The sequence below is a fragment of the Ranitomeya imitator genome, chromosome 8, assembly GCF_032444005.1.
Source record: "Ranitomeya imitator isolate aRanImi1 chromosome 8, aRanImi1.pri, whole genome shotgun sequence".
Lineage (NCBI taxonomy): Eukaryota > Metazoa > Chordata > Amphibia > Anura > Dendrobatidae > Ranitomeya > Ranitomeya imitator.
This window is the reverse complement of record NC_091289.1, coordinates 22,824,432-22,948,319: the sequence shown is the minus strand read 5'-3', so window position 1 is coordinate 22,948,319 and position 123,888 is coordinate 22,824,432. Positions and strand designations below refer to the sequence as shown.

Genomic DNA, 123,888 nt, shown 5'->3' with positions numbered 1-123,888 from the left:
AAAAAAATCTTGCCGTTTTCTGTATGCAGCTCCCATGCAGACAGAAGACGAGACTATTATAAAGTCAAAGACTACAGGACAGGACCATACTCAATTCAGCAAGGAGGCTGCATACAAGAGAGGAGAAAAAAAAAAAATAGTTGCCTGACCTACAGTCTGCCATGGTGGCAGACGGACTTCACATTTTCTGAGTGTCTCGCTTCCTAGGCCACCACCATGCCATCACCGGCCCCAGACATGAAGTCCAGCTGCAATAGAGAACAGCCGGACTTCATGTCTGGGGCCGGTGATGGCATGGTGGCCTAGGAAGCGAGACACTCAGAAATTGTGAAGTCAGTCTGCCACCATGGCAGACTGTAGGTCAGGCAACTATTTGTTGCTCGCTCACACCATGTCACAGTTTGATCCAATATTCAGATTGCCCGCGACCTCACACTCCATAAGATACACTGGAAAACCTAAAAGGACAACCAAGTGCGGATATTAATTCTTCTCTGCAGTCATCCATGACTATTTTATTTTTTTTCTTAAAAAAGGGGACACAGAAGACAAGCAAAGATGAGGTGAGAAATCAATGACGGAATAATCTGCAGCCGGCTGCAGTGCGATTCTGTCTGCATCTTCCTATTAGTAGTTGATTTATTATTCTTGTCTTAGGTGCACTTGCCCTTTAAATATCACCTGCTCCCCCCTTTCCTTCACTACATAGGACATACACAGGCGGAGCACTGCAGTAATCCTTCTGCAGATCCCAGGTGATCGAGGAATCCCGTCCCTCCCGTATACATAAATAACACGGGGTCTTATATTAGTGTTTGCTTTGAGAGAGTGGGTCCTGGGCAATTGCCCAGTTTGTCCCCCCCAAAAATCATGCTAGGGCTTATTTCAAAGGTAGGTCTTATTTTCAGGGTAACAGGATATGCTCGACTGAACCCGCCGATATCGACAATCTAATGTGTAAGGGGGGCGCTGGCGATGACCGTCGATCAGGCATGTCCGATTTTGGACTGACCGTCACATTGTTCTCCCGGAGAGAAGGCGCTAGTAGGCCATTAGCGATCAGTCAACGTGCTAGGATAAGGTGTTATCTGAGCATGCTCGTTTGCTAAACAGTGACATCGGCGTGCTCGAATGTCCGAGTCTCGCTGCTGTTCGACAGCGGTAACACATGCGGGAATTGGCAAACAGGCAGTCCCTGTTAGGCCCTGAGCATGCGGCAACGCCTTGTCCAAGCAGGTTCTCCCATCACTAGTTACGATACATCGATGACGTTCCAGCATTCGGCCACTAATAATATGATCAGAGGAGGCAAGTAGCTTATGAATCGGGCAGACCCCTGGGGTAGGACCCCTAAGGTTCTGTCACTGGAGAGAAATGATAAAGGGTAAGATGGACCAAGATCCACAATATTAGGCAATGCGGTTCTATAGATCTCTCTTTTTTTTTTTGGGGGGGGGGGGGGGGGGATGTAACAGTTTCCACGTTTCGGAATGTGACCCCGGATGTGTAATAAACCTTCCTTCCACATTCGTCACGCACAACGTCTGAAACGAAGATGCAAAAATATAACGTTTAAGTGCAAATTACGGTCATTTTTTTTTGTGCGAGCCTTGGCAGGTATTTATTGGGGGGGCAGAAAGTGACCGCTGCGGTCTACCAACACGACGACGCACAGTCTGATGCCACCAGTATAAAAAAAAAAAAAAAAAAAAGACTTCTCCAAAATCTGCACCACTCTCGTCCATGAGTCACGGAGTATTAGAGCTCAACCGTACTTTAATGAAGCTGAGCTGCAATACCAGACACAACCCATGGACGAGAGGGGCGCCGTATTGAGAACGTCCTAATCCTGTACAACCCATTAAACTTGTGATCGGTTGGAATTCGGATGCTGAAATGCATCTAAACCGGCCCCATGGCTCATTGCTAGTGATCAGCGAACTGGGATAAGGTGTTATCTGAGCATGCTCGGGTGCTAACAGAGTCTTCGGGGTGCTCGAATAATATGTTTGAGTCCCCTCGACTGCATGTCTTGCGGCTGTTAGGCATGTGTTGTGGCCATTGAACAGCCGCGAGGACTCGAAGATACTTTTCGAGCACGCGGAAGTCACTCGGTTAGCACCTGAGCATGCTTAGATAACACCTTATCCTAGCACGTTCACTCATCGCTACTCATTTCCTAAAATGCTGAGCTCCTAAATGAAAAGGTTTCCTTCCGCTGCCCCCCTCGGTCAATAGCTCATCCTGTATTTCTTGTAAGGCACCTAATTCATTCATCTTTTTTTGTAAAAACGTTGGTGCGTTTCACAGCTCCGCTCCGCTGACCCGTGCACTAACAATCAAAATAGACTCTGTAAAACATTTCCGTATAGATTTATAGATCTAACCTTTAGGTATTTACATATTTATATATCTCTTTATGAAAACTCTTATGTACAATGTATCAGATACGTCTCTGTCGCGACTTACGAGTCTTTGTATCTTTTTTTTTTTTTGCATTTTTGTGCGTTAAATGCAATCTGACGTTTTCAGCCACCAACACTTTAGAAGTCTGTAAAGTCCGTTTCGCCCAGCGATGATCCGGTCAGGGTTCTTCTCCCCGCGCTTCGTACCTCCCATTTTCGAACGTCCTTCTTCTCCCCTTTGAATGGCGAGTTTAGGAGTTGAGGTAGCGAGATCTGTGCCGGCTCAGTGCAAAATTCCTTTTTTTTTTTCAATTCCTTGCCCGCAAGAGTCACTTGGAATCACACGATGATCCGTGGTGCGTCCGGTGTTCGCGGGGCGCCGTGTGTCCGTTAGAGAGCGCAGTCAATTTGGTCTCTTGTAGAGGATCGCTTACACGTGGCGCGCGCGGTGTTAAACAGTCCGGGGCCGCCTGGTCATGTGACCAGATTAACGGCTCCAGATGTGAACCTGAAAATAAAGGGAGAAGAGACATTAATAAATTATATATATATATATATATAACACAGTCTGATATGTAATCTACAGTGTGGGCCTCTGGATTCATAATATGGCAGTGTATTAGGGTTAACTTAAAAGACCTGACTACTTTCTTCCAGAAACAGCGCCACCACCTGTTTACAGGTTGCATGTAGTATTGCAGCCCAGCTCCATGCACTCTAAAAGAGATACACAGCATCATATAAAAAGGGTCAGGTGTGCTTTTGTTTCGTTTTTTTAAAGAAAGCCACTAATTGTCTACCGTTCCTTTAAGGGGACATTCCATCCTCATAAATGGGTATTATTCGGATAGCGCTGGTCAATAGAAGCGACTTTGCAGTTTACTGCTTCTTAAAATTTCCATCAGTTCTTGAGATATTAACACTTTTTTCTTTTGATTACAGCTCGTTGCCTTGGAGACCGGCCGCTTCTGCTAGAAGGCAGAACATGCGCAGGGGCTTCCAATTGCTTTCCTATTGCGCTAGTCAACATGATTTTGAACCTGGCCAAGATCTCTGGAGTGCGCTGTTACTAACAGCGCACTCCAAACTGGACAGCAGCGGTGGTCGGTCTCCTAGGCAACGAGTTGTAAACAAAAGCGTTAATATCTGAAGAACGGATGGAAATTTTAAGAGGCAGTAAATTGCAGAACTGCTTATTTTTCCAAGCGCTATCCGACAATATCCATCTCTGAAAATGGGAGAGTAACCCTTTAAAATCCAAATTAGCCTGCCTATAGGAATTTTTGCAGGAAAGCAAATTTTTTTTTTTACCCAGTGTGCATTGCGTGTATCTCCAACAAGGAGCACACAGTACAGGATTAGCGGAGGAGGGAAGCCGCACCAGTCATTACCTTGCGCATCTGAAATTAACACATGTGACTTCTGATCACCGAAGACCCTCTCGTGGTTACTGGGATACACAAAGTCGCCGGCGTCCGTTTTCCTGTAGTTTTGTTGGCAGTTCGGCAGGTGTGACTGCTCCGTGCCGTTCCTATAACCGTCCTGGTTGCTTTGGGGCTTTTCATAGGAGCAGTCAATGGAGGATAGCGGCTGGGGGCAATAGTCCGGGTCCTTGCTGTACATTGCCCGACCCTCCAAGCAGTCTGTACATACCACCTGGTAACCATAACCTGGAATGATAGCAAAACGGGGCTGTCATTTATCAAATATCCACCTTTTTTTTTTTTGCTAAAACACATATCCCTTTAAATGAAGTGGGGGTGAACCAACACGATTCCAGGGGTTTCTTTATTTCAAACACAGCGTCATGGATTCCTTATGGTATTTAGCCCTATTCACTTCAATAAAGCTGAGCTGCAATACCAGAAACATCCTGTGGTCAGGTGTAGCGCTGTTTTTAAAATAAGTTTTGTTTTTTTTACTTAGACAACCCCTTTAAGAAGAAAAATGGTAAAATAGAGCAAATTTGGAATGTGATTATCAAATATTTTGCACTAATATTGCATAGAAAATTCACAAATTTCTCCCATATACAAGATTAGAGATGCCTGCAGCCTCCACTAGAGGGAGCTCTCTATATACGGTTTACGTATTGACCTCCATCTAGAGGCTGTTGTAGAGGCAAAAATTGTATTTCATTGTGTGGCCACACGGGGGCGCTGACCACTATAAGGACATGATATTGGGCCAGGAAATCAGAATACGATGGTCGTTACCGTCTGTGGAGAACAATCCATCTGTTTTACAAGGTTCGTCCGCGTTGCAGCCTATGCAGAGCCTTGGTTGTCGGTAGCCCACATTGCACGCCTCAACGTCCGTGTTTCCTATGCCTTCGCTGGAACATATCCCTTGAAAGTAGAACCAGATGGCAAACAGTCATGCACCATAACAAGTATATAATACTTAAAGGGGCATTCTGGGGTCAAATAAAGATTTTTTCTTTGTACAAGTTCACACATTCTGTAGATATTCATCATGTCGGTCTCCTTTCCTTTCTCAGATTTTATCAAAGTTACAGAAAACAGTTTCCAGCTTCACTGAGAGATCAGGTTACAGCTGCCTATAGAAGTCTTTGGAGACAAGCTGCTGTGAGGTCTCTTATAAGGCGCACACAGGAGAGATCTGCTCCTCTTTCTCTGTAGAACACCCTCAGAAGCAGCTCCCTACTTCCCTCTCCATAGACTTTTATGGGCAGCTGTAACCTGATCTCTGAGTAAAACTGAAAAGTGGTCTCCTCTCTGTAGACTTATTTTAACAGTGAATTCAGAATAAATGCCAGAATTATGGGGATGAGGGAGTCTGACTTCTCTAGTAAGATATTATTTAACTTGTAAAAGTTTTTTTTTTCCTGCCAGAGCTGGGCTCAATGTTCGGTCTGTACGTCTTACCTTGTGATGATAAATAACTCGGCACATCGGGGGGCACAATGGTTTCATCTGTAATACAATGAAAAGCGATCTGGGTTACTTTATATAATTAGTTTATTTAATTAAACTTGGAGTGCCTGGCCCTTTAAGACTTAAAGGGGAAGGCAAACTTTTTGTTGTTCATTACCTGTGTTTGTGACGCTGTACTCCTCCCTCTTCTTCCGGGTTTGGTAGATGATACACACCCAAACCAGCGAGGTGAGAACGATACTACACACCACGGCGATGGTGATGATACCGAACGTCATGGTGCCCTCCATCTTGCTGGATTCCAGCACGCAGCCGGAGGCGGGGAAGATGCTGACTTGGCTGTAGGCTCTTTCCGTTCCAAGAGTGTTGGACATCTCGCAGGTATATTTGCCAGCATCTTCCTGGACCACGTTGCGTATGATGAGGAGCTGGTTCCCGGGAGTGAAATGGTGTCTCTCCGTCATAACGAGGGGCTCGTCGCCTTTTAGCCATGTGATCCGGGGAGGAGGACTCCCACTGGCTTTACACTGTAAGGCCAACGTAGCCCCTGCTGAAACCGTGCGGTCCTCCAGGGGATGTGCCAAAAACGGCATCTCTGAAAATAGATATAAAAAATAATAAGTCCTAAATACAAGTAATAAAAAAATATATACCGTATATACTCGAGTATAAGCCGAGATTTTCAGCCCAAATTTTTGGGCTGAAAGTGCCCCCCTCGGCTTATACTCGAGTCACGGTAGTGGTGGGGTCGGCGGGTGAGGGGCTGAGGGCGCTGGGGTATACTTACCTAGTCCCAGCGATCCTCGCGCTGTCCCTGCCGTCCCACGGGCTTCGGCGCTGCAGTTTCTTCCTCTCTTCAGCGGTCACGTGGGACCGCTCATTACAGAAATGAATAAGCGGCTCCACCTCCCATAGGGGCGGAGCCGCTTATTCATTTCTCTAATCAGCGGTGCCGGTGACCGCTGATAGAGAAAGAAGCTGCAGCGCCGAAGACAGGAGGGGACAGCGCGAGGATCGCCAGGACTAGGTGAGTATAGCATATTCACCTGTCCACGTTCCAGCCGCCGGGCGCCGATCCATCTTCCCGGCCGGCGCCTCCATCTTCCCGGCGTCTCTGCTCTCTGACTGTTCAGGCAGAGGGCGCGATGACGCATACAGTGTGCGCGGCGCCCTCTGCCTGATCAGTCAGAACAGAGACGCCGGGAAGATGGAGGCGCCGGAACGAGACGCCGGGAGCTGCAATCAAGGGAGGTGAGTATGTGTTTTTTTTTCTTTATTGCGGCAGCGGCGGCACAAATTTATGTGGAACATCTATGGGGCACAGTGAACGGTGCAGAGCACCGTATATGGCACAGCTATGGGGCACAGTGAACGGTGCAGAGCACCGTATATGGCACAGCACAGCTATGGGGCACAGTGAACGGTGCAGAGCACCGTATATGGCACAGCACAGCTATGGGGCACAGTGAACGGTGCAGAGCACCGTATATGGCACAGCAATGGGGCACAGTGAACGGTGCAGAGCACCGTATATGGCACAGCAATGGGGCACAGTGAACGGTGCAGAGCACCGTATATGGCACATCTATGGGGCACAATGAACGGTGCAGAGCACCGTATATGGCACAGCTAGGGGGCACAATGAACGGTGCAGAGCACTATATGGGGCACACCTATGGGGAAATATGAACGGTGCAGAACACTATATGGCACAGCTATGGGGAAATAATGATCTATTTTTATTTTTGAAATTCACCGGTAAATGCTGCATTTCCACCCTAGGCTTATACTCGAGTCAATAAGTTTTCCCAGTTTTTTGTGGCAAAATTAGGGGGGTCGGCTTATACTCGGGTCGGCTTATACTCGAGTATATACGGTATATCATTTTCCCCCCCCCCCCCCCCAACTTACCAAGTATAGTCAATGTGGCATTTGCCGAAACCGAGCCTGCGGGGTTTTGCGCAGTGCAGCTGTAAACCCCCATATCTTCAATCTTCACGTCCGTAATGAAGAAGACGTCATCGTCTGGCATGACGTGCATGCGACGCTCCCGGGCGGCGGGGAAGTCCGTGCCCCCGTCTTTCTGCCAGGCGATTTCCGGGGTGGGGTATCCGTCGGCTGCGCACTCTAACCTGGCAGTGGTGCCGGTTCTTATGGTGTTATCCCTTGGAGTTTTCGTGAAGGATGGCAGAACTGTAATAATAATAATAAACAAAAATTCCAAATATTGGTGAAACAATGTTACAGCACAACAAGGAAAGGGGTTAAACTGAAACTAGAAGGTGGTAAAATCGGTGCCAAACGTGATCGCGCCTCCTTAAAATAAAGCCGTCCCTGGCAAATATAGATGGGCAAAAAGACCAACTGCGCCAATCTACGTGCCGGCTTATCTTTTGATCAGTCGGCTGCAGTGTTGACATGCCAACTAATCGAAACAGGAGATGAGAATGCCATGAGGTAGGACAAGAGCAGGGCTTTGGTCTGGCTACCACATACTTCAGGGTCCTACCAGCCTTTTCGCTCATCTCTACCGGTCTAGATTCTCAAAACCAAAGCGATCATCTGATACTGCAAGAGGAACCTCATGAGGCGCTTATTTTCCCTGCAGCGTCCACTACAGGTGAAATGTAGTATTACATAGCGCTCTTTCAAATAGTCAATCACGTCTTGTGTGGTCGTATCACATCTGCAATATCCGACCAAGAAGTAGTCGGGAAGAAACCAGAGTAGGCTGAACATACTCTGTGCACTAATGTTTCCTAGCCTCATCTATACTCCCCCACCTACTGTTTTTATAGGCGGCGCTGCATGGTACTCACCGTTCACAACAAGTCCAGCTTTATTGGAGTAGGTGGAACCAAAATGGTTGGTGATGACGCACTGGTATTGTCCGTCGTGTTCAAAAGTCACATTGCGTAAATGCAGAATCGTGGTGTAGACCATCACGTCTCCATCCTTCTCCCTGATGTTGGCGAAGTTCTCCGTCTCCGCGTTGTGCAAGATTTCATTATCTTTCTTCCACACGAAGGTCATGGTGGAACTGCTGCTGCTGGCGGCAGAGCAGGAGAAGCGAATGTCCTTTCCGACCACCGCCATGGTCTTCTCTGGGTGCACCGTGATATGCGGCTTCGGGAGGTCGTCTAAAAGATTAGAAATGGAAGAACACAAAGTGTCAAGACTAGAAAAAGAAGAACTGTCCCTCTCGTTCTAGACTTCAGAAGATCTCGGCGAGGACCTGGACGTTCCTCATAACAAGAAGTTTAGAATTCTAGACAGTCTCTCCCACCCTCCATTAGTCAGTGATCGCTACATAAAGGACTTTTTTCCTTTATTGTTCTGCTGAGATCCCATCACTGAGACGGTTGAAGGGTCACATTCCCTTGGTTTTACCTAAACAGTCACTGGAGGGATAATTCCCCTGTTTACCCCGCAGTGCCAATGGTTGTAGGTGGCTCCATTTTTCATTGTGCTCATCTCATCCAAATATTATTTTACATTTAAGGATTATGTAAAGCTGAGAGGGGAACACGTCCCATCTGTGCGGTTCAGGGTGATTTGCACTGGGAAATGTTCACTTTTTTTCTTTTTGCCTGAGGTGCGTCAGCATGGTGTGTCCAACGCAAACCTTCTAGTCTAGACGGCTCTTCCACTCAAGCGAGGAGACCAACCCTTTTCCCTTTCATTACTATTCGAGAGCAAGGAAACTGAAAACATCTCTAGGCTCTAGAAAATAACATTGATAAAGGTTACCTACTTTGTACATACAATTTCAGGCCATTTTGAGAAACCCAACGAGATATAAGGGGTCCTCCAGCTAGATATCTGTTAGATTGAGAACCCCACCGATCAATTCAGTGGATGGAAGTTGAATGACGCATCCGGTTGCACATGCATCCTGCAGCTCCAGTGAAGGAACCCAAAGCTCTGCTATCTTCACCAAGGATCTGAGTGGAGCCACCATGTGACTCCTACTTGCTGTGGTTTGGTGGCCAGGAAAAAACAGTGGACACAAGTATGGGGGGTCCCAACAGTAGGCCCTATGCCGATCTAAGATCTATTGCGTAGACAGTGGATAGGTGTTACCTTGTTTAGTCTGGAATATCACTCTAAAGAGGTTGTCCCAACATGGACATGCACCAGATCGCCCCAATCTCAAGAATGGTGGTCCGGGATGCCGAATCCATCCTCGATACTTGACCGAGTGGTGGTTGAGTAGCGTTTCTGGCCCACAATGCAGTTGTAGATGGAGGAAAACCCCTTTCTAGTTGGTGGACCCCACTAGCGATCCTATATGAATCGCCCACCCTGCGCACAATGCTAGGAACACCCTTTTAATTACTGCCCAGATTTGTTCTCCATTACCCACATATAATAAAAGCTGACGTTCCTTTTGAAGGTTTCCACTGATAGAGAACAGTTTCCTAATTACCGTGATGAATACAATCTTAATACCAAAGTGATGGTAAACACGTGAAGTAAGCGGCCTCCTACCGGGAAGCCGGAGCTCGTGTAACATGTGGCCACTTTGAAATCTAAAAATGACGAATTTCCACTTCAGCGAGTTCCTCCGGCGGAAAGTACAAATCAGTAAACAAAATAAGCAACGCAAAACGTTCCAAGCCGCCGTCCCCTCGCTGCAGCACTAACACCCGGAATTCGGCCCGATCGGCCTCTACCTTGCTTTAATTAAACCTTTTTGTTTTTTACCGTCGTTCCACGGGGAGCATTGTGTTTTCAGCTGGCCGGAGCTCGGAGCCAGCTGGACCACAAAAGGAGATCAACGGTGGAATTTGGGTGTGAGCGGCTGCAGCACATGTCGCCCACATGTGTCCTCGGGACAGTTTGCTGTCGGTCTGCACTTTTTGCGATCGGTTTTCTGAAGCAGAAGTTTTGCCGCAGCTTACGGTGGGACACTTGGATCACAGATCCATCTTCTTGCGCCTCATCGCAACGTGTCACCTTCTCATTTCACAAGTAACGGTTCATCAGTCTTGGGTCACCGCTGGTACAAACGATTCTTATCACAGCTGATTTCCTTCTGAACTTGGAGGAAGGAAATGATGCGTCTCAGACATAACTGTTGCCCTTTATCTTGGGAGGAAACGATAAGACTGGCACCAAAAACTGATTTTCGTTGCCAGAGCCCGTTAGACACAGCATTTTTCCTAAGGCTTATGGTCGGCCCAAACTGTCCACAGTCAGACAGGAGCAAATTTTAATTACAACCCAGAGCTGTATTTGCAATTCTGCCGGTGAATTCAGATGTAGCAGGGTTTTTTTTTAGATTTTTTTTTCTGCAACTGTTCCATTTTACTAAATGGGGGTAAAATGCGCCAAATTCATGTGAAATTGACCCATCTTTCACTTGCTGGGCGTCACTGCGAAAAATGTTCTCCGGTCAGTGATTGGAGCACGTTTCTGCTGTAATTTCCTTTTTTTTTTTTTTTTACTGCCATTTCCCCTTCTTGATAAACTTGCCAACTTTTTAATAAGTAATGACATAAAAATGGAAAAAAATGAGACATTTCAAGCAAGTTTTACGCCAGAAAACAACCTTATTGATCGGGTCCATTGACATCAGGACTAAAACTTAACAGCGTCCCTCGCTTGCTCGATGTGTGCGGCGCTTATGCTGGAGTTTTACGTTGTGCGGCAGATTAGTTTCTGAAAAACCCCTTTCTGAAAACCCCATATAGATAAATGGAACAGTTGCAAAACAATTTTTTGGAAAATAAAAATCAGCTACATGTGAACTTATAGGAATGTAGCTTTCTGATTGTTATTAAAAATTAGCAGAATTATGAATGCAGCTCTGGATTATAATAAAATTCAGTTCTGACCAACCTACGTTCTGCGGACAGCTTTGCTCGTGCAAAAAAAAAAAAAATAATTGCTTTTTTGATCTTTGGTGCCAATCTTATTCCCTTGTAAGATAAGCGGCTACGATCACGTCTGAGACGCAATATTTCCTTCCTCCGTGTTAGCAGGGAGAACGGGGGAGATCACAATCGGTTCTACCAGCAGCGACGTTATCTTATATGTAAGATGGGCTCATTGTACGTATGCGGAGGTCAGATAAGTATTTCTGGTATTGAAAAATTTGCATAAAGTTCGATCAATTTACTTGTATAAAATAAATAGAAAGAAGAGAAGACGCGACACCCACCGCACACAAAGCTCCGCAGAGGGACGCTGAAGACGCTCTTGTTCTGTAAGGACTCTGGATGGGCACAAAGAGCCTTCACATTGGACTGCAGCTTTCTACTCGTCAACCACGGAGGAAGCCACTTCAGATGACAGTCGCACAGGAAGCTCTCGCTATTGATGTACCTGAAGGAAAAATAAAAAAAACCTTGTTAGGCACTTCAGACTCTGTAGGATTTCACTCCTTGACCGTGCGCTGCACAATAAGAACTGGGGGGAATAAGGTAATGACAAGAATTATACATAGGAAAGTGTCAAAGTCTTAAAGGGAAATAATTATACTTATTTCAGGAGGCTTGGTTTGCAAAACTTTGAAAATGGAAAAATACACTTTAAGGGGTACTCCGGCCAAAAGTATTAATGGGCCTGTCCTCAGGAGGAGATGCAAAGAATGGGACAGTCAGCATTAAACTCCTAAGATGAGACACTTGAGTGGCTGTTTCCATAAAACTGGCACAATGTTAGGGTGTCCAAAATGAAAAAAAAAAAGCAAAAGGACGTGGAAGGTGTGGGGGGGGGGGGGTGTAAACGAAAAAAAAAAAAAGCAAGAGACAGGGCGCCAGGAAAAAAAAAATGCAAGGGACAGGGGAAGGGGGGGGGGGGGGGGGGGGGTGTAAACGAAAAAAAAAAAATGCAAGGGACAGGGTACCAGAAACAAAAAAAGCAAGGGACAGGGCCCAAGGAAAAAAAAAAAAAAAAGCAAGGGACAGGGCACCAGGAAATAAAGCAAGGGACAGGGAGCCAAAGAAAAGAAAGCAAGGGACCGGGCACCAGAGACAAAAAAAAGCAAGGCACAGGGCCCCAGGAAAAAAAAGCAAAAGCGCAGGGCACCAGAGGAAAAAAAAGCAAGCAAGGGACCGGGCACCAAAGGAAAAAAAAAAAGCAAGGCACAGGGCCCCAGGGAAAAAAAGCAACCAAGGGATGGGGCACCAGAGGAAAAAAAAAAAAAGCAAGGCACAGGGCCCCAGGAAAAAAAAGCAAGCAAGGGATCGGGCACCAAAGATAAAAAAAAGCAAGGTCAAAAATAATAATAATAATGAAAAAAAAAAAAAGCACAAATTTATTACTGCGTCTGCTGAATGAAGCGGTGCTGCTTTTCTCTGCGCAGTGTGTGACAGGATCACGCCTAACACTGTATTGTACAAATATGCAGTTGCGTCCCTGAAATGTACTTAAATACTCTGCGCACCAAAACTTTACTTACAGCTCTTTCAACATCTTCATTTCTCCAAACGCCGCCTCCTGCACTGACCGCATGGCATTACCGCCAAGGTTTCTGTCCAGAAAAAAAAAAATACATATATCAGTTTGGAAAGCAATCGGCAAATCTTTGCAAAACATTACAAATTCTAACGGAGAGTAGGACAATTGCTTTCAGGTGACTGTAGCGCGCAGCTGGCGGCGGTAAGAATGATTTCGACAAATCAGAATATTAATAAATACGAGCGAGCCTCGTCATCCCCGGGATATACTGTCCAGGCTGCACTTCATTTATAAAAGGAAACCAGTGCTGATTCAGTGCGAGAAGCATTTATGGTCCTCGGGGAAGGAGAGAGGAAAGGGAAAAAAGATCTGCTCTTCTCTGGCCAAGTTTGCTCCACACAAGTCACTTTCTTAAAGGAAACGTAAGGTGGTGTCCTCCTTGTAAGTGACCGAGGACTTGTGCGCCCGTAAAACGAGCGAGTGTTGTCTATTCTCAGCTTAATCACAAAATAATAAATGCGCCCAAATTTGCCATATGTTCTCTCGCTCCTTTCTTGGCACGACGAGAGGCCAAAGTTGAATCTGACTTGTAATGAGAAGGAAGCAGCTGGTCCGCTCAGATGGACGAGCTTCTCGGCTTACAAAGACGCTATTAAATTGCTTGCAGACCTCTCAAGCAGCTACTTTTGGCAACCCACTGTATAAAAAAAAATAAAAAAAAAATTGCAATGCATGACGGGACACTCACAGGTGCTCCAGGGCCCCCAAGCCTGAGAAAGCGTTTCTGGCCACCGACTTGATCTTGTTTCCAAACAGAGATCTGCAGTTTTCAAACATCAGGGGTCAGACAAACAAAAAAGGGGGAGAAAGGGATAAGAAGAGAAAGCAGAATTAGTCGGGGGTGAAACAGATCTCATGTCCGCTGCACGGCGCGGGTATCAATATCCACGGTGGAGATTAGGGCCTCTCGCTTTCTTTTGCATGCTGTAAAGCGATCCTTTATTATCAGCGATGCAATTTCCCAGCGATGACAGAGCTGAATCACACGTATTCTCTCCTGTGAGAATGCCGCCATTCAGCGCTCTTGTTAGGCCGTGGCTCTAACAAGCCATTAATGACTGTGCTGCCAGACCCTATCCAGCGCCTACAAGTGAATCTCCACCTTTTAATTGCAGACTTTGGCAATCCATACAATTAAAGGGACGTTTATACATATTGTTGTAGCGATATAGCCATGTAGTCGCTCGTCTCACGATAAAAACGACACCTTTTTTGTAGAGATCCGATTTACCAGTCCCGAGAAATCTGGAGTTAAAGCCGTAATGCAAATCAGGCTGAAGGTGCACTGGGGGCGGTACAAGGTAATGGACACACCCCCAACTTGATTTGCATACTGCTTCTACTGTAGATTTCTCAGGACTGGTACATCGGATCTCTACAAAAAAGGTGTCGTTTTCATCGGGAGACAAGCGCCTACATAGCCTCAGCACTATTTCTATACATAACATGCCGATAAACTCACTTTGGTTAAAATCTGCCACCAGTAGGGGGAGCCTAATGTAGACTTTTATTACAGTGTAATGTCTTCCCTATTGGACACTGCAGGCGCGCAAAATGTTATCGCATCTGACCACTAAAATAATATACTACGACATTAATCAGAAAAAAAAAAAATTGGGAACTTAACATGATGCAAACTTTGTCCAGGACTAAAAAGGAAAAAAAAAAAAAAAAAAAGTGCCTAACAGCAGGAAAGAAATGTAAAACAATCACCGATGTAATCCCTGCTGGCCTTGCTGCAGCGATCACAGGTCGCACAATCACGTAGATTATGGCAGCAAAGCCCAAGTATAATGGAGGACTAAACTGGTGAATATTGGTTATTTATTTTTAACGTTTGTTTTTTTTTGCTTTCTTTTTCATCTTGGACAAATTTTTTTTCTATTTTTTGGCTAATTAGTTGTAATTGTTTCTATTCCATTGCAGCTTCCTTATTATTGTAATAATAATCTCATTTTAATTTTTGATAAATCCCACATGATTTTTTTTTTCTTTACAACTTGCTACTTTACCACCATGAGCAAAAGAGATTTTCTTTTACAGTTACAGACCACCCAAAAACTTTTGCCAAACTTTCCCAAAACTTCTTTCACAGCTACCTGGAGCCACTAATGGCGTGATACAATGCAGGTTATTCTAGGGCCAGGGCTATTGAGGACATCTTTGTAGAAGATATATATGTGAACGGGCGTCCTTATTTTTTGTGCGGAGGGGGAGCCTCCCGAATAAAGGACACACCGGGAGGAGGGAGAAATCCTACTGAGTGGGGGGTGGACCAGTGAAAGATCTTAGGAGGTGAAGTACTCACAGCTTGGTCAGGCTGTCCAGGCCTCGAAAGGCCCCATTGCTATCCTCTATTGTGCCCGAGATCTCATTATGGTCCAGCTCCCTGCAGAGAATACAAAAGACAAGGTACAATCAGATTCCGGAAAGGTTTGGAATGTAGGAACAAAAAAACGACCATTAAAATTCAGTGGTGGGATTAACCCTTCCAGGGCCACACCAGATTTGACCACATTGACCATATGATATTATATAGCACACTATGCATAATAATAAAGGTGGTGCATTAATACCCTGCACAAAAAAAAAAATTGAGATAATTCGAAGCAGCGCTAATGATGGATTAGTCGAAAACATCTGGATAATGAAAACTACCCAAATTACCGAGCGACCCCAAAAACGATGGCTGAAGAAACTAGTGTCAAAATGATGCAGAAGCAGAAATGACTTTGGTAATAAAAGTGCCTCATGTGCAAAGTTTTCTTCTTCAAAAAAGGAAGCTATACTGAGCGCGAGGGACGGAGCGAGGGACGGAGCGAGGGACGGAGCGAGGGACGGAGCGAGGGACGGAGCGAGAGAGAGCAAAAAAATATATATATTTTTTTTTATTCCTAGAAACGTTCCTCATTTCATTGTTATATAATTACATATAGTTAGAAAGGCTGATAAAAGACTTAAGTCCATCAAGTTGAACCTTCTCCCAGGACTTCAGACGTACTAGACTGCACATTAGTAATAATAATAATGTACATCCGCGGCGAGTGTCCGAGCGCTGGAATCATTATTTCTATACTAAATCCATAACGGTACAATGCGTCCATGATGCATTCTCACTTCTTCGCTCGGGCGCGCTCTCCCATTGGACACTGGTCGGTGTATTGTAGTGCGGACAATGAGGGGCTTTCGCCCATCGCTCACTCTATTCAGCCCTCTTCTCTCCCATGCCAATTTCCCGTTCTTTCTGGCTGGATGCATCTAAATGCGAGGGTCCCTGTTAATCGCGGGACTGTGAGGTCTTCCAGGGTGACCTCTATCTGAATAGGCCAGTAATTCAGCAGTTTTCACACCAAGTAAAGGCACGCAGACAATGGGCTGTAATTAAAACATGCCCGGCTCCCTTTCACCAGGTGTAGGAGCCTGTGTGCACCCCCGCTTATTAAATTAGAGCTCGCCCGCCATCTCTCTCCCGCTATTCTTCCCCCAGCTGAAAGGATCTCAGGACACGAAAACCTCAACACATCCACATCCTCCAATTCCTTTTTTGGAAAGCTAGCAAATCCCAAATAACGTGCAGCACCAACGGCTGGCACTCTGCTGCCCGGCCCGTGTGCCCGATACTGCGCCTTTAGGTATCTCTGGGGATATGGGGGCAGAAGAAAGGCGGGAAACTGTACAATGTTTTTTTTTTTTCAAAAATTTCTTAATGGCTCATTATTAGAAAACGGAATATTGACTCTACTGGATGCAGTGATTGGAAACTAATTCTTAAGAAATCTGATAACTTTGCTCATTTTCTCAGCCGACTGCAGGATGACAGTGGATATTTTGTTATAAAATGTTGGGTTGAAGTTTGTTGCTTATTTTAGTTAGTAATAGGGTTGTATGAGATTAGAAACAGCGCCACACTTGTCTGCAGGCGCAGTCGGGTATTGCAGCTCCGTGCCATTTGCCTGATACAACAAAGCATTAGAACCTGTTGTATTTTTGTTTTAATTAAATAAGCTTTTGCAAGGGATTAAAAATAAGAACCTTTGAGTAATCAGCTCCTATGCAGATCTATATATCTCCATGGTAACAGACTACCGAAATTCCTGTTTGTAGTCTGATCCTGTGAAAAGGCTAAGGGTACCGTCACACAGTGGCATTTTGATCGCTACGACGGCACGATTTGTGACGTTCCAGCGATATATCCGTGACGTTCCAGCGATCTCGCTGTGTCTGACACGCTCCTGCGATCAGGGACCCCGCTGAGAATCGTACGTCGTAGCAGATCGTTTGAAACTTTCTTTCGTCGTCTAGTGTCCCGCTGTGGCGGCATGATCGCATGGTGTAACAAAGGTGTGCACGATATTGTATATGATGTGCGCATAGTAACCAACGGCTTCTACATCGCACATACGTCATGAAATTTATCGCTCCAGCGTCGTACATTGCAAAGTGTGACAGCAGTCTACGACGCTGGAGCGATATTGTTACGACGCTGGAGCGTCACGGATCGTGCCGTCGTAGCGATCAAAATGCCACTGTGTGACGGTACCCTTACTCATAACCAAAGAAACGTCTCCCTGACTTGCCCGGTCCCAACACGTACTCCGAACAAACAAGTGATGTGTGTATGTAAAGATAATCATCAACGGCTTTCAGGCTCCGCCTTATAACTGGGACTTGTAGTGCCTCAACAGCTGGAGACCGACAGGTTGGAGGCTATCCGAAGACTTCAGGCACAGAAGACGCAGTATCTGCCTCTGCCATTTACAACCACAGCTGCAACAATGATGATGAAGGAACAGCCCTTTAATTTAAATACTTACAATATTCGCAGCTTCTGGAGCCCTTTAAATGCCTCGTCAGCAATCAGATTTATAGAATTATGGCTGAGACGCAGGACAGTCAGCGAGCCCAGGTCGGCAAGGCTTCCCTCGTCTAACCGGGTGAGGTTATTATGAGACAGGACTCTGCGGAGGAGATAGGAAGACATTAGTGGGGAAGGAGAGACACAGTCAGGCCGGAGGAACTAAACTTTCAAATATATTTTATATGTTGTAGTCTCTCGGAGGTGGTGAAATCCGGGTCCTGACACCCCCAACGATCACAGGGAGAAGTGCTCCTTTTATGTTAGAGGGTGCACAGAATGAAATATGGACCCACAAACTTTCTGCTGAGCCTATACAGCCTCCAACAGCTCCTCCCGATCGGGCAGGCAATAGACTGACTGGGCATGTGACTAACCGACCATTCCTCCTGATCGATCGGGCGGGTGACCGACCACTTCTCCTGATCAGGCGAGCGATAGTCTGACCGGGCACACGACTAACTGACTGCTCCTCCCGATCAGCCGAGCGATAGACTGACTGGGCATGTGACTAACTGACTGCTCCTCCCAATCAGGCGAGTGATAGACTGATTGGGCATGCAACTATCAAACTGCTCCTCCCGATCAGGCAAGCGATAGACTGACTGGGCATGTGACTAACTGACTGCTCCTCCCGATCAGGCGAGCGATAGACTGACTGGGCATGTAACTAACCAACTGCTCCTCCCGATCAGGCGAGCGATAGACTGACTGGGCATGCAACTATCAAACTGCTCCTCCCGATCAGGCGAGCGATAGACTGACTGGGCACGCAACTATCCAACTGCTCCTCCCGATCAGGCGAGCGATAGACTGACTGGGCATGCAACTAACAGACTGCTCCTCCCGATCAGGCGAGTGATAGACTGACTGGGCATGCAACTAACCAACTGCTCCTCCCGATCAGGCGAGCGATAGACTGACTGGGCATGCAACTATCCAACTGCTCCTCCCGATCAGGCGAGCGATAGACTGACTGGGCACGCAACTATCCAACTGCTCCTCCCGATCAGGTGAGCGATAGACTGACTGGGCATGCAACTAACAGACTGCTCCTCCCGATCAGGCGAGCGATAGACTGACTGGGCATGTAACTAACCGACTGCTCCTCCCGATCAGGCGAGCGATAGACTGACTGGGCATGCAACTATCCAACTGCTCCTCCCGATCAGGCGAGCGATAGACTGACTGGGCATGTAACTAACCAACTGCTCCTCCCGATCAGGCGAGCGATAGACTGACTGGGCATGCAACTATCCAACTGCTCCTCCCGATCAGGCGAGCGATAGACTGACTGGGCACGTGACTAACCGACCACTCCTCCTGATCGGGAGGGCGACCGACCAACCGATCCTCCCGATCGTGTGATTGAGCATGCTTTCACTTGGTGTAAGCAATAGGTGTGGATCCCAGGACTCTGACCACCACCGAGCAACAGTACATTACAGGGGCTACAATCTATAAAAATTTATTTATTAGGTTAGTTGCAGTTTAAATATTAATTAAAACCCCCCCAAAAAACACACCGTAAAGCCAGTTTCAAACCTAGCAGTTTGCATTATTCTTCAATGTTTTTTCTTTTTTTTCTTTTATGTCAAAGTCAAAAGTGAAACATAAAATGCTCTGTATACAAAAGTACTTCAATTTTTTTTCCCATAGGACTAGAAAAAACAAAATCTTTTTATGCAGAAACAGCGCCACTCTTGTCTGTCGGCCTTGCCTGGTACTAGGTACTACACTCAATGAACAAACTGTAGAGAAAAAGAGCATGTGTAATACCAGACTGCTAAAAAGTGTTTAGGGCTAAAAAAAAAACAAAAAAAAAAAAAAAACTATTTTCCAGAAAAATCTTTTAAGATGTAAGAATATAGAGGCTCGTGTATTTGAGGTCTCATCCCGGCAGCACAACCCTGGTCTGTTCATCCCTGACTAATGAGCTATGCGACACTTTATAAAGAGTTAACTCGCTTACTGGCGGGCACCCAAAATAATGTCTACACTTACTATTTAAAAATTTTCGCCAAGAGATAAACTCATTTCTGAGAAAGGAACCCAAGACCTGGATTTTCTAAAAGCAAGAAAAAGTTCACTTTGATAAAACGCAGAGAAAACATCTGTCACCGGCGGAGCAGGAATAGATCTATATGACCTATATATTATATTTTTGGCTTGTGGTCGCATAATTCAAACATAAAAATGGGGAAAAGGAGCGCGACTCCCGACACTACGAGCTACTGCTGGTTGGGGCATTTCATCATACCGGGTGGCCTGGTGTCCAGAGCCATACATTACTGCGGTGCTGCTCGGAATATTCATGGAGAAGGGCGAGAATATACGGTTTTATTACCCTGAGTAAATAACAGAGTCCTCTGCTCATCATCCTCATCTGTGGCCACAAAGAGCATCTCTCCCTCTGGAGGACCCGTTTTTTTTCTGTGTGTGTAATACTTCATTTACCCTGTGGGGGAGCTGCAGGAAAACTAAACACTGCCAGTTTCCAAGACACTTTCTGATCTACTAATTGTCCAACGAACATTTATTTTTCTTTTTTTAAAAGGGGCTTTCATGTTTTATTTAAATTCTAATTATGATTTAATGCAAACTTTTTATCCAACTTTTTGTGCATTAATTCCTCCTCATTTTTCAACGTCTCAGCTTGCTGTCAATCAGTGTGAATAGCCCTGCTTACTGAAGTTGAGCAAAAAAGTTCACAGGATCCTGGCCATCCTGTGAAACACTCGTGCGAACCTCCTCCTACCTGCCAGCATCCCCGATGCTTCATCTGATTAGTAGGTCTGGGGTCACACATGTATCGCACTGCAAGATAATGATGCTGCGGGCCATAGTAATCTGAAGCAACCCTGGATATCCTGCAGATAGGGCTAGTGATGTGACCGCTGGACCAGAGTCCTGCAAACGTCCTCCTACCTGCCAGCATCCCCCAACACTTCATCTGATTAGTATGTCCGGCGTCCCACGTGCATCGCACTGCAAGATGATGATGTTGCGGGCCCTAGTAATCAGAAGCAGCACTGGGAATCCTGCAGGTAGGAGAAGGTTTGCAGGCTTTGGTCCAGCGGCCATGGACTAGTGACGTGACTGATGGACCCGAGTCCTGCGAACCTCCTCCTACCTGCATCCCCGATTTTTCATCTGATTAGTAGGCCTGATGTCACACGTGCATCACACTGAAAGATAATGATTTTGCGGGCCCTAGTAATCAGAAGTAGTACTGGGGATCCTGCAGATAGGAGAAGGTTTGCAGGCTTTGGTCCAGCAGCCATGGACTAGTGACGTGACTGGTGGTCCAGAGTCCTGTGAACCTCCTCCTACCTGCATCCCTGATTTTTCACCTGACTAGTAGGCCTGATGTCACACATGCATCGCACTGAAAGATAATGATTTTGCGGGCCCAAGTAATCAGAAGTAGTACTGGGGATCCTGCAGATAGGAGAAGGTTTGCAGGCATTGGTCCAGCGGCCATGGACTAGTGACGTGACTGATGGACCCGAGTCCTGCGAACCTCCTCCTACCTGCATCCCCGATTTTTCACCTGATTAGTAGGCCTGATGTCACACGTGCATGGCACTGAAAGATAATGATGTTGCGGGCCCAAGTAATCAGAAGTAGCACTGGGGATCCTGCATACAAGAGAAGTTTACAGGGCTTTGGTCCAGCAGCCATGGACTACTGACGTGACTGGTGGTCCAGGGTACCTGCAAGGCCTGCTCAACTCTACTGCTTACCCTTCGTATAGACCCTAAACGTCCAGTAAGCCCTCTTGGACCGCAGGGTGATACAATGTATGGCTGACCCTAAACGTTAACAACCCTACATTACATTTTGCATTACCACTGCTAATTTGGCTCTCTCCTACATCGCAGGACAGCAGCTGTGACTTCCATTACTATAAGGAGGGCACTCGGAGGGGTCGGAGTCACTTACAGCTCTTGCAGTTTCTGGCAGAAGCTCCAGCCTCCGGAGCGGATTTTGGATATCGAGTTGTTGCTGAGGTACAGTTGCTGCAGGGATCGGAGCCCGTAAAGAGATCCGCTGTTCACTTCTGTCAAGCTGTTATGTTCCAGATGTCTGCAGAGACGGGCGAGCGGGAGGAAGGAGAAAGGATGAAACCGGCGGTTAAAGCATGGCCTTTCCATGCCGTATATACATCCATCATACAAATATTCGCTGCAGATAGAAACAAGGTTGTCACTGTTTACCTAACATTTATTCAGCTGTGGAAGTTCAACTGGAAGGATCCAGACCCGCAACCTGCAAAACGCTGCATCCAAAGCAGCACCCCGCCATATCCATTAATCACCCCGGGCAGGAGGAGCATTATGTAAAGTTTATGATATGAGTAGACCGGACGAAGAGGCACCGGCACACACAACACTTCTGGGGAAAACATGCACTCAGCCATTTAAACCCCCTTGGATGCCTTGGTCAACTAGACTGTGGCATCTAAGGAGTTTGCAAAAATGAAGAAGACATAATATTTAAAACAATTTGTTAAAAAAAAAAAAAAAACACAATAACGGAAATGTTGCACATTTCCTACATGCAATTATTTCACCCACTAATGTTCCCAAGTGGGTTAGGAAAAAAGATCCCAACTTCTAGCTGAGTGCAGCCTCCACTAGAGGGAGCTTCAGAGCCTTGTGTTTTACTATTGAACTCAATGTATACACAATACGCAGCCAGCTCCCTCTACTGGTGGGAGGAGGAAATCAGAATTTTAACATTTACCTTCACGGGAATTTGGAAGCAAGGGTCAGACCTTCCTTTCACTCTATGCCCAGCAGTAATGAAAACTTTATCAAAAACACTATTATGATTCTTTTTTTTTTATAAATACTTACAGAATCTGCATCCTTGCAAGTCCCCAAAAGGCCCCATCAGTGAGTTTGCTGATATTGTTGCGCTGTAACTTTAACGTTTCCAAGCTGTCCAGTCCCTGGAACGTGAGTCCCTCTATCAGGCGAATCCGATTCCGGTTGAGTTCCCTACAAATAGAGGCCTGTCATGTAACAGTGCTACCTCGCTCGCCGGTCCTCAGCCCGCGCCATGACACAGAACCTAGAGTGCACAGTGTGAGGGATAAAGGCCTGGACAATCGGATCGCATGGCTCTCTAATCTCTCGCTCACATCTACACCTCCATGGGGAAATGAGGACCTGCAAGAGGACTGTAGGCCTTTCTACAGAAGTACCAGAAGGATCTGAAAACTCCGATTGTTCCCTCCGCCTTGTCAGGCTGAATTGGTAGTAAAGTGATACTCGCCTAGTTAAACAAATCTCCCAGCGCACCGCTCGAAAGAAACCAAACATGACTTTCTTATTATTAAATAAGTCCCAGGAGCAAACTATGCCAGAAGTGCATTGCAGTTAATTAAAAGTAGGGAGCCTGCCCGACCTGGAACAAGGGTTCTGTTACTTACATGTTATTGCGAGGATAGAAGCAACAACATGACTGCAAACACAATTACACAATGATACACATAATGGGCAGAGCGGCTTACTACACAGATCCGTGCATCAATCAATAGGACGTCTGTCTGTCCTACTGAGCTAAACACTCCCGTCATCCCACAGGGCCATAATACTGCCCCAGAGATAACAGAAAATGTACAGGAACGTAACTAACAGTAAACTAACTACTATAATACTGCCCCCTATGCAAAGGAATATAACTACTATAATACTGCTCCTACATACAAGAATATAACTACTATAATACTGCTCCTGTGTACAAGAATATAACTACTACAATACTGCCCCCTATGTACAATAATATAACTACTATAATACTGCTCCTATGTACAAGAATATAACTACTATAATACTGCCCCATGTACAAGAATATAACTACTATAATACTGCTCCTATGTACAAGAATATAACTACTATAATACTGCCCCTATGTACAAGAATATAACTACTATAATACTGCCCCCCTACGTAGAATAATATAACTACTATAATACTGCCCATATGTACAAGAATATAACTACTATAATACTGCCCCCTATGTACAAGAATATAACTACTATAATACTGCCCCCTATGTACAAGTATATAACTACTATAATACTGCTCCTATGTACAAGAATATAACTACTACAATACTGCCCCCTATGTACAATAATATAACTACTATAATACTGCTCCTATGTACAAGAATATAACTACTATAATACTGCCCCATGTACAAGAATATAACTACTATAATACTGCTCCTATGTACAAGAATATAACTACTATAATACTGCCCCTATGTACAAGAATATAACTACTATAATACTGCCCCCCTACGTAGAATAATATAACTACTATAATACTGCCCATATGTACAAGAATATAACTACTATAATACTGCCCTATGTACAAGAATATAACTACTATAATACTGCCCCTACGTAGAATACTACAACTACTATAATACTGCCCCTACGTACAATAATATAACTACTATAATACTGCCCCTACGTACAACAATACAACTACTATAATACTGCCTCTACGTACAAGAATATCACTACTATAATACTGCCCTATGTATAAGAATATAACTACTATAATACTGCTCCTATGTACAAGAATATAACTACTAGAATACTGCCCCTACGTACAAGAATATAACTACTATAATACTGCCTCTATGTACAAGAATATATCTACTATAATACTGCTCCTATGTACAAGAATATAACTACTATAATACTGCCCCTACGTACAACAATACAACTACTATAATACTGCCTCTACGTACAAGAATATCACTACTATAATACTGCCCTATGTACAAGAATATAACTACTATAATATTGCCCTATGTACAAGAATATAACTACTATAATACTGCTCCTATATACAAGAATATAACTACTATAATACTGCCCTATGTACAAGAATATCACTACTATAATACTGCCCTATGTATAAGAATATAACTACTATAATACTGCTCCTATGTACAAGAATATAACTACTATAATACTGCTCCTATGTACAAGAATATAACTACTATAATACTGCCCTATGTACAAGAATATAACTACCATAATACTGTCCCTATGTACAAGAATATAACTACTATAATACTGCTCCTATGTACAAGAATATAACTACTATAATACTGCTCCTATATACAAGAATATAACTACTATAATACTGCTCCTATATACAAGAATATAACTACTATAATACTGCCCTAGGTACAACAATATAACTACCATAATACTGTCCCTATGTACAAGAATATAACTACTATAATACTGCTCCTATGTACAAGAATATAACTACTATAATACTGCCCCTATGTACAAGAATATAACTACTATAATACTGCCCCCTATGTACAAGAATATAACTACTATAATACTGCCCCCTATGTACAAGTATATAACTACTATAATACTGCTCCTATGTACAAGAATATAACTACTACAATACTGCCCCCTATGTACAATAATATAACTACTATAATACTGCTCCTATGTACAAGAATATAACTACTATAATACTGCCCCATGTACAAGAATATAACTACTATAATACTGCTCCTATGTACAAGAATATAACTACTATAATACTGCCCCTATGTACAAGAATATAACTACTATAATACTGCCCCCCTACGTAGAATAATATAACTACTATAATACTGCCCATATGTACAAGAATATAACTACTATAATACTGCCCTATGTACAAGAATATAACTACTATAATACTGCCCCTACGTAGAATACTACAACTACTATAATACTGCCCCTACGTACAATAATATAACTACTATAATACTGCCCCTACGTACAACAATACAACTACTATAATACTGCCTCTACGTACAAGAATATCACTACTATAATACTGCCCTATGTATAAGAATATAACTACTATAATACTGCTCCTATGTACAAGAATATAACTACTAGAATACTGCCCCTACGTACAAGAATATAACTACTATAATACTGCCTCTATGTACAAGAATATATCTACTATAATACTGCTCCTATGTACAAGAATATAACTACTATAATACTGCCCCTACGTACAACAATACAACTACTATAATACTGCCTCTACGTACAAGAATATCACTACTATAATACTGCCCTATGTACAAGAATATAACTACTATAATATTGCCCTATGTACAAGAATATAACTACTATAATACTGCTCCTATATACAAGAATATAACTACTATAATACTGCCCTATGTACAAGAATATCACTACTATAATACTGCCCTATGTATAAGAATATAACTACTATAATACTGCTCCTATGTACAAGAATATAACTACTATAATACTGCTCCTATGTACAAGAATATAACTACTATAATACTGCCCTATGTACAAGAATATAACTACCATAATACTGTCCCTATGTACAAGAATATAACTACTATAATACTGCTCCTATGTACAAGAATATAACTACTATAATACTGCTCCTATATACAAGAATATAACTACTATAATACTGCTCCTATATACAAGAATATAACTACTATAATACTGCCCTAGGTACAACAATATAACTACCATAATACTGTCCCTATGTACAAGAATATAACTACTATAATACTGCTCCTATGTACAAGAATATAACTACTATAATACTGCCCCTATGTACAAGAATATAACTACTATAATACTGCCCTATGTACAAGAATATAACTACCATAATACTGCCCCTATGTACAAGAATATAACTACTATAATACTGCCTCTACGTACAAGAATATCACTACTATAATACTGCCCTATGTACAAGAATATAACTACTATAATACTGCCCTATGTACAAGAATATAACTACTATAATACTGCCCCTATGTACAAGAATATAACTACTATAATACTGCCCTATGTACAAGAATATAACTACTATAATACTGCTCCTATATACAAGAATATAACTACTATAATACTGCCCTATGTACAAGAATATAACTACTATAATACTGCTCCTATATACAAGAATATAACTACTATAATACTGCCCCTACGTACAACAATACAACTACTATAATACTGCCTCTACGTACAAGAATATCACTACTATAATACTGCCCAATGTATAAGAATATAACTACTATAATACTGCCCTATGTACAATAATATAACTACTATAATACTGCCCCTATGTACAAGAATATAACTACTATAATACTGCCCTATGTACAAGAATATAACTACTATAATACTGCCCTATGTACAAGAATATAACTACTATAATACTGCTCCTATATACAAGAATATAACTACTATAATACTGCTCCTATGTACAAGAATATAACTACTATAATACTGCCCCTATGTACAAGAATATAACTACTATAATACTGCCCCTACGTACAAGAATATAACTACTATAATACTGCCCTATGTACAAGAATATAACTACTATAATACTGCTCCTATATACAAGAATATAACTACTATAATACTGCCCTATGTACAAGACTATAACTACTATAATACTGCCCCTATGTACAAGAATATAACTACTATAATACTGCCCTATGTACAAGAATATAACTGTAGGACATCAGCGTTACGTGTTTTACCATGAATGGCCGTCTACCACTACCGCAGAGTAACCGACAGACAGTGTCCTTACAATAATCACTCTAAGCTTGGAAACTCTCCGCAAAGTTTTATTACCAAAACAAAAGAAGATTTATTTTACTATCACCTTGTAGAACATTTCCTGCCTAATCAGCCCTTGTGTGGTCTGAGCATGTTCGTTCTGCGCCAGACCCCAACTAACGCGCGTGATAAAATTACCGATCACATTAAAGGCCGTTTGAGGCCGAGGCGCCCCCCGATCGGCCCAGAGTCTCCCAGGCTGTGGCTTTATTAGCTGAAATCGGGCCCCTAATCGTAACAAAAATAGCCATTTATCTAAGAAATACATGTTTTATGGGGTGTTGTTTTTGCATTAATGAACACAGGGCATTACAGAGACTATCACAGTGGGCACAGTGATCCCGGCGGTGCGGCCGGTGCAGGGCGGGCGCGCGCCCGTACTTACAGTTGGGTTAGTAAGGGGAGCTTAAACGCTTTGACAGGAAGCTGTGAGATTCTGTTTTTGCTCAGACGAAGTGTAAGCAGAGACCGTGACAGGTTGTCAAATGATCCAGACTCCAGGCTGCTCAGCTTGTTGCTCCCCAGGTTGCTGTAGGAAAGGAATAAAAAAAAAAAATAGAAAAAAAAAAAAGACATTTGCAGAAAAGAAATAAAATGTCAAATATTTCAAAAGTGAAGCAAACGGCATGTTTCTGAAGAATGGACGTGCCTTCTCTCCACAGAGCCAGGCATGCCGCCCTGAAGGTCAACGAGAAAGATGATCGACAAGTTAGAAGCTCCAGAACAGTATGTCCTAGACACATGGTGGGAGATGTACCGGGGAAAGTGCTCACAGCAAAGTGGCAGGTTCCCTGGACTCTGACTATGTCACAACTTGGGAAAATGACAACCGTAAGAACATCTTCAAATTTTCAGATTTAACTTTTTCTTCATAAATCAAATTACAGTAATTCAGAATTTTTGGCCAAAAGTCAACACGAAGCCCAAGCAGTAGGCCTCATTCAGACCTCAGTTTTTCTGTTGACATAAGAGATAATCAGTATGTCAGTTTCATCAGTTTTTTTTCCACTGATAGAAGGTGGAGAATTTTATTTTCTATCAGTAAGTGGATAAACGGACAGCACACTGATGACAGAACCACGGAACCTTAGACTTGCATTGCCGATTTTGATCTGAAACTTGGATCAATATCGGACATGTGATTTTGCACGGATTACAAGGTCCTGTGAACATCCCCAAAGACGGTCAAAGGAATAAGGGCTAGCTGTGAATAAAAAGAAAGGATAGCATATGAAAAACTGACTTCTGAATGAGGCCTTAAACTCAAGGACCACAGTAACTAGAAGTCAGAGTCTAGCTCAGAAAGTTGAGAGCGAGCAAGGGCGAGAGAGAGAGGGCAAGAGAGAGAGGGCGGGCGAGAGAGGGCGGGGGAGAGAGAGAGGGCGGGGGAGAGAGAGAGGGCGGGGGAGAGAGAGAGGGCGGGGGAGAGAGAGAGGGCGGGGGAGAGAGAGAGGGCGGGGGAGAGAGAGAGGGCGGGGGAGAGAGAGAGGGCGGGGGAGAGAGAGAGGGCGGGGGAGAGAGAGAGAGGAAGAGGGAGAGAGAGGAAGAGGGAGGGAGGGGGAGAGAGAGAGAGCGCGGGAGAGAGGGGGGCAGGAGAGAGAGGGCATGGGGGGGGGGGCGGGAGAGAGGGTGGGCGGGAGCGAGAGGGCGGGAGAGAAAGAGAAGGAGGGAGCAGGAGAGAATGAGGAAGAGGTAGCAAACAATCGAGCAAGAGCACCTGAACAAGCGAGCAACTGCGCCAGAGTAAGGAAGAGCCCGTCCAAGAGTCAGAAAATGTCAGCGTGAAAGTACGGCACACCAAAATAGGAAATTAATACTTTAACTGCCTGAAGTGCTGCAAAAACAGCTGATATTTAGCACTTTTTATGATATGAACACTTGGTCAGCACCAACATACGCACACAAGTACAATAGATAACTAGATACTTACAGATCTTTTATACGAAGGCGAGAGGGGAATGAACCACTTCGGATTTCGGTGATGTCATTGGAGCTCAAGTCCAGGGTCTCCAGTGATGTGTATGGCGTTAGGTCTCTCTGCTCGATATTTCGAATCTTATTGTGGTGCCTACAAAAAAATACAAAAGGTTCTGTATGGACATAAAACCACCTATGTAAATTAACATGTATTCCCAGCCATCTCCTGACGAGCCTCTGTCGGTCCGCGGCATTCTAGGCGTCCTACTCAATGGACCTCAGAAGATACAGGGTAACGGCACCTCGAGCCCTGGGGGTCTGTTACATTGGGGTCAACTGCGCCTCTTTGGCTTGTATTCATCTTACAGGAAATGAACACTTTCATATCATCATCTCCACGAATCTGCCGAGTCAGTGATCCCCGAGGGAAGCTGGCCGAATTCTCAGGCCGGCTGCAGATGTTGTGTTTGTTCAGGTGGGAATTTAATCCAAAAACACAAGGACGGGCCAGTGACTGAATCCGGGAGGCCAGAATGAGCAACTTGCTCCCAGGAATGGACAGTTTCCAAGCACATGATGACTTCCATAGCTTGGCTATAAATATATATCACTCGCGTTTGTCCTGGGAACCATATTGTACCACATTTGTCAAACTTGAGTCTAGATCTTAGTGAAAACCCACCCAATGAAGTACGCTTTGCTGTCGTATTCTTGTGCTTCCATGATTTCATTTTACATACGGATCAAACATTACACAATTTAAAAAAAAAAAAAAAAAGTCATAGCAACTTTACAAGAGTGCAATTATTAAAAACTGCATAATAAAAGACATGGAGCGGGGATTTATGGAGATGCATTAAGATTATGGTCTTTAAGAGTCAAATACTTAGAACGCACCAAACAAAATTACCGTACTTGTGGAATCATAACCTGGAATTGATTAGTTTTACAAATGGCAGAAAAACCTTTAAAAAATTTTTTTTGAAAAAAAAAAAAAAAAAAAACCTCAGTCATCATTATTAACCTGTTGGTGATTAAACTGTATTTTTAACCATGTAATTGGACAGTCCTACAAACATAAAACAAAATGTGACTTCAACTCTCGTGAGCTGATGTCAAACTCCTATAGTTCCCATTCAGGATGTAAAAATTCAGGTGGAATCAATGGTACCACAACTTTCCCTTTAAAAGGCAATGGCTATTCTAGCCTACAGATCAGTCAATATGGTCTAAGCCGGGAGGCTTAGAGGGAAGTTGGCCAAACTGGCTAACAATCGAAGAGTATGGGGGCTCCTGATGGATGGTATCGGAGGAGAGAAGGATGGAGCAGTCAGAATTTCAATAGCCGACTCTTGTTTTCAGGGGAGATGAGCGGCTGCCAGAGGAGTCTTGCGCTAGCTTGCTCCTCTCCCGTTGAAAAAAACAAAAAAAAACAAAATGCATGAACGTCAAGTCCACAAGGGAGTCAGGAGAGATCGTCGTTTGCTGAGCGATCGTTCAGCTGACCTACAGTTAGGGCCAGAAATATTTGGACAGTGACACAAGTTTTGTTATTTTAGCTGTTTACAAAAACATGTTCAGAAATACAATTATATATATAATATGGGCTGAAAGTGCACACTCCCAGCTGCAATATGATAGTTTCCACATCGAAATCGGAGAAAGGGTTTAGGAATCATAGCTCTGTAATGCATAGCGTCCTCTTTTTCAAGGGACCAAAAGTAATTGGACAATGGACTCTAAGGGCTGCAATTAACTCTGAAGGCGTCTCCCTCGTTAACCTGTAATCAATGAAGTAGTTAAAAGGTCAGGGGTGGATTCCAGGTGTGTGGTTTTGCATTTGGAAGCTGTTGCTGTGAGCAGACAACATGCGGTCAAAGGAACTCTCAATTGAGGTGAAGCAGAACATCCTGAGGCTGAAAAAAAAGAAAAAATCCATCAGAGAGATAGCAGACATGCTTGGAGTAGCAAAATCAACAGTTGGGTACATTCTGAGAAAAAAGGAATTGACTGGTGAGCTTGGGAACTCAAAAAGGCCTGGGCGTCCACGGATGACAACAGTGGTGGATGATCGCCGCATACTTAATTTGGTGAAGAAGAACCCGTTCACAACATCAACTGAAGTCCAGAACACTCTCAGTGAAGTAGGTGTATCTGTCTCTAAGTCAACAGTAAAGAGAAGACTCCATGACAGTAAATACAAAGGGTTCACATCTAGATGCAAACCATTCATCAATATCAAAAATAGACAGGCCAGAGTTAAATTTGCAGAAAAACACCTCAAGAAGCCAGCTCAGTTCTGGAAAAGTATTCTATGGACAGATGAGACAAAGATCAACCTGTACCAGAATGATGGGAAGAAAAAAGTTTGGAGAAGAAAGGGAATGGCACATGATCCAAGGCACACCACATCCTCTGTAAAACATGGTGGAGGCAACGTGATGGCATGGGCATGCATGGCTTTCAATGGCACTGGGTCACTTGTGTTTATTGATGACATAAGAGCAGACAAGAGTAGCCGGATGAATTCTGAAGTGTACCGGGATATACTTTCAGCCCAGATTCAGCCAAATGCTGCAAAGTTGATTGGACGGCGCTTCATAGTACAGATGGACAATGACCCCAAGCATACATCCAAAGCTACCCAGGAGTTCATGAGTGCCAAAAAGTGGAACATTCTGCAATGGCCAAGTCAATCTCCAGATCTAAACCCAATTGAGCATGCATTTCACTTGCTCAAATCCAGACTTAAGACAGAAAGACCCACAAACAAGCAAGACCTGAAGGCTGCGGCTGTAAAGGCCTGGCAAAGCATTAAGAAGGAGGAAACCCAGCGTTTGGTGATGTCCATGGGTTCCAGACTTAAGGCAGTGATTGCCTCCAAAGGATTTGCAACAAAATATTGAAAATAAAAATATTTTGTTTGGGTTATGTTTATTTGTCCAATTACTTTTGACCTCCTAAAATGTGGAGTGTTTGTAAAGAAATGTGTACAATTCCTACATTTTCAATCAGATATTTTTGTTCAACCCTTCAAATTAAACGTTACAATCTGCACTTGAATTCTGTTGTAGAGGTTTCATTTCAAATCCAATGTGGTGGCATGCAGAGCCCAACTCGCGAAAATTGTGTCACTGTCCAAATATTTCTGGCCCTAACTGTATATCTCCTGTGAATGGTCAGCTTAAAAGGCCTGAAGGCCAAAACCGCTGACGTCAGCCGAGAGTCTAATGTGTATGGGAGCACACAAACCTTCCCCAAGATGAAGACATGTTGGATGTTCCAATCCAGTTCTCTGGGGCGACTGGGAAAGGGAGGCTCAGACTTCACTTGTGCGCCTTGGACGTTTCTTAGACTCCTCAACGTCATGAACGAAACTAGACTGAAGACCCTAAATATCAGATAGGCATCTCAGACATCTGGAGATCTGAGTTAATGTCATCGAATGTCAATGGAAATTTGCCAAAAAATAAAATGAAGATTCCCCACCAGCCCGGTCAACGAGAGACAAAGCCTGTTCATTTTAAGCATGACACCGTATTCTGCCGAAATCTCTGGGAAGACAAAGGAAAACTTTGATATGGAGTTTGAAGCCACATGACTGTACTTGGCTAGAGGGAAGCCGAAGCGTTTAGTAATATCTATCAGATGCATCCTAGAGAATTTCAAAGTGATTCACAGCTAAATAATTCGAAACAGCTTGTGAATCCCGAATACCAAATAGGGCAATAAGAACGTTGGAAATACCACCATTATTACTGTGATTAGGTGCCAGATGCATAATTGCTACCAAATGTGCCGCATGTAAGCAATTCGCCCAAAGTAGTAACCTTGATTAAACTAGTTTGTCCCTAATGTGTAGCATGAGGTGGACGCCTTTGTTAACAATAATTGCGTTTGCTGCTCTTTTTTAGTGTTACTCAGGATTACATATTTTAGGCATTAAGCGTGCATTACGTTGAAGCCGTTTCGGGATTATTGCGGTTAGGTCGAGGTTTACGAGGTGGGTTAAAAGCTTAAAATTTTAGTGATCTGTAATTTCAATGTCTAATAGAAGCAAGAGATGAACAGATAGAGGATAGGGGAAAAGATGGAGAAAACAGAAGGCTGCAACGTCGTGGTGGAAGATAATTCGAACCACGCGTCGTAATACGGCACAGGACAAAGTGGTAAAACGACAGAAGAAACGTTGGCACTGTCTTCTTGGGATTGTTACTTTATTGAGAATCGGTGTACCACAATTAAACCATATGCCGCTTTTCGGAACGTTTTGAGGATTTTGTCATTTTTTGCACATGGAAAGTAATGATCCTAAGTGTTTTCTTTTGGACATATTCCCTTGGCTGCTAAAGCTACCATGCACCCAGGATATTATTGAGGCAGGTGTGGTGAGCCGACATTTGTTGGTTTTCAATATGATAAAACTAACGCAACGTAGGCATCATCATCTGATGGGGAGGATAAGAGGTTTTCGAATATATGTGGAAGGTCCAGAATGTGAATTTGAGGAGGAGCTTTGCTTCCATTTGTGGACATGCGTCATTTCCTAAAGCTCTAGTGCGTGGTCCTTTTTCTTGAATAACCATTTAGAGGACTTTACGCTTACCACCAGTTTCAGAAAACTTTTCACATGTCAGAACACATGAGGGTTCAGGTGAAGCAATCCCAACCGAATGCTGAAAACCAAGAAGCAGAAGAGGTCAGCTAAGACTTGTGCCTCCATGGATGTGTCCAACTCTTCAAAACAAGGGCACAATGCCCCTTTGGTTTTGGCGTGCGTCTCAGTGCCCACACAAACTTCTAACGTGTCACTAAAATATATCAAAAAGTTTCTGAAATTGGAGGCATGTTTTAAGAATGAGGAACGTTGAGTAGGTTTTGTTAGTTTAGGGCATCCATCAATAAGCCAGAGCTGAAATTTGCCTTGATTTGCTCGGCCGTGTTTCATATCTTCTTACGTCCGCAGACACGGGAGGACTTATGGACACGTCACTGAAGCTCTTTGCCCAGATAGGGCCACCATTTGGAAGAAAGACGGTCATGATCAGTCTACAACATATTGTTTTCCGAGGGGAACCCTTCTATGTATTATCCATCTGTATTGAGTTTACTTATGCGGTCCTACAGTCTATGAAAGCCATGAGATGTGGGGTGTTGAATAAAGTAGATCCCGTGGGAAACAAGAGTGTATTAAGTGTGTATTTTATACGTTTTATATAGTTCAATGCATTTATAATGAATAAAACGATGCAACCAATAAAACCAATCATCCTTAGAAGGGTAAAAAAAACAAAACAATGCCCGATCTGCAGGCTGAGATTCCTGCCGTCTGCAAAGCAGAAAATCCATTGCTGCCGTCTACGCAGTCTATTTAATTGCAGCTTAATGCAGATTGATCTGGACATTAATTAGCCTGTAAAACAGATTGATTTTTTAATAGAGTTTTATACTCTCTGTAGTGACAATACAGACCTATTGATTTAGTTTCAACAGTAAATACTCTGCAGAAAGCCGCTTAGCCCTTTGTGAACCATCTAATCCTATTTTCCACTGCCTTCACCCCTTCCCCCTTTTCTTAAAGTTTGGTTTTTCATTCGATATGTAATTAGTAACCTTTTATACTGGTGGCCATCGGGTTCAAGCTCCTGATTAATTACTGCTCAGGAAAATTCAATGGTTGCAGATGTAAGAAGAGAGAATACTGAAGAGTAGATGCTACTGATCGATGAAAATTCTCATGAGTAGCTCTTCTTCAGGAGTCCAAAAAGGAATAGAAAATGTCCCAATAGTAAATATAATATTTTAAGTAGGATTAAATGTAGTTTGACAATGTATACTATATTGGGCAGATCCCACAAATCAGTGTAATCACCTGTTCGACTTGATAGGCCACCAGTTTGGCAATCCCAAGCCTGGTAGTCTTTTCACTTGAAGCTGAAGGACAGAAGCTCATCTGGGTCTATATCCAATCTTTCAGCAAAACGTACAAACACATTCATTGGTTGTGAGTACAAGGACCAAACGGTTGTTTCTTTTTTTAGTACACCCCGATCTGAAACCTCTATAAAGCCTGCTGCTGAAAAGAAAAGCTAAGGAAGAATAGCTCTGGCGACCTAAAAAATTGCTGAAGAACACCCCACCACCTCGAAAACATGACCAATAGTTTTGTAATTCTTTAATGGGGTATTCACAAAAGTGAAACCAATAGGAGATAACTTGAGATTTTGGGACAAGATCCTGGAGTGCCTCATTCTCAGGATCGCTGGGGAGTCAATTGGTGGGACCCTCTGCAAATCAGTAAGTTAGGGCCTATCCCAATTTTGTAGACACCCGTCTAACGCTGCAGTTTTGTTGCCATACAATCTTAAAGCCGCCATACATTAAATTAGATAAATGGGGGTTCGGCAGACCCTTCTGCGGGCAGCCATCTGGGCCGGCTCTCCCTTACACAGCGTTAGTTTGGTTAAATGATCCTATGTTTCCTACGAGAAAGACGTCAACAGTAGTGATGAGCGAGCATGCTCGGAAAACGCGTTAACCAAGCATGCTCGGGTGTTATCAGAGTATCTCAGGCGTGCTCAAGTAATATGTTAGGAGTCCCATGGTTGCATTATTCGCGGCCTTTAGTCACAACACAAGCGGCGACACGAACATATTACTCAAGCACGCCCCAGATACTTTGATAACACGATATCGGAGCACGCTCGCTCATCACTAGTCAACAGACATCCGTGGTGACAGCCTATCTCTGGGAGACATTACGATAGGTAGTCCAAAATCGAACATGCCAGATCGATATTTACCCCCTTGCCCCGGGGGTTTCCAAACACAGACTGTCTGCCAACCCCATTGATGTCAGCAGGTTCAGCCGACATTAGTCTAATGTGTTTTGGGGGGTGGGGGGGAGCGCTTTAATTCCAAGGTTTGATTAAAAGGTACCTGCCCAACAAAGATTTTTATTTCCCTACAAGAGATTAAAGGGGCTGTCCCTTTACGATACCTTCCCCAACTGTGCTGTAAATATCAGTAAGTGTCACTTATTCCAGAGTCTTCCACCGATTTACAAGTTCACCATTGCCAATTGCACACATGGTGGCGTCTTGACTCATTTTTTGACACCTTCTGGTACTCACAGACTCGTGATATACTGACATTAAAAAAAAAACTTGCTTAAATGTAGTCTATGTAATCAGTGGGGGACACCAAAAACGATGGCAACTTCAAGAGAGCAATCAGTGGGCAGCTTTGAGCCTATAGTTAAAGGAGTTTTGCACTTTAAGTAGACTCCAAACTCTGTCATATACCTAAAAGTAACAAAGCAGGCACTCGTTCTCCCAAGGACTATCGCCGCCTCCCCGCCGTTGCTTGAGTCACAGTATTTTGGCTGAAGCCATGTGGTATGTCGACAGTACGCATCACCACTGCAACCAATCACGGAGCTCAGCAGCTTGTGCCGTCTACCTCGACGGTACCCACTCTGCACATTTGTTGTACACCTTCCTTAAAGTCAAAAACCCAATTAAGGCTGTGTGCACACGATGCGGATTTAGTGCGGATCCGCAGTAGATTTTTCCGTGCAAAAATGCTGCAGATCAGCACTGCGATTTACAGTACAATGTAAATCAATAGGGAAAAAAAAGCTGCGCAGATGGTGCGGAAAAATCCGCGTGGAATTGCTGCGGATTTAAAAGAAGTGCATGTCACTTCTTTTGTGCGGATCTGCAGCGTTTCTGAACCCCTCCATAGTAGAAATCCGCAATGGGAAAAATTGCAGAAAATCCACACAAAATCCGCATCAATTCCCGCGGCAAATCCTCACAAAATCCGCATAAAATCCGTGGTAAATCCGCAGCTGCGGATTCTGCCAGGAGATGCAGATTTTGTGCAGAAAATTCTGCACCCCATTCCGCAACGTGCGCACATTAGCTCAAGTATTTTACTCAACATTTTAGAATGTTCCTTAAAATTAGACGGAAAATAAAACGTAAAGGTTTTAAACATTCTTTTAAACTTTCTTTTAGAATTCTAAAAAAAAAATTTATATAATAGAACTGCTTAAAAACTGATGGGTGGTTTTATTTATTCCCCACCCTCAACTCTTTGTCACTTTCCTAACAGTGACCTTTTGAAGAAGAGTTTTTCTGCTTTTGAAAAGCTTCTACTTTCTGGACCGAGGATCCATTGAAAGCAAAAAAAGACAAGAAAACAGTGGGAGCCCACACTTGTTTAAGTCGGAGAAAGGATCCTTTGGTACAAGTGCTGGTGACTGGAACACTTGGGGACTTTCTAAAAACCTCCTTGAAGTTACATTGCATTGAAATGTGTGCTTTCCTTTATCCTGAAAATTCAAGGCATCTTAAGACTTATTTTTCTCCAGATCCCGACAGTCAGCATTTACTTACTCGCTGCCGAGCCCCTCGGTGTTTGGGAAATAGCGGGGGACGGCTAATTGACCATTTTCTATTAAACACAAAACATAATAGAGGAACATCTGGAGATTAAAAGAAGCTTTTTTGAAAAGCTCGGACTTCGTTTTCTCGGCCAAACTCGTGACAATTCTTTTCAACAAAACACAAAGCGATTTAGAATCTGGTATTAAAGAAATGAGAAGCAAACAAAAAATCCTAAAAAATTTAAAAAAAAGTTAAATGGGAAGATTTATCAACACTCTCCAGAAAGTGCAAACTTTCACTAGACAGTGCTAAAAAGGTGCCAGATTTATCATATTGGTTCATGCCACTTCATCAATCTGCTCTATTCTGAAGAAGTCCTGCCGATTTTGGATTGTAAAGTAAAGACTTGGCCATAAACAGATTTTTTTAAACGGTTATTAATTTGAAGAAATCCCTGTTGTCGTTCTTCAATAATCACCCCTTTAAGTTATATGCTGATGAGGAGCAAGTGCAGCGGGTCTGGAGGCTGTACTTGGTCTTCTCCTGCCAGTCTGGGTATTTGCCGGGCCCTCCACCTGCCTCCGGTCTTTGGTTGACAGGACGCTGCGTTTTCAGGGACCTGCAACCTCTGATCAAAATCTCGCGAAGGCGCCATCATTGCCGGGGAAGGGACATTAGCAGTAACTTCCACATGACGTAAGTGAGCTCAGAATTCGATCTGCGCATGGACCGCCCCGCGGCAGAGGTGGGGTCTGCATGAGGTTTTGACTTGAAGAGCCTGGTCAATGGAAAAGGAGTCAATGGAAAAGGAGTCAAAAAAACGGAGGCTAGCGCATGGGCTGGCAAATAACCAGACTGGCAGGAGAAGTCCTAGGATAGCCTCCCGCCCCGCCGCACTTGCTCCTCATTACCATAGAACTTCAATGGGGGATTACTTGAAAAACGAGAACCCGAATTAAAATAAAGTTATTTTTTGTTGCTTTAAATTGTTTATCCAGGACCAATTTTTTTTATTTTTATTTTTTTTTGTATTTTTGCTGTGGGCCGAAAAACAAACAGGCAGGTAATTGCCAACTACATGCCTATTTATACCCGGCATCAGCATGGACTTCACCTGCCAGCGATTCAGCTGCTCTATGTCTACAAAGTAGCGGTTCTCCTTCTTGGCTGCTCTGTCCACAGGGCGTGACTGCTGACGTCATGCTGATTGACAGCCACCTCCTTGCAGTTAGGCAGCGGGAAGCTGGCTGTCAATCAGCATGACGTCAGCAGTAACGACCAGTCGACAGAGCAGAGTGGAAAAGAAGCCGCTGATGTTGATGTGACATCAGCGGAAACTGCTGAATCGTTGGTAGGATCAGTCTGTGCCGGTAAAGATCGGCATCTAGCACAACAGGCGGGTAAGTAGGTTGCAGCTACCTGCCTGTTCGTTATAATACCCATAGTAATAAAAAAAAAAAAAAGTCCTGAATAAACCCTTTAATCTGCATGAAGGCGCCATTATAGCCATGTCTTTACAATCCAAAATCTTGCCGACAGGTCCTCTAACTGTCTAGTCCAGTGGTCCCCAACTCCAGGCCTCGAGGGCCGCCAACAGTGCAGGTTTTCAGGATTTCTTTAGTATTGCATCGGTGGTAATGTGATCATCTGCACAGGTGATGATTCCAACCCCTGTGCAATACTAAGGAAATCCTGAAAACCTGCACTGTTGGCGGCCCTCGAGGCCTGGAGTTGGGGACCACTGGTCTAGTCCAAAGGAACTAATAGACTAAATTAAGCAAACTACGCCGATATTGGCGGGATCGGCAGGCAGGCTACAGTTTATAGAGGCCTCCTGACTCGTCCCCACCAGATGATATCAAGGGAGATGACGATCTGGTCTGTTGGGATTTCCAACAGCAAGTTTTTTTTTTCCCGTCAGAAAACCACTGATGGAGGAGTCTCTTATACCGAATACAGGAGCGCTAGAAAGAGCTGAGCCTTCCTGTATACAGGCGAGTCGGAGGACTGATCTGTCAGCCTAATAAGTGTAGGGGCCTTATGTTTGCACCACCTATTAGTTGGCTTACATTTTGCCAAATTTTTTGTGCCGTGCATTTTTGGTGCGCAGTCTTTTAGGTCAGACCACAGCTCTTTTCAGCCCGCTTGTCGGACAAGGTGCAGAAAGTGTCTAAAACACAAATATGGCGCCAGTAGTGAAATTCTGGCACATTTAGCTTCAGACATAAATACACATTTACAAAAGTGTTCCTCCGATTTTGAAAAATGTTCACGGCTATAGGAAAGTGGAAATTTGCCAACTCCTGGGGGGGGAAAAAAAAAAAAAAAAAAAAAAAAATCGATCCTACAAGACTTTAATCATTTATTTCTAGGGTAGAACGGATCGATCTGTGAGATCTCAGATAGACTTTGAACGGCCGATGAATATTAAACTTTCAAAAAGATTTTCTATAAAACTTATTTTTTCAAAAATATTTTAGCGTTAGAATTTAATAAATTTCAAATACTCATTGCTCGTTAGTAAATCCAAAACAATACAAAACATTTTTGGAACAAATTAAAAAAAAAAAAAAAAAAATCAAAGCCTTGAGTTTACCCAAGGGACGACAAGATATTGGCGAGGACTCCGTGCCGTAAGAATGTGGCCGTTTTCCAGCGTCAATCTCAGGTCTACGAGCTATTGTAACATTTTTTTTTACCAATGGGGCAACATGCCAAGTCACCTCAAAAGTGTTTGCAGAGCTGTTTTTTTTTTTTTTTTTTTTTTCCCCACTTGAAAGTAAACACAGGTGAGCAAATTGAAATGGAGGGAGAAAAAAAAAAAAAGAGAAGAAAGGTGAAGGTATCAACCTCAGACAAAATGCCGATCAATAGCGCTGTCGGATTAAGAGAGTAACTTCTGTAACTAACGTAGAGCAAACAACAGAAGACTTTATAGTAGAAGCTTTTCCTGGCGAAGATAAAGCACAAATCCAAATGTTTAATGAAGCGAACGGACCTTCACAAAACACATTTCACCGGATCTTGGGTTCCAATATCAGAGCGGTTGTAGCGAGGTAGATACCAAAATGAGCAGTTCACATTGGTCGCAATGTTCGCCCATAACGAGCGTCGATTGGTCAGCGATTTTTGAAAGAAATCTTTCTTACTATGTAATCTGAGAGCAGCATGATGTAGTGCCAGAGACCCCGAATCCAGCGATGTGTCACTTAGTTTACTGGGGGCAGCAGCTGTGATAGAATCACAGTTTTCTTAGCTGTAGATCGTGTATAACCCCGCCCACATCCCTGATTGGCAGCACAGGACACAGAGGCCAATCATTGGTGGGGGCGTGTTTGGACCAGGAGGCATGAGACAACTAGTCCATAAGTGATAATCTCCTGCTGATAAAACACTGATTTTACTCAAAACAACAGCCCAGTAAGTGGTACATCGCTGGAATCAGGATCAGTGTCCCTACATCAAGCTGCTCTCAGATTAGTTACTGACAGATTCCCCTTAAGGCCCTTACACACAGGCTGACACAAACAAGGATAAGGCCAAAACGATCAATGCAAAAGCAATCCAATGATCGAGTGTTTTTCTCACTCGTCAGATAACGACAGCAATCATTCAGGCAATTATCGTCTGTCATTACCGTTTTTTTTTTTTTTTAAATATTGATCAAAATTAGAATTACCAACCTAAATTTATGTGGTTGGTACGGACAACTTAGCCAAAAAAAATCATGGAAAAGCAGCGTTTTTACAGACCAAAAATCAAAATAGGTCTCAGAATACCAATTCGAGTTTGTCCGTCTGTGCAGACGATCATTACATTACAAGATGGCGCCCAAACACAATAGATAAAAGCGGTCGAGCTTCACATACGCAAAATAATGTTACGTGGGGTCACGAGGTCGACTTACAGTGAAAGGCTGATGAGTTGTGAGGAGGCAGATCCAAGGGCGGGGAAGGCACTTAATTCATTGTAGCCCAATTGCCTAAACGAAAAATACAAAAACAAAAACTATGATTATAGACATAAGGCTAGAAATAGCAAACGTTACAAAATCGTACATTTTACACATTTTTGAATGACAAAATAGAAGACGTTTTCAGTTTTACTCCTCAAAATGACATCAGTAAAACAACCTATTTTAAAGGGCATTTAATCAGTAGTATCAACCCTCCTAAGTAGTCTATCTGGGCATGTAGGTCATATTAAGCTGTCTTATCTACATTTTTCTTAATGTGTAAATAAGCTGTTAAGATCTATGGGCCGGACATAGATCTCCCCGAGAATCTGCCTCCAGAGCTTATTTTAAATGAACGGGGACGTTACTAGTGTGGGACATGCAGATCAGGAGAGCAGACTGTCAGTCATTACATGTCTCACACTGGTACTTATTGGCTTTAGTGGTGATGCTGCCACACCGCTGAGATAATCACTGCAGTGGTCATGCATTTTATTGCATGACAAGTATTTGATCACCTACCAACCAGCAAGAATTTGGGCTCTCACAGACCTGTTAGTTTTCGTTAAGAAGCCTCCTACTTTGCACTCATTACCTGCATTAATTGCACCTGCTTAAACTCGTTAACTGTATAAAAAACACCCGTCCACACACTCATTCACACTCCAACCTCTCCACCATGGCCAAGACCAAAGAGCTGTCTAAGGGACACCAAGTACAAAATTGTAAACTTGCACAAGGCTGGGATGGGCTACAGGAAAATAGGCAGGTTGGTGAGAAGGCAACAACTGTTGGCACAATCATTAGAAAATGGAAGAAACAAAAGATGACTGTCAATCTTCCTCGGTCTGGGGTTCCTTGTAAGATCTCGCCCCGTGGGGTAAGGATGATTCTGAGAAAGGTCAGAAATCAGATGAGGACCTGGTCCATGACCTGAAAAGAGCTGGGACCACAGTCTCAAACATTACGATTAGTGACACTACGCCGTCATGGATTAAAATCCTGAAGGGCACGCAAGGTCCCCCTGCCCACGCCAACTTATGTCCAGCACACTTGAAGTTCACCAATGTCCATCAGGATGATCCAAAGGAAGCACGGGAGAAGGTCATGTGGTCAGATGAGACCAAAATAGGACTTTTTTGCTTTTTTTTCCCTCGCCATATTTTGGGGAAAAAGGAGAACACCAGCTGTCCCAACCATGAAGCCTGGATTGGGGATCTATTCTCATACTTTGGGTGTGTTTTTCTGCAAAGGCGACGGGACAACTGCACAGTATTGAAGGGAGGACGGATGGGGTCATGTATCGCGAGATTTCGGCTAACGACCTTGTTCCCTCAGTAAGAGCATTGAAGATAAGTTGTGGCTGGGTCTTCCAGAATGACATTGATCTACGATAAAAATTACAGAGCTGTCCATTCTTTGTAGGTGGGAACATTTGTAAAAATCGGTAGTGTATCAAATACTTATTTTCCCCACTGTATGTATGTGTGTAATATATATATATTTATTTTTTTCACACATATAATTTTATTTTTTATTCTAAAATAAATGATTAACATAATCACAAATTTATTCTAATTTTTTTTTTTTTGCTAAATGGTTTCCTAACATATATGAACCTTTTGCACCTGTGAACACAAGAGGAAAAAAATGAACCTTGTCATTACACTGTATTTTTAACTGCGGAGGTCATGTGTTGACCTTCGACCTTAGGATCAGCTTTCCTCTAAAATCTCTTCCACATCTACAAATTGCTATGTAAATAAAGGCCGGAGTGCAATCTGCTGGTCATTAGGACAAACCAACCGAAAACGCGCACAACATTTTAATGCTCTTTTTTTTTTTTTTTTTTTTTTTTTAAATGAGCAGCACAATGTTGGTAAACAATTAAAAAAAGTATATAGATCTACATGGATAAAAGTACTAAAAGAAAATCATTGTATCTGTCCAATGAGCTATTTCTCCGATTAAGGCAATGGTTTGAAAGATGATTGGTGGCTCAATCTTCGGCCACCCTCCTCGATGCTCTTGCTCGTCAGTGGCATACTGAAGCAATTACCTGCTCACTTCCAGCTCGGGGAATGTAAGGGGGCACCTCCGCACCATTTGCTGAATTAACAACTTTACTTTATGCTTTTACAAAGAACACACTTTTCCCCCCCAAGTTGCACTTTTTGAGTCAAACCCCCTCAGATGTAAATAATAAAGGGAACCAAAGAAAAGAATTAACACCCCAAGATATCCGGTGGTCATCTTCATTTAGTAGGAACCGGTCTTCTAAACTAGGTTAGATTCAGAACATGGGACGTTAATGAGGTGTTAAAACTAATGTAAATGTTTTGCACGGTGAAGAAGGCTGGACTATAAAGTAAAAGGACGAAAGAGATGGAGCACATTCTGCATTTTCAACGGACTAGAAAATGCAAATAATATCGCAATATGTATCCATTGAATACTTGACAAAACCTTCTTTAGATAAACATTCATGGGCATGGCCTTCTAGAGAAGACGCAACAAACAGGAAAGTTTAGCAATCATTTGAGAACAAGTTTTGATCGGTGTAGGACCAAGTCCCATGCCCCGCTCAGATCGCTAAGGCAAGGTGGCAGAAGCAGATCACTCGGCCCTTTCTGAGCCCCTAGAAGTATGGGCTTAAACTTATGAAAATTTCCACTGCTCGGTTGGCTGTTGAACGAGAGAGCCAAGTGGATCCTGTCATAGGGTTCAGATGAGCCCTTCAGATTCAGCACTCAGGGGCGGCCTCAGGACCTAAACCCCCATGGACGAAACTAAAATGAATTATTTTGAAGAACGATATCGTCTCAGGACCAAAATGTGTAATAAACACGTTGTCCCCTTTAGACGATTTCGTATTGCTATGAATGGTCACCAGATCATAATCACAAGTCATCTCCAGCAATCAGATTGTAAATCGGTGTAGAAACCCAGCAGAACATGTTCAGTTCCCCTGCAGCGCCACACACATGGAAAGTGATTACGGAATACTCACCCCTGTAACGCATGGATTTGCTGGATCCTTTGAAGCAAAAATGGAGCTCTAGTAGATTCTTGAACAGTTACTCCCCACTATTAAGGTGGTTTCAAGGGATTTTTCAAAACGGACCATGGAGTAGGGGATATTCTAAAATCAAGTAACCATCATTTATCCCTTAAGTCACCTCCATAGCCTCAGTGGTGACATTTTCAAGCATAGCACGTGACCACTGAAGCTAGCCATTAACAGTTGTGGCGTTGTACATGATGGATGAGATGTCATCACTTCTGGTATAGACCATGATTACCAAAAAAGCAGATAATTTTTTTTTTTTTTTTTGTAAAGATTCCCTTTTGAAGAATTTCCCCAAATCCCTTTACATCAGGGGTCCTCCATAAAGAATTTGAATACAGGTTTTTAAAACCATCCCACTCTTTTAGGCTCAGGCTACGTAGTGACCTTTCTTCCGACCAAGTCTTGTTCGGTGCCGCTGCTAAATCGCAATACAAGTGACTTGGGTTCCACCGAGACCTCGAGGGTACTGTGACAAACAAGTTCCAAAAAGTCCAACCTCATCGCATATTTTTGCTTCCTCTCAGTACCGCGATGCAACCCCATTTCCTTGTATTGCGCAGAGATGTAGCAGCGGCCTTGACCAAACCTTGGTCGTGAGACAGATGTTGTGGCCAAAGTCACCGTGTAGGCCTAGCCTCAAAGAGGACCTTCCATCAGATCAAGTGTGGCTCGGAATACTCAAGGGAGCAGCGGGAATAAAATAAAAGCCAGAACTGGATGATTTCGATCTGTAGACAGGTCTTTAATATGACCAACTTCTGACCCAACGTTCTGGGCAGATGACAACAGTTTTTGCCAAATAACTTCGGATTCTTATTAGCAGGGTGGAAAGGGTTTTCTAATATGAAAGAGTAGTGGAGATTCCAGAGATAAATATTTTCAAGGGGCTAAGGTTCCTTCAAAGTAGAAAAACCTGTTCTACTTCTCCTATATGTCAGAAAAGGACATCTACCGAAATCTAAAATTTACCAACAAGGAAAAGGCAAGATTTCCCTCCCACGAATAAACCCATCAAGACATTTCCATATGGGTTTTTGCAAACAGATTATAGACTTTAGACCGGTTTGGTTGAAAGGTCCCATCACACTGATAACTCGGCCTCATTATAATCGTACAAACCAGCCATATTTAATCACGTCAAGCTAAATTGTTTAGCGAGGTGTAACGAGGAGAACTCGGCTTCTGTCTGGCATTGTGCAGGACGAGTAAAGACATTTCTGGAAGTGATACGGAGCATCGTGTTATGAAAAACCAGTCAGTCATTTTCCCATTAACGTGGCTTTGCTGGTGAGAGGTGGGTTTTTTTTTTCCACGTTTGACATGGCGTAAAAAAAGGACTGTGAACAACTTTATTAATTCTGCAAATATACGTGGCTTTTTATTGCTGCCGGGGTAATTGTTTTTTGGCTACGTCTGTATTTTCTGCGTCTCATAAACCGCCGCGGAGGGTTTCTCCATGTAAAAAAATTTATGGACCAGCTGCCAATTTGGTGTCAAGTGAAAACAGAGGCTCTTAAAACCCAGACCATTTGTACCTTGAGAGCTGATGTACTAAGTAATGTTAATCTCCAAAAAATGAAGGGGGGATAGGTCTAAAAAGGCAGAAATGGGGATTACACACCGAGTTTGGGAACATAATTAAAGTATCATGTAAAATACTCAAAAGACTAGCAGCTGCTGCTTTTAAGATTATGTAGATCTGTTTGTCGATCAGAAAAAAAACATCTAATAAAAAAAACTGAAAATGTACATTTAATATTTTTTGTAACTATCCATAAAAAAAAAAAAAAAAAAAAGATACTGGTTTTCAGCTGCTGGAGAACAAATTGAGCTGGCATATCTCTGTAGCACATCTTTCTGCTTTACTGTGTAGACTGAGGCAGAGTCGTCAGAATCATCTCGTTATCATTGTGTCAATGGAGGTTTAAATGAAACAGTGAGACTATATACACAAAAACAAAGCTATGCATGTAGTTCTTAAGGAATTTCCTAGTTTCTGGGGGAGGTGGCTTCTTTTTGGAACACTTAGTATATTGATACTTTACTGCTTATGCTCCTTATGTTCTAGTCTACCTGCCAACTTAAAGGGAGACCGTCAGGTTCCCCAAGCCTCTTGCCCAGCCACCATTACATTAGACAGCCTAGACAGCCCTATTCCATGATTCCAACAATGTCCTAGTTAAATGTAGAAACGTGTGGTGGAAAAAAAAAAAGCCTTTATTCCCGTCCCCCGACATATGCTAATGACTTGGCTCTAGTCATATGCCGTAATCGCACCCCCATGGTTGTGACTGATGGCTTTCTCAAAGAGCTGCCAAAAAGACTTCAACTAGTGACGTGTCCATCAGTCATTCCCATGGGGCCACAATGCCCTGCCGGACAACAGCCAAATCATTAGCATACGCCAAGTGACCGGAACAAAGGTGTTTTGTTTTTTTGCGCACAACCTCATTTTTCACCGAACTGGAAAATAAAGGCTATAAAGTTGTCAACATTTCTGGGGACATTTTGGTCCCGCTACCCACCCCATCCCTTCTGGAAACTCCCCCACAGTCTCCCGGAATGCCCCAAGCCCAACTGGGGTTCACGTAAGTCCATACTCCTTTCAGCACAAGAGTATCAGGAAATCAGACAGTAGGCAACTATGAGGACGTAGCAGGAATTGGGGAAAACGGCTAAATAACAGGTTGCACAGTAAATTTTTGCAGGTTGGAGCAGGAATCCAATGTCACATCAGGCATCAATGGAAGTAAAGTAGAGGCATAAGAAAAGACCCCCCTGGCACGCTAGTCCCAAATTTTTGCTAAGGCATGAATGACTATGTGTTCCGAGTATTCCTAGCCATGGAGCTTGGGGTACTCGGAAAATAAACTTTCTTGAAAGAGTTAAAAAGCAACACATATGCCTGAATGTATGGGAAATTAGACCAAACCTCCGATATCGGATACATTCCTACAATGTTCACCAGTCATATCGGACATTTGTTCAATCTATCACACTCATTAATGAATGTGATCAGCAGGAAGATCGGGTCGGGGGGGGGGGGGGGGGGGGGGGGCGGGAAGGGATCATCTGTTACTTCCATTAGGAACAAGGACACTTCATTCAGTGGCTTTTTTGCCAATTTGATTTGGGACAGGATTTTCCTACATTCAGGCACTGGCTATAGAGTAAATTCGTTCCATAGGGCTGTGTTTTAATCATTTGGCGTTCCGCGCCAAGCACAGTTTTCCTGCCCCACTTTCATGGCTCATATTACTAGTGATGGCCGTGAAGACTAAGTCTGACCCGAGACGAAAAAAAAAAAAAAAGACAAAAGGGGAGACAATGGTGCCCTTCTGGGTATTTTTAACCCATTCAACCTTTAGGATATTCATATAAAGGAAGCTTGAAACTAAAAAGGGGCTCTTGCTCTCCATGGACCCAAAAATGTAAGCGTCGCCCCTTCTCTGCATTTTGACCTAGGTTTGGAGCACATTGAACTGCGTTATCAGCAAGATGGCACCATGGTCCCAATGTTGTATTCATGACGTGGAGGCTGAGTACAAGACTTTAGCAGAGCTTTGAAGTCAGTCGAATTACAACAGGGTCAAAATTTTTACATTTTCGAGTTCCTTCCAGTAAGAACTTTCATAGACATTTATATATATAAAAAAAAGACAATCCTTGACATTTAAATACATACTACTAATAGAGTTATTAAACTCCACCTAGTCAAGAAGCGTTTTGAATTTAAAACAAATAACTTTATTAACATGTAAAAACCACATACACTTAAAAAATGCCTCACAGTCAAAGTTAGTGAAAACAAAACAGAGATCAGCTCACGAATCGGCAGAGCACATACATCTTATTGTATCGTACATATGTCATATGTTGCCTCAAAATTGGTATGGCCACACAATGTAAATAGATTTAAAATAACGGTACAGATTACATAGATAGGGCACCGTCTGAGAGTGTCAAAAAGTGTCAACGCACACTGTATACTCCTATCCCCTTACACAAATGGAGAGATAAAATTACTCCCCCATTTCACCAATCACCAATATTACCTCTCGGTGATTGCCGCAGTCCTAGCCTCGTGGCACGCTGAACCTCCGTCAACCCCGACGCGCGTTTCGCATCTGCTTCCTCTTACGCCCCCAAGAGGAAGCAGATGCGAAACGCGCGTCGGGGTTGACGGAGGTTCAGCGTGCCACGAGGCTAGGACTGCGGCAAACACCGAGAGGTAATATGCATGAGATCAGATTCTGATCTCTTGACTGTGTTCATATGTGGGCCGTACGGGAGGTGCAATAGGGGATTGTCTGGGGATTTTCTTGGCAGGCCTGTACTTTTCTTATACTGATATTGGGGATGTACCGGGTGATACATGCAGGTAATATGGGCTATCCCTGGTGATTGGATTAGCGTTTCCATACGGATATAGGGTCTATCCATGCCATATTTAACACTGGGCAATTGCCCTTGAAATGGGGGAGTAATTTTATCTCTCCATTTGTGTAAGGGGATAGGAGTATACAGTGTGCGTTGACACTTTTTGACACTCTCAGACGGTGCCCTATCTATGTAATCTGTACCGTTATTTTAAATCTATTTACATTGTGTGGCCATACCAATTTTGAGGCAACATATGACATATGTACGATACAATAAGATGTATGTGCTCTGCCGATTCGTGAGCTGATCTCTGTTTTGTTTTCACTAACTTTGACTGTGAGGCATTTTTTAAGTGTATGTGGTTTTTACATGTTAATAAAGTTATTTGTTTTAAATTCAAAACGCTTCTTGACTAGGTGGAGTTTAATAACTATTAGTAGTATGTATTTAGTATTTTTGGAGTGTTGCCCATCCTGGATTTAGGGGAAATGGGCTGGTGCTTTGTGCTTACCAATCCTTGACATTTGTAAAATATATTATTCTAATTATTATATTCCTTACTATATTCACCAATGAAAAAGAGAAACAACCTCTACTCATCTCTGGGGCCAGCGCCTTTCCAGCAACGTCGGTGCCGGGGCTCCTGTGACATTATGTCATACGAGCCCTGCAGCCAGTAAGTGACCCCTAATGGTCCACTTCACTCTCGCTTTCAAAGAAAGTCAGAGAACGTCAGCAGCTCTCACTTTCTCTGCATGTCCCGCTTGCCCACAGGAAGTGAGAGTGAAGTGGTCCATTAATGGGCGCTCATTGGCTGCAGGGCTCTTGTGACATAACGTCAAGTGAGCCCTGCTGCCCAAGTTGATGGAGGTGAATACACACAGTTTCTACTTTACATGGGGGGATATAGCAGTTTAGAAGGGATTACCCGAATAGTGGACAACCAATTTACATCCACAGTTACAATCTGAGGCTGACACTCAAATACTTTCCCGCAGAAATGGGAGCTATCAAACCAGAACCTTTGCTTATTTTTAGTGGGGTTGATCCACGTTTTTCGCTCTCCCAAAAGGATCCACGAAAATAATTTGCATGCTCATTCTCATTTATTTTAATGGTGGGCTAAATTTTCTTTCAGGAGTATGGGAATAAAGTAAAAAGTGCCCCAACTACTTGAATTGGATGACAAATGTTAGCCGATGCGTTGCAAGCGACAACATCTGAAGGTAGCATATGGTAAGGCCATGCCTATTAGGTAAGATGTTAATAAAATTTTCAGTTTTGACCATAGCAAACTATCGTTGGCTGGTTCGGTGAAGCGAACGATCGCTTGATTAGATTGACCTATAAATCTTCGTAATTCAAAACACCAGTTGGGAGCCTTCGATTTTTTTCGGCCAATGATCAGCACTGGCTGCTTCATGTCCATAAAAATCCAAACAGTTGCCCACATAGACTGATTTTTTATTTTTTGGGGGGTGGGAGATGATTGGTGAACGATCGTTCACTCAACTTAATGCTCGCCGGTCTATCTAGAAAGGGGGTAGGTGTGAATCTAGGAAAACTGGTGTCCTTACATTTGGTCAGTTATGGCCAAATAGACCGATGCTAATACCACTGTGGTCAGAAATAGTAATTTTGGTCTAGAAGAAGACAACTCCAGGAATTCACAGTCCATTATTGCAATCACAACAAAAATCACCGAACCGATAAAGTAAAAATAAGCGTAAAAGTTAAAAAAAAAAAGGCAGCATTCAATAGAAAAAAAAACACAGAAATTTAAAAAAAAAAAAGGCTAATCTGCTGATGGAACTGAATCAGGAGTAGAAGTCTGAGCCCAGGGACCTGGTATTTGGTTTCAATCCTCCAGCTGAAGCACCAGAGATCTCTTCGAAAAGCGCAACGAAAGCTACACAAAAAAAATATATACTCACACTTCCCGTAGACCCTGCAGCTCCACAAAGGCGGCCGGATCGATCTCCTTCAGCTTGTTGTGGCTCAGGTTTCTGTTAGAATTACAAAAAGAAAAAGGCAATCGAATCAGCACATGGCAGTCACTGAGATCAGCAGAAAAACCTGCCTGACAATTATTCTGGATCGCATGGAGAAAACGATCTGCTGTTATACAAGAGCACTTTAGGAAATGGCAATGCTTTCTTCAGTTTGGGCAAACAAGCCAATTACAGAAGGCACTACGAGGAGACATGAAATGCTCTGGATGCTGCGTTCCCTTGGTAATTAAATCAGCAAACTCAACCGGATTAGGCCGTGTTTTGTTTTCATTTATTTTCTTTGCTTTCGGAGAGTCAAACAAATCAATCTTGGAGCGTTTAGTCAGCGACAGGCTCGTTTGTCCATTTTCCAAGCCATTAGTAGAATTATGGCAATTAATGAGATGTTTGCGCCAGTAGAGAAGCTAGAAAAGCATGAATGGGAAAAGTGTGCAGCGCCTAAAATACCAGTCTGCCACTATTTTCCATAATGGCTCCCAATAAACGGGTCGTCCTATTTGGGGAACACCTTCTGTACCAACTATGGATTAGCCAATCACTAAAAACTCCTGGTAAATGGCCATCTTTGGGGAAAGTGGTGGATGGTTGCACATTTTTCACGCAAGAGTAATGGGGTATTACATGGCTTCTATTCATGGTGGTATTTGCCTGTAGACCGCCAAAGCAGAAATCGCTGTTCGGCTCTTTCATTGATTTTTACCTCCTATATAAATATTCATACACTATAATAAAATATATACGGTAACTAAGGGTTATTCAAATCTAATTGGACAACTCCAAATATCGTAGTTACTTACCGATAACGGTATTTCTCTGAACCCATGACGGCACTAACGAGAGAGAGGGATCCGCCCTCAGGGACAGGAAACCCACAGGTTAAAAAGGCGGGACCTCTCCTCCACCTCAGTTGGTTTACAGAGCCTTGCAGGGAATTTCTGCTGTAACTTAATTGGTTATTTTTACACAACAAAATATAACTGTATAACTTATATAAGCTCCTCTATATATACACTTTTTTTTTTTTTTTTTTTATGCACACCTCGTGACTTAATTTATAAGTAGTGTGGACACCCATACGTGAAGGGAGGGAATATACAGGTGCCGTCATGGGTTCAGAGAAATACCGTTATCGGTAAGTAACTACGATATTCTCTTACCCCATGACGGCACTAACGAGAGAATTTCAAAGAATGAAAAATTTTAGGGTGGGACTACTGCCTCAAGAACTCTCCTACCAAAAGTTAAGTCTGAGGGAGAAGATAGATTAAGCTGATAGTGCTTGAAGAATGTAGAGGGGGAAGACCAAGTGGCTGCTCTACATATTTGATCTATTGATGCTCCACCACGTTCAGCCCAAGAGGTTGCCACCGACCTGGTTGAATGGGCCTTAATTGTGTCCGGAGCTTGTTCTCCGGAAGAGGTATATGACATCTTGATGGCATCTCTTACCCACCTCGCCAACGTGGCTTTCGATGCCTTGTGACCCTTATTTGGTCCCTGAAAGCAGACAAACAGAGCCCTCCCTTTTCTACACTCCCTTGTGGCTGATAGATAGTGTGTTAGACATCTCTTTACATCTAGAGTGTGTAGAGCCTCCTCTTTTTTGTTTTTTGGATTGGGGCAAAAAGATGGTAACGCTATCTCTTGAGATCTGTGGAATTTTGATGCCACTTTGGGAAGGTAAGAAGGGTCAGTTTTGAGGATTACTCTGTCATCTAATATTTGTGTTAGAGGTGGGTAGGCTGATAAGGCCTGCAGATCACTAATCCTGCGAGCTGAGGTTAGGGCCACCAATAAACAGGTTTTCCAAGATATTATTTTTAGTGAAGCCTGAGATAAAGGTTCGAACGGCGCTTTAGTTAGTGCTGAAAGGACTAAGTTCAGGTCCCAGGGAGGAGCGGTGAGATGTATAACTGGTCTGGACCTAGTAGATGCTCTAACAAATCTTTTTACCCAGTGATTCCCCGCCAAATCCTGGTTGTAAAGGGCACCCAATGCTGCAATCTGAACCTTCAGAGTATTTGTTGCTAGGCCTTTCTCTAAACCTTTTTGAAGAAATTCTAAGATTTCCTGAATTGGCATCTGATTTGATAGGATAACTCCTGACGTGGAGAGGAACTTTTTCCAGACTTTGCCGTAGGCTCTGGTAGTTATAGGTTTTCTACTGGCCAGCAGGGTAGAAATTAAATTTGAAGAAAACCCCCTTTTTGTTAACAGTTCCCTTTCAAAAGCCAGGCCGTCATGTGCAAACTTTTTATTTGAGGGTGATTCACTGGCCCTTGATGCAGAAGGTCTGGGATATCTGGGAGTACCCATGGATCCGCTATGGACATTAGGCGTAGCCATGGGAACCATACTCTTTTCGGCCAGAACGGAGCTATCAGTATCACTTTGGCTCTGTCTTCCCTGATTTTCTTCAAGACTAAGGGAATTAGAGCTATCGGAGGAAACACATAAGCTAGATGGAATTTCCATGGAATTAACAACGCGTCTATGGCCACTGGACTCCCCCGAGGATCTATCGAGCAGAAGGCCTCCGTTTTCCGATTTTGATTGTTTGCAAATAGATCTATATCCGGGGCCCCCCAAAGATCCACTATGCGTTTGAATATACTTGTATTTAACTCCCATTCCCCCTGTTTTAATTGGGTTCTGCTTAGAAAATCTGCAGTTTGATTTTCTGACCCTTTTATGTGAAGGGCTGTCAGGGAGGACAAGTTGGCTTCTGCTTGTGACATGATGAAATTTGTCACTTTCATTAGGGATTGAGACCTCGTCCCTCCCTGATGGTTTAAATATGCTACTACCACCCTGTTGTCCGTCAGTACTCTCACGTGGTGGGAACGGAGGGAAGTTAAAAAATGATTGATGGCGTACTGAACTGCTAAAAGCTCCTTCATGTTTGAAGTAAGGTCTTTTTCTTCTACTGACCAAGGACCTTGGGCAATTTGCCTGTTTAGGTGGGCCCCCCACCCCCAAGGGCTTGCGTCTGTGGTCAGGATTATCGAGACCGGCCATACCCATGGAACCCCCCTCCTGAGATTGGACGGGTCTGTCCACCAAGCTAAGGAAGTTTTTGTCCGAGAGGATATTTTTAATTGCTTTTCTAAATTTCCTCCTGCGTGGGATACCGCCTTTAGTATTTCCCACTGGAGATCTCTCGAGTGGCTCTGAGCCCACTGTACCGCTGGGATACAGGATGTCATTGATCCCAGTATGGACATGGCTCTCCTTAGAGAGATCAGAGGAGAGATACTCAACTGATTCACTAGATGTATCATGTTGGATACTTTTTCTTCTGGCAGACGACACTCTTGCTTTGTTGAGTCTATTAATATCCCCAAGTACAACTGTACTTGAGATGGGATAAGCCTGGATTTTTCCAGGTTCAGAAACCATCCTAGATTCGATAGGGCTACCATCACTCTGTTTAGTTGCTGGCTGCAATGTAGAGAGGAACTGCCCATCACTAGGAGGTCGTCCAGATAAGGCACAATCAATATGTTTTGTTCCCTTATATGGGCCATTACTTCCGCCATTAATTTTGTGAATACTCTCGGGGCAATGGCTAGACCAAACGGAAGAGCCTTGTATTGGTAATGTTTCAGTTCCCCTTGTATCATTACTGCAACCCTGAGATATTTCCGGAAATCCGGATGGATTGGCACATGATAGTATGCGTCCTTTAAGTCTATAACAGTCATGAAACAAGACGGGATAAGGGATCTGACACATGATTTTATTGTCTCCATTTTGAATTTTTCTATTATCAGGTATCTGTTTAGTTGTTTTAAATTTATAATTACTCTGAAAGTTCCGTCCGGTTTTGTTCGAAGAAAGAGTGGAGAATAAAACCCCCTCGTCTCTTCCTGTTGTGGAACTTCCTGTAAGACTTTCTTCTCCAGAAGACTGAGAACTTCTCTCTGGATGCTCAGCTGCTCGATCTCTGACTTTCTTCGTGGTGTGACCACAAACTGATTGTGTGGCATTGTGTGAAAGCTTAGTTTTAGGCCCGTCTTTATGATGTTTAGAGTCCAGGCACTTCCAGAAATTTTTTCCCAGGTTGGAAGAAAGTGGGTCAGTCTCCCTCCTACCTGGGGCACACCCTCATTGTGGCTGTTTTTTATTATCCGGCTTGTTGAACATGAAACCTCCTCTTTTGAATTTTCTGTCTTCCCACCCCTCCTTTTGATTTTTTGGGGGACGTCTTTGTGTGAACCTCCTTCCTCGAAAGGGCCGCCTATAAGATTGATTTAGGAATCCCGGAAAGGCTTTCTTTTTATCAACCGCTTTTTCGAGGACATCGTCTAGGGTGGGACCGAACAAATATTCACCTTCACACGGAATGGAACACAACTTAGCTTTAGTTTGCAGGTCCCCCGGCCAGCACTTTAGCCATAATGCTCTCCTAGCCGCATTTGAGAAGGAAGCCGATCTTGCCGTCAGTCTAACTGAGTCTATTGAGGCATCTGCTAAATATGCAGCGGCCCCTTTCATCGCTGACACGGAGTCTAGTATAGACTCTCTCGGGGTTTTATTTTTTAATTGAGACTCCAAATGATCCAGCCAGACCATTAGTGCTCTAGCTGTACACGTAGCAGCTATACCGGGTTTTAGCCCCCCGCTGGCGGCCTCCCAGGACCCTTTTAGGAAGACATCGGCCTTTTTATCCATAGGCTCCTTGAGGGTCCCCATATCTTCAAAAGGCAGAGCGAACTTTTTAGAGGCTTTCGCGATGGCGACGTCTAATTTTGGCGCTTTTCCCCATGAGGCGCAGGCTGGGTCATCAAATGGGTATTTCCTTTTGGGTGTTAACAGTACTTTTTTGTCTGGTCTTTTCCACTCCTTTTTTATAAGGGCTTGAATTTTTTCATTTAATGGGAACACTCTGTACTTCTTTTGTTCCAGGCCACTAAACATAAGATCTTGTACAGATTTTTTGGAACGAGTATCTGCCAGACCCATTGTCGCCCTAACCATTTTCACCAACGCATCCGTTTCATCTATTGGGAAACAGTTGCGACCGCTTTCTGAAGATGCAGAGGAGGATGATGAAGCTGTAGAGCTATCAGAATCCCCACTCGTACTATCTCCCTCGCTGGAGCTGTAATCTGGAGATTTTTCTTTATGTTTTCTTTTACGGTTTTTTACGCTTTTTAATGCGTCTGCTACTTGGCCTCCTCATCAATGGTGTTCTTAATACATGACGCACAGAGTTTTTTAACCCACGAATCTGGCAAATCTGCTGAACAAAGTGGGCACACTTTATGTTTACTTTTCCCTTGGCATTTCTTTCCCTAGGAAACAATAAACCCCTATTAGAATATACACTTTCACGGAGGTCACTTACCCTCCTAATGTGAGGAAGATACCGGCTGTGGCTTTGAGGATGCCTCCTCCACTTGAACCACCGTCTCCCTCCTGGATCCACCAGAGCCTCTGCTGCGCTGGGATCCTGAGCTGCTGCGCTGCGTAGGTTTCCGTGACGAATGGCGCTCCTTCGGATTCTTTGTCACAGGGGCCTGTGAAATTTCTTCCACCGACTGCTCTATTCCACTCATGGTGGTAATTACTGAGCAGCGGTATGCCCCTTTTTTTCCCTTTTTATGCTGACAGAGCGGCGCCAGGTAACTTCCGGTTTACCCAGAGGTACCTTGCGCCGACCCCGGAAGTGACCCCAGCGCCTGCGCAGTAAGTTGCCGGACCTCGCGCGCGCGCTCACTACTTGCCGGCTCACAGGAGGGACGGAGCTTCTGCAGCCGCCGCTGCAATCTGCGTCTTGCCGCTTGTCGGTGACCGGCGTCACCACCCCCTGTGCGCCTCATGGACCGGCGGAGGAAACCTCCAGGTAGCCGCCGCTACCTATTACCGACCACTCCATTGAAAAGAGAAGAGGCAGGCTCGGTAACCTCTTCACTGCCTCCCCTCCGCGCATATCCACGAGGCCCGCCGACCCCGGAACGCGCCTTCAGGGAGGAATCCACCTGAACCGTGGCAGGGCCCCCCGCTGCCTGAACTCGGCCCGATGGTCCCTGGACTCCTGGATGGTGAGTTGTGGGCTCCCCGTCGGGGACAGGAAACCGAACTGAGGTGGAGGAGAGGTCCCGCCTTTTTAACCTGTGGGTTTCCTGTCCCTGAGGGCGGATCCCTCTCTCTCGTTAGTGCCGTCATGGGGTAAGAGAAATGATGATTGTAAACCAGCAAACTAATTACTTCTGAAGTAAAACATCCTCTTGGCCCTGTTACTTGGTATATTTGCAAAATCAGACTGTAGCACGTCTGAAATACAAGCCGTATAGGACCTGTGAAGGCACAGGTTCAGGAACCTAAACAAACGGGACTTCTAGCTGTGGGAAAAGACAACATTTTGGGACCGTGCCGAGAACATGGCAAAAAAATATTCTAAAACTTTGCATCAACTTGATCCCATTTGCGAATGGAGAAAGGACAGACCGAGATGGAGCGGGAGGGGAGAGGAGAGACCGAGATGGAGCGGGGAGGGGAGAGGAGAGACCGAGATGGAGCGGGGAGGGGAGAGGAGAGACCGAGATGGAGCGGGGAGGGGAGAGGAGAGACCGAGATGGAGCGGGGAGGGGAGAGGAGAGACCGAGATGGAGCGGGGAGGGGAGAGGAGAGACCGAGATGGAGCGGGAGGGGAGAGGAGAGACCGAGATGGAGCGGGAGGGGAGAGGAGAGACCGAGATGGAGCGGGGAGGGGAGAGGAGAGACCGAGATGGAGCGGGAGGGGAGAGGAGAGACCGAGATGGAGCGGGAGGGGAGAGGAGAGACCGAGATGGAGCGGGAGGGGAGAGGAGAGACCGAGATGGAGCGGGAGGGGAGAGGAGAGACCGAGATGGAGCGGGAGGGGAGAGGAGAGACCGAGATGGAGCGGGAGGGGAGAGGAGAGACCGACATGGAGCGGGAGGGGAGAGGAGAGACCGACATGGAGCGGGAGGGGAGAGGAGAGACCGACATGGAGCGGGAGGGGAGAGGAGAGACCGACATGGAGCGGGAGGGGAGAGGAGAGACCGACATGGAGCGGGAGGGGAGAGGAGAGACCGAGATGGAGCGGGAGGGGAGAGGAGAGACCGAGATGGAGCGGGAGGGGAGAGGAGAGACCGAGATGGAGCGGGAGGGGAGAGGAGAGACCGACATGGAGCGGGAGGGGAGAGGAGAGACAGAGATGGAGCGGGAGGGAAGAGGAGAGACCAAGATGGAACGGGAGGGGAGAGGAGAGAGACCGAGATGGAAAAGAGGAGAAACAGGGATGAAAAGGGACAGTCTTTCTTTCTACACTCAGTGTGGAAGTGGGACCTTGTTACTCTCCAGGAAATAGGGTGGTACGGCTTTCATTTCTCTGCTGGTTTTTCATTTGTCAGATTACATACATGGGGAGACTTTCAGTTTCGATGTTGAGCAGTGAGAAAAAGCAAGTCCCTGCACTTATAGCGCTGACAGAATGCTGATAACCATGCGCAGAACAAGAATGAATATTAAGCTCTAGAGCATGAAAATTGGGACAGTTCCTAAACAAATCAGGATTGCATGCGCAACAAATGCACAGGGGATGAGCACTGCAAGGCCATACTTTTCTGTAGGTTGTGTTTAGGACAGGAACACTTATGTTTGGAGAATGGGAAAGCAACAATATGATCATAGGATTAAGTATATACATGCTAACAGACACTTTCCAAAAAGTATGTGACCCTTGTAGGTAATGCAGTCAATGTAGTAAGTGTGCGGGCTCTGGGTACAATACATGTTATATTCAATAAGCTCCTTACATGTTTGACGCCATTATTGTATTATGATCCATGGACGCCGAAACCTGTTTTGTAACGATCTTATAGCGGAGGCCGAGTACTGTGCACACTAGAACTAGTCCTTTGTTGCATGAAGCCCCTTGATAAAAGAAAGTCTTAGCGGCCATTCAACCTAAATTGCAAAACATCTACTTGAATGAAAGCCGTATGAGACATAGACTGACAGTGCATTCAGAGCCCATGCCTCATTTGATAACATGTAGGACAAAAATGTAATTTGCTCGGAGGAGATTGCATTACTGGTTAACCACATAATGAGGTTAGGTTGAAAGTGTCACTACTGATTTGAATCGTAGTGAGGAAGTCTTAATGGACAAATAAAATATCCATATGACATATTAAATCACACATAATGCAGCCTGACAAATGCTGGTGCATAGAGATAATGGCGTACTATGCGAGCGCCGCTGTTAAAGGGACACTAACAGATCAGGAAAAAACACAAAACAAAAATAATATTTATAATGATACTGTTGCCTTGTAAGAAGGCATCTCCGCAGTGAACTCTGACAATTCATAGATCCCACAGTGCTCCGTCCTCTTAGTACTCCCAGTGATCAACTGCAATATGCACAGAAACTTGGTAGTAAGGGTTCGATATTCCTGCAACACCACCATAAGGGAAATTCAGCATTATACAATGTCCATTGAAATTGAAGGGTTGCCATTGTATCACAGGGACTGAGCAGAAAGAGCGCGAGCCAAACAGCGCGAGCAGCGAGAGCCAAAGAGCGCGTGCAGCGAGAGGCAAAGAGCGCGAGCAGCCAGAGGCAAAGAGCGCGAGCAGCCAGAGCCAAAGAGCGCGTGCAGCCAGAGCCAAAGAGCGCGTGCAGCCAGAGCCAAAGAGCGCGTGCAGCCAGAGCCAAAGAGCGCGTGCAGCCAGAGCCAAAGAGCGCGTGCAGCCAGAGCCAAAGAGCGCGTGCAGCCAGAGCCAAAGAGCGCGTGCAGCCAGAGCCAAAGAGCGCGTGCAGCCAGAGCCAAAGAGCGCGTGCAGCCAGAGCCAAAGAGCGCGTGCAGCCAGAGCCAAAGAGCGCGTGCAGCCAGAGCCAAAGAGCGCGTGCAGCCAGAGCCAAAGAGCGCGTGCAGCCAGAGCCAAAGAGCGCGTGCAGCCAGAGCCAAAGAGCGCGTGCAGCCAGAGCCAAAGAGCGCGTGCAGCCAGAGCCAAAGAGCGCGTGCAGCCAGAGCCAAAGAGCGCGTGCAGCCAGAGCCAAAGAGCGCGTGCAGCCAGAGCCAAAGAGCGCGTGCAGCCAGAGCCAAAGAGCGCGTGCAGCCAGAGCCAAAGAGCGCGTGCAGCCAGAGCCAAAGAGCGCGTGCAGCCAGAGCCAAAGAGCGCGTGCAGCCAGAGCCAAAGAGCGCGTGCAGCCAGAGCCAAAGAGCGCGTGCAGCCAGAGCCAAAGAGCGCGTGCAGCCAGAGCCAAAGAGCGCGTGCAGCCAGAGCCAAAGAGCGCGTGCAGCCAGAGCCAAAGAGCGCGTGCAGCCAGAGCCAAAGAGCGCGTGCAGCCAGAGCCAAAGAGCGCGTGCAGCCAGAGCCAAAGAGCGCGTGCAGCCAGAGCCAAAGAGCGCGTGCAGCCAGAGCCAAAGAGCGCGTGCAGCCAGAGCCAAAGAGCGCGTGCAGCCAGAGCCAAAGAGCGCGTGCAGCCAGAGCCAAAGAGCGCGTGCAGCCAGAGCCAAAGAGCGCGAGCAGCGAGAGGCAAAGAGCGCGAGCAGCGAGAGGCAAAGAGCGCGTGCAGCGAGAGCCAAAGAGCGCGTGCAGCGAGAGCCAAAGAGCGCGTGCAGCGAGAGCCAAAGAGCGCGTGCAGCGAGAGCCAAAGAGCGCGTGCAGCGAGAGCCAAAGAGCGCGTGCAGCGAGAGCCAAAGAGCGCGTGCAGCGAGAGCCAAAGAGCGCGTGCAGCGAGAGCCAAAGAGCGCGTGCAGCGAGAGCCAAAGAGCGCGTGCAGCGAGAGCCAAAGAGCGCGTGCAGCGAGAGCCAAATAGAGAGCAGCAAAAGCAAAAAAGAGAGCAGCAAGAGCCAAAGAGCGCGAGCAGCGAGAGCAAAAGAGCGCGAGCAAAAGAACGCAAGCGAAAACACGAGCGAGCAACAGAGCCAGAGAGCGAATGATATCACTCTTGTCCTGTATTAGGGCGATTAGCCAGCGTATAACTCGGACGAGTGCTCTCTGAAGTTTCAACAAGTAGAACGCGCTCCAATATTATACTATGGAGCAAATCCAACTAGCGCTTATTTCCTCATGCCAAATCGGCATGAGAATGAAAAATTTGTGTATTTTGCAATTGGCGAAGTATATCGGACGGCGCACAACTATACAAGTCTATGAGTGTGTGCAAAACATCGGACTGCACTCAGAGTACACGACGACTCACAGAATGGAGAATGTGGAGCTCAACTTATCATTTACTGCACTGATGGTCCTATTGGTGCAGCCTCCAATGCAGCTTTGAGTCTGTAGCATTGGAAATAAAAATAAAAAAATTAAAAAAGATGTTAAGATCCAGCCAGCTTCAGAGCAAAATTTATAAGTTCTATAGGTGGGAGCTTGTAAGCACTGCACTCCTTGCCTAGGCAATGGGCCATTGCTGATAGACTGCAGAGGTGGCCGGTAGCCTAGGCAACAATAAAGTTAAAAATCCCTCCATCCATGAGAATGGAGAGAATTTTTAATAAACTGCAGAGTAGAGGAGACTATCCCTTTAAAAAGAAAATATAATGCTCATCCTATATAGAAAAAAGGGACCTCCATCCATCCAGGCCAGAAGAGGAGGAGGCATGACATCTATGAACCACATCATCATTTTGGGGATTTGTTCCAGGAATTTTATAGCCTGTTAAGAGGCCATGATCCTCTGCAGGTACAGAATACCACGACAAGGGCTTTTACATTTCCACGAGATCTTGGGGTATTACCAGCATTATTAATTAAATGAATGAAATCTGAATACAGATTTTACCCGAACATCAAGAATTAAAACTCAATCAAGAAGGAGAAAGAAGCAGATTTCTCAGACAAGATACGGTATATTAAAAAGTTACGGTAATTTCCACGTGTATTCAGTTATGAAATAAAAATTAAAACAATGGTTTCCCTTTAAAAAAAAAAAAAAGGGCTGAAGACCAAACGGATAGTGAGTGTTCGAATTGTGGGGGCGGAACATGACCTGTCCGATGTGGTCATGCCCCGCCCACTCAGGTTATTGTCTTCATTTATAAGTCTGATCTTTCAGAAATGGGGTCTACACTGGCACTTAAAAAAGTCTATTTCTTTTGTGTTCCCGTTAATCCAAAACTAACATTTAGTTGTATTTTCCAAAGCAGATTCATCCCTAAAAAGGCAATTTTTTTTTTACATTCACAAAAATAACTAATTATTGAAAAGGAAAAAATTAATAAGAGTGGATTTCATTGCCAACCCTGGTTATTGTCAAAAACCACAAAATTCATTATGAAGAGGATAACTAAATCAAAAACACATGGGAGTGAAAATGGTGATAAATGTCACTCATTCTGCGGGAAACCAGCCGGGAAAGAATAAACTACCTGACAGAATGTCAAAAGTTTTTGTAGTAGGTCGGAGGTGGGACTGCAGAAACTACAGATCAGGTCAGCTACCAAAGTTCCCACCATAAACATTAGCTAGCCGTCTTCCCTAACCATAGTCATTAGATAGCCGTCTTCCCTAACCATAGTCATTAGATAGCCGTCTTCCCTAACCATAGTCATTAGATAGCCGTCTTCCCTAACCATAGTCATTAGATAGCCCTCTTCCCTAACCATAGCCATTAGATAGCCGTCTTCCCTAACCATAGTCATTAGCTAGCCGTCTTCCCTAACCATAGTCATTAGATAGCCGTCTTCCCTAACCATAGTAATTAGATAGCCGTCTTCCCTAACCATAGTCATTAGATAGCCGTCTTCCCTAACCATAGTCATTAGATAGCCGTCTTCCCTAACCATAGCCATTAGATAGCCCTCTTCCCTAACCATAGTCATTAGATAGCCCTCTTCCCTAACCATCGTCATTAGATAGCCGTCTTCCCTAACCATCGTCATTAGATAGCCGTCTTCCCTAACCATAGTCATTAGATAGCCCTCTTCCCTAACCATAGTCATTAGATAGCCCTCTTCCCTAACCATAGTCATTAGATAGCCGTCTTCCCTAACCATAGTCATTAGATAGCCCTCTTCCATAACCATAGTCATTAGATAGCCCTCTTCCCTAACCATAGCCATTAGATAGCCCTCTTCCCTAACCCAACTCCGCCAAACTCCACCATTCCTAGAAAGGCCATAGGAAATACAATGTGCCAGATGATTATCTCCCCCAACATCTTTAGTCATGGAGTCAGGAAGCCCCCATACTCATTAGACTGACAGCCAATCACACAGATACCGACAGGTTTAGCCAACAAATAGGCAACAAAGCCAAATATTCTATCACAGTGCGGTTTAGGCTACGAAAAAAATTAACTTTAGCTACAAAATTAGAAACTGTGGTTCCCCCGAAATAATTAGGGGAGTATTAAAACTCAGGCAACTGCTCTGATATTTTGTTTTTCAAATGCATGCAAGGTGAATTGAGTTTCCTTTTAAAGGGGTTATTCTGGGGCAAAAACTACTAGAACTGTGAAGGTGCAACTGATGAGCCAGAGACCCCATTGATCGCCAGATTCGACCCCATTAGATTTTAAGTCTATGGGATGGCAGTAGTTTCAGGGGCTTGCCCGTCGTGTTGTGGAAGCCTCGCCAAATTTCAGTGCGGATCTCACCATTTGCTACGAAATGCGTTGCAAAAATCAGCATGGACATCGGGCTTAAGAAGCCAGTGAAGAAACGATCTTGCCTAACATACAAGGGACACCTTACGACTAGAGCACGGTTATGAATTACAAAAAAAGTTTACAGAGTCATGTATTAAAGAGAATCCTACTTTCCATCTTTTATGATCTAAATCATTTCTTAGAATTTATACTTTAAAGAGCCACCTTCAAAACATTTGCATCGCGTGCTGCCGTTACAGAAGTCGACTCCATCTTAAAAGCTTCCGTCTGGGCGTCTACGTCGCCAGAGGTCTTAGAAATGAAGCAAACATTTAAGACTTCCATGCGGCCTGAAATACCGGAGGCTCAAAACACTGGTGATTTATCAGGTATGATTTCAGCACAGTGAAGTGTGTTCTCTGTGGTCGACCATAATCGGCGAGCTAATATTTCAGCAGCGGTTGCCATCACGTAGAATCATACACAGAAAAGAATTCTGAGCGGTAAAGTGGTTGGTATTGAGGTTTTGGTTTCCTACAGGGGTTCTCTTGAATTTTGTATAAAAGGTTAAAAGTGCTGAGAAAGTGGGAGGACTCCAACTCACCAATATGAATCAGTTCCTGGACTTGTGTTAAGCACCAAAGTGACCAAAAACAACTAATAGGGGATCCTACAGCAATCTTCAATTTTCCAAAAATTAATTTCCCATCTTTAAAATCCATATTAATGCTCCTAACGCATTTCTGCTCCCTGCAAAGTCCTTCACCGACTTCAGTAGACACACGATCCATTACTTCTACCTTCCTACTGCTTTCTAAGCTCACCCACTACTCTTCCCAGCTCCATCTTAAGACCCCAAGGTCACGTTAGGACCACGCGCTGGTTCTTGTGATGCGCATGCACCAGAAAATAGGACACTGGTACTGCCCATGCGAGCAGCAAACTTCTTCTCACGCAGTTGTCACATATGGCGTTCTGTCTCATTGACAGCGCTAGAAGAGCCGGTATACGGGAGCAAATCCTGACAGTACGTATATTAGAGATACTGTAGTTTTCTTTCCACAAGCAAAAATGAAACACATGGACATAGATTGCGCTGATAGGCAAAGAACAAGATCTCCCTCTATAAGTTTTGTCTACAGATGAGAATCTTTTTGGGTGACCCGATTCCACGATTCAGGTCAGTGCTCTCTATCCATGGACACAAGCTGGGAGACCAGCTTCTGGGAACCCAGGCTCAACCTATGGTTCGCCAAATTGGCGAGACACCACCTACTGCATATGTACCACACAACACACGCTAGGCCATTGAATAAAATGCTGAGGAACCCCACATGCTCAGGAAATTCACATAGCTCCTGACCAGAGAGCACGGACCTGGACTGTGTTTTGCACGAAGCAACCTGCTCATCTCCACTTATGTCCTATGACTGTTTCCTCCACTCGTCGCTCATTTTTAGAGATGCAAGAAATCTCAGCTCTTACGGAAAAAAAAAAAAAAATCAATTTTTGCTAAGTATATTAGATTGTCACAATCACCGAAAAAACAACATTTAATAAATTTTATATTGCTTTATAGGAGTTCACCGATTATACACTAATAAACGATATTTTTAATGCATACCAATAAAGTTATGTAAAAAATCTGAAAACATCCGCAATAACAAAAAGTGATAAAAAGGGATATTCAAGTAGTCAAGGGCAGGGGGGAAAAAAAATACCCTAGTCTGTCCACGGCTTGTGTACCTACCCATCAACGGAGGTTGCCACCCTCTTGATACCCAAATGGTGCCCCCGCTTCTCGCTGACTTGCCCTGGTGTCCCTGTTAGGCCCTATGTAACGGAATGCCCTGTCTTGTCCCTTTCTATCTTTATCAACTAAATTAATCATGTTAGTTTATTTTAGAGATGATTCGCAGACCAATGGTATTCCCTCACTAGAGAACCAAATTGTCAACTATATAGCGACCCTAGGAAAGTATCTGTGGGCACCAAGACGAAACAGTCTCAGCAAATATAACGATGTCTTCCCACCATCCCAGAAGCAGATTAGCATATGTGGTAGCACAGGGGCTCCACATTACTGTGTCCCTGAGCAGGGGCAGAATCTCTCAGCAAACGTCAAACGTAAAAAAACTAAATTATGCCTCAACGTAAAAGCCAATAGCTCTCCAATAAAATTGTTGTGAGGGGCCATATGTGTCCACAGAGACCTCAGGAAGTAGTCCACCACTTTAAGACCAGCATCGGGAGGATGCTGCAGTAAAGCGCTTCGACATCTATTGATGTTAAACGAGTACCTGGACCAAAAGTAATATCTTCCAACCTAAGAGATCAGATGTGTCGCTTATGAGACGGAAGGGCGACAACAAAAGGTCTGAGGATTTTATTGACGTAAATACTGGCCTTCTAAGAGATGGAATTCATCCCAGATACATTGGGCATCCTCGCAATGGGCTCAACCCAGTTGCCAATATGGGGAATTTTGAATACATGAAATTGTGTTCATTAGTCAAGGTAAGTTTGGAGTTCAGCACTCTTGACAAAACATCAATAGTTTGTTCAAATTCTCTAGCGGGATCCTTGCTCAAGACCCTGTAGGTAACTTTATCATGAAGGATATCCAAACACGTACATTTATAGACCTCCAAAACTACCAAATTTTCACCTGTGTCAGACGCTTTAAGACTGATCTTGTCATTATTAGCCAGGTCATCTAGTGTTTTTCGCTCATGGGTGGAAAGATTAGATTGACTTTTCTTCCTTAGGCCAACTGTCTTTCATTCATCGGTGACCAACTTAATAAAAAGGTCAATACTGGTAGTTTCGGTGCCTGGAGGATTCCGCTTGCTGTTAGCTCTCAAACTGGTGAATGGACCTTTCCCTAATGGTCCATTACCTTCCTCCCACAGATCGGCAAGTATGGGGGGGGGGGGGGTTTCACGTATTCTTTACATATTCTTAATGTATACCAATAAAGTTGTCTTTTATTTGTGTATAATCGGTGAACTTCTATTATGCCAAGATTATCAATGAGAACAGTGAATAAGCGAAGGAGTGAAGAAAGAAGCCTGGACGTAGGTTAGGAGCCTTAAACTTTATCTTTAGACGTTTGATAGGAATGCTAGATTTTTCCTAAAATTATGGCTGTATTTTATGACTTCCATGCATAGACTAATGTCGGCCAAGAGTCTAATGTGCATCGTTGAAGATAATTGGCCAGTGTGAATGCATCCTCTTGGTTTTGTAATCAGGTTTATCTACAAGCAGATGAAACAACATTTCGCTTTCCCAGTGGCAGCTATGAGCGCAGCAAACACCTCCGAAGGATCAGACCCATCAGCAAGTGAACGACTTCCAATTCTCCCCATGTGTCATCTGTCATATTCATAACCAGAAGAAATCCTTCCAAAAAAATCTCACTTTTCAGCCACATCAGCCCTTTCATCTGCTCTGCAGCCACGTGTTTAGGGCTTATCAGATCCCGCTTTAGGGTACCGTCACACAGTGCAATTTTCATCGCTACAACGGTACGATCCGTGACGCTCCAGCGTCGTAACAATATCGCTCCAGCGTCGTAGACTGCTGTCACACTTTGCAATCTACGACGCTGGAGCGATAATTTCATGACGTATGTGCGATGTAGAAGCCGTTGGTTACTATGCGCACATCGTATACAATATATGTTACACCATGCGATCATGCCGCCACAGCGGGACACTAGACGACGAAAGAAAGTTTCAAACGATCTGCTACGACGTACGATTCTCAGCGGGGTCCCTGATCGCAGGAGCGTGTCAGACACTGCGATCTCGTAACTATATCGCTCGAACGTCACGAATCGTGCCGTCGTAGCGATCAAAATTGCACTGTGTGACGGTACCCTTAGACTTTAGGATCTATTAAGGAATACAGTAAACAAGGCTGAGTTTGTGTGACCTTGATCAGTTATCCGAAACGCGCTAGCGGAGAATGACATTGTAATCTGTTGTGTAGACACTTCATCAGCTACTGATCTTGGGTGAGAGAGCAAACTCATTAACACATCTTACGTAGACTAACTTTAGACTGAAGCCCCCCATAAACATTAGATTGCCGTCGGTCAAGCGATGGTTCTGACGATAATTCAGCTGAAAAGCATCTTGGGCGGCTCTCCCATACACAGAGGCGCTAGATCTGCCACTGATCTGTTGTTCTCTGGAAGATCCGTCTGCTGGCGGCGTATCTCTGGAAGAACAAATTGATCAGCTGTTCAAAATCAGACATGCCAGATCATTAACATTCCCGACAATCATCTGTCAGGGCCCACCATACAAATTAGACTGTTGGCCAAAACCCATCGATATTACCAGGTTTGACCGATAGTCTAATGTGTATGGTATGGGAGAAGGAAGCGTAGGGGAAAAGGCTGAACCAAAAAAAAAAAAATTGGCCTTGCTGCCCATAGCAACTAATCAGATCCCAGTTTTAAACTGGCGTTGTAGCCCAGAGCAACTGGTGCTCAGTACTGTATTACAATACATATATAAAGGTGCTTCTCACAAAATTAGAATATCGAAAAGTTAATTTCAGTTCTTCAACACAAAAAGTGAAACTCATTATATACAAATATATACAAACATAGTGATCCACTTCAAGTGTTTATTTCTGTTAATGTTGATGATTATGGTTTACGGCCAATTAAAACCCAAAAGTCATTATCTCAGTAAATTAGAATACTTTATAACACCAGCTTGAAAAATGATTTTAACATCTGAAAATGTTGTCCTACTAAAATGCCTGTTCAGTAAATGCCCTCAATACTTGGTCGGGGCTCCTTTGGCATCAATTACTGCATCAATGTGGCGTGGCATGGAGGCGATCAGCCTGTGGCACTGCTGAGGGGTTATGGAAGCCCAGGTTGCTTTGATAGCAACCTTCAGCTCGTCTGCATTGTTAGGTCTGGTGTCTCATCTTCTTCTTGACAATACTCCATAGATTCTCTATGGGGTTAAGGTCAGGCGAGTTTGCTGGCCAATGAATTGCAGTGATACTGTTGTTTGTAAACCAGGTATTGGTGCCAACTCCTGCTGGAGAATGAAATTTCCATCTCCAAAAAGCTTATGGGCAAAGGGAAGCATGACCATGTACTTTGTAATATCAGCAAAGTCCTGCCTAATCATAAACTCAGCTTTGCTACCTATGTAGGACAGGCTGATGGAAGCAGTTCAGAGCACAACAGCCCGACTGTTCCTCTTGCACTAACTTGCTAGGGTCTTTTCGAACAACAGCAATCTACCGGTGAAAAGATCTTTTATTTTCATGGGTGGATAACACGAGAGACCTGCCAAGATCTAGGCTTGTCAATATTTATCCAGGGCTGTGCAACCACGATTGCATAAACCGGGCTCATTCCAGAGCCCCCCCCATGAATCATTCGCCACTGCACCTCGGAACAATAGAGATTATCGACAAGGCTCGGCATTTTCCTTCCTCGTCTTTCATCTTTCCTCACTCTCTGACCTACACCTATGGCAGCTTTGCACAGATCTGCCATTAGGTAAACACGTGGCGGAATAAATCAATAGAGGTGAGCGCTGCGGTGAGTGTGTGATTTATTACGCTCACCATTGTTTGCCCAACACCATTTTCTGCAGATGACAGCTACACATTCCGGTTTTAACGTCTACAAAACTCAAGGGCTAAGTGAACCGAATCCTTCCAAAGTTTCTTTATTTCGGCAGGGGGAGGAAGATTTTGCCAGGAGTTTCTGCTTGCAAGGGCGGAAAATTACGGAAGTAGCTGACGCAACATTTCATCACCCGTCTGATCAGCGTCTACCAAAAATAAAAATGGCAGCAAGGACAAGTGGAAACCCAAAACCACAGGCAACGTGTTCAGGATACGGCAACGAGTAGTACCAACCAATTACAGCTTTTCTAAATACCGGACAAACAAAGAGGACACCTGAGCCATATAGGGGGTAGCAATGGAACGTTAGTGGCAGTTTTCTTAGAAAAGGATATAGGGGTTCAGTTGTAATATGTGGGGGAACCTGTCACCAAGTGTTCAATTTCCCTACAGCACCTCTACAGGGCAAGAGAGGTATTGCATTATTAAACAATATTAGTCAATAACCAAGCTGAACGACTTCTGCCATTACTTGAGAAGAGCTGCTGAGCCTTTATTGACTGGAGCGACTATGTCAACGCTGCAGACAATCAGACACACTGGGAAGAGTGATGCAGACTCAGAGCGGGACTACAATAGGTGCAGGAGCTGTAATCGAATATGGGACTTGGAGCCTAGGGGGCCCAAAACATCCCTTTACTCCATATGAAAAGAACATTACTATACCATAAGGTATAGGGCCCATAAGGTTCAAGTGACGCCCCTGGCGCGGAGCCTGGGGAGGCTGAATAAAACACAGTTTTGGGGGTTTCTGAAGCCGAGGAACCAGAAAACCCTTTTAACGTCTTGATATATTTTGAGAAGATAGTTTTGTTTAGGCTAATGTGTAGAGATAAAAAAAAAAAAAAAGTGTCCATAAAAAAAGTTTTGTTTTGTTTTTTAAGCCCCTCCTAATGACAAAAACCTGTCCTTCCAGCCGCTTCCATGGTGGACCGAAACAATTTTGTTTGGACCTAAACTCAATTTCACATGCCATAACCCAGGAACAAACAGAATTCAATTACTTTCCTCCAGCTGCCATTGAAGTCACTTTAAATCCCTTCACCTCCCCCCAAGCTCGGCCTTCCTGCAGTCCTACAAGCCAGATGAACACTTCACACCTCCCTACAGTAAACCTGTCCTTAATAATTACCCAGCCACAGTTCAGCGGAAGACCTAAGGAGCACAGCTCAGTCCTGGCCTATGGCCGCTGCCATCAGAAGAGCATTAGGTCCGGTCTTAAAAATCATTTCCTGATTAGTCTGCGGCAGAAATAACCGGGAGGCATTTCCAATCTGCTCCCAACCTCCCGTAGACGTGACACGCTTCCTCCGATGCTGCCTCGAGCCTGCGTCTTCTTGGAATACGGCCTCGGACGACGTTAATGGCATTTCCAGGAGGAAGGCGAAAAAGAAGTTACCGTCTTTCGAAAACTTCTGCAACTTTCAAATGTTCCAAAGGTTTAAAAACTTCTGATTTACTTATGAAATATATATGTTTTATTACAGTCATATAAATTTGTATGTTTCTTTAGCCTAGAATCCTAATAAAGTCTGATACTCCGGCAATGTTTTTAAAAGAAAAATTTTGTAATGTCTCGAAAACGGTTGAAAATGAGAATAATCGGCAAATGGCCAAATTGGATTTACAAGCTTCATCTATGAAAACGGGAACAGACCTTTAAGGGATATTCAAATTTCTGATAAAAGTTATGGGCTAACCTGTAATTTTCTGTCGCGGTATGAAACTTTTGCGTTTTGTTTTTGTTTTGTTTTTTTAAAGCGGCACCATCAGCGAATCCATCCTAGACAGCTCTGGGATAAAAGATAAGTTCTCATCCCGAGACTTTAAAAAAATAAAATGAAAAATTGAGTGTTTCCATTCACTGACTGCAAACAGGCATCTGAATATGGTGGGAAATTGAATCGTAAAAGTGCAATAAAAATAATGTGATCGTTTTGTGCCGGATTCGTGGCCCGTCGGAGGCTGCGGCCGGGACACTTGGAGGAGCGCGGGCCAAGGAGAAAAGGAAATCTTTCCCCAGGATGAATTATTACACTCCTATGTTTTACTGAAGTTGAAAATGAGCTTCAAAAGGAGCCGCACTTGTGCCGTAAACTCCTTTCACCGACATCACTTCACACTTGCAGAGAGCAAAGTTCAAATTGATATTGTTGGCTCCTTTTTCTTGCCGGGTTTTGGCAGAAGCCTCCCGCCTGGCTGTTCATTAATATACAATCAGTACATTAAAAGACTCCGGCCCACTCCATTCTCGGGCATTAGATCCTGTCTCGCAAGTTAGTCTCATACAAAACACTGATAAATGACCCCAGAACAGTGGCCTCCAACTAGAGGGTCCCCAGAGTGACTACCACTCCCAGCATGCAGGGACAGTACATACTGGGAGTTGCCGCTTGAGATCATTGCCATAGCCTATATGAAATAATCGATACTAAAATCCATCGGAATGTAACAAGACAGCAATTAAATTAAATGGTTTTTCTGGGCCTTGTCCACACAGTCTGCGCCACTCCACACAGCCTGCGCCACTCCACACAGCCTGCGCCACTCCACACAGTCCAACGCGTTTTTACAGGCGCAGGATGAGATATACGACTTTAAGAAGGTATATATGAAGATTGTGGTGAAGAAATCCCTGCCGGCCAGTAATCATCTCGGTACTGCTGTACAATAAACTTTGAAGAGTTTGTGCGCGCTCTGCTTAAATTGAGACCGTCTGCCATTTATAAATAGGACAAGGCTAAGAAGATAGCAAAAGCAGCAGTGAGAACGCGCTACAAATATGCAAAACAAATGTTTTCGGTAACGTCAAACACATGTCAATTATTGGACGGCTTTGAAAGCATCAGCCATCACACTCTTTAAAAACTTTATTGAAATTGACGTACATCAGCGTGGCGGCTCATGGCAAAACACAAAAATGCATGATTCGCAAAAGAAATAGTCAGGAGGATGCATCTTCGGTGGGAGGCCAGAGGAGAGGGAGGCGGCGGGAGGCCAGAGGAGAGGGAGGGCCAGAGGAGAGGAAGAAGGCGGGAGGCCAGAGGAGAGGAAGAAGGCGGGAGGCCAGAGGAGAGGAAGAAGGCGGGAGGCCAGAGGAGAGGGAGGGCCAGAGGAGAGGAAGAAGGCGGGAGGCCAGAGGAGAGGAAGAAGGCGGGAGGCCAGAGGAGAGGAAGAAGGCGGGAGGCCAGAGGAGAGGGAGGGCCAGAGGAGAGGAAGAAGGCGGGAGGCCAGAGGAGAGGAAGAAGGCGGGAGGCCAGAGAAGAGGGAGGGCCAGAGGAGGAGAAGGATGCGGCGGGAGGCCAGAGGAGGAGAAGGATGCGGCGGGAGGCCAGAGGAGGAGAAGGATGCGGCGGGAGGCCAGAGGAGGAGAAGGATGCGGCGGGAGGCCAGAGGAGGAGAAGGATGCGGCGGGAGGCCAGAGGAGGAGAAGGATGCGGCGGGAGGCCAGAGGAGGAGAAGGATGCGGCGGGAAACCAGATGAGGAGAAGGATGCGGCGGGAGGCCAGATGAGAAGGATGCGGAGGGAGGCCAGAGGAGATGGAGGGCCAGAGGAGAGGGAGGGCCAGAGGAGAGGAAGAAGGCGGGAGGCCAGAGGAGAGGGAGGGCCAGAGGAGGAGAAGGATGCCAGAGGAGAAACAAAATTATTTTCAGACAAGCTGAGTACCCTAATTAGAGGCCTCAGCCAGCAGTTTGTAGTTTTTAATGAAGGTTTGCTTATTCCACATATAAAACTCCAGGTTTTCCCATGGATTTGACAACAGTCTATGCTTACAGGCCTTGTAGTCACAGGCTCAGCACTGTTAATAGGCAAATTACAGCTGCATAAACACTTGCCAGAAAAATATCTGCTCTCTGGGACCCAAGAGACCTAAAATGTTTTGTAGGGGGATGAAGGATATTTACTTTACAACAATTGTGAGCAGCAATGTTAACTACCCCATGAAAACTACAGACATGTGAAGACGGTCATAAATCAACTGATTGGATCGACTTTTATTTCATCACCAAATCCCTGCTTGTTGTCAATGAATGGAAGCGCTCCGATTTACTCCTATAGATTACAAAACACATCCTGGTCTGCCTAGTTCAGCTGATATATTACAAATTTATATCAGGGCCCTGACACCTATGGGTATTTTATGCACTGTCTGGCCGCCCATGAGGAGCCATTGAACCGCCCATGAGGAGCCACTTTTCAAAATGATCCCCATTTCTATATGTGGATGCCGATATTGATGCTAGTGCCAGTCCATCAGACTAAAAGCGTTGTAATAAAATAAAAAGAAAGTGATTTCTCACTTCCATTAGTCTGCAAAAATTCGCAGGAAAAAATCACGACTGGATGTTAAGTAATAAAACGCCTGTTTTGCAAAAAAGTCATTTCTCGCTTTCTCAAGAGAGATCTCTACTGCCGCTCTTGGTAACGCTCATCTTTAAAAATGATGTTTTTTTTTCCAGATATGCAAACTTTTACCAGATGCACAAAATTCACAGATGACTCATCTTTCATGACCAACTCGTAGACATCGGGCCATAAGCAAGACAAGCTTTCCGTACTACCTCCCTACTGAGCCAGCGCTGGGCCTGATCTCAAATACACATCATGGATTGTTTTCAATTATATTCCAAAAAATTCCTCTAACAATAACTACGAGGCGTCTGGCACCGACACATCCGATACTTTGAAGTCGCTTTCCACCAAACTTTTTACAAAAAAAAAAAAAAGTTAAACTATGCAGCCAGCTTTTCTAGTTTAAGGACATTTACACCCCTATTCTCCCAGTGTAAAATGATAGTGAATTTTACAGGAAGCCGACCGACAAGGACTGGTGGAGAGGTCAAACTGTGCTACAAATGGTCCTGTGTCAAAAGGTCGCGAGTCAGGTTAAGGACTTGAGAGCAATTTTCTACAAATCTCCTTTAACAATTAGGGGATTTAGAAGACGTTCAAGAAAGGCTTTCATTTTTTTTTGTTTTTAAGGAAAAAAATAAAAAGTGAAATATTGACCGACAATGTTTTATATAAGCTTAGAACGCAGAAAATAAAGGACTAATCATGTGGCAATGTCTAATTGATGGGGGCCCGATTGCTGAGATGTTCTAGATCTTTAGAAATAAGAAGCAGCTCAGGACATCCCCCTATTCCCCATGAGCCAGAAACGGAGCCTATCAGAGAGGGACTCATTATGGCGGATAGTCATGACTTCCCCTGTCAAAGCCAACGGTAGGATCCAGACGATCTGCAGATTTGTACTGGTGGACACATTTTGAGAGGGGCGTCTGATGAGACTAGACAACCATCGTCCACTTAAAATGGATTGGGGAGGTGGGGAAAAAAAAAAAAACACCTAGAGACCAGCGTATCTCCACATCGTGTCCAGCGTATCTCCCTATACTCCACATCGTGTCCCCCACATGGGTCTACTGGCATCTTCTCTCTGCGAAGGGGCATCAAGAATATACTACAGCCTTCACATTGCATCCGAGCCTGAATAGCGATCGCTTCTTCTACTTTAGACAGAACATGAACCCAGGGTCCCCCCCGACAAAACAAGAAATCGTGAGACCATTTAAGGACCCAGTGTGGAGTATGAAGGATCAGTGTTGGTCGATTAAAAAAAAATATAAGATCTCCCACCATCTTGTGACCATTTCGAATACGAATAGAAGTAATGGATAACCCCTTGGTAAAAAGTATGGTGGCCTACTCATCCTTTTCACAACTGGTGGAGGAAATGGGTCAGTTTCTAAGAATCTAATGGCTCCTTCACACTTAAGGGTCTAGAGCTGTAGAAAACCTATACTTGGAATTTTCTCCCAAGACATCTGGGAGGCTCCAGAATTAAAAGGGAGACCTCATGTTAGCCAGAAAGAACTAAAACCACTTAAAAACCTTCTAGAAACCATAGATTCCAAAAGATTTTCTTCCAATCAGTTCTAGAAGGGGGGGGGGGGGGGAGAACATGGCTAAGGGCAAAAAAAATAATTTGGCGAGGCATTCAATGTCCCCCCAGAAGGGCATACCCAAAGTTAGCAAGTAGGAGCACAAGTATGGCTCTGAAGAAGGTCTACGTCTTCGTTTAGTCCTCAAAACATTGAGTTTTACAGTTCCTCTCTATAGTAACGTGCACTCCTGGAACTCTAAAAAGTGAATATGGTGCCCGCTACCAGCTAGCTTCTACCTCAGTATGTAATCTTCACTGGAAGGGTACACATTGCCTCATCTAAAGCTCAACTCTTTCTACCTCAGATTCAAAATCCCCATGAATAGACCCCTCACAATGGCCGCCACCTCGGTCATCTGTATAGATATGTAAATTGAATCATCTCTGACCTGTCAAGTCTGAATTGACATCAATGCATGGTAAGGGGTTCCTTCACACTCAATGAAGGTCTCAATAGAAAGTCAAGCCCACTCCGATGCCCCCTGCCGGGAGTCTCCATGCGTGAAATTGTGTTGTGATTCTCTATTCTACAATCTGCACCCCGGGTGTAAAATGAATTCAGAAAGAAAAGGTCTCTGACTATTCTCACCAACAGGGGCCCCTGGGGGACACAATGCTTTAAAAAAAAAAAAAAAAAAAAAAAAAGAACTTTCCTTTTTTTTTTTTTTTTTCACTTGGATCCTTTATCTACAGTGTGGGCAGAAACCCATATAATAGATATTAACGAGAATGCAGTCATTGACTAGGAACGTTAACAATAATGAGGTCTAATGCCCCCCACCCATGTCTCGAAAACTGTCACTAGTTTAAAGGGAGTTCTAGGTGAAAGAAAAAAAAGAAAGTCATTAATGTTATTTTTTCTTAAAATTCCTATTTCTTAATCTAGATTTCCAAAAAGGGAAAAAAAAAAAAAAATAGAACAGCATCCATAGCGTTTCACAGAATAAGAACAGAGAAAGAACAGACTAACATGAGAGGAAACTACACACAATTGATATAAATTTTTATTTTTTGTGAATTTTGTTTTTTTGTATTATGAAAACATAAAAAAAAAGTGGTTACAAACATTATATAAAAGCTCAAAGATAAAATTAAAAGTACTTTTGGAAAGGGGAATTTAATAGAGGTCTGATAAGGTAAAAAACAAAAGTTTAAGAAAAAAAAATGATATTTTGCACTTCAAAAAAATATTTCTTTGTTTCTCATTTACAAAAACCTGTATAGAGGTAAAACTGACTCCTCCAACTAGTGAGGGGATCACAAAAAAAAAAAACACAAGTGATGCTAAGGAACAACGGGGGTCTTATATAATCCTTGAGAGATTTCCTGGCCGTGCCCACCCACTGAGCCTCTAAGAAGACCTTCTTGCCTGCCATTTCTACAGTCATGTTATGTACCAATTACCACCTCCACCCTAAAAAAAAAAAAAAAAAAACACTGGAAATAACCACTAAACTGAGGCTTTTTTTCAGCTGTCTTTCTGCTCAAAAAACATTTGGTGCCAAAAGAAAGTGCTCATCACGGATACTAATCCTTGTTTAATGAAAATGCTGGAAAACAATTCAGAGGAGAAAAGGGGAATTAAAGCAAAAAAAAAACACAAAAAAACACTCTTCCAAAACCGCTCCAGAAAAAGAAAATTCTTCCTCCCCAACAAACTGTTTGCTGAAGCGCTTGCCGCTTGAAAAATGTGCCGTTTTTTAATGCTTCAAATAAAAAAAAATAAAAAAAATGGTGTTCTGGGCAGCTTTGCAGCAGATTTTTTTTTTCCAGATCCAAATTTGCTTCACGAAATTAAAAAAAAAAAAAAAAAAAAAAAAAAAACATCCTCATGCTAGGGGAAAAAAAAAAAAAAAAATCATAGCATTCAAGCAGAGGAAACCGCAGCAACCTTCATGCAGATTTTGCTGCTATGGAATTTCCGCTGCAGAAATCTTGCAGCAAATCTGTTCCGTGTTAATTCAGCCTTGGGCCTTGCATCATTTTGCAACATGTGAATGCAGCCTTAGAGTCTCAGGGAGAGAAGGACAAGGCAGCAGGAATTTCCAGAAGTGGCTTCCATCTCTCTTCCCCTTAAGAAAACATGAAAGTTTTGCAATTTTTCAATCCAACGTACCGTAAATGAATGAAGACGGATGGGGTTTATTTGAAAAACTTTGACGCCAGACGTGACCAGTTAGCGAATGTTAGCCGCATTTTTGTTTGGCGCGGAGTGAAACACCGGACATTAATACCCTGAGAATGAGACGTGCAGATTGGGATTTGCAGTAGTTGTGGTCTATGGGACGTTACAAAACGAGACGGACTCAACTTACACATACAAGAAAAAAAAAACCACCCAGCACTTCCCACAAACAGAAATGGCAAAGAGAATAATAAACTGACCCGATCACTGCGGTCTGTAATGTTTAGACTCCGGCACCTGGTGCGCAGTCCACATGAAGAAGTTTTGCCTCTCGCTCCAGGTGCGAGCGGATAAACAATAAAAGCCTTTTTCAATGCATCGTACGAGTGATATACGGCGGTTGCTCAATATTACGCGCTAAGGTTACAGATCCAAAGTGTCTATTGCCTCACTCAGCAGTAACGCACCACAGATGGCACTTAAAGGGCCCCTCCAACAATGACCAAAACGGAAGAAAGGATCAGGACTCCCCTAAATAAAATAGAGAATAAAATTGAGAAAATAAAATTGAGAAAATTTCTTCTTCCAGAATCAGAGTCAACTACAGGTCGTGTCTTGCATTGCATCCCACCTTCGGAGAAAGTGAATGGTGCAAAAGCTGTAATACCACCCATAGCCAGAGGTGGCGCTATTTTTTTTTTTTTTTTTAAAGGCTGTAGATGTTTTTCAAAACCCTTTAAAAAAAATAAAGTGGTCTGAAAGAAGGAAAACTGCAGACAAATGTGATCTGTGTTAGGGCTCATTCACACGTCTGATTTTTCCATGTATGAGAAAAACTGACAGCACAGTCCCAGCACAGCACAGTCCCAGCACAGCACAGTCCCAGCACAGCACAGTCCCAGCACAGCACAGTCCCAGCACAGCACAGTCCCCGCACAGCACAGTCCCCGCACAGCACAGTCCCCGCACAGCACAGTCCCAGCACAGTCCCTGCACAGCACAGTCCCAGCACAGGATGGACATCACACGTGAATGAGCCTTTGGACAGAGTTCAGGGTTTCAGGAGGCCGTGCATGACTCACGGAAAAATCCATGAACCCACTGCCGAAAAACACCATTTACAAGCATGGACCAGACTGAAGTAGCTTGTATATCACTCCATGAATCAAACTAAAAAGGATATTTCCACAATTAAAAGTACGGTAATCAACTATCCATAACTTACTGATTTCCGGGGATCGGACCGCTGGGACCCAGAGTGATCCTGTAGAACCGTCCCATCTGTCACACATGCTTGACCTACCCAAAAATGTCTAATGGGGTTGCTGGTAAAGACCTGTACTCTTTCGAGCTGAGGAGCCCCATTTTTGGGATTGCTGGAGGTTTTGCCATTCAGACCCCCCAGAGACCAACAACTTTTAAAATTGTAGAAATACTCCTTTATAAAGATGTTAAGGGAAGACTCGATAAGTAAGTAAAGGTCCAACTCTGAACTCCTAGGTGGCTTTACTGCATTACATAGGGCAATAAAACACTTAAATCCTTCACACCCTGCTCCTGCTGGACAACACTTGACCATATCATGAAGATTGAAAGGTCGTTCAGTAGCCTCTTATCAGTAGGCAGAGAAAAGTGTTTCCACTTGAGACAAGAGCTGAGCTGAAGATAAGATAGACAAATCTTCTCCACAGACGAGATTACAGAGAGGACAGGAGGAGCAACGAGTAGGAACAATAGCCATCTATGGCCGGTGGACCTGGACACAGTGGGTTCACATCTTTGAGCCCTTCAGGAGGGCAATCATCAAAAAATACTATTAAATGGCATTAACATTGCAACTTTTTTGTGGGAGCAATTTTTCGTTTGATTTGTAGGACTTCCATAATTGCTCAGAGATGTTAAGGTGCCACCACACTGTAGACCAGTGGCAGCCGAATGCTCAATTGCCCGACTGCCACCTCTCTTGACTTCCCCATACACCGGCACCCTCAAATCAGTTGAAAAAAAAAATGGAGAAAACTGCAAGCAGACGGCTCTGATGACAACTTGTCTGCCAGGAGAACAAAATGAACAGGAGTATAGATCCAAACTGAGGAGGTTGGGACTCCACCAAACATCAGAAGGTCGGCCTGAAATCGATGGGTTGGACAGTAGGTCATAAGCCGTCTATATTGGCATATAGGTCATGGAAAGTTGAATAAGATGATACCTTGATATCTGCGATCCGATGTTTTATTCCAGAGAAATCCACATTTTTCCTAATATGTAAATGAGCTGTTACGATCTATGGGCCGGACATAGATCTCCCTGAGACTCCACCTCCAGAGATTTTAAGTGAAAGGCGGCATTACCAGTGTAATACATGTATTTAGTGACAGTCTATTCTACTGATCGCACACTGGTAACGTAACCTTTCGTTTATGGACAGGTCTGGAGGCTGATTCTCAGGGAGATCTATGTCCGGCCCAAAGATCTTAACAGCTCATTTACATATTAAGAAAAAAAAATGTGGATTTCTCAGGAATAAGACATCAGATTGCAGAGATCAATGCATCATTTAAGCAAGTTTCTATGACTTTCATGCCCATATAAATGACTGAGGAGGGATGATCCTACTAACAGTTTCTTTAAATGTGTACAGGGAGGGTCTATAGATTTTTGACAAAGAATCTTCTCTAATGAATCTACAAATCTGTAGATTAAACTTGGCAGATTTCTCCTTATTTTGGCTGACCATCATTTGGAATTTATATCTTATTGTCTGAAGATGTGATCTGTCAAGACGCTTTATTTTGTCGGTCATTGTTTGCATGTGTGGCATTGTCTGTGTGACACGATGGTCCAAATCCACCAGATCGTTTTCCACATTTTTTTTTAAAAGTTGCCTCCCTAATTTGACCGTTTCGCCTACCATGTTGATGGTTGGATGATTGGATCACATTGTACATATTAGAAACAGATCTTTCCCAAATGTGCCATAAACTGTAACGTTCGGCTCAGCAAAAGATGATCCTTCCCAAGTATGGAGCCCCAGAACAGTGTGGCCTCCTTAACTTTAGGATTCTTCTCCAATTTCAATGTCTTCTAAGATGATGGGTATCACGGACTCTAGATGGCACAGCGTGACCACACAGTCTCTGACATAGAATGCCTTTAGTCAATATGGCACAGACGTAATAAAATCTGCACAGGAGGTAGACGGCCAAAAGTCAACTTTTTGCACACGTGCCCCACTGTGTTATAGAAGGAGCGAGCCACATGTGAGAAGCATTAGGTGAAGGACCCTGCGGTAGGACAACCTCCTGCCCATTCCTGAGAGCAGCTGAGGCCTCACTTCCCTTTGCCTAAAAGCAAATGCTTCATCACTGGAGCTGAAGACTATTTTGACAAGTGGAATTCACATGTGGTGGACAAAAGCTGACCGAGTAGATCCGAGCTGCGTATCAATGGCTGGTGGATGCCCATCTGTATCCAGTATGCCAACGCTCGGCACGTCTAATGTTCCCACCATAAGGAGTCACTTCTCATATACGTGTACATTAATCTCATGCAAAGAGCCGGTGGTGATCAGGACGAAAAATTCCCAAAAAATACAGAACACGAAGCTGACGACTCAGATAGCAGAAGCTCATGAGCCACGGACCGTGCCGATTTAGGTAGGATCTCCTGTCCTTCTAATGTACATGGAGGTCTCAAAAGTTATATCTCAAGGAGAGAAAAAAATTGGGACTGTAGGGTTTTAATTATTTAATCCATTTCTTCGAGGAGGGTAAAATTATTTAAAGGACCCACTGGACATTAAAATGGACCATCTGATGTCTAGTGGGTGGCCTCCAACTCTACCCCCAAAAAAATTGAATCTGAGAAGAAAAGGATCAGATAGCGAGAATTTTGACGCCCAATCTTTTGTTTTTAGGGCCTCCCTGATGATTTTGGGGGAGAGGAAGGACCGAGCGGTTGGAAGTTTTATCACCCCAATCTTTCCTTTTTCAGGCGGCTTTTGCCTCTCTCCCAGTTGGGAAACAAAAGGATACACGAGCGCTTACGTGTACCAAGGAGTTAGAAATGGCTGGCAGACGAGTGTCCGCTCAACAAATTGCTCTAAAATTAGATTGGTGGCTGATATCAACACACAAATATATTATGTCCAAAGGGAAGAATATTGGATATTCACTTTGAGTCACTGCCATTTGACTATTAAAATATATATATTATGGCAATAATAAATAATAACTAAGAAAACTGCATAAGTGTAAAAAATAGGTTTGTAAAAAAATATATATGTCTTAGGTCAAGAAAAATATATAAAAATAGTAATTATATTTTTATTACTTATTTTAAAACTTTTTAGTATTTATATAAATATATTTGTATTTTTATTAATAATAAACTATTTTTTATATAAATACTATATTTATATTAAAATATATTTTAATTTATAGTAATATATATTATATTTAGTATTAATAAAAAGGTTTTTATTTGTAATATATAATTTTTTTTTTCCTCTTTCTTGACCCAATTTAGGCATTTTCGGTGGTGGTGGGGGGTTAACAAGTGACAGTGGAGAATCTCACCCCTCCTCCGTCCGTTCCTGGGACCTACATTTAGACAAGGTCACCAGAGGGACGGCTGTAATTAATTTTTTAGTAGGCCCTGAGGCAAATTATCCTTATTTTCACACTTTACACAGCGCGGCTGTCATTTTTCCCCACCGAGCATCGTTATGATCACAAGCGGATTTTTGCGGCGGCGGCAGCTGCGGTGGACGAGGACTTAATAATAGAAAGAAAGCGGACATGACTGGTCGTTATTAAAATACGCTGTATATTTACACACGCTCCTCTCGGCCCCCCGGAGCCAGGAAGGGGATGGGAACTTTTGTCATTCTTCCTGCTTTCCAGCTTTTTCAGAATTGCCAGATTTTCCACAATCCCGCCACGAAATCCGGGCAAATTTTGCCACCGATTCTTCCGATTTCATCCTTGACTTTGGATAGGGAAAAGAACCCGCGATGAAAATGCGTGATGAATCTACAACGTAATGCGTGCAAACCTCCCCGGTGCCCTTTAAGCGATACGGTCGCATCAAAATAATATAATCATTGGGGGTCCGACCTCTGTGAACCCCGCCGATCCTGACAATGAAAGGGATGCAGGGCTCAGTGGCTAAGGAGCTTCCCATGGTGCAGGTGGCACGGCTGTAACAATACCACCCCAATCTGTATGTGCCAGCAGTGATCTTCAGTCCATCCTCCTCCGATCATAGGCAAACCCGCTACCAATAAACGGATGGCAAAAACGCAAAAAACACGAAAAATTCTAAAAAAAAAATTAAAACTACCGCGTCTCGTAAAGGACAGATGTGCACAAAGTCACTTACAGATAAAGTAAGCCTGTGTATCGAAAAAGACAAAGCACTAATTGTAAATGTCAACAGTGGTTGGCCGGACTAGTGATAAGGGAGACAGATTTAGCCCTCCCTCATCACTGAGCCAATAATGCACATCAATAAAAACCACAAGCCGGCTGTACGCAGCTAATACCGTACGTCATACTATACCGCTATCGTACAGACAATTTTAGTGCAAAACCCTTAAAATGCTTGACCAATTTTCAACTGAACCAAACCACTGGGCTCAGTGGGTAAAGGCACCAAAACAAAAAAATAACTAATCCAATATATTTTGGCCCCAATGCAAAGCTTTATAGCAATTTTCGGTCACCGTAGCTTCTATGTAAGAGGAAATGACGGGACATGAGCAGGTGCTCAACAGCGCCCCTCTGGTCATAAGGACAAACTGCACCTAATGGGTAAAACTCATGGAAAAATAAAATCCTTAGGTCGTTTTCCAAATGTTGAGGTTTGCTCTCGAGTCGTAGCGCAGGCTCATTATATACATTATCACGGGTTTCTCGGTGTCATGCAGTGCACTTTCCTAGCAGTGCTATACAGAAGTATCAGGGAGGACATCAATCCAGTAAAGAGATGGGTGAAAAGATAACGGCTGTTTAATTAAAAGCTCAAATTAAGTATCTAAAAATTCTACATATAAAAACAGAAAAATTGCAAATTAAATAAAATAAATAATTACAGAACTTGTCCAAAATGACAAATTTAAAGTAAAAGAAAATTAGAAAAAAAATATTTAAAATAAATAATATTTACAAAATCCTTAAAATGTCTTTTTTTTTTTCATTTTATTTTATTTTTTTTTTCGGGTTGATTTATGGGAAGGAACCTCAAGGTGACAATAATATTCAGCCAAATGGAAACATGTGCATTGTGGTAAATGGACGCCTTCTCTTACAAAAAAAAAAAAAAAAAAACACCGAGTCATCTAATTAAAGCAAGGATGGGATCGTTTAGGAGAAGATACAAGGTTTTCCCTGGTAGGACTATAATAAGGAAACCACAAGAAGCCATTAAAAAAAAAAAAAAAAAAAGTCAGATGGGTGGGATTCATTGCCAACAAAACGGAACATTATCCATATGGGGGTCCAATAAATGGCAGAAGGAAGAGTTTCAACTAAAACAAACAAATAGTAATAAAAAAAAAAAGTTATGTATTTAAACACAATAATATACATTGTGGCTTTTGTCAATTCCAGAATTTTTTTTTTCAATTGAACTGGGTTCAGTGGGTAAGTGCGCCGACACCTGGAAACATAATGGTGAAAGTAAAGAAACAGGATACGATGGATTTTATCAGTGCGTCAATAACTTAGCTACTAGTAGTTTTTCGCTTCTCCATTAAGGGGGAAAATCCCCTTTAAAACCTAATAACCCACTTTGGATCCCATGACCGCATGAGTCAGAGATGCTCTTGGAAAAAGTCATAATAGTAATATTCATGGCCAAGAAATAAAAATAAATTTCGTTTACGACCCTCTGAACTGTAAGATGTCCTCATTTACTGTACTCGGCGCTGTCAATCATCCGCGGCCCCCCTGGTATCACAATAGCCCCTTGCTTTCTCCAGGACGGTTAAAGGGTTGTGACCTTTCCAAGGTATTGAAAATAGATTTGCATGACAGTATTCCCACAACCCGGGCCTCACGGTTTATGATTTCCACCTGTTAATTTGCTCTTTTATCACGAGGAACGATCAAAGCGGACGTAAAATTACAATGGTCCCACGTATGTTTAACCCAGCGTAGACTGGACTGTGTCAGGACGAGGAGAACTCAAAAAGTTGGCAAGAAGACAAAACTTTTAGAAAGTATCTTAAATGCATTAAATATAATTTTTTTAGCTACATTTTTGACTTTGTTATCACAATTGGTGTATACTTAAAAAAAAAAAAAAAAAAAAAAACAATTGCGCTGATCATTGCCATGTGATCATTGCTGGTTAAAGCACCGGTGATGTATTGGGTGAGCAGCATTAATCATGGGAAACTCAAAGTTTTACAGTCTGTACTTAACTAAGAAAACTAAGCCATATAAACCCCAAACAAACCACAAATCTTGTAAGGGGATGTAAACTTTTTGAAACAGATAAAAAATAAAAAAAAATTTACTTAGTTTACCAAACTTTTCCAAAAGTTTCCTTATGTATCGGATCATAAATATTAGGAATCTTACTAAGAGGAGAGCAAAAAAAAAAAAAAAAAAAGCTAATTAAGATATTGAAAAGGTTCTGAACTTTTCATAGTTCTACAATCCTCATCATACTACACAAGAGGAACCTGCCCGAGGTGGGGGGGCTACTCTAAATCCACAGCATCGCAGGGGACTTGTCTTTCCCCAATTTACAACATGTAAGCCAGAGACCACCGAAGTTATTAGTACATTCCCAGTCTCAGCTTTAAAAAAAAAAAAAAAAAAGGAGATCAAAAACATACGGTAAATATTTTGGAAAAAAACAAAAAAAAGATAAACAAAATATTTAAATGTTAAACAAATGCTGTTTATTTTCGACTGTTGTCACTTACGTACTTAATGCCAACATATCCCATAAAATCAGTCACACAGTGAAGAGGTCAAAAAGACCCCTCCGAGAGGCAACCTGCAACCTTCCTGGATCCGGGAGGTCAGAACGGTTTGTAACTTTTTGGGAATGGTCAATCCTACAGATTCAGTCTGCTACATTTTACAAGGTTTTGCAACGTCGTCCACACTTTTAAAGTTGCAAAAGTTCCTAAAAACTTATTAAAAAAAAAAAAACGTATCCAGGAACCACAACGACAGATGCTCCTGCACTTTCATAAGTGGCTCTGAGCAAACTGCAACCAGAACATCCCATTGGCAATAATTCATCGGACCCTAATTTGCATCATTTCCCCCAAGATTCGGAATGTAAAATCCAACCTGAAAACATGGATTATATTAACGTGAGATTTCAGAAGAACACAAAGGTTCGCTTGGCAGATCTCCCAACACTGCGCACACCTGGCGCAGCAGTAGTAACGTATACAGCAGACACAAATCACATCAGGGGGCATACAAACTAGGAAAACTACAACTCCCAGCATGACCTGGCAGCTCAAATTGCACCATGATGTTTCTCAGAGAGAAGGTCAAGCATGCTGGGAGTTGCAGTTCTACGCCTCCCAGAGAGCAAAAAGTTGTTACAGCATTCTGGAAGTTTTAGTTTTTAAACAACCGGAGACCCCCAAAGTAGTAAGCGCATTATGGGTGTTGTAGTTCCCAAACTCAGGCCCTCAAGGTGTGCGTGGAACTGTAGTTTTGCAACCCTGTGGAGCGGCACAGACCATGAGGCAATAGGAGTTTTGAAACTCTTGGAAAGTCGCAACTGTCCGGGCATGCTGGGAGATGTAGTTCCCAAACTGGTGAAGAACCACAGGCCGTAATGGAACGCTGGGAAGTGTAGTTTTGCAACTCCCAGAACGCAGCAGGCTGCCAGGGAATACTGGAAGCTGGAGCTTTGCAACTTATTAAAGATGCACAAACTGTCAGGGGGGACAGATGGGGAGCTGCAGTTTTGCACCTAACAGTAAAGTCACACACAGGCAGTCAGGGCATGCTGGAGGTTGTAGTACCACAGACTGTAGATAAGTTCTGGGACCAGTCGCAAGTTGGAAGTTTCCAATAGAGAAATAGAGTAATTAGAAATGAATTCAGCGCCATAAGAAAATCCGGAGCAACAGATGGAATAAATGCTCAGAACTTCCCTCCTGTCTGATACACACACTGCAGCCATCTGCTAATCCAGAACCTCTAATAATCCAGAAAGCATGCACACATACATATATACACACTGCAGCCATCTGCTAATCCAGAACCTCTAATAATCCAGAAAGCATGCACACATACATATATACACACTGCAGCCATCTGCTAATCCAGAACCTCTAATAATCCAGAAAGCATGCACACATACATATATACACACTGCAGCCATCTGCTAATCCAGAACCTCTAATAATCCAGAAAGCATGCACACATACATATATACACATTGCAGCCATCTGCTAATCCAGAACCTCTAATAATCCAGAAAGCATGCACACATACATATATACACACTGCAGCCATCTGCTAATCCAGAACCTCTAATAATCCAGAAAGCATGCACCGTGTGTAGATTACAGATATATACACACACAGATAGTACTTGACTATATACAGTATATACATACACAATGCAGCCATCTGCTAATCCAGAGCATCTAATAATCCAGAAAGCATGCACACATACATATATACACATTGCAGCCATCTGCTAATCCAGAACCTCTAATAATCCAGAAAGCATGCACCGTGTGTAGATTACAGATATATATACACACACACAGATAGTACTTGACTATATACAGTATATACATACACAATGCAGCCATCTGCTAATCCAGAAAGCATGCACACATACATATATACACACACTGCAGCCATCTGCTAATCCAGAACCTCTAATAATCCAGAAAGCATGCACACATACATATATACACACACTGCAGCCATCTGCTAATCCAGAACCTCTAATAATCCAGAAAGCATGCACACATACATATATACACATTGCAGCCATCTGCTAATCCAGAACCTCTAATAATCCAGAAAGCATGCACACATACATATATACACATTGCAGCCATCTGCTAATCCAGAACCTCTAATAATCCAGAAAGCATGCACACATACATATATACACACTGCAGCCATCTGCTAATCCAGAACCTCTAATAATCCAGAAAGCATGCACACATACATATATACACATTGCAGCCATCTGCTAATCCAGAACCTCTAATAATCCAGAAAGCATGCACACATACATATATACACACACTGCAGCCATCTGCTAATCCAGAACCTCTAATAATCCAGAAAGCATGCACACATACATATATACACATTGCAGCCATCTGCTAATCCAGAACCCCTAATCCAGAAAGCATGCACACATACATATATACACATTGCAGCCATCTGCTAATCCAGAACCTCTAATAATCCAGAAAGCATGCACACATACATATATACACACTGCAGCCATCTGCTAATCCAGAACCTCTAATAATCCAGAAAGCATGCACACATACATATATACACACACTGCAGCCATCTGCTAATCCAGAACCTCTATTAATCCAGAAAGCATGCACACATACATATATATACACACTGCAGCCATCTGCTAATCCAGAACCCCTAATCCAGAAAGCATGCACCGTGTGTAGATTACAGATATATACACAGATAATACTTGACTATATACAGTATATACATACACAATGCAGCTATCTGCTAATCCAGAACATCTGCTAATCCATAAAACATACGACACAGATAATCTACAGACATGTATGTGGCCAGCAGGGGGTCACCAGGGGGCTGTGCAGGACTTACAGGTGGGCTGCCCACGCAGGGATGTCAGTGGGCGCCTCCGTCAGCCCCCGGTTGCTGCAGTCCACCATCCCCCCGGTGCAGGTGCAGCTGGTGGGACAGGGGGTCCTGGAGGCCCGGGAATATCCCAGGAGGAGGAGGCAGAGCGCCAGGATCCGTCCTGCCCGGGGCTGCTGCATGTTGTAATCCGCTCTGAAGCCGCTAATTGTAGACTGATCGCTGCTGATGAGCCGGAATCACACTGATCCCTCCATGTCCGGGCAGCAGCGGATACCGGGGGTCCTCCTTGTCGGGGGCTCCTGCGTCCAGTCCCGGGGTGAGCCGGCAGATAAGGACAGGCGCTGTATCCCGGCAGCAGCGCGCACTGTACAGCCCCCTGCACACAGCTCCGCTCTGCTGCTCCTTCGCCTCTGGACTGCCTGGATTCAATTCCCCGACTAACGCGCGCTCTGATTGGTTCTCTCAAACTGTAAGCCATTGGTGGTTGTATCGAGGTTTCTGATTGGTCAGCGAGATTCCTCTTCTTTCGCTCCTTCATTCTTTTCCTTCACTTTTGATTTTTTAGTGAAACTGTTGTAACTGGCAGCGGTGCGAGAGCGCAGGACAAGGGAAAGTGGCGCACTTACCCCTTGCAACCAACCACATTCCAGCTTTCTTTTTGTATTATTTTTTTTTTATAAAACATAAGCAGCGACCTTATTGGTGGACATGAATATCTGTGTCAACCTATCAGATTCCAGCTTTCATATAGAAAATGAAAGCAATTATTTGATTGGTTGCTGTTGGAAACACCAGTGAGAACCAGAACCTGATTGGTTGCTATGGGTAATTCAGTCATAATTCCCCCAATCAGGTTGTTACCTAATTAACATAAATGTGACCAAAAATTGAAAAATGGCGTGATAAGTGTGACACGAGCCATTTTTTTTAGGCCAGAAAGTGGCGCTATGGCATGTTCTGCACTTTATTCATTTTTTTTTTTTTTCAGAAATGGAAACATAACAGTAAATCATTAAACTGTACCAGTCACCACCTGAGAAAGTTTTAATACACCATAAGGCCGGCGTCACACTCGGCGTAAGACAATACGGTCCGTATATTACGGCCGTAATACGCTGAAAACTCCCCAAAATAGTGGTCCGTAGCTCCTCCGTAGGCAGGGTGTGTCAGCGTATTTTGCGCATGGCATCCTCCGTATGTAATCCGTATTTTTCTGGCTTCCATAGACTTTCATTGGCGTTTTTTTTGCGCAATACGGTGACAAGCGCAGCATGCTGCGATTTTCTACGGCCGTAGAAAGCCGTATAATACGGATCAGTAAAATACGGCAGATAGGAGCAGGGGCATAGAGAATAATTGGGCCGTGTGTAATGCGTGTTTTACGGACGTATTTTATGCGCTCATACGTCCGTAAAACTCGCTAGTGTGACGCCGGCCTAAGGCTCAGTTCAGAGGTTGCGTATCTGCGTGTGGATTTTACACAGAGGTTTTCTGCACATAAAATCCGTAGCACTTTACAGCACCAGCTACGTGGATGATATTCACATGCTGCGTTTTTTGCTGTAGAATCTACACAGAGATTGATTTTTGTTGCGTTTTTGTTTGTTTTTTTTAAAATCCGTGACATGACAACCTCTCTTGAGGAGACGCACTTTTTTTGGTTTGGGTTTTACCCGTTCATTTCAGTGGGGGACCCTAAATCCGCAGGTGTAACAGCTGTCGTGCAATTGCGTTTCCGCAACAGCAAATGCGCATAAAACCGCGTGAATTGGTGCGGAAAATATCCACGGGTCATAAATGTAGATTTTCCGTTTAGAAATCCACGCATAAAATGGACCCAGTCTTAAGGCTGTGTGCACACGTTGCGGATTAGGCTTAGGAATTTCTGGTGCAGATTCTGCCTCTCCTGGCAGAAAACGCACCTGCGTTTTTTTGTGCGGTTCCACAGCGTTTTTTTGTGCGTTTTTGCTGCGGTTTTCTTGCGGATTTGCTGTGGTTTTTACCCCTGCGGTTTTCTATAATGGACTGGGTACAAAAACGCTGCAGATTCACAAAAAAGAAGTGACATGCTACTTCTTTTAGGCTATGTGCACACGTAGTCTGCAGGGCAAAACGGCTGCGGTTATCCCTGCAGATTTATCACGGTTTGTTTTGCGTTTTCCGCTGCGGGTTTACTCCTACTATTGATGCTGAATATGCAGCAATATGTAGCATCAATAGTAATGTTAAAAAAAAAAAAATGTTTATATACGCACCCTCTGACGTCCCGATCTCCTCGGCGCTGCACGCGGCAGACCGGTTCCAAAGATGCTGTGCGAGAAGGACCTTCGTGACGTCACGGTCATGTGACCGCGACGTCATCACAGGTCCTGCTCGCACAGCAACCCTGCGACCGGACGGCCGCGTGCAGCGCTGAGAGGTGAGTATATCATTATTTTTTATTTTAATTCTTTTTTTTTTTACGCAAATATGGTTCCCGGGGCCTGGAGGAGAGTCTCCTCTCCTCCACCCTGGGTACCATCCGCTCATGATCCGCTTACTTCCCGCATCGTGGGCATAGCCCCATGTGGGAAGTAAGCGGATCAATGCATTCCTATGTGTGCAGAATCGCCGCAATTCTGCACAAAGACGTGACATGCTGCGGATTGTAAAATCGCTGCGTTCCCGCGCGATTTTTTCCACAGCATGTGCACACCGTTTTCCGTTTCCCATAGGTTTACATTGAACTGTAAACTCATGGGAAACTGCTGCGGATCCGCAGCTGCAGAAACGCTGAGGGTCCGCAGCAAAATCCGTTTCCGCAGCGGATTTTCCACAAAGTGTGCACAGCATTTTTTTTTTCTCATTGATTTACATTGTACTGTAAATCTATTGCGAATCTGCAGCGTTTCTGCACTGCAAAAAATGCTGCGGATCCGCAGAGAATCAGCAACGTGTGCACATACTCTAAAACAGTATGACACTTTATGAAATCTCACCAGCACGCCGTGGAGAAAAATCCAGACTATAAATTGACAGTTCCTGTGGATTTGACATCCGCAGCATGTTAAAGGGGTTTGCTGATTCCCTCAGTTGCATTTTTTTTCAAAACCTCACCCTCCCCATATTCAGTGCTGAACCTCCATGTCTCTTATTGTCTGCAGCGCTGACTTCACGTCACTATTGAGCACTGCGTCTGTAGACAGCACGACTGGCTCAATGCCGCTGAGTTCACTGATTGGCTGCAGCGCTGACCTCACATCATCATTGAGCACTGCGTCTGTAGACAGCACGACTGGCTCAATGCCGCTGAGTTCACTGATTGGCTGCAGCGCTGACCTCACATCATCATTGAGCACTGCGTCTGTAGACAGCACGACTGGCTCAATGCCACTGAGTTCACTGATTGGCTGCAGCGCTGACTTCACATCATCATTGAGCACTGCGTCTGTAGACAGCACGACTGGCTCAATGCCACTGAGTTCACAGATTGGATGCAGCGCTGACTTCACGTCATCATTGAGCACTGCGTCAGTAGACAGCACGACTGGCTCAATGCCGCTGAGTTCACTGATTGGCTGCAGCGCTGACCTCACATCATCATTGAGCACTGCGTCTGTAGACAGCACGACTGGCTCAATGCCGCTGAGTTCACAGATTGGATGCAGCACTGACTTCACATCATCATTGAGCACTTCGTCAGTAGACAGCACGACTGGCTCAATGCCGCTGAGTTCACTGATTGGCTGCAGCACTGACTTCACATCATCATTGAGCACTGCGTCAGTAGACAGCACGACTGGCTCAATGCCGCTGAGTTCACTGATTGGCTGCAGCGCTGACCTCACATCATCATTGAGCACTGCGTCTGTAGACAGCACGACTGGCTCAATGCCACTGAGTTCACTGATTGGCTGCAGCGCTGACTTCACATCATCATTGAGCACTGCGTCTGTAGACAGCACGACTGGCTCAATGCCACTGAGTTCACAGATTGGATGCAGCGCTGACTTCACATCATCATTGAGCACTGCGTCTGTAGACAGCACGACTGGCTCAATGCCACTGAGTTCACTGATTGGCTGCAGCGCTGACTTCACATCATCATTGAGCACTGCGTCTGTAGACAGCACGACTGGCTCAATGCCGCTGAGTTCACAGATTGGCTGCAGCGCTGACTTCACATCATCATTGAGCACTGCGTCAGTAGACAGCACGACTGGCTCAATGCCGCTGAGTTCACAGATTGGCTGCAGCGCTGACTTCACATCATCCCCTGCAGACTGTGAGCCCTCGCGGGCAGGGTCCTCCCTCCTTATGTACTCGTGTGCCTTGTTATCTGCTCATGTTTAATGTATTTGTCTATATTTGCCCCGTATTCACATGCAAAGCGCCATGGAATAAATGGCGCTATAAAAATGTATAATAATAATAATAATAATCATTGAGCACTGTGTCAGTAGACAGCACCACTGGCTCAATGCCGCTGAGTTCACTGATTGGCTGCAGCGCTGACTTCACATCATCATTGAGCACTGCGTCAGTAGACAGCACGACAGGCTCAATGCCGCTGGGTTCACAGATTGGCTGCAGCGCTGACTTCACATCATCATTGAGCTTTGCGTCAGTAGACAACACCACTGGCTCAATGCCGCTGAGTTCACTGATTGGCTGCAGCGCTGACTTCACATCATCATTGAGCACTGCGTCAGTAGACAGCACGACTGGCTCAATGCCGCTGAGTTCACAGATTGGCTGCAGCGCTGTCAAAATGAAGTCAGCTCTGCAGATAATAACAGACACCGGCGGGAGCAGCGGTAGAAACTCATCACTGGATGCATGGAACAGTGTGTGAAGTGCAGGTATGGAGCAGGCATTTTCCGAATCCAGGAAACCCCTTTAATATCTTTTAAACAATCCTTTCAAGGAAAACTCACCACAATCTTCACATTGTTCCTACTCTTTTTTTCTCCCAAACTATTGCTCCTCCCATCATCTCATTCTTTCCCAGCTAAACTACTGCCACCCACTGCTAAATGTCCTGTCCACACCACGCATTTTTGATTTGCATTAAAATGTATGCTAAAACCACGAGACGTCCCCAGCGTCAATAACGTGGACTGTCCCCACCTCTACTACAGCTGATGGTTGACATTCCTTTTCTTCCATATGTAATGTATTCTGCTATTCTCAGTGATGGGGCACAGTCCGCCCGCCGTATAACAGGGACATCGCAATGCTCGGACTGGCCGGCGGCCCTCCTCACCCGAGCCCGGCAGCCTTTCTATTTCTATTCGTGCTCAGGTCAGACAAGCCGACTGCCAGTCCAAGAATTATGAAGTGATCCTCGTCTGTATTGTACGGCCGTCTGACCCTTCCCGTAGAAAAAAAGACACAATAAGGCGCTTCTTGTTGGCGTTGCGTATGTCACCATTTGTATTTAGGGTATATTAAGGATCAAGTCGGGGATCAAGTAGTCTGTATAAAACTGCTTTCTTTTTACAGATTAGTACTGTGAAAATTCAAGTTTTAATGGTTAATGTTGTGTAATTTTCCTAATGGGTTCTCCAATGCCTTTTTTTCACTTAGTGTAAAAAATTGGTGTTTGGGTGAGTTCACACCTTGCATGTTTAGTGCAGATTTTCACAGTGGATTTGCATGCAGGAAATCCTCAGGATAACGCAGTAATACAACAAACTCATCCATACCTTGGTCCTGGATTCATCTAGCAGTTTTTTCGAGAGAATTCTGGTGCAAAAAATGTTTAAAATGTGGCAAGATTTTTGTGATAAGTTGCACAACAGTTTTATATCACTTTGTGTTTTTTACACCAGTCTCGGCCAGCTCCGAATTTTTATTTTTTTTAACGTGCGCTGGACTCCTTGACCAGAGTATGTTTCTGGCAGCTGGAAGATGCAGCGAATTCATTAGGAGGCACACAACTTTTAATCAATATGTCGCATTTTACTGCAGTGCAGACTTGATGAATTGGGGCCATTGTGTATATTTTCAGAGCATTTATTTTTAAATCTGCAGCGTATCAGTTCTTTGTGTGGACCAAGTACGGATTTCACCCTCTGCAATGGAAAGAGTGAATATCATTTGTAAAAAAATAAAATTAGCAGAAAAACCGTAACCCTCGGATTTTGCTGCAAATACAGTATCGGGCTGGGGTTGGGAGGGTCCACCAGTAACCTTGACTCTGGGGACCCACTGTTCAGCTACATGCAGATATAATCATTACAGTAAACGGCTGCTCTTTCTCCCCAGTCCCACAAGTCTGCTGCCTCGGGGTAATCCTTGACACTGATCTCTCCTTCAAACCACATATCCAAGCCCTTTCCACTTCCTGCCGCCTTCAACTCAAAAATATCTCCCGTATCCGTACATTCCTAAACCAAGAATCTGAAAAACCCTAGTCCATGCCCTCATCATCTCCCGCCTTGACTACTGCAACCTCCTGCTCTGTGGCCTCCCCTCTAACACTCTCGCACCCCTTCAATCTATTCTAAACTCTGCTGCCCGACTAATCCACTCGTCCCCCGCTATTCCCCGGCCTCTCCCCTCTGTCAAGCCCTTCCCTGGCTCCCCATTGCCCAGAGACTCCAGTACAAAACCCTAACCATGACGTACAAAGCCATCCACAACCTATCTCCTCCATACATCTGTGACCTCGTCTCCCGGTACTTACCTGCACGCAACCTGTGATCCTCACAAGATCTCCTTCTCTACTCCCCTCTTATCTCCTCTTCCCACAATCATATACAAGATTTTTCTCACGCATCACCCCTACTCTGGAACTCTCTACCTCAACATATCAGACTCTCATCTATCATGAAACCTTCAAAAGGAAGCTGAAGACCTACTTCTTCCTACAACCTGCATTAACCACCGATCCTCCAAACTGCTGCTGTCAGGCAGAGTCCGGCCGGTCTGAAGGCAAATCCAGAGTCCCCTTATCCAGGTGGAAATCAGTAGCCTTCCTCTAGTGCCTAGGTGTTGTAGTACCTCCCTGCTGTGCATCTCGGTAAGGTCCTCACAACTGTTCTGGATGTTATGTCTTTCTCTCTCTGTCCCCCTGATGGATAGGATAGGACAAACCTGTATGACTGATGGCCTGAGGCTTTTTACAGGAACACTATCACGCCCCAGCCCCCACAGTTGCCACCGTGCCTCCTGGGTATAAGGTCGGGTAACTAATATGGAACTAGCTGTCCTGCCTGTCTCTGGAGCCAGGCTTGGAGACGATGACTCCCTCAGTGTTCCGGCTACCGGCTTCTGCGCCTGAGAAAGGAGGCAGCCTATTACAGGGCAGAACTCCTTCTGGTTTTCTCTCCTTTTGCTATGACTTCGTTTCTCACTCTCAGCAACGCAATTCCCTTCAACGTCTCTTTCTTGGGATGCTGCCGCATTGGTAAGCAGGCGCAGCTCCATGTCCTTCTGTCTAGGCCTCTGACAGGATCCCACCCCTGTCAGGGACCCACTATCCGAGTGGAGCTCAGATAGCAGCTCACTGGGTGAATCCTAGCCAGCTTCTGCCCAACTTCCTGTCCAAACCACCAGTGTTACCTAATTGTGAGGAGTGCCCTAATAAATAGAAGCATGGCTCCCCCTGGCGGACTGGAGTGTGAAGTGTGGTTTGTGATACCTGGTAAAGTGATCTCCTTTATTGCCATCAGACGTAACATCACTCCCCCTGGTGGAAGAATGACATTACCGCAACGACCAGGACCCTGGGGCGCTGCATGTACCCTTTCTCACATGTAAAGTGCCATGGAATAAATGGCGCTATAATAATAATATATATTAGCCAAATTAACATCTGCTTCTATAAATATTAATAAACTGGATAGTTTGTTAGATGAATGACCAGATACTTTTGTCTGTTCATAGAAAATCAAATGTATTGGGCTAACTAATGCTAATAATGAGGTGTAAGTGGCTTACCTCTCCACAGCGGCCCACCGGAGGATTCTACTGCTCAGCTGTGGGCCAGTCCGAGCCTGTGTAGATACATTCTTCATCCTCGACACTGATGCCTGAGTCTCCCGCGTTCGTCTTGTTGATCACATTGCTGCAGCCAATTAGAAGCCACATCAGGAATCAATGTAAAAAATCAAGTCAAGTTGCGGACCGCTGGGTCCTCCAGCAATCCCATCCATGTGTCATCCAAGTGCTGTCCGCTTTTTTACTGTTTGATGGATAAGGAAAAAACAGATACAAGATCGATGGTTAAAAACAAACATTATGTTTTATTACTCACCTTATTGACTGTAACTATAATCCCCTTCCCAGAAATTGTTAAAAAAAATCCCCCCAAAATAAAAAGAATATTATTGTTCAAAACAAACACAAGGACAAAAAATGGATGAAAATTGGATCTTGTCTGTCCAAATAAAAAAACAGATTGGAATAAGTTTTAAGCCCAAGTTCAGAATGGCTCAGTGTGCATCTCACGGGTGCAGGAGCTGCCTACTATTTGCACGCTCCGCAAAACAAACCAGACAAATGTGGTTTTGTTTCATACAGTCATAAGATCAGTGTAAAAAAAAAATAGCCAATGTGAACTAGGACATGGGCCGACATTGGTGTCCGTAATCGACCGAGAAAGTAAACGGACGCAAAAAAAATACATTCGTCTGAGCGTATCTTTTGGGGGAAGTTCCCACTGAAAATTTTGTCTGCGGTGGAAAATTTGCACCATAACCCGTAGTGGGAGTGCCCACATTTCACCCTTCGCATTGTGATAACGTGGCACACGGAGAGTTAAAGGTTTAATTTTTCGCCGTCGGTAAATTTACTTTGAGGCCGTCGTCCGCGTTCACACACATCCTTTTGTACAGAATTGCACGCTTTATTTCATCCTATCATGAGAGAAGAATACAACGTCTTGGTGTACATCTGCTGGTAGCACACCAGGGACAGGACACTACCGCGATTGTGCGCACTCCGCTGTCCAGCTGCACGCAACACGCACACAAGAGGCTGCATCCTCCCCTCAAGGGTTTTCAGGTCATTTGGAAGCTGTCATGCATTGAACCAATCTCCTTATTTCAAAGGACGCAGCCTTTCTGATGGAAGGCCAGCTCTCTGAAGTCTGACAGTGTGGTCTTTGTTGTGAAGGGCACTCTGTGAGCTGGGCTACACACAGGTGGGCTCGTGGGGAAATAGCCACTCATCACCCTGTAACCTCTGGGCGTTTAACTCTTCAAGAGGATCTGTCGCTTTTCTGCTTTCAGCTCCTATTGCTAAAGTGTTACGTTTTTGGTTATTTCTACTAAAACTTCTGCAAAATAGTTACGCAACTGTCATATTCATTTCATCTGCGACGGATGGAACTAATGTCCGGTCTCGGAAAATTCTGCAACAAAAAATTGCAACAGGAGCCGCTGTACGTGATTTGCATACATGCGGTCACATGCCGACTAGACATGTACGGCCTCAGTGCAATCCTATTGAGTGAGGTTCTACACGTCTAGTCGGAATGTGTCCAGATGTATACAAATCGCATACTTTCTTTCCCAGCACTGGCACCGGAGAATCTTCACAGTACGCAGTGAACACGATGTGAGGATTCACAAGTCTGCAGTCACATGAAGTGACTGCAAACTTGTAGCCTTAAGGCCAGGTTCACATTGCGTTAGTGCAATCCGTTTAGCGGATACGTTAACGGAATGCGCTAACGCAATGTCCAAAAAGGTATTGCGTTTGGCGATCCCACCTACTGCGCTAGTGAAGAACGCACCCAGCGTTCAAGGTCCGTCCGAAAATAACGGGACATCGCTGACACATGCCAAAAATGGCATACGTTAGCGATGCGTTAGCGATCCGTTAGCACATTTGCTGTCAATGGGTGCGCTAACGGATCCGTTACATAGCGTTAATTGCGACAATTGCGCCATGTAACGGATTCCGTTAGCGGACACCCACTAACGCAGTGTGAACCTAAGGCCGAACAAACCTTTAAAAGCATATTCACATATTTTGAAGTCATCACTTGAGTTGAGCAAAAAGATGTGCTGTAACCCACCGATGTAGAGAAGGCTTTTATTCATCTTTGTACCTATCTATAGGTGGGAACCCGACTGCTGGGACCGCCATAGAGAACGAATGAAGCGGAGGTGCGCATGTCCCCCGAGTACAAATTTTTTTTTAAATTCCCCAGCCTAAGCCTATACACAATAAGTAGGCGAAACCTCTTTTAGTAAATCCCCCCCTATGTTCCCTATGTATATAGTAAATTCTTCTGGATAGATATAAACATTTTTGTACTAAAATAACCTCACAAAATAGATTATATTTTACTCGTTTCCATATTTAGCCGGAGCGCTATAAACAGCTTCTCTTACATGTTTGTCACTTGATATGTCATGTGGGACCGCGCTCCTGCTAAAATAATTCGCACCTCGCAGTACAGTAGTCCATGTAGGGAATACGGCATTCTTGCTTTTCTCATAAAAAAATGTAACAAATCATTTTTTTTTTTAGCACCAATATACAAGAAATTACTCACTTGTGTTATTATAAGGATTATTCTATGGATTTTAACTCTTACAGGTTTTTTATATATATAAAAAAAAATTTAAAGGGATATTTCCATCTCATAAAGTGATCGCTTATTGCAGGGATATGTATACATATATCCTTTACGGCTTTATATATCCTTTGCGTATTCTTTTTAAGCTTTACGTTCAGTGGGTTGCGCTAAAAATTAATGTTGCAGTTATTTAAAGGCAGGAAGTAATGACGTATCAATAGAATATGGATTCTACTTTTTTTTATCTAAATGACGGCACCATTGATTCTAAAATTGATAGCGCTGTCTTGGTGCTGCTTCGACTTCAAAGTGTTTTCCAGCACGGCGGTGGTCACTAAAATGGAGTTTCTTGCACAGCGGCTGATTGGGGGGCATTCTTGGGAAAGGGACAGATCTCTGTATTCTCTGTGGGGGGGGGGGGGGTCCTCCGAACACGCCAACACCTAAAAATGTGTCATCACTTTCTGTAATAGCGGTAACTTGTTAATTGTATGACCAAAAAAATTGAAAAAAGGCAACCACTTTAAAATTAAATTAAAAAGTGATCGGAGGAGAAAGAAGAATAACGGTCAGGGGTAGACGGAAACAAAAAGTAGGAATTGAGGTATAAAGTGGATCACCTTAGTAGTGGCAGACAGGGAATGAAGGATGGGGCTAACACCGACAAAATATTCCCTTTTTATTTTGCAAATAATATTTTTTTTTTGTTTATTATGATCACTAGTATCATTATGACGCAAGGTCACCAAGCACAACTTGTCTTCTTTGGATGCATGATATGAAGAGAGAGATCACTGGAGAAGAACATCATGGTCAGAAGAAAAGAAGGAACGAGGCGAAGAGGAAGACCAGAAACCTGATGGCTTGATACTATCAAGATAACGGTGGAGAAGACCCCGGTGGACCTATCTAGGCTTACGCAAGATCGATCTTCCTACACATCGTTCATCCATCAAGTCGCCATGGCTCGAGATCGGATCGATGGCCATTGCAAAGAAAAAGTATCATTATTATTATCTAAAGATTTTGTCTTGGGAGTGCACCGCTCCTCTGCCACCCGACTTCCCTCTTTCTAGGAGGTGGTGCACTCTTGAATGATTGACAGTTCGGACCAGCAACATAGTGGCACAACCGGCCCCGACTTTGTGCACTCCAATCATGCAAGCAAAGACAGCTCTGCCTCTGCAACATCATAGGAGCCGAGGATCCAGCTATCTGATCATTAGAGCAGCGCTTACAAGCTCTATTTGAAAGAGTTCGCAAGCGTGCGCTCTTTGCCAGGAGACCGGCTACTCGCTGATAGACTGCAGTAGTATCTAGTAACCTTGGCATGGAGTGCTAAACTATAACATTTTTTGAAAAAGGAGAGAATTTTATTTTTTTAAAAACTGCAATTTACGCATTAAAAAAATTGATAATAAACCCTATAAAACCACAGTAATCAATGACATTAAACAGAATGAAAACAACCTATCATAAAACAGAAAAAAATAATGAAATATACAGACAAAATAATATAATTTTACACAAAACAAATATAATACGAGCTATAAAAATCAGCCCAAACTGCCGCCTTCTCCGGTTGCATCGCCTGCAAGGGTTTTACGTTTTTCACACTCTCCACATTTGTTCACAAGGGTATTTTCCTTTTCTTATTAATTTCTCCCACAGCAGTGACATATGAAATGTCACACCAGACAGACATGAGACGTTTGTTATGGTAGGTAGGAACAAGGCAATGAAAACTCTTCACGATACAGTGCATAATAAAGAAAACAAAAAAAGCTGCTTCTGGGCGGATCTGCAAGTTTCCGAGGGAATTCAGCACCTGCCCCTCTAAAAAAGCAAAACATGACATAACAGCAGGACGTATGAAGAATTAAAAAATATATATTTAAGTGGAAATGCAAATATCACTATAACACCTACGTCTTTGTACATTTTATTGCTTTATTAATGAGCATCTGACCCTTTGACAAAATGACGCAGAACAATCGTTTTAACGATCATTCTGTGGACATAGAATTTTCAACGACCTGTCAAAACAGGCCAGTAAGCAACAGCCGATCGGCTTCAACCAACCAACTGGTGGTCATCTAAATGAGTCTTCCCGGTTTTGGACAACAACTGTCCCCCGGCTGCAGTTTATTTTAATAAACACAAAACTGTTCACTCAACATCCTCCCCAGGTCCAGTGTTGAGTCTCCACGGCTGATTCTGTTATTGTATGCAGCGCTGATGTCACATGGACGGCTTTGCTCTAATTGACGGCACAAGCTACTGAACTCAATGATTGGCTGCAGTGCTGTCAATTTGACATAAGGGCTGCAGACAGTAACAGAACCCGGGAGCAGCAGTAGAGTATAACATCGGCGTCTCTGCACCCCCTTCCGCGGCATGTTGATGCTCTCACCACCACAGCCCTGCACCTCCCCCTCCTTCTGCTGTCCCTGTCATGTCTCCGGCATCTCTACTCTTTGACTCCCCTCCCCAGCAGAGATGCCAACATACTCACCGCCGCGGTCCCACGTCCTGCCTCGTCCTCCTGCAGCTGCGTACTGCTCATGTGCTTAGGGTGCGCATGTGCGTCATTCAAAAGGGACAGCGCGTGCCGTCCTAAAGTGTCCTCATCCAATTGCTGGGGAACACTTATTATTTAAGGCACCTCCACCCTGTGGGAGGTGCCTATGCAACGTTGCAAGTTTGTCCCTAATTCTCATGTTAGTTCGCAGGTCACAGTGCTCGTATACCTGTATACCTGCCTGCCTATCAGCTGTGCCCACCTGCCTATCAGCTGTGCCCACCTGCCTGTCTATCAGCCGTACCCACCTGCCTATCAGCTGTGCCCACCTGCCTGTCTAACAGCCATGCCCACTTGCCTGCCTATCAGCTGTGCCCACCTGCCTATCAGCTGTGCCCACCTGCCTGTCTATCAGCCGTGCCCACCTGCCTATCAGCTGTGCCCACCTGCCTGCCTATCAGCCGTGCCCACCTGCCTGTCTATCAGCTGTGCCCACCTGCCTGTCTAACAGCCGTGCCCACTTGCCTGTCTATCAGCCGTGCTCACCTGCCTGTCTATCAGCCGTTCCCACCTGCCTATCAGTTGTGTCCGCCCGCCTGTCTATCAGCCATGCCCACCTGCCTATCTGTCAGCCGTGCCCGCCAACCTAACTATCAGTCATGCCCACCTGCCTGTGTTTCTGGTCCAGCCTGCACCTACCAGGGTCCATCTTTACATCAGCCGATCCCGTCTGCACCCATGGTTCCCGTATTCTCACAGCGCCTGCTTGCATCTGCTGGACCTTCCTTCAGGCCACCCCTGCTACCCGTTCCTAGGGGGGCAGCTGCCACCTACCCAAGAACAGGGCAGTGTATACGAGATCAGATTTGGTGAGACACCTAGATACGCCCTTCCAGTCTTTCCTTGGCCCCGACACAGTGGTTCCTCCACCCAGCCCGTTACATGGAGTCTCATTGCTGGACCTTGGAAGGGTGAATAAAGCTCAGGGTTTTTTTTTGTTTTTTTAAGAAACAAATCGCACCTGGAAGAATTTTTTTTTACAAAACTGAAAAAACCACACTAACATCCTAGATCGGCTTATCTAAAACTAAAAAAAAAACTATAAAATTCTGTGTTGTTTTATAGTAAAAATCCCCGTACATGGGTTCCCTTTAAAGACCAATTTGGGAACTGTTATAGTACCCATCCTAAGATTCACTGTATCCCAGGTGGGCCATTCCCCAGCGATGTTTTCCGCCATTTTCGGGCACATAGCAGAATTTTACTTGTCGTTCTTGTACCTTTCAGACCTCACGGGACCCTTGTATCTTTGCTTACAGTGAACATTCCTCTTTTGCTTTGCACTAGAATGGATCATATTTGCTTTCTCCCGTGGAGGAACCCTACATGTTATAACAGGAGATGTGCGGCCGCGCTACCAGCAGAGGTGTCGAGCGTCTTCTAAGACTACCGTCAACAAAAATCAGGTCACTTACTCCGGCACAGATTTCTCCTGCACAAATAAAGTGTGTAATCCCCCAGCTACGTCAGGACAATGCATCGATTAGTGTGTTTGACACTCGCTATGAGATGTTAACCTAAAATAACTTGAAACGGTGGCGCCAATATTAGAAAACTTTCAAGTGGCGCCTTGTAATCTGTCATGAATCTGAACTCTACTGTAAATCATTACGGTCTCGTTCACATTTATATTTTCCGTCAGGAAATAGTAATACAGCTGGGGATTGCGTAAAGTAAGTGGATCTCTTTTTTTCTTTTCATGCAATTTTTTGAGATCTATATTGGTTGATGATGTACTCCCCGATTGGACATTTATGTTTAAGCCTTGTCGCTTTTTCTGCTTTCGGCTCAGATTGCAGATTGTTTTGTTGGTTTTTCTTTTTTTTATTAACTAAAACTTTGAACAAAACTTTCCCCCCTCCCCCGCATAGAACGGTAGATCTTCTAGGGTACGTTTACAAGGTGTATGTTTTGTTGCAAATGTGCGACGGAACTAATGTTCAGTTTCAGAAGTCTCTGCAACTAAATTTGCAATATGTGGCGGGGGTTTTTTTTTTTACCCTTAAAGGCTTAATTCTCATCTTTTGAAGATAGATTTTAGCAAAAAGTTGTGCACTATCTTGGTCCTTCAACCACCAATGTGGCCGCCAGACAAGAGTTTTGCTCAACTTTACTTATCACCACTTATCCATAGGTGGGAATCCGGCTACCGGGACCTCCGTAGAGAATGAATTGGGCGGAGGTGTGCCAACACTCAACTTAAGCAAGGCTCAACATAATGATCTGCTCAGGATGGACCCCTAACGATCAGCAAAGGGTTTTGGTGACAGCCAAAATGAGTGATAACCGAATTAGCCATCATTATAGTCCCCATTGGGTTGTGGCACAACATGGGATGCCTGCACCTAGGGCAATGCGAATATTGCTCCCCCTAACTTAGTAATGATGTCCTATTAGTGCAACCTTAAAACAAAATAATGCCACCTTTTCAAAAGTATCAAAGCCCCCTTAGTGCCTCCTTAATAAGCAGTGGTACCCCTTTAAAAATAATTGTGCGATCTCCCACAAAAAAAAAGAGTTTATGCTCAATGATCTTCTCGGTTGCAAACGGAATGGGACGGCAGAGGTGGCACAATGCAGTGGCGTCGTTGCGCGGCTTGCACAGGCAAACCAACGTGTCCTGCAACCTACAGAATGGAAGTCCGTGCTCCCTGCCCCTCTGCAGGATCCATCTGTATCAGCATCATGTTGATCCAATACAGTCCAAAGTGGCGCTCCCCAGAAGTCTGGGACAGGTGCACTGCCATGGATCTTTGGCACTGGTAATGCCACCGCTACTTTTGTTTTTCCTTTAGAAATGTTTCACCTCTAAAACTTTTGCGCAAAGGGTAACTTCCCCTCTGTTTCCCCCCAAAGATGCACCATTGCAGGTTGGTATGTATCCAGGAGAACCCAAATGGCAAACTTACCAATTGATCGACCGATTCATCGCCCACTCTCGTATCATTAGTCAGCAGCGATGAGCGAACCTGCTCGAATAAGGTGTCATCCGGACGTGTGCGAGTGCCCTCGGCGTGCTCGAATAATCTGCTCGAATTCCCGCGGCTGCATGCCTCGCAGCATTGCCTAACAGCCAGGCAATCCCTGCCTATGTCGCGGCTGTCGAACAACGGCGGGGACTCGAGCATAGTATTCGAGCATGCCAAGATCACTCAGTTAGCACGCACTAACACCTTATCCGAGCACGTTCGTTCATCACTATTAGTTATTTGGGACTTGTTGTTTATTTTTATTTTATTTTATTTTTTTTTAAATTGTAGATTTGCAGCAAAAAAAAAAGACAAAAAATCTAATTACGGTAAATTGCATGGAGTAGAATCCGATAGCGGTGGGCGCCCACCTTGCTATGGTTGAGCTGTAAAGTTTGATCAAAGTATCTGGAATTCAATCCCGCGCTTAGGATAAATACAGCGTTTTCTGTAATTGTAGGGGGCTTTGAAGTAAAGCTCATTTGGAGGATAAGGTGTTATTTCACCTGTATTGTAGCCGATGGTTTGTGTATGTAATCAAATACAAGAAAAAGGAGTCATTGTGTAAGCGGCACTCATTGCAGTAGGTGTCTGTACCCGTCAGTCCAGTTGTATGTCTATTGTATTTATTTACTCTAGAAGTGATTGCTCGGTGTAGATTCTGTACCACCCAACGCAAAGTCAACTCTGGCCAAGATAACCTACAAATGCAATGTTTTTCTTTATATGCTCATTCACCTCTGTGCACAAAGTAACAGTAAATTGGCAAAGTGAATGTCCACTTTAAGGCACTTTCTTGGCCATTTATAGATACGTTAGCATGCTTTTTTTTATAACCAAAATTGCTTTATTTTTATGCCTTTTTATACTTTTTTTTTTTAAAGCGGTACACTGTAAACCTTTGCTACAAAGTAGGAGCCAAAGTTACTTAGCAATGGTCCTATAATATGTCATCTAATGAAAAAGTTTTATAAAGTTTGCCTAATTTAATTATGTAGTCAAATTATAGCACCGTAAAGACAAAATGTATTTCTGTTTTTCAAATTGCTGTTTTCGATAAGGTGTAGAGGTGAGCAGATTAATTGGCAGGACCCTGGTCCATCGACCAGGTCTTCTATACCAGGGGTCCCCAACTCCAGTCCTCAAGGCCCACCAACAGGTCATGTTTTCAGGATTTCCTTTGCATTGCACAGGTGATGCAATTATTACCTGGGCAAGACTAAGGAAATCCTGAAAACATGACATGTTGGTGGGCCTTGAGGACTGGAGTTGGGGACCCCTGTTCTATACCATGGCTGCTCAATGGGAGCTCTGCAAATCGCCTCCTTCCTGCCGCCATACCCAGCTCATCTTCTGACTCATGGCACACACATGATATTGCGCCAGGACGGGTAATCTAATCAAGAGAGTAGGAAAAGAATGCCAGCAGGTATAACCAGAATAAAGAATTATGTGAGGGTAACATATACATACACGATTGCGACTAATGAATACATGAAATCCAATATTGCTGTAAACGTTAAGCATGTAAGGTACTTGGTTAACGTTTTTTGATCAAAGAGCACAAAAGCCATCCAACCACGACAAGGTGACCTTTCAATACGGATGGTCCCTAAACACTATGTCCTACCTCTCCATGTGCCAACGAAACCATGCATTAGATCGCAAATAAAGCCTTGCATGGGAAATATAGGAATAAGGGTGCTCAGCCCTGGACGGAAACACCCCCCAGATATGTACTACACACAAAAAAATAGGGGAGTCATACCTTTAGTATTAAATTAGCATTTTTTGATCAACAGGCCCAAAAGCCATCCAACCACGTCAAAGTGACCTTTCAATATGGATTGTTCATAACCACTCTATGTCATACCTGGTTTCCTTTCCACTCCTCATTCACATGAGGTTGGTTTGGCACATGGTGAGATAGAACATATAGTGGACCATCCATACTAAAAAGTCACCTTAACGTGGTTGGATGGCTTTTGTGTTCTTTGATCAAAAAAAGGCTTAAATTTTTAATGTTTACAGCAATATTGAAGTGTCATGGTTAGGACATGGTTAATGTCCGGTTCTCTCAGGGTTAACTTTGTTGGCCTCTCTTTCAATCTGGAAGGGGTATTTATACTCACTCCAAACTAGGTTTCGCTGTCAGCTATGCGTTCTGTTTTAGTCTGTGTGCCTGATCTCTGGAGTGTGTGCCCGGTTTGCAAAGTGTTTCCCTTTCTCTCCGTGCGTTACTCTGTTCTTCTGGATTTCTGACCTCTGGCTTCACTTCTGACTATGCCCTGTCTCTCCCCTTTTGTGCTTCGTGATCTCCTGGCTCCGATCTTAGCTTGTTTGACAACTCTCTTGTGTTTATCACTTCTCTGCACCTCGGTGTCTGGTTCTGCTCCTGACCACCTCCTATTCTGTCACATGATTCAGGTCCTGTTTGTAACCTGGTTAGTAACCCGGCGTTTTGTTCAGCTCCCTTGCTGCTGTGTGCAGCGTTTCCCACAGCAGTATTACCCAGGATTCCTGACATGAAGTTCATATATTCATTAATGCAGTGTGCAGGTGCAGTGTGTATATATATATTTGTATATTGGCCACATAGCGTATTTTTGCACCTGTGCATTAATTTAATATTAAAAGCGCGTGGGCCCTATTTTTTCTCTTTTTTTAAGTGAGGGTAACATCCAGTCTTGGTGAGCCATTTTTTTTTTTATAACTGAATATTTATTGTTTTTTTTTCAATATAAATTTACAGAAGAGCCATTTATTTTAATGTGTGCCTTGCAATGTCCTATTTTCACTGCAAAAAAAATGTAAATTATTGCCTCTTGCACGGAGTGCAGTCAACATTTAGCTTGGAATTTCTTTGAATAAATATGTTGTTGTTTTTTTCGCCTTGTGTAAATGCCGCTGTTCTCCTGAATCCGATGTTCTTTTTCTTTTCTCTCTGCGCCTCTCCGTTCCTCAGATATGACCCACTCTTCCTTTTTAGCCAACTGGGCACGGTCATCATGAAGAGTTTAGGGCCACGCCCACTTGGAAAAAATACTAGCTTTATATGCAGGGAAGAAGGGGCCATATCTCGGGAACGGAGAGGCGCAGGAACAAAAGAAAAACATCGCCGGATTCAGGAGAACAGCGGCATTTACTACGGATAAAAAAAAAAAATGTATTAATTGACTCTTTAAAGTAAAAAAAAAGGCTAAACCAATAAAAACTTTTGACGGTTTGTCTTTCAGGTACACTTTAAACACTAGCCAACATGCGTGATATCAATGCTGCCGTAGCTAATTGAGCATTTTCCTAAATTCTCACCTGACTAAAAAGAATTAAGCCCGTTATTGTTTGTTTCAATGCAGCGAGTTGTCCCTATTTATCGGGTATCCCTTTACACCTGAGCCTATTCATTCCCTGCTTGGTTCTGCTTCTCGCTCGCTAACTGTGCGGTTACGACTCAGAACGGGTAACGAACAATATCGCATTTTAGCTGTGGTTGATTAACGACAGAAAGAAAATAAAAACACCATCTGGGTTTGGAAATTAGATCTGAAAATCTTAAAATGCCCCCGGGTGGGTGTTTTATAACGTCACGGTGGATCCGTCTAATGATGAGTATCAGATCCTTTCTGCAGACGAAAGACGGAAAATCCCCAGTGTCATTTGTGCATCGACTAATTAAGTGAAGCAAATAAAGAGAAGATAATGAATAGCTGGTTAAAAAAAAAAAGTGTCTGTCACCGAGAAAAAATTCACAGAAGGAGGAAAGTGACGATTCATTATCATTTTTTTATTTTAATGATTGTTGACACAAAGTAAATCAATTGCTCGAACGTTGTTACATTTTTCTCTGTCGGCTCTGTACATTTTTCACGTTACTTACGCCTCTTCCACTTTTCCCTTACAACTTTTCCAAAACCACAACTTTCTGGAAGTTATCAGGGGGATTCAAAGTGAACCCTTCTCCCCAATCATTGCCTCCTTTTTTTATAACTTTTCTTATTCTGATATTTCCAATGGGACCTCCATATACTGTGCCAATTACCAAATAAAGGGAGGAGGAGGTGAGCTGTGACATCACCTATTGTGGTTGGTGGCTTCTGTGTTATCTACTGTATATAGAGGTGTTATCAGTCATTGTACAGGAGGAGGTGAGCTGTGATATCACCTATTGTGAATGGTGGATCCTGTGTTATCTACTGTATATAGAGGTGTTATCAGTCATTGTACAGGAGGAGGAGGTGAGCTGTGACATTACCTATTGTGAATGGTGGATCCTGTGTTATCTACTGTATATAGAGGTGTTATCAGTCATTGTACAGGAGGAGGAGGTGAGCTGTGACATTACCTATTGTGAATGGTGGATCCTGTGTTATCTACTGTATATAGAGGTGTTATCAGTCATTGTACAGGAGGAGGAGGTGAGCTGTGACATTACCTATTGTGAATGGTGGATCCTGTGTTATCTACATGGATTTTTCCTCTCTGAACCCTGTTCACACAGGTTATATACAGATGATCAGGTTTTTAAATACATCAGATAGGGATTGCATACATTAGTTAGGACTGCTCTGATAAGGGTATACCGTGAAGATTGGTAGAGCAGCTTAGTATACATTTTTTGCAAAAAACGTATCAACCAAATACCCTGTTTTTTACATCTTTTACTAGCACTTGCGGATTACTGCAACATTTTTTCAAACTGAGTGTTTTTGGTTTCACTATTCTCTTTTGTGTCTTCAGTTATCTACTGTATATAGAGGTGTTATCAGTCATTGTACAGGAGCAGGAGGTGAGCTGTGACATCACCTATTGTGAATGGTGGATCCTGTGTTATCTACTGTATATGGAGGTGTTATCAGTCATTGTACAGGAGGAGGAGGTGAGCTGTGACCTCACCTATTGTGGTTGGTGGATCCTGTGTTATCTACTGTATATGGAGGTGTTATCAGTCATTGTACAGGAGGAGGAGGTGAGCTGTGACATCACCTATTGTGAATGGTGGATCCTGTGTTATCAACTGTGTATAGAGGTGTTACTAGTCATTGTACAGGAGGAGGAGGTGAGCTGTGACATCACATATTGTGAATGGTGGATCCTGTGTTATCTACTGTATATAGAGGTGTTATCAGTCATTGTACAGGAGGAGGAGGTGAGCTGTGACATCACCTATTGTGAATGGTGGATCCTGTGTTATCTACTGTATATAGAGGTGTTATCAGTCATTGTACAGGAGGAGGAGGTGAGCTGTGACATCACATATTGTGAATGGTGGATCCTGTGTTATCTAGTATATAGAGGTGTTATCAGTCATTGTACAGGAGGAGGAGGTGTGCTGTGACATCACCTGTTGTGAATGGTGGATCCTGTGTTATCTACTGTATATAGAGGTGTTATCAGTCATTGTACAGGAGGAGGAGGAGGTGAGCTGTGACATCACCTATTGTGAATGGTGGATCATGTTTTATCTACTGTATATAGAGTTGTTATTGGTCATTGTACAGGAGGAGGAGGTGAGCTGTGATATCACCTATTGTGAATGGTGGATCCTGTGTTATCTGCTGTATATAGAGGTGTTATCAGTCATTGTACAGGAGGGGGAGGTGAGCTGTGATATCACCTATTGTGAATGGCGGATCCTGAGTTATCTACTGTATATAGAGGTGTTATCAGTCATTGTACAGGAGGAGGAGGTGAGCTGTGACATCATCTATTGCGGTTGGTGGCTTCTGTGTTATCTACTGTATATAGAGGTGGTATCAGTAATTGTACAGGAGGAGGAGGTGAGCTGTGACATCATCTATTGTGGTTGGTGGCTTCTGTGTTATCTACAGGCTGTTATCTATAGGCTGAACTGGGTGGACAAATGTCTTTTTTCGGCCTTACTAACTATGTTACTATGTTACTATGTTACTATGTACTGTATATAGAGGTTATCAGTCATTGTACAGGAGGAGGAGGTGAGCTGTGACATCACCTATTGTGAATGGTGGATCCTGTGTTATCTACTGTATATAGAGGTTATCAGTCATTGTACAGGAGGAGGAGGTGAGCTGTGACATCACCTATTGTGAATGGTGGATCCTGTGTTATCTACTGTATATAGAGGTGTTATCAGTCATTGTACAGGAGGAGGAGGTGAGCTGTGACATCACCTATTGTGAATGGTGGATCCTGTGTTATCTACTGTATATAGAGGTGTTATCAGTCATTGTACAGGAGGAGGAGGTGAGCTGTGACATCATCTATTGTGAATGGTGGATCCTGTGTTATCTACTGTATATAGAGGTGTTATCAGTCACTGTACAGGAGGAGGAGGTGAGCTGTGATATCACTTATTGTGAATGGTGGATCCTGTGTTATCTACTGTATATAGAGGTGTTATCAGTCATTGTACAGGAGGAGGAGGTGAGCTGTGACATCATCTATTGTGAATGGTGGATCCTCTGTTATCTACTGTATATAGAGGTGTTATCAGTCATTGTACAGGAGGAGGAGGTGAGCTGTGACATCATCTATTGTGAATGGTGGGTCCTCTGTTATCTACTGTATATAGAGGTGTTATCAGTCATTGTACAGGAGGAGGAGGTGAGCTGTGATATCACCTATTGTGAATGGTGGATCCTGTGTTATCTACTGTATATAGAGGTGTTATCAGTCATTGTACAGGAGGGAGGAGGTGAGCTGTGACATCACATATTGTGAATGGTGGATCCTGTGTTATCTACTGTATATGGAGGAGTTATCAGTCATTGTACAGGAGGAGGAGGTGAGCTGTGACATCATCTATTGTGAATGGTGGATCCTCTGTTATCTACTGTATATAGAGGTGTTATCAGTCATTATACAGGAGGAGGAGGTGAGCTGTGACATCACCTATTGTAAATGGTGGATCCTGTGTTATCTACTGTATATAGAGGTGTTGTATTTCATTGTAATCCTATCTGTGATAAGAATAAGACTGCTGAAAAGTCTTCTGTAAAGATCAGGATGTGTATGTATAAGTTTGTGAAAAAAATTTCAAGATTTCACTTTTTGTTTTTAACTATAAGGGTATGTGCACTTTGTGGATTTTGCTGCGGATCCGCCTCTGCAGGTCCACAGCAGCTTTCCATGCATTTACAGTACAATGTAAACCTATGGAAAACACAATCTGCAGTGCCCATGCTGCGTAAAAAACCGTGCGGAAACACTGCGATTTATATTCCGCAGCATGTCAATTCTTTGTGCGGATTCCGCAGCGGTTTACACCTGCTCCATAATAGGAATCCGCAGGTGTAAAACCGCAGGTGGAATCCGCACAAATTCCGCATAAAAAGCACGGTAAATCCGCAGGTAAAATGCAGTGCCTTTTACCTGTGGATTTATGAAATCCGCTGCGGAAAAATCCGCAGCCCTCAAAAAAACATGTGCACATCCCCTAAATGTTGTTAAAACTATCAAAATAAAAAATATACATTTTAAGCAGAAAACTTGATTCAAACAACAGGATACATCCAGGAGAAAACAACCGTCATCAGTTTTTTTTCAAATCAGGTTTTTGTGTTAAAATGTATTTTTTTTTATTATTGTCAATATTGTTTTTGTTTATGCGTCACAATCTGTACTAAAGATAAAAATTTGAAATCTTGTAATTTCCACACCAGCCAATGGGGCTAATTTAGACTTTCGCTTCCTGTTTCAGGAAATGCACATGAACATTAGCTACAATGGTCAGACCCCGACCATAGAATTTGTAGTGAAGCATCTAATGAGCGTGTGCAAAGGTCATTGTGAAGAATGAATAGCTATGACATGGTTTATTGTGTTTAGTGGATCCTTTGTATAAAGATGTTTCAAGTTATCGTCATCCTGCCTCTGATGATATGAGAAAAAAACAACATTGCCTAAAATATTTAATAAAATACATGGAGCACAAAAACCCAACTAAAACAATAGATGTCTTACTGATGACACATTCCCTTTAATCACAATAATCTGGTAACCTTTTAACACTTTTTTTTCCTCTGCTCAAAATCAGATCTTAATTACCAGAATTGCAAGCCCTAATTTTATCTTTTTATTATTATTATTATTATTATTATTATTATTATTAATAATAATTTTAATACAATTCGGACATACATTATTTCTTCTCTTCATCTCCTCTGGGATGTTTGCATTCACCTTTTCATAAGAAATGCTTTCAGTCGTTATCTGACTTCCATGTTTAAATACCAGGTGTCTCCATGATTTCTTGTGTTCCGAAAACACTTCCTTTGGTAATCACAAGACATAAAGCAGTCGCTAATCATTAATGGGAGAGTTTAATCCTCACACTTTGTCCTTATCCAGCTCTTACTTATCAGCAGATAAAGGGAACACATTTCACTACACTGGCAGTAGCAGATAATTACATGGCGGGAGATAGCTGGAGAGACTAAACAATTCTCCAGTGCACACTAATAAAGCCCTATGGCTAAAACTAGCCACATAAGAGCCTCTCACTATGTTATTTTTTATACACGTCATGATCTGTATTAAAATATAAATGTCACTGTGGATGTCTGTTTCGGGGGCTGGTCTGGTCTCTGTTCTCCCTGCTCGCTGCGTCCTCTACTTTTCAACGTGCACTGACAGTGCGCTCTTTTGCTGGCTCTGCACTGACAGTGCGCTCTTTTCCAGCTCATCACTTCTTTTTAGAGGCGGCGAGGGAGTGCACTGTCGCTGTGCATTCAACGGAATATAGAACTGGGAGCAGATACTGATCATGAGTCAGAATTGACAACCTGCACATGCTCAGGAGAGCAGGGGCTAGCCCAGTCCAAGGAAAGGACATCACCGATAACACTTTGTTTCAGCTTTGGCAGTGACCACAGCTCCGGCCTCTTGATAACGTCCTGTTTGAGAATCCCAGCTTGCACTGAACGTAAATACAAAAAAATGCAGATATTTAGAGTAGAGAAGGAACAAAAAGGAATTTTTAATTGAAGCATATTACAAAAGTGATTGGATTAATAAATGAAGTAGACAGACATTTAGTATGAAAATCATTTTTGATTGGACCACCTTTTTTCCGTTATCATCTATTATGAGGATAGGTGTTAACTTGATTTTACTGTACAACCCCTTCAGCTCCAGCGTTAGGCTCATTAGTTGCTGTAGACCCTCAAAGCTCAAGGTCCACGTTGGCACATGAGCCAGAGGCGTCGGTGCAGCAAACAGGTGAGGCACACGGGAAACAGGTAGGAAAGGTACGGGATATTGCAGATAGGTACCAAAGGTCCTGGAGACCGCAGATAGGCAGCAGAGGTCCTGGAGTCCGCAGACAGGTAGCAGAGGTTCTGGAGACTACAGACACGCAGCAGAGGTCTCGGAAGCCACAAGTGGATAGGATACCAGGAACATGTAGGAGAGATCCTGAAAGAACGGGAACAGGTAGCAGAGGTCCCGGAAACCGCAGGTGGACAGGAGATGACCTGGAAGCCGCAGGCAGATAGGAGACTGGGAACAGATAGCAGAGGTCCTGGAAGACTGGGAATGGGTAGCAGAGGTCCAGGAAGTCGCAGGCAGACAGGAGACTGGGAACAAGTAGCAGAGGTCCTGGAAGACCAGGAATATGTGGCAGAGGCCTTGAAAGTCGCAGGCAAATAGAAGACCAAGAACATGTAACAGAAGTCCTGGAAGAGGCAGCAGAGGTCCAAGAGGTTGCAGACAAATAGGATAGAGGAACTATAAAAGTCTTAATACCAAGACAGAGGTGTGTATCTTGGTAAGCCTTCTACAGACCTAGGCAGATGATCACATGGGATCACGCAAAGCCCGACATGGAGCACAACAGAGTTCAGCGGGTGAGTGGAGCAAAGCCCGGATCCAGAACAGGTGAATTCCTATTATTATGGATTGTTTAATTTAGAAAACCCACTTTGAGTTAATACAGGGTTGTTTCTCATCTTATAAATGCCATATATTAACTGAAGCGCAACAAAAAAGCATCTGTGTCTCTGGAGGACCCGAACGACCCATTGATTTCAATAGGCAGCATGTAATACTTCATTTTGCCTGCGGTGGCACTGCAGTCTTATTGAACACTTGCTTCCAGGCTCTTCTACGGATCACAGTCGATCAGTGTAGATTCCAGCAACCACAGTCTATGATCAGCGAACAAACAGGGAAAAGAATCGTGCAAATGTGTCGTGTGAGTGGCTCGTGTAACCGTAGCCTTATGTTAGTGTGAACAGAGCCAACCCTCATTACTTAGCGGCAAAATTAATACATTTTCCCAACCAAAAAGTATTAGAAAAATATGTATAGAAATGTAATAGTTATGTTTTTGTATATTTTACCCCACAATTAGGATAAAAATATCAACAGAAATCCCAAGTTACAAGGTCGGCCTGAATTTCAACTTGAAATATTAATGAGACAAAACAAGAAAGTATGTCACCCAAATAACAAATTAGTTAGTAATTAGGAGGCAGCTAACACTGTTGCGGGCAATTAGTATCATTCCGGTGTGCAAATGATGGTTTTATGCATTCTGCTCGCTGTCAGCAATTATCTCGCAATTATGTATTTTTTTGGGAAACGAGCCAAAAACCACACAAAACCCTGGTAAAAATAAAAGAGATGGAGACAAGCCTCTCCCCCTGCCTAATTCAGGGCCAATTATATATAATTAGATTAGCAAAGGTTTCACACATTTACCTATTTACTTAGTTATGGTACTTGAAAGTGAATATTAATGATAAAACTAAATTTAAAAAAATATATAAAAAATAATATAAAATACCAATGTAAAGAAAAACATCACAAATTAAAGATATTGGTGGCGGCTTTTTTAAGCTTTATCGTGAATTATTTTCTATGGATCAAGAAAAATTTAGTCCATTGGATGATTTGGACTGAGACTTTTTTGGGTACAAATAACTCCAGGGTATTAAAGGGGTAGATGTCCCATGTCTGTATGTCCGGTTGGGGTATATGTCCTGTTTTAACATTTTTACCTCCCGCTCTGGTAGATATGAGTCGCCCATACATTATATGGACGCCATTAGAGTTGGAAGCACTTGGTAATAAACATGGGATGATATCTTAAAGGGGTTATTTTGATACTACTTTTTTGAGTGGGCTGTAGTAATAAGACATATGGGGGCATACTGACCTTATCTTATCCCCGTGGATCCGGCACAGGTCGGTCTGGTGCGGAAGCGATGACTATGATACCACAATGTCATTAGACTGATAAGTATATGATTGGCTGCAGCGGTCAAGAGACTGAAACATCATGCCATCAGAGAACCGTCCAATGATGTACTGTTCTAGTCACCTAACCGCTGCTGCCAATCACAGGTTTCAGAGGTCCTATAGGACTCAGTTATCGCTCCCGGAGCCAGAATCAAATAACGGAGCGTCCGGCGCTAGATTCACGAGCAAGGGGTGAGTTAGTCTCTTTTTGTAATTTTATTACATCCCATGCCTTAAAAAAAACAATGTAATGCTGAACAACCCCTATCAGCCGTTTGCACCAGTTTTTTGGCGCATTTTGCTTGAAAATTTCCGACTTTTATCACGTTTTTAACAACTTCAGGACTGACCACGGATCTCCGGAGCCGCCAGTCATCTTTCTCCAGCGGGGTCCGGTCTAAGGCCTGTGCCTGGAATGCCAGTGCTAGTACATTCCATTTCTAACGTATATTGATGTTACAGAATTCTACAGCTTCCATTTCGCATTACAATAATTTATTCCTAAAAGGCCCCCATACACATTAGACTAAAGTCAGCTGGACCCACCAATATGGACACGATCAATCCAGTGTGTATGGTGCTCTCCCGATAAAGAGATAAGGGTCCGCTATGTCAGCTTTCAGACTGCCAATCCTTTTCTGGTTTGGGAGATAAGACCCCGCCAGAGATGTATGGCAGCGTCTCTCTCATAGAGAACAGAGGAACGCTTGGCAGAATTGGGCAATACAGCTGCGAGTCAGGAGTGTACCGTCCATAACGGGAAGCCCACGCCGTCACTATGAGACCAGTGAGTCAAGGGGTTCTGGTGCATTTTTTCTAAATGTCGGTAATTGTAGGGAAATCATACTAAGTGAGGGGCTGAGTGGGCCGTCATGTTGAGTGGGAGCTGTAGGGACCCTTATACTGAATGAAAGTGCTATATACTCTGCATGGTACCGTGAGGGACCAAATACTAAGTAGATGGCCTTAAACTGCGTAGTCTTCTGTAGGAGTCCTCATACCGTGTGAGTGGCTGTGGGGGCTATTATACTGAGCTGGGTTATTAGTTGGGGCCATTATATTGTGTGTGGTACTGTGAGGGCTCAAATACTGTGAGGGCCCTTATGCTTAGTGATGAGCTGTAGGAGCCATCATACTGAGAGGAGAATTATGGGGGTTATTATAATGAGTGAGAGACTATCGGCCATCATTCTGTGTGGGGGCTCCCATACTGAGTGGGGGGCTCTGAGGGCTCCCATACTAAGTGGTGGGCTCTCATTTTATGTGGGTGACTGGGATGGCCCTCATGTTGTGTAGGAGGCTGTGGGGGCGACTATACTGTGTGGTCTCCCATACTGAGTGGGAGGCTGTGAGAGTTTCCATTCTATCTTGGGGTCATCATTCTGTGTGGGGGCTATCATAAAATGTGGGAGGCATTATACTGATAAGCAGGGCTGGCTCCAGGTTTTCATGGGCCCTGGGCAAAAGAGTCCCGGTGGGCCCCTTTAACACATACCACAATTCATAATGCACAGATACAGTAGAGAGATATAGGTACGATACGATACGATACATCGTATAATACAATGCCAAAGATTTCACTTACTTCTTACATTACATAACTGATATCTATTGTACATTCTACATTACCTTAGAAACCAGACAGTATAGTCCTCTATGCAGAATAATGAGCCCCATATATTGCTCCAAACAGAATAATGAGCCCCATATATTTCCTCATACAGTATAATGGCCCCATATAGTGCTTCATACAGTATAATTGACACCACATAGTCCTCTATACAGAATAATGAGCCCCATATATTGCTCCAAACAGAATAATGAGCCCCATATTATGCTCCAAACAGAATAATGAGCCCCATATTATGCTCCATACAGTATTATGGGCACCACATAGTGCTCCATACAGTATAATGAGCCCCATATATTGCTACACACAGTATACTGGTCCCCATATATTGCTCCATACAGTATTATGGGCACTATATAATGCTCCATACAGTATAATGAGCCCCATAAATTGCTCCATACAGTATTATGGGCACCACATAGCGCTCCATACAGAATAATGAGCCCCATATAATGCTCCATTCAGTATAATGGGCAGCACGTGGTGCTCCATACAGAATAATGAACCCCATAAAATGCTCCATACAGTATAATGGGCACCGCATAGCGCTCCATACAGAATAATGAGCCCCATATATTGCTCCATACAGTATTATGGGCACCGCATAGTGCTCCATACATAATAATGAACCCCATATAATGCTCCATACAGTATAATGGGCACCACAGAGTGCTCCATACAGAATTGAACCCATATAATGCTCCATACAGTATAGTGAGCCACATATAATTTTTCATACAGTATATGATGGGCCCCATCTCTTGCTCCATACATAATGGGCCTCATATAATGCTCCATACAGTATATGATAGGCCCAATACAGTATACTGAGTCCCATATATTGCTCTTTACAGAATGGGTCCCATATAATGCTCCTTACAGTATATGCTTGGCCCCATATAATGCTCCATGTATAATGGGCCCCATATAATGCTTCATATATAATTGGCCATATAAAATGCTCCATATATAATTAGTCCCATAAAAATGCTTCATATATTATTGGCCCCATATACTGCTCCATATGTAATTGGTCCCATATACTGCTCCATATGTAATTGGCCCCATATACTGCTCCATATTGAATTGACCCCATAAGATGCTCCCTATAGAATTGGCCCCATATAATGCTCCATATAGAATTGGCTTCATAAGATGCTCCCTATAATATTGGCCCATAAGATGCTCCCTATAGAATTAAGGTACCGTCACACTCAGCGACGCTGCAGCGATATAGACAACGAGCCGATCTCTGCAGCGTCGCTGTTTAGGTTGCTGTAGAAACGTCAAACACGGCAACTCCAGAACGATGCAGGAGCGATCCAGTGACGTAACGGCGACGCACTTATCGTTGTAGCTGGTCATTAGCTCCATGTAAAACGTTGCTGGCATCGTTGCTTTTGCTGTCAAACACGACAATACACGCCGACCTGACGACCAAATAAAGTTCTGGACTTCTAGCTCCGACCAGCGATATCACAGCGGGATCCTGATCGCTGCTGCGTGTCAAACACAACGAGCTCGCTATCCAGGACGCTGCAACGTCACGGATCGCTGTCGTTCTCGTTGTAAAGTTGCTGAGTGTGAAGGTACCTATAGCCCCGTATAATGCTCCATATATGGGCCCCTTCTGATGGTCCCCATATATTGCTCCAAATATAAAAAAAATGAAATACTCACCTCTCGTCGCTTGACACTGCTCTGCTCTAGACTCCTCAGTATTGCGTCTTCCTGCTCTCTGTGCTGCGACTGCTGAGGCAGAGGACGCACACTAGTGACGTCATTGCGCCCTCTGACCTGAACGTCACAGTCAGAGGATGGAAGACGCTGCAGCGCTGGAACAGGGAGAGGTGACGAGTATCTCAAGTGCCGGGGCCCGGAGCAGGCGGGGGGGGGTGTCTACTCGCGGGGGCCGGCACCATAGCACGCCAGTGTCCCCGATGGCGAGTGGGCCTCCTGCCTGCTCAGGGCCCCGGCACTTGCCCGGGTGCGCCGGGTGCTGACGCCGGCCCTGCTGATAAGCCATGATACTGTATGTGTGTGGAAAAAGAACTATGGGGATATCACACTATGGGTGGGCACTTTTGGGTCATTCTGCTGTAGGGGTATTATGGTATTACTAGATGGTGGCCCGCTTCTAACGCATCGGGTATTCTAGAATATGCATGTCCACGTAGTATATTGCACAGCCACGTAGTATATTGCCCAGTCACGTGGTATATTGCCCAGCCACGTAGTATATTGCCCAGCCACGTAGTATATTGCCCAGCTACGTAGTATATTGCCCAGCCACGTAGTATATTGCCCAGTCACGTAGTATATTGCCCAGCCACGTAGTATATTGCCCAGCCACGTAGTATATTGCCCAGCCACGTAGTATATTGCCCAGTCACGTAGTATATTGCCCAGCCACGTAGTATATTGCCCAGCCACGTAGAATATTGCCCAGTCACCTAGTATATTGCCCAGCCACGTAGTATATTGCCCAGTCACGTAGTATATTGCACAGCCACGTAGTATATTGCACAGCCACGTAGTATATTGCCCAGCCACGTAGTATATTGCCCAGTCACATAGTATATTGCCCAGTCACGTAGTATATTGCCCAGCCACGTAGTATATTGCCCAGTCACGTAGTATATTGCACAGCCACGTAGTATATTGCCCAGCCACGTAGTATATTGCCCAGCCACGTAGAATATTGCCCAGTCACGTAGTATATTGCCCAGCCACGTAGTATATTGCCCAGTCACGTAGTATATTGCACAGCCACGTAGTATATTGCACAGCCACGTAGTATATTACCCAGCCACGTAGTATATTGCCCAGTCACATAGTATATTGCCCAGTCACGTAGTATATTGCCCAGCCACGTAGTATATTGCACAGTGACGGATTATACAGCACAGGGCCATGTAATATACAGCACTTAAAATAAAAAATAAACATATACTCACCCTCCGTTGAAGTCCTGGCCCTGTGTGCGGTGCATGCGGCAGCTTCCGGTCCCAGGGTTGGTATTGGCACAGGACCTGTGATGACGTCACGGTAACATGACTGTGACGTCATGGCAGGTCCTTGTCGCATACCATCCTTGCCACCGGAACCTGCCGCTTGCATGGAGCGGTCACCGGAACGTCGCGAGGAGCGGGAAAGGCGCCGGAATGTGAGTATATGATGATTTTTTTTTTTTTTTAATTTAACATTAGATCTTTTTACTATTGAGGCTGCATAGGCAGCATCAATAGTAAAAAAGTTGGTCATTCAAGGTTAATAGCAGCGTTAATGGAGTGCGTTACACCGCGGCATAACGCGGTCCATTAGGGCTGCCATTAACCCTGTGTGAGGGCTGACTGGAGGGGAGTACGGAGCGGGCACTGACTCCGGGGAGGAAGGAGCGGCCATGTTGCCTCCGGACTGCGCCCGTCGCTGATTGGTCGTGGCAATGGTTGTGGGCGTTTTACCACGACCAATCAGCGACTTGGATTCCATGACAGACAGAGGCCGCGACCAATGAATATCTGTGACAGACAGAAGGACAGACAGAAGGACAGACAGAAGGACAGACAGAAAGACGGAAGTGACCCTTAGACAATTATATAGTAGATACCACATTGGGGGCACTGTGGAGCCATCATACCGTACGTGTGGGGTGAAACTGTGGAAGTGGTGGGGATTCACTGTGGGGCTACCATACTCAGTGTGTGCGTGGTTGGGAGTATTTTTGGGAGCATCATACTTCATGATGGCCATATAAGTGGTATCGCTGGTGAGAAGTGACATAATTACTGTGTATGGGCCACGATACAATGGTTTATAAAAGTTGTGAGAGATATAACTCTGCTGAATATATATATATTTTTTGGGGGGATGGGGGGCAATTAGAACTTCTGCTACGAGGCCCTATGATTTCTTTGTATGTCACTGCTACTGGCCAAACAATTGTCAGGCGACAGCGATCCAGTGTGTACAGGGGGCTTTATTCTTATTATTTTGTAGTCTAAAACCAGCCATACGAAGATAATTATAGCAGAACATCCATCATGAGGGTCTTGCCTATCGTTTCGTTGTAGTGTAGTGGGCACGACACGAAACCGATATAGAACTGTATGGTTTGACCTTCCCTAAGGAACACATGATTGTTCCCAAAGAAGAACACCCCGGGTGACTTGGAGCAGAGCGTTATATTACCGGCTGGTTAACTACAAGCTGTGATGGACATGAGAGTGAATTATAGCACCTGTTCGATGGGGGAGGAGGGGGACGCTGCTGCAGGGGACGAGAAATACAGGACACGTAAAGCACACAGATTCTTAAAGTATAAAAATGACACTGCAGATTCTGTGCGAAGCTGTTATCTGCACAGATGTCTGATCCGCACAGATGTAATTTTTTTGTAATTTTCTCTTGAGGCTTAAAGGGTATCTATAATTTCAGATTTTTATATGTTTTTTCCCCCCTTGAAAGTGCTGCGGATTAGAAGGGGTCCGGGTCCCGAGAAGCCCAAATATCGCTCAGGAGATTGCAGCTCAAATCATGCACAAAGTATGACTTAAAATTAATGGGGTTCTCCACTTTCAGGAAAGTGGACCCCAAACACTGTAACATACCTAAAATGACAAACACAGCAGGTATTCTCCCAGCTTAGGACCCAAGGATTTTTTTTATTTAACGTGGAAACATTCTTTAAATAATCCATCCTATAATACACTAAATGAAAATAATGTAAATAAATGCATAAATAACAGAAAAAAATAAAACTAAAAAATATTTTCAATCCAATTAGTCACCAGCAGGCTTCCAGATGTCCTGAATGGGTTAATTGGCGATGTGCAGCGGTCATTCCGGGATCTGTATTATTTCCAACTGTTGAATATTGGGAATGTCGGATCAGCTGCAGGATTTCAATCAGTTTTTTTTCCCCAGAGAGGACTCACAAGGACATCCTCGGAGTCGAGTGCAGATGTTTCGATCCACATTACTAAGCCACCTGGATTTCCTTTAGCGCTAAATGTCCTTGGAAACTCTGCTAGAAGATTTAACACCGTGTTTTATGTTTCTTGTGGCGTCAACGTTTAAGGCGAAAATATGTCTGATTCTATAGATTTATGCAAACTTTATAAAAGTGTGGTAAAAACATGCTGGCTTTCCTTCCATAGTGGCAGCATAGCCATAATTTAAATGCTTTTTACTTCCGTTGCAGCAAGGGTTAATGTCAGTTTTCCTTCCTGCAAGCTGTTGAGTTGCTAGGTCAGCTGACGTGGGTGGTGACCACTCCCACCATCCTTTGAATAGTCACATGATGCATCAGCTGACTGTTGGTGATAGAATTTTCTTTGGAGACCAGCAGTGGAGTTGCAGCTCTCTGGTGTCAGCGCTTAATCTGCTACTTCTGTGGAGTTTGGGGTCCTGCTTCCGGGTCCTCTGCGGTGTGGAGCCTGGTAGCGGAGCCTGGAGCTAAGTTACTGGTGTATTTACCTTGTACAGTTAGGTCCATATATATTTGGACAGAGACAACATTTTTCTAATTTTGGTTACAGACATTACCACAATGAGATTTAAACAAAACAATTCAGATGCAGTTGAAGTTCAGACTTTTAGCTTTCATTTGAGGGTATCCACATTAAAATTGGATGAAGGGTTTAGGAGTTTCATATCCTTAACATGTGCCACCCTGTTTTTAAAGGGACCAAAAGTAATTGGACAATTGACTCCAAGGCTATTTCATGGACAGGTGTGGGCAATCCCTTTGTTATGTCATTCTCAATTAAGCAGATAAAAGGCCTGGAGTTGATTTGAGGTGTGGTGCTTGCATTTGGAAGGTTTTGCTGTGAAGTAAACATGGAGCTCTCCATGCAGGTGAAACAAGCCATCCTTAAGCTGCGAAAACAGAAAAAAAACCATCTGAGAAATTGCTACAATATTAGGAGTGGCAAAATCTACAGTTTGGTACATCTCGAGAAAGAAAGAAAGCACTGGTGAGCTCATCAATGCAAAAAGACCTGGGCGCCCACGGAAGACAACAGTGGTGGATGATCGCAGAATAATCTCCATGGTGAAGAGAAACCCCTTCACAACAGCCAACCAAGTGAACAACACTCTCCAGGAGGTCGGCGTATCAATATCCAAATCTACCATAAAGAGAAGACTGCATGAAAGTAAATACAGAGGGTTCACTGCACGGTGCAGCCACTCATAAGCATCAAGAAGAAAAAGGCTAAACTGGACTTTGCTAAAAAGTATCTAAAAAATCCAGCACAGTTCTGGAAGAACATTCTTTGGACAGATGAAACCAAGATCAACCTCTACCAGAATGATGGAAAGAGAAAAGTATGGTGAAGGCGTGGTACAGCTCATGATCCAAAGCATGCCACATCATCTGTAAAACATGGCGGAGGCAGTGTGATGGCGCGGGCATGCATGGCTGCCAGTGGCACTGGGTCACTAGTGTTTATTGATGATGTGACACAGGAATGAATTCTGAGGTATTCCGAGCCGCCATACTGTGTGCTCAGATCCAGCCAAATGCAGCCAAACTGATTGGTCGTCATTTCATACTACAGATGGACAATGACCCAAAACATAAAGCCAAAGCAACCCAGGAGTTTATTAAAGCAAAGAAGTGGAATATTCTTGAATGGCCAAGTCAGTCATCTGATCTCAACCCAATTGAGCATGCATTTCACTTGTTAAAGACTAAACTTCAGACAGAAAGGCCCACAAACAAACAGCAACTGAAAACCACCGCAGTGAAGGCCTGGCAGAGCATCAAAAAGGAGGAAACACAGCGTCTGGTGATGTCCATGAGTTCAAGACTTC

At 43.8% G+C, this 123,888-nt stretch overlaps 1 protein-coding gene across 1 annotated transcript; it reads right to left on the bottom strand.

The window, feature by feature from the left end:
- Positions 1–2,357: 2,357 nt before the first annotated feature.
- LRIG1 (leucine rich repeats and immunoglobulin like domains 1) lies at positions 2,358–88,570 on the bottom strand. Its single transcript, XM_069736557.1, has 19 exons — positions 88,157–88,570; positions 50,947–51,018; positions 41,512–41,586; positions 29,225–29,362; positions 27,680–27,823; positions 22,487–22,630; positions 21,570–21,713; positions 17,584–17,727; positions 15,078–15,158; positions 13,458–13,529; positions 12,711–12,782; positions 11,469–11,632; positions 8,122–8,442; positions 7,214–7,495; positions 5,460–5,897; positions 5,294–5,341; positions 4,622–4,753; positions 3,797–4,075; positions 2,358–2,913 (listed from the first exon to the last, which is right to left on the bottom strand). The coding sequence occupies exons 1-19, from the start codon at positions 88,330–88,332 to the stop codon at positions 2,735–2,737; spliced, it is 3,105 nt and encodes a 1,034-aa protein (XP_069592658.1). The 5' UTR covers positions 88,333–88,570; the 3' UTR covers positions 2,358–2,734.
- Between the last annotated feature and the right edge of the window lie 35,318 nt (positions 88,571–123,888).

Excerpts from the sequence above, each read along its gene's own strand:
- LRIG1 (XM_069736557.1), bottom strand. The coding sequence starts at position 88,332 with ATGCAGCAGCCCCGGGCAGGACGGATCCTGGCGCTCTGCCTCCTCCTC. Across the intron at positions 13,530-15,077 it reads CTGGACAGCCTGACCAAGCT|ATCTCTGTTTGGAAACAAGA; the intron begins GTGAGTACTTCA and ends TGAAAACTGCAG. Across the intron at positions 5,342-5,459 it reads GTACAGCGTCACAAACACAG|ATGAAACCATTGTGCCCCCC; the intron begins GTAATGAACAAC and ends ATTGTATTACAG.